The sequence below is a fragment of the Rutilus rutilus genome, assembly GCF_951802725.1.
Source record: "Rutilus rutilus genome assembly, chromosome: 23".
In the NCBI taxonomy this organism is placed as follows: Eukaryota; Metazoa; Chordata; class Actinopteri; order Cypriniformes; family Leuciscidae; genus Rutilus; species Rutilus rutilus.
Window position 1 is genome coordinate 20,070,432 of NC_140233.1, and position 121,896 is coordinate 20,192,327.

The 121,896-nt window shown below is 38.4% G+C and overlaps 5 protein-coding genes across 12 annotated transcripts in view; 3 read left to right on the plus strand and 2 right to left on the minus strand.

Annotated features, from left to right (window-relative positions):
- Positions 1–14,421, plus strand: part of znf469 (zinc finger protein 469) — a 314,352-nt gene extending 299,931 nt beyond the window's left edge. For all 4 annotated transcript variants that reach the window (XM_084397157.1, XM_084397159.1, XM_084397158.1 and 1 more), the window contains one exon: positions 1,783–14,421. In XM_084397157.1, coding sequence (XP_084253283.1) covers positions 1,961–13,309 — 11,349 coding nt within the window. In that variant the 5' untranslated portion in view covers positions 1,783–1,960 and the 3' untranslated portion in view covers positions 13,310–14,421. The remainder of the gene's footprint in view (positions 1–1,782) is intronic.
- A 45,661-nt stretch (positions 14,422–60,082) lies between these two features.
- On the minus strand, positions 60,083–71,531 carry kras (v-Ki-ras2 Kirsten rat sarcoma viral oncogene homolog). Of its 2 annotated transcripts, XM_084397041.1 has the most exons (6): positions 71,135–71,531; positions 68,648–68,765; positions 67,207–67,385; positions 66,939–67,098; positions 63,779–63,903; positions 61,665–62,687 (listed from the first exon to the last, which is right to left on the minus strand). In XM_084397041.1, exons 2-5 carry the CDS (start codon positions 68,756–68,758, stop codon positions 63,784–63,786), a joined length of 570 nt encoding a protein of 189 aa, XP_084253167.1. In that variant the 5' UTR covers positions 68,759–68,765; positions 71,135–71,531; the 3' UTR covers positions 61,665–62,687; positions 63,779–63,783. The 2 variants fall into 2 exon arrangements, with proteins under 2 accessions (XP_084253166.1, XP_084253167.1); XM_084397040.1 differs by lacking the exon at positions 63,779–63,903 and having other exon boundaries at positions 60,083–62,687.
- A 148-nt stretch (positions 71,532–71,679) lies between these two features.
- On the plus strand, positions 71,680–93,987 carry rassf8a (Ras association domain family member 8a). Of its 2 annotated transcripts, none has more exons than XM_084397871.1 (5): positions 71,680–71,786; positions 83,864–84,067; positions 87,657–88,621; positions 91,340–91,484; positions 92,659–93,987. In XM_084397871.1, exons 2-5 carry the CDS (start codon positions 83,965–83,967, stop codon positions 92,778–92,780), a joined length of 1,335 nt encoding a protein of 444 aa, XP_084253997.1. In that variant the 5' UTR covers positions 71,680–71,786; positions 83,864–83,964; the 3' UTR covers positions 92,781–93,987. The 2 variants fall into 2 exon arrangements, with proteins under 2 accessions (XP_084253997.1, XP_084253996.1); XM_084397870.1 differs by lacking the exon at positions 71,680–71,786 and adding an exon at positions 73,004–73,306.
- LOC311283459 (cytosolic 5'-nucleotidase 1B) lies at positions 93,658–96,481 on the minus strand. The gene is made up of 6 exons (XM_084397872.1): positions 96,189–96,481; positions 95,956–96,075; positions 95,734–95,866; positions 94,784–94,906; positions 94,525–94,688; positions 93,658–94,402 (listed from the first exon to the last, which is right to left on the minus strand). Exons 1-6 carry the CDS (start codon positions 96,201–96,203, stop codon positions 94,130–94,132), a joined length of 828 nt encoding a protein of 275 aa, XP_084253998.1. The 5' UTR covers positions 96,204–96,481; the 3' UTR covers positions 93,658–94,129.
- A 1,951-nt stretch (positions 96,482–98,432) lies between these two features.
- On the plus strand, positions 98,433–117,883 carry syt8 (synaptotagmin VIII). Of its 3 annotated transcripts, none has more exons than XM_084397620.1 (9): positions 98,433–98,582; positions 110,131–110,257; positions 110,492–110,661; positions 111,689–111,781; positions 113,039–113,206; positions 113,756–113,923; positions 114,448–114,565; positions 115,070–115,203; positions 115,717–116,601. In XM_084397620.1, the coding sequence occupies exons 2-9, from the start codon at positions 110,158–110,160 to the stop codon at positions 115,954–115,956; spliced, it is 1,191 nt and encodes a 396-aa protein (XP_084253746.1). In that variant the 5' UTR covers positions 98,433–98,582; positions 110,131–110,157; the 3' UTR covers positions 115,957–116,601. The 3 variants fall into 3 exon arrangements, with proteins under 3 accessions (XP_084253746.1, XP_084253747.1, XP_084253748.1); XM_084397621.1 differs by lacking the exon at positions 98,433–98,582 and adding an exon at positions 99,854–99,977 and having other exon boundaries at positions 115,717–117,883; XM_084397622.1 differs by lacking the exon at positions 98,433–98,582 and adding an exon at positions 99,857–99,989.
- Positions 117,884–121,896: the final 4,013 nt, after the last annotated feature.

Here is a 121,896-nt window from a genome sequence, read left to right on the forward strand (position 1 = left end):
TGTGACTTCTTTCAGAGGGTTTGAAGTCTGCCCAGATGAAATAGGCAACAAGAGGCAAGAAGGAAAACCAGAAGCAAATAAGTGGGAGTCAATAAGTGTGGTGTGTGCGGGTATGTGCATGCATATCTATATATATATATATATATATATGCATGCGCAATTCTGGCCATTTTAATGAGAGATGAGTCCAGCTCTGTAGCCCGTGGCCATGTCAAGGAAACACAAGCTGATTGCACTGCATATACAGAGCATATTAAATTTGACAGTAAAAACAGTGATTGTGGAAGAACTCTGTGTGAGAGGCTAAAGGTAATGTACTGACATCTAAGATGATGGAAGTAAATAGATGTCAAGATGGATTACACAGTTCCCCAAAGCCTTTTTTGTCACATGCAAATGTTCGTACAAACCATCTCTGAATTGCATACAGCAGCGCACTTATTTGTGCACTTACTTATCAGCACGAGCTGCAGAGCATCATTGACATCTTGTAAAATGTGCAGTCAGTACCGCTGCTCCCTATATACAGATTACTCATGATCACGAATTCGAAAGTGAAAAGCAAGTGTGCATTCAAAAGCGATTCAATACCCCGCATATAGATAGCGGCTCCCTGATGTCCACAAGTTATAGGCCTATAGAGTAGGCATGATCGCAAATTCAACAGTGAAAAGTGATTTAACATACGATATACCGGTGTGAAAATTTTCTCACCGTGACATCCCTAGCCTGTACCATTCAATTATGAATGCTGGGTGCACAGGGAAAATAATCAAACAATCATGTTGTGGGTTTTATTTCAGAATCTGTTGCCTCTAGGACATTACAGAAAAAAAAAAATCCAATAAAAAATAAACTGCAAGAAGTCATACTTTTCTCAATTGCCATATCTGTGATCTTATTTTTGACTACTTTTACTTTTGTGAATATGTTTAACCGAAGGAAAGAAAGCCAAGTATTGACCTGATTATCTAATCCAATAAAAAATAAACTGCAAAAAGTCATTCTTTTCTCAATTGCCATATCTGTGATCTTATTTTTGACTACTTTTACTTTTGTAGATATGTTTAACTGAGGGAAAGAAAGCCAAGTATTGACCTGTGATTATCTATTCCTCCATCCCCAAATGGTCTTAAAGCAAAAAGCACTTCTAGTCTCCCTGGACTTCTAACTTTTTTTTTTATAGTGTCAGCTGCTGAAAGTGCGCAGTTGAAAAGCACCGTATGCACAGATTTTCCGAGCAGAGAAATTACAATTTTCTGCCAAACTCTCAGCTGCTTATAGTCTGGCCACTACCAAAACACTCTTAGCCAAAGTAAACCTGAATATAAGCAATGTCTGGAGCACCCAAAGAAGGCCATACACAATTAAAAGTATTTTAACTGAATCTTTTATGAAGTAGTATCTAGTGCAGTACATTTTGTTTACAGTTTCATGTTTTAAATTGCAATTCTTGTTGATTTATGTGAATGAGATGTAGACCTGCAGTATATGCAAAAACTGATGCAATTCTGCCCTCTTTAGGTGAGAAGTGGAATTGCTTGTCTCAGTTTATATCCCAATGCTACAAAATAAACATTTTACCACCTGAGTGAAATTTCTGCATTCAAATGCAATTGCAGGTCACAATTATTTATAATGATTGAATTGTATAGTATTATTGTTAATATAGCATTATTTCTCTGTAGCATTACGTGTATTACATATTTGTAAAGCAATATTACCTATTGTGAAAATTAAAGTGAGAATAACGTTTTCTTATCCTTTCTCTTCTATTTTCAGATCACAAAAATGACATGAACATTCCATCATCGGGGAAATGAAGAAATAAGAGAGGAAATAATCCTGTACATCAAGCTTCTGTTCCTGGAGGTCTATTGATTCTGACTGAAACATAATGTGTCCATGTCACAGCCTGTGCAGATAAGGACCAGCGTGCTGAACTAGCCACATTGGCATCATGACTGAAGAGACTAAACAATCCTTGGCTGCCAAAGAGCTGGATAATGAGTCCAAAAAACAGGATAAGGGGGCTGTGGAGCACAAAAGCTTAATAGAGTCCCCTGAGCACTTTCAAAATGTGAGTCTGGAGCCACAGGCTGTGAACAATATTGCTAAGTTTTCAGAAAAAGAGAGGGACAACACGCAGCAACGTGAGGCTGTAATTCGCCCACAGCAGGCTGGAAAGATTGATTTTAAGTCACTGCAGAATCATTCATTCAATAGCAACAGGACATGGCCCAGCGGCAAGGACAGCCCTCAGTCGCCAAGTGGAAAGAGTCGCAATAGAGACAAGAGTAGAAAGCCGGGGAAAGAGCGTGGCAACCCACAGCAGTTGTACAGATTGAGTATTACTAACCCACGTTCAAATCCCACAATTGGGATAGCCTATCCCCAGCAGAAAGTCTCACTTCCAAAGAAGCTTGAGTCCAACAGAGGTCCTGTCTCAGGCAGCTACCGCTTCCATGTGCCAAGTATTCCAGAGCGAGAGGCCGAACTGCAGCAGGAAGAACTACAGTTCAGGTGCTTCCATGAGGGCTCACCTAACCTTACTTCCCAAAGTTTTACCTCACAGGCTGTTGGTGCCACCTCTGGAGGACCTGCTCACCAGAATCCACCATCTACTCCGCAAAAGAAGCCCAGCCCAATCGAGAGCAACATTACACAACCTGCCAATGAAACTTTATTCCCTGACTTTCAGCTGAGTAAAACAGACACGTGGCAGTCTCCAGATAGGACTTTCAGAAACACAAATTTTTCCATTACTTCACAAAAGCCAAACAACCTTGTGGACTTGAACAAGACCAATGGGAATTTTATGCCTGTGCCATTTCAGTATGGATACCCATTGTTAGAGGAGTCAGCCTCTGATTCCTTTCCCAGTGATCGGAATACACCGTCTCAAGATTACAATGATATTTCTCTTGTCCCTAACCAGGTTTCCCATAATTCATTCTCCTTTCCGTCCTCTTCAGAGGGCCATGAGGCCATGCAAAGTAGTGCACAGTTCGGTAATGACCAGGTAGAGGACAGGCAGTCTTACCAGTTACACCATAAACCACCCCAGTACATGCAGACGCCACATGGTATGTCATCTTCTGTTCCCAGCAATGACGAGAGCTCAGCATCAAGTACTCGGCAAACAGAGCAGAGTAAGAGTGTTTCAGATAAATCGGAGTCTTTTAGTCCAATAGACAGCAGAGACACAAGTTTCACAGTGGTGGGCAAGAGAGGCTGCCATCTTAAAAATGGCACTCCCAGCCAGAGAGTTCTTATTCAAGGCAGTGTTCATCATATTAGAAATATTGCACAAGGTTCAAGTTCACAAGTACACGTAATTAGCCCCCCACATAATGGTATTCACATCAGCCCAGGGCCTCTTGACAAAAGTGCCAGTAAACACCACGGCAGGGTATCACACCCATGGGAAGGCACAAACAAAACCTTTCCACCACCACTCATAGACCAGACCTCCACGCCTTACCCCTTTCAGTACCAAACTGCACCAGAACAAAGACAAAACACTGGCATCAATGGCCGTATGCCTTGGCAGCAGATACGCTTCACAACTGCAATGCCAAACCAAAATAGGATTGATCTCTCCAGGCAGTTGAGCAATCAGCAGCTTACTTTTTTGATAGGCCCATCAGATTGGCAAGATGACAATAAGCCACACAAAAACATCAACCATAAAGATTCTAACAATTTTCTCAACAAAAAGAAAAATGATGGCTTCTCAAACCAAAAGCAGGACAGTGTCAAGCAAGGCTGCAACACAATTCCACCCAGTCATTTTACAAATAAGGTGGATACAAATCAAGGCCAGGTGGGTGATGCCAAGAATAAGTCATTATACTTTGGTATTAATCACCCAGTGCCAGTGACATCAAGAAACTGTAGCTACCATCCATTACATGTAGCACCCTTAGGGCTGAAGATGGTGTCACCATATGACTCTCCTTCACGTTCACCCACTCAAAATCCAGCATCTAGCAGTACATGTTCATCACTCTCCCCAGCCTCTACAAACTCTGTCAACAGTAACTCTGATGACAGCCAAATTTCAAAGGTTCTGTCCCCTCAGTTTTTTCAGCAGCAACAGGATAAAGTATTGATATCATCTAATAACATGAACACTAACCAGCATCTCTACCATTCAGAAGCTTCCAGAGACTTGCACTATAAACAAGAGCGAGCCAAAGAAAACACGGCAAGTTTCATGCCACATAACAGGCATTCAAAGTCCAACATGGACAATGGAAAAGGTTGTTTGGAGACCTACAGAACAGAAAACCATCCCCCACCTCCATACTCTGCCCACCAACTCGCCACATCATTAGTCTCAGCAAACCTTGATCAACTGGATGTGCTTCTGACATGCAAGCAATGTGATCAAAATTTTAATAACCTTGTCTCTTTTCTTGACCATAAGCAATACTGTGGACAGCATACATTTGCACAAAATGACTTAAAAGATGTGCCAAAAGTGGAAGAAATAAGGAAGTTTCAGACGGACCACACAAAAGCCATGTCATCTGGATCCAGTTATGCAATTTTGCGAAGTTCTTCAGATTTGCATCTGTCTCTGCTTGGACTGAACAAGAATGGGGAAATAGTGCCAGATAATGAAACCAAAGGAGATATAAAAGATGATTCAATGAAACTGATGCTACCATCTGCACCCTTGCCAGATTTAGAAATGGAAGATCCCAAATTGGATAGCCTTATCACAGAGGCTTTGAATGGACTAGGCTATCAGTCAGACAACGCAGAAATTGATAGCAGCTTTATTGATGCATTTGTTGATGATGACCTCACCACTACTAAATGTACATCAACAAGACAGGCTTTGACTACCAAAGACTCCACGATATTTGAAGGTAGAACTAACAATGAATCAACATCTAGTGAGAGATCTCAAGCTCACTGCAAATATCCTTTTGACTCAGACTTAGACAGCCTTAGTTTAGACAGCAAACACACAGATATCCCTTACAAAGAAAACCAACACGAGTTGATACAAAAGGAAGGCCTTAAAGCAGAATCCTCTCCAACAGAGTCACAGTCACCGGAGTCAAATTGCACACAAATGGAGTGGGAAGCAAGAAAGTCAGAACAAACAGAACACAAAAATGATTACAGTTCTAAGTTTCTTTTATCAAGCAATTTTTCTGCAAGATGTGGGCTTAAAAGCCTGCAAAGCAGCACAGCTTTAGTTAAAACAACATGTCCCAGATCCACCTGTGGTAACAAAAGTCCAACGGCTCAGAAACCAATAGCAACAGAAGGAAAAAGGAAAAGGACAGGTGGTGGAAGCTGGAGTAAAGAGCTTATTCACAAAATTGTTCAACAAAAGAACAAGTTGCATAAACTCCATGTAAAGGGCACTAAAAACATGCAGTTTTCACTTGTGATGGAGAGAGTGACTCCCGCAGTGCAGAACCCTACTTTCAGGGAATATGATTACGTTTCTGACTCAGATGACGACTGTGAGCCTGTAAAGATAGCCAGTCAGGGACGTCTCAGCCAGAGCATTCGCTGCAAGTACACATACACTAAAGAGTGTAAGGGGAGGATTTGTGCTGACAAGAGCCGGGAAAGTTCATGGAAACAAAACAAAAATGAGTCCTTTGATGCCAAGAAAGATTTTGACGTCTCTCCATCCTTGATGAAAGACAATCCTGGTCACAAAAGGCTACGAAGACGGAGCAGTAGGTCTTCCACAAGCAGTGAACTCAGCACATCAATAAGTATTTGTAGCGATAGTATTGGCAGCCCAAAAAGTATTGATCATACAGATTCAGACTCTGAGAAAAGAACAGAAGTACAGAGGAAAGATCAAGACACGCTTGACCAGAATGTGTACAAGGGATCCCCACCAAGGATACGGAAAGAGTCTAGCACATCACTTGCTTTGACCTTCACAAAAAATACCAAAAGGTACAGCACTGATAAGATACTACTCACTGAGCACAAGGATCAATTCACTACTTCAAAATGTTCAAGCATTATCTGTAAGACTGAAGAGACTGCATCTGAGCGTACAATGACTAAAAGTACTGTCAGCCTCGCAAGATTCAAAACCACCAGAGTGGAAATAGAAGGAAAAGGGGACCACTATGGTTTTGAGGCAGGAATTCTTGCAACCACGGAAGAGCCATTCAAAAAAGATTACCCAAAAAATATCACATCACCAAGAGGGTCTGGCATAACACTGAGTCCAATGGAAACGACAAACAATAGAGATTCTAGCCATGTTTTTACAAAAGATGCTGTTGCATCAAAGGGTAAATCCCACAAGAGAACAAACAGTTCTGAATTTTCACCCCCCATTTTTGAGAAAGCCATCAATAACAACACATCAAGTGAAGAAGCCAACAGAAGCTCAAATTATCTATTCTCTGAACCCCCACCTTTTTGCACTTCACTTGTGGACAAAGTCTGCTTATCACCTTCAAAAGTCCATGATGCAGCTCAAAAGGATGTGCAATGTCTCATTCCCTATCCTTCGGAACATGATCAAAGTCTTATAAAATCACCTCTTTCTTTTGACACAACGTCAATGTTTGGCGACCTTTCTGTGGGAGGTTTTGAGAACAATCTTTATCCAGATATTCAGCTTGCCAAAGAGAGCTTCAGTCCTCTGGAGACCACAACCGATAAGAAGGAACTTTTTGAGTCGTCATTCTCACCATTCTTAGAACAGAGAGACTGGAATCTGATGGTTAATGTTAGTCCTGTACTACCAGATGAGATTTCTCAGTACAAAGAGGACTCTGACTCAAATGAGAATAAGACCAATTTTAACTATGTCCCATTTGCTTTGTCAGAGAAAATAACGGACTACACTCCTAATCTCAACAGCGTGTCAGTTGATGATCTGGAAATAAAAAGAATTGTTACAGAGCTTGAGAGTCAGCTGCAAACAGCCAAGCTCAGCAGCCCTCCACCATTAGACAGTGAGCTAACAAAACAACTTACTATGAGCAAATTCTCTCCACTAAGACTTGACCCTGAAAGTGAAGATGAGGGCAGTAGCTTACAGATAAACTGTTCCTCAGAGAACCTGGATATTGCCAGACCAGTAGACTCAAATTCAGCACTGTTCTCAGAACCTGACTTACCATGGTCTAGTCCACTCTCATTTGGATTGATGTGTGGACAGCAAGGTCTTCATACACCAACACATTCAACTACTATCAACACACCAACTGATTCAGGACATGAACATTTGGATATGAAGGGCAGCATGGGGCTCACTGATTTGAACACAGAAAACAGTTCACCTCTGCACCAAGAAGACAAAACAGAAAATAATGAGTGCTTGGACAAGTCAGAAGAGATGCTTGAACATGAAATCTACACAGAAAATCTGATGAAGAGCCTGGAAGTAATCTCAGATTCTTTGTCTTCAGGTTTTACATCACCTCAGTCATCTCCTAATCAAGAGTGTGTGGTTCCTGAGGAACATGAAAAGCAAGACAATGAATACTCAGAACACATTGAGTCTGAATATGTAGAATTTAGAAACACAGAAGCAGAGCTCACAACGTTCTCAGTGGAGACAAATGCATTTTCAGATAAACTAGAAGAGAAAACCAGTGACATTTCAGAGTCAGAAAATGAAACAAAAGCCAGCCTAAATGAGAGTAGTAATGACACATTTCATAATGAAGATTTAGTAGCTAATGAACAACAGCTTGCTGAGAGCTCCTTTACGAGTCCACAAACTGAATGCTGTGTGAACTCAAATGAAATTGACTCAGTGAAGTCTTCAGTCTCTAGATATGAACACAAGCGTGAGTCATCTGTCAGCCAAACCGAGAATGCTGAGTGTGATGCACAGTTTGACTTAAAAGACTCACTGTATATTACCAATAGTCCAGACTTCTCCAAAATATCACACTTTTCAACATCCCCAGTCATACCAAAAGACAAAAACATTCTGTGTGTTGAAAAAACACAGAAATGTGATGAAGATTCAGCTCTAATTGCGAAGCCAGAACTAATTTCTAAAGGCAACAGGCAGGCATCTGACAAAACAGGTGGAGCAACAGACTGTCCCTCTCATACAAACATCCAACCACCCCTTTCAAACATCAAGTCTCCTCTTTGTCAAGCCACTTTGTCAACCCATTCACAATTAAATAATAGACAAAGGGTGGTTTCTCCTAAACATCGTCCTGTAGTTCAAGATGAACATGACTGTACAGAGAGTGTGGAGAGAGCCATACCTGATATGTCATTTCCTGTGCAATCAGAATGTGAAGAGAATCAACAGAAGAACATTGAGCAAAGTCCTCAACTTTATACTGTGACTCAAGCGCCACAGTTTTCTCACAACTCTATCCAAAGCCCTTGTGAACTGAGAGATAATGGTTCACTACCAGGCACAGTTACCCCTGCACTGAGCAAAAATGGACAAGACCTGGAAGACAAAAACTCAGATCACAAAAATATTGGCGGGTCAGTAGATACTTCGGATTCCGCAACACCAGAATTAGATAATTCATTTGTTCCCCATCAGGATTTAGTACAAATCACAGAGAGTAAAATTTCTAGCTCTGCTGTGGAGGACATCATCTCAAAACAAATTTTTGGTGAGACTTCTCTGCATTCTAGGCCATTGGATGGCTCTCAGGATACAGGTGCACTATATGATTTGAAACTCAGCCCCCTGAATTACAGTGAAACATGCTTCAATGACTACAACTTCACCTCTAAATGTTTAAACAAAGGAAATGACCAGTCTGATGTAAAATCAAACTCCACAGACAATTACATCCTCAATGCCTGTGCTTTCTCTCTTGATAAACCATTGTCATCCAGCCTACCGTATAATGCAAATGAACCAGAGCCAAATATCCAGGGCCACCTGATTGGACTTGAAATAGCTGAAAACTCTATAAATGATAACATCCAAAATGATATTAAATATTCAAATGTATCAGCTTCCTGCAGTAATTATGTTGAGAATGTCACTACAATTCACTCTGAACAAGTCTCAAACCTTAACCAGAGTTACATGAATGGTACTCATGTTAATGGTACTCATGTTCCACGTGAAACTGTTGATTACATGGATCTGCAACTCACACTTCTGAAGAAAGTAGATTCTGAGAAGATGGACAATCAGATGATCACCAATGAGCATGATGCAATGCAGAGGTCCACCATGTTAGATGTTAAGGAGACATCTAAACCTCTGATACCTTGTGAAAAAGCAGTATCTGTGGGTCTTGCATGCACATCTGTCCAAAATGAAGGACAGAGTCTAAGGTCAAGTGAGACAAAATCCTCACCTAAAAAGGGTGGTACACAGAATGCAATTCATGGAAAATTTCAGTGTGAAATATGTGCAATGTTCTTTCGTACACATCCTGGACTTAAAAGACATAAAGCCATGAAGCATGTAGTAAAGACTGAAGGGATTTCACCTATTGAAAATGTAAATATGAGTAGTCAAGTGTCTAAGGCCATTTATAATATGTCACACCCAACAGAAAAAGCACTGAAAGATAGCATGGATGTTATGGGTCCAGCAGTTCTTTCACATTTAAACAGAAATGAAATCTCAGATGGACAAGGACAGAAAACAGATGCACATTTGATCTTCGAAGGGATTGCAAGTGATTCTGATATGTCAAAGATCCCAGAAAGTTGTGATACTGATCAGACAACTCTTGCTAATGAAAGGGCAAATAACGGTATCAATACCATGGACACACGCAGTGAAATGTTTTCTTCAAAATTGGTCAAGCAAGACACTTTTTCAGATGAAATACTCAGTACTCTTAAAACAGATATGTTGCAGGCTATATCTCTAGATTCCCCCTCAATGGTGCAACAAAACTCTCCTAAGTCACCTGAAAAACAGATTCCGGGTAGCAGTCACAGCTATCATGAAGTCAGTGTGAGAGAGGAACAGAAGAGCATGGTAACTATCAGCACTGAAGAGCAAAAGGAAGAAACAATTTCTTCCACAGAGACTTCCAATTTGCATAAGAAAGGGGACACACATGACATTGACGATGTTGTAAAGTATTGTGATAACCCAAAATATGCTCTGACAGAAGATATCCACTATCCACTTGGGGATTCTTCTGTGGATATTAAGCGTGAGAACACCTCTTCTCCCACAGAAGACAGTCACATGCTTACTGGTACTTTAGGAATGGGACCTGATCTTAAGACTTTCTTTGATGATGAAAATACTTTTTCTCAGTTATTCCCAAGAAATGATGACAGGAAAAGAAAGAAATGTGCAAGGGTCTATGGTAAAAGCAACAAAAAGCAAAAACAACTGTCCTGTTTAGTTTTAGACTGTCCTCCCACTGGTGCCTTTATTGACAAGTATGCAGAGTCTAAAGAAAACAAGTTGGGACATATGTTCACCAACGGCACAAATGACCCTTGTGAATATGAAACCATATCAATCGACAATGATAACATGCATGCAACGACTCCCAAAAGCTTAGTAAACAGCTCTATAGAGAACGCTTGTCATTCAAAAGATGGCCTAATGGATCACCAGGCTGGTTACGAGGAAAATGCAGAAACTGGCATTAAAGAATTCTTATGTGAGAATGATGGCACAATTAGACAATCCTTAGAGCACCAGGATGATTCACATGATTGCGCTGTGCCAGAAAACACAGTGTCATCAGTTCCTCAAGAAGATTGTAAACCAGAGGTTCCTGATACAGCTTGCCCTCTCCAACTAGTCTGTGTTCAAGAAAATGCCTCTTGTTCACCAAGAATTGAGATACCAAACCATGACACTACAATTCAGATTCCTGTACCCTTTTATGAGCCTGAGAAAGATATGCCTTTGGTTGCGACAATTGCAAGCGCAGAACTGAAAGACCCTGTAAGACCTTGCAAAAAGCCTATGGAGCGGAAGTGTAGGAAACGCATAGAACCTGGACTCAAACCAAAGGATAAGCAGTACAAATGCAAAGTGTGTTTCACATGGTTTCTCACCTTAGGTGAGCTCGACTTTCACAAGCTTTCTCACAATCCATCACCTCCCCCAACTTGCTATATGTGTGTCCAGCGCAAGTTTACCTCCCGGGAACAGCTTAGGGACCATCTCAGGGAGAAACACGCCAAAAACAAAGCAGGTGTTTGGACCTGTGGGATGTGTTTGAAAGAAATTTCAGATGTCTGGATGTACAATGAACACTTGCGTGAGCATGCCACACAGTTTGCGCGAAGAGGGCAGTCTCAGAGTTCCCTCTTGGACATGCCTGGGTGTTTCATGCAAGAAAATGCTGTGAAGAACTTCATATCTTCAATAATGCAGCATCGGCACAGCAGACCTGCAAGAGACAATGTTAAACCATCATCTAAGGAAGAGAGAAGAACATCTTTTGATGTTAATGGACAAGAGCCAAAGGTTCCAGAGGAGTCTTCCACAATTCTGAAGACTAAAACGAGTATTGGGGGAGGAAATAAGCACTGCGCACTGACAACGCTTGAGGTTCTATCCAAAGCAGAGACGACTTCTAAAAATGCTGAGATGCATCCTAACTGCAAGGACCCTTCAAGGGACTGTCACCACTGTGGCAAGCAGTTTCCAAAGCCTTTCAAGCTCCAGCGCCATTTAGTGGTCCACAGCTTGCAAAAGATTTATCTTTGTCACAAATGCCCAGTATCCTACCAAGAGGCAAAGGACCTTAAAGACCACCTTAAAAATGAGCATGACGAGACAGATGAGCCAGACTCAAAGCACACCACACTATATACTTGTGAACTCTGTGCTGATGTCATGCATGTAATCAAGAAGTCGTTCATCTGCAGTACCTGCAACTACACTTTTTCAAAAAAGGAACAATTTGATCGTCACATGGAGAAACACCTAACTGGAGGGAACAAGATCTTCAAGTTCAAGGGAGTTGTGAGACCTTGCAAGCCTTTTAATTCAAAAGATGATAAATCTGACACACCACCAAGCAAGAAAAGGAAAGCAACTGAGAGCAGCTTAGACATCACAGTGTCACATATGCAAGGCATCAAATCAGTGTTGCCCATCATAGATGACACTGTAAAGAACAGTACCGAGGAACATTCAACGCAAACAAACAATACCAGTGTGAAAATTGAAGATGAGGCTGAGGACTTCCCTGCCAGGGATATTATTGAGTGTACAGTGCAAACAGATTCTGTGGAACAGAGTCTTCCATCAACAGAGCTGAAGGAAGAAAATGAAAGCTCTTCTCCATCTTATGAAATGCAAGCCGATGAGCCCAGGGAAGTCAGTGCAACAGACAAAGGAGCTCTGACAGAGATTTGTGATGTTAAAATAGAAGATGACTGTTGCACCATTCCAACAACATTGTTAGTTTCCGAGATTGACATTTCGACCATTACCAAACTTAACGAAGACACGGTGGAGACAAACACTTCATTAAGTCTTGAAAATGCAAGTGAACAAGGGGAAATAAGGCACTCAAGTCAATGCACCATTCAATTGTGCGGTCAAACAGACATAAATTTACCAAAACAAGGCATGCAAGAGCTCTCATCTTGTAATGACTTTGAGCTCGCATCTGTGAAGCAGGATCACAATAAACAAGATTTTCAGACTCATCACAGTGAACAGCTGACTACTGCTCTGACTAAGCACATAACTATGGTCAAATCTGAGGAAACTATGAAACAAAGTCTTGAAAATAACCTTAGTACCACTGATTCTGCACATCACACCAACAGCTCTAATACATGTGAAGACAAGGATTCAACCAGGCAACAGAAGAAGAGGAAAGATCTTAAGACACCTCATAGCTCTCAGAGAACGCAATCTCCAACTGCAAGGGAAAATTTGGGGATTGACCCAAGGGCCAAAAAGAAGTTCAGACCCAGCAGGTTTGAAAATATTGATGGACAAAGGAAAAATGAACTTCCCAACGACTATCCAGTGCTTACATCAGTAAAGGATGACACAGTCAGTAACAAAATAATCTCCAAGCATAAAATAGGGTCATCTAATCTGGGCCTTCACCTGAAGAAAGGTTCTGTAGATAGTTTCTCACCAAAAAAGGTTGAGATTGTACGTCACTTCACCGGAGATTGCAAAGGGAAAAAGAACATTCCTAGGAGACCCATCCATTCCCCTTCTTCCAGGATCTCCACCATGAACAATTCATTTAACAAATCACGGTCCAAGCCAGGGGTCAGATCCATAGAGACTCACTCATACCGTACTGCAGAGTCACAGAACAACCTCCTCAGCCAGCTGTTTGGCCAAAGACTAACTAGCTTTAAAATTCCTTTAAGGAAGGACACTTCTGAGTCAATTAAGGATTAAATGAATGCTATTAACGAGGAGGTAATTAAGTGATCCACTAGGCATGTGATTAAGGCAGTGTATTCATGATACTTGGATTGTATGGCCCTCCTCTGTGAAATAATTTAACTCCTTGTTTAGTCACTTTATTGCATTCCTCTTGTAAATGTGTATTTACATATATGTGAAGACCAACAACAAAATGTATGAATATAGGATGAATATGTTGGTTACAAATTTATTTTCTCTATTTTATAGTGGAGCATTATCTCTAAGAGACTGTATTTCAGCAACAACAAAGTAAAGGTTTTTGGGAAAGAATTTACTTGAAAATGAACTGAGAATATTTGTTTTCCAAATAATGCATGACACTTTAACATTACATGTTCTTAGATGTTTTCCTAGCAACAGGACCAAAAGACATCCTAAGTCTGAATCATGTCAATGTGCTTTATTTTATATGCTTCAGAGAATTACTCCTTCATACTCTTTTACTTTACTGTATTGCGGAGACACTCATTAGTATTAGCTTTTGTATCATCACTAATTGGTGCTATGTTATTTTATTATTATATTTTGTGTAATGTGAACACAATGTCTTATAACTGAAGGGAACATGTAGCAATTACACTCATTCAATCATTGCTGGTACTAAGTTTTAGAGGAAATTACACAAACATACTGTGTAAGATCAATCAAAAAGAAAGGGTTTATTTGTGTCCTAATTTGATCTGTTCAGAGGAGGGCAAGGGAAAAGCCTTTTCCAAAACTGTATTTAGTTTGATATCATCTATAATATGAACTCAGGTGCTATTACTGCGCATGAAACCCTTAAGAATTCTTCCCATGCACTGATGTTACCATACACAAACCCCACACGATCATCTATATGTCCCCCCAGTTCTTTAATAATGACTATTTACAAGAACAAAAGGTGCTTTGTCATGTTTATATGTATCTTATATTGTATAATATTGTAGGTTGATTATTTCCAGTGCAATGCATAATGTCAAAGTTCTATTTTAATAATGTGCAAAAGATGAAGAGAAAAAAAAGAAAGCAAAATACAAAGCCTACTAAAGGCTTATGAGTGGATCAAAGTGCATCATATAAACTTGGTTATTAAATTTTTTTGCATCAAGTCTTTTGTTTCTTTGTCATTCTGGTGGTTTCCTTATCTCATGCTGTGGATCTGTCAAAATGAAAGTGTGCTTATAACTTATCACAATGCAATGTGAAAGAATGAACTGTGTGAAGTGTGCAATAGGAGAGTACAAAGTTTTTTTTTTTAATCAGTCAAGAACTGCACTGTATCCTTTGAATTCACATTTAATGATCACTTTAAACTGACATTCACAATGAAAATGTGAAGATCATAGAGCCATCAAGGGTTGACAACCTGTTTTTAGTAGGGAGAATGACAGCTTTGATCCGGACAAAGACACGACGTTTTCAAAAGCAATTGTGTAACAAATCTCTTACCTGAAAAATAAGGTGGATAGTGGGGTCCAAAACGAAGACCACAAGTAAAAATGCTAGTTTTCCATTTCAAATGATACCATAAGCATAACAACTAGAGAGAAAAACTCAAAGTTTGTTGTGTAAAACCTGATGATCACGTTATCCAGCATGATTTGAGAAAGTTGAGAATAGTATCTTAGCATCTCAAATGTCACGAATTCGCTTATTTGTTTCACTCATTTTTTTGTAAAGTATCTCAAAATCCTAAACCTTGATTATTTCCAAGTTTAAATTAGATTTTGAATCCTAATTTTTCAGTATGGTCTGACTTTTGAACCCCACTGTTTTTATGCAAATTTGAATTCCTAAATCTATTAATTCGTTTAAAAAAAAGATTCCCTCCAGTAACTCCACACTATGATCTAATTACAATAACTCTAGACAGTAAAAAAAAAAAAACAGTTATTCAGAATTAGAGTAAACATTACTGACTTTGCTCAAAAACAATGGCACATCATTCCATAATCATTTATGCACAATAATTACCCAAATAAGATATTCTACTGTTTAAGCAAATGCACATCACAAACAACAGGAAATAAAGCTTGGCTGTTTGATTAACTTATTTGTTGTTCAGAAAAGGTGATTTATCACTGTGTGTTTAGTGGCTTGTATCCCTACATGAGCCTTATTCACCTTCACATAGGAATAAAAAGCCATAAGACACAACAGCTGTAATGGGAGCGCCGCAGTGAGGGAACTCCCCGGCTTTCAACAAAGACGTAGGGGCCCGTATTGGAGGCACCATCCTGGTAGAAGAAAGAGAGGAAGGAAAAGGATTGATAACTTTAAAAAGGAGATGACAAAGCTAAGCAGGCAGAAAGATAGATATTATAGTGTGAAATTGATATTATGATCTTAGCTATCATAGAGGCATTCATAATGTGTCTCAGTAAGCGTCAAGAGCGAAGCATTTCCAAGACAGCTATATTTCAGTGAGGTCTAATGCATTAATCAATCATACCATGTGATACACACAAAAAAAAGCTTCTGTAGCCGTGAATCTTGTAATTGCCACTGATTACTCTTTTGGGTTTAAGCAAATATGCAGCGAAACTCATGATTAAAATGTTAATTTTATTATGCAAACAGTGATTAGTTCAATTATTCTGAGCAAATTTCACCACAATGCAAGGTGCTCATTAAACTACAGTAACTGATTACTAATGGGTGAATTTATATGCAAAAAAAAAAAAAAAAATTGGTCAGGGCAGCTGATCTGCATGATTGACAATCACTCAAGAAAAAAAGAAAAAGAAAAAAAAACTTTATTGCATTTTCTCCCAGTGCTGTTTGTTGGTGCCAAGCAATAATTGTACATCTCCTTGTCATGGCTGTTCTGATCATTTCATCTTTGAGCAAAATCTCCTGGGAGACAGCGCAGCTTTGCTCTTTGAAGTGGAGTGACATTATCACTGGCTGGCCCTGAAAATAGCATCAGTTTCGCCATACTGCCACTCACAGAGGGCTGAAGATCAGGGCCAGATAGAAATGGGCGACTGGTCAGCGGTAATGACATGGAGTCTAAAGGGAACAGAGGCCATCTTCAATCTCACCTTTCAATCCCAGCAACCCTCAGTCCCCATTCAGCAGCGTATAGTGCCACTCACAGCTTTGGCACTGATGGAAAATTACTAGGAATTCCATCACATTGCCCCAATGTCAGAGATGGAGAGTGACAGCGGGAGCAAAAATGATAAATGTGACTATTTGGTTCGGGGAGAGCTTTCAGCTCCCTATGCCACAACACAATATTTAATCATGGTGGTGGGGGGGGGATGGGGATGGGGGAGTCATTTTGCTGTTAATTTATGGCTCATTTGGGGGATAATACCAGGCTGTCATCCATTTACATCATAACGAGTAAAGATGATATGATGAGACGGTTCGCCAGTGCTGGAAAACAGGAAATGCAACACAGGTAATGCCTTCAATGGAGGATGCCCATGTGTAAATCAGCATGAGTTATGATTGTGAATTGTCAGGATCAAGGCATGAATGAAAAGCCATCACTGCAAGCCCCCCAGCACTTCATCATAATACCAAACAAAGGACAGCCTTAAAAATCTAAATCAGTCCTACTTCAGCATTTAAGTGGGTTTTATTTCCAACCCATTACTGTTTTATGGAAATTGGATAACACTTTTTATGATGACTGCATATATAACAATGCATTAGAAAACTATTCGTAATGCCTAATAATGTACTTAATCATTTCCATGTTCTGGTAAATTAGCCCAGATATAACCCATATTATAGTTTTCCAATGGATAATGGTATAATATAAATATTTATATCTAATAATTTAATGGTAAGTGAAACAAAATTCCTGAAACTAATATAACATTTGAATGCAATACTCACTTCAAAATTCAAAACAGACCATTATAATTAGTGCATACGATAAGCAGTGCATAATTAGTAGCAAGTAATGCATTTTGCATTACACTGCTGTCAGTTTCATTAAAAAAGTCTTCATGTGTTAATTCAATAATTGAGCTACAGTAAAAATTGTAATCATCCATTATAACATTATATGGATTTTGCAAGTAAAAAAAAAAAGAATTACCATATAATTTACAATGAAAAGTTTTGACCATGTGCACCATCTATATGCGAGTGTTGGCCGTGTTTTATTGACAGGCCACTTTACGATGAATTGCTTTACCACCCGTGTTATTATGGTAGTTATCAGTATATTAAGTGGAACGTAAATAAAAAAATACAGTTTTAAACAGTATAATGAAAACAGTATAATTTCTACTTAAAACAGCATAATGCTTCAAAACATAAGCAGTCTTCATAAAAAGTGTGACCAAAGATTGTTTTCAAAGCTCTACCAATCTGATCCTCCGTGCTTCATGAGTTTTTAGTTCACCTGTCATCATGAGGAGAACACTTTAAAGACACGACTGTGGTAAAGACAACAAAAGTGACGGTCCCTCAACAGCAACAAACTATTCCTCACTGTTTCCTTGAAGCTTTGAGAAGCTGCGTATGCATCACAGGGCTTTGAAAGGCACATCTTGAGTAGTCTCGCAGGTCGCATTAGACCTGCTGTCAGCACTCGCTGCAACAAACCAAGGTAAACAGAGTCCTTGATCCTCTTGAAGCAGAGAAAGAGAACCATGAAGAGTTGAAGAGACCATGTAGTGGCACACAGTTCACTCAAGGTCTTGGTTTAAAGTTCTACATAGATTTTAAAATGATTGCGGTGTGTATCAGGCCGCGTGACCTCTGAGATTGGGGTGACTGCAAAGTAGACAGCGAGCACCGTCCCTGTAATGAGCTGCCGCCCCTGACACCATCATCTAGCATCGGCTGCACATTTAGATTGGCCAAGGTGCGAGTTGATGAGCTCTCAAATTGTTCCCGTGAAAAGTTCAGAGGAAAACAAGTCTTAAGCCTGCGGGTAAAACTCAATTAATTATTAATGTGGTGTGTCATAAAGAACAGGATAAGACTCAAAGGGAAATGCTAAACGCCTCAAAGCTAAAATAATACCTCCGCTTGGGTTCCCAGTGATTTGGAATACAATTAAAAAACTCAATTTGAAAGGTTTGTGAGTTATAGCGGCACAAGATTAATTTGCAATTGGAAAAATGGCCGTTTAGGGCCATCAGACATTTTTGGCTTGTTAGCAGTGCGGTTTATTCTCTCCCCAGAGGTAATATGTCATACTTCATTAATTCTTAATAGACATAGCCTGAAACAGTGCAACTATTCATGTTTCAACACTGCTACATCCTCTCCTTAACTGTCATTCCCCTTAGGCATCAGTGTGGATAGCTCTAGTGCGGTTTGCACTAGCATTGCATGTGTCTGAGCGTGAACGTGTGTGTGTGTGTGTGTGTGTGTGTGTGTGTGTGTGTGTGTGCGTGTGCGTGTGCGTGTGCGTGTGCGTGTGCGTGTGTGAGATCGCAATTGACAAGGGTATAGCCCACTAATAGACAACTTAAAATGTCAGGAAATCCAACTGTCAGGCAGCTCAGAAGTGACACGGCCGTGGCGGTGTCATATTTGATGGTAAATCCCAGTGCTGGTTGTGACTCACTCAGATTAGCGATGTGATTCAGGGTACACGCCAAACTACTGAAGACAGGCTGACTTTTAATTACATCAATTACAAAATTGAGAATTCTAGAGTGAATGAGCAGCTTCTGATGAACAAACACCGCAGGCTCAGATTAGCAACAAATTCGACATGCTAGATAAACAGTCCATAACTGGTAAAAAACAACAACATGCATCCATTGATTCACATCAATCTTTTCACTTTTTCTAGACTTAAATATAATATAACAAATATATTATGTAAAAGTTTTAAATATGTAAAAATGAATAATAATATATAATATATATGTGATTTTTTAATGTATATATAATACACAGTTTTATTATAAATCTTAAAAATATATAAATATATACATATAAATACATGAATATATGTAAAGATTATAACATATTTAAAATGTATTTTATAAATATAAAAAAATTAATAAATAAATGAATTAGTTAATATATATATATATATATATATATATATATATATATATATATATATATATATATATATATATATATACACCCAAATTCATGTTTTTAATTTTTTCCTTTTAAATGTTAAATCCTGTTAGCACGCTGGGGCTAGTCACAGTCTGACTAAAGGCTGTATATAAAATATTGACATGTAACACCCAGCTCATAATTACCAATGCATTAAATTCATTGTTTGCGTGTTGATCTCGTCTCTATACTCCAGTGAGATTACTGAAGTGCACAATTCTCTAAGACATTGCTGGACATCCCTGGAGACCGACTATGAACAGTTTTGCGTGTATATATAGCATTGTATTTACATTACATATATATTCAAGAGTTGGATTATAATAATAATAATAATAATAAGCTCTTGCCTATTAAAACCAGGCCTTTCTGTTCAACCATTAGTATCAGATGTAGTATCACTATTTTACGATTACCTATACCAAAAACAGCCACAGAAACTTACCAAAACCATATTACACCACTTTTAGTTTCACACGTACACAAATACAGTACTCACTAAACACACCACTGAAACTAGACATATAGAGTATATTTAGCAATAAAATTAAATATTTTGAAATAAATATTAAGGACCTCAACCACCTGCAGACATACATGATTCAGAATAGACAAAAAAAAACATGAACTACATCTAGTCACTGATTTACATTACAGCATCAACTCACTGAGAAGTAAAAAAGGGACCTTTGATACACACCTGTGCCATCCACCATCACCACTCGCCTTCCATCTGTGTCTTTCCTCTGTCTTTCATCCCCCCTCTCGCGCTCTCTCTCTCCCTTACTCGCTCTCTCTCTCTCTCCATCTGAGATGAGGAATGAGTTGGTGAGTCTTCGGCTCAGTGAGGTACAGATTGGGGCTCAGCTGCAGAAACTGACATCATCCTTACAAGACCGCACGTTTACCCCTCCCGTAGTCTCTCTCTCTCTCTCTCGCTCTCCATTCCCCCCCTCCCCACTTCCCCACTTCCCCGAGCCCTTCCTCATAAACGAAATACATTGGTTACAGAAAATAAGGAGCGAATTCGCCCGCCTCGGCTGTTTGCACAGCAAATCTGCTTTATATTCAAAGTCTCCTAACACGGTGTGTGCTGTGGGATCAAGTAGCATTAGCATTCCCTGCAGCCACAGGTTTGAGAACTCAAAGTGTGAGGCGGTCACATGCACTGGGGAGCGTGCTTGTCCACGCTTCTGCCATAGGTTATTAGAGACCGGCGACCGGGAGACACTCTTACAGAGAGGAACTCGCTCGAGAGCCACGCTTGTCAATGCGCAAGCACACGCGAACACGCACTTATCTCTATCACCTCTCCCTCCCGCTGGAATTTTCCTGTCCCAAGTCATTTAGATTTTCATTTATCATTGTAAGGTAAGACTGTGGCAGCTGTTATTAAAATAGATTGCCTCTGCTAAAACGGCATAATGCGGGTTGCGTTGAGAGCCGCATATATGGCTGCCTGAATTTGTATACTGTAAATATGGACACATGTGCTATAAACATACGGAGCATCAGTATTCCCCGAAAGGAATTAAACGGAGAAAAATATGACAGCCGGTTAGGTGTGTTTTCTCCAGTTGTTTATGTCGTCGACAGAGCCAGAAATGAAGATGACATTGTAAATTACACTGCTAGTGTGGCAGACACTACTAAGCTCGGCCTGTTTTTTTTGGTTGTGTTTTTATCTCCACTTCAGTTTCTCAGGAGACTTGCATTCAGAATTCCTCTCTTGTTTCCATAGTGACACTTTTTCCTCCTTTGTATAAGCATGTGCACTATGCGTCGCCGTGGATAGACGTTTCGCAGCGAGGAGCGTTCGCTGGTGTTAATTACCGTGTGTACAATTAAACACAGTTCATTAACAGGCTGTTGCTATTATTTTTCATCTTGGGGCATAATTAAATCACCCTGTAAAATCTGCATGATTACAATCTGACTGAAAAAAGCCACATCAAAAAAAAAAAAGAGGGAAATACACACTTTTAAACGCCATCCACCAAACAATTTAAATCTGTAGAGCATTACAGCATGAAATACTGTAGTATAAAGAAACAAAGCACAGAGTAACTTCAACTTCCTCTCTCAGTGGAAACTGCAAACCTATTATCTGCTTCCCAGACCAGTGGGTGGTAGATGGAGGTGCTCGATCACCTCAGTCAAACAAGGAGGTCTAATGATGAGCTCTTAAATTGTTCTCACAAAAAGATCAGCTGAAAAGTGTAAAGCCTGGGGGTAAAACTCAATTCATTATTAATGTGCTGTGCTATAAAGATCTGAGCGGGAAAATGCTCAACATCTTAAAAGTAAAAATAAATAAGTAAAAACCTGGGCTCATGTTACATCTGACATCCAATTAAAATGAAACGGTAGTCTTTGTTGGCTGTTTCTAGTTTTCACCTTAAACACCGCTGACTATGTCTAGAAAGCAGAATGGCCGATTTGGCCAATGTAATGCCAACATACTGTATATAATTCATTGATGGCAATGGAGATGTCCACACAAATGCTAAACATTTAAAATATAGAATTTTGTTCAAAGGATAATTCTGGTATTTAGCACTTTGAGTGTCTTTTCTGGTTTGTTTTGGATGAACTAGAGTGGTGGACACAGAAATTTTGACGATGGGTCCTGTCTCGACTTTTTGACTCGTTTAGAATCGCCTTCAGAGTGGCTGGCTACGGGCATGCACAAACATGTCCTTAAAACAACCCTTAACGTTCGTTTTCAAAACTGTACAACTCACCGAGTGGTTAGTGGTGTTCGTTGATGATTAAAAACAAATATATCGGCGCAATGTATGATTTCAATCCGTGTTATTTGCTATAGTGGAACTTTTTTTTCAGATACCTCACAACCGCGTATAAACTTCCGCTCGATATTTGAGTCTGAAGCGCAGTAATATCAACGAGCAATGAGTCCTCCAACAGAAATCAATGGGATTTTACAAAATGCCAAATAAAACACGACAGAAACTGTATTTCGCTACGCTACTTGTTTTGGAACATCAACGAACACCACTAACCACTCGGTGAGTTGCACAGTTTTGAAAACGAACGTTAAGGGTTGTTTTATTAAGGACATCTAGTAATCTATCTAGTAATATGGCTCATAGTCTTAGAGCTCAAACATGACAAATTGGGCACCAGGTCAGGAAGCAGACAGACTGGCTAAACCAACCGTCTGCTAGCGGCCTTGCGTCACCCAGGTCAGATAAATCCCATCACATAGAGCCTCTTTTACCTAGCTATCATCATATAGAGACTGTGTCTGTTCCCCGATTTTGGAAATCCAAAAAATGTTTAAACCTATCTAAGGTTAAAAATTTAATTGATGTTCAACAAATAAAAAACAGCTATAATACAGATGAGCAAATGCTAAAGCTTGGGTTGCTGAATATTCGATCGCTTACTTCAAAAGCACTCATTGTTAATGATATGATTTCAGATAATAACCTAGATGTGCTGTGTTTGACAGAAACCTGGCTAAAACCAAGCGATTACATTACTTTAAATGAGTCCACCCCGCAAGACTACTGTTATAAACATGAACCTCGTCTGAAACGCAAAGGGGGTGGTGTTGCTGTAATTTATAGTAATATTTTCAAAACCACTAAGAAATCAAGTTTCGAATATAATTCTTTTGAAGTGTTAGTGCTTAATGTAAAAATATATAGTATAAATGATAAATCACGTTTGAGATTTGTGCTGGCTACTGTATACAGGCCACCAGGGCACCATACAGACTTTATCAAAGAATTTGCGGACTTTCTATCAGAGTTAGTATTGGCTGCAGATAAAGTACTAATTGTTGGTGATTTTAATATACACATCGATAATGAAAAAGATGCATTGGGTTTGGCATTTAAAGACATTGTAAACTCAATTGGAGTTAGACAACACGTGTCAGGACCTACTCATCGTCGTAATCATACTCTAGATCTAATATTATCACATGGAATAGATGTTGATGCCGTTGAAATTCTGCAGCAGAGCGATGACATCTCAGATCATTATCTAGTCTCGTGTAAATTACATTTAGCCAAGGCTGCAAAGTCGACTCCGTGTTACAAATATGTTAGACCTATCACTTCTGCTACTAAAGATTGCTTTATTAATAATCTTTCTGATCAGTTTCATCATTTTAGCATCCCGGATAGCTTAGAAAAACTTGATATTGCAACAGAAACTTTTAACTCTCTCTTTTCCAGCACTTTAGACACAGTTGCTCCTTTGCGCTTAAAGAAGATTAAAGAAAATAATCCAACGCCGTGGTTCAACGAGCACACTCGGGCCCTTAAGAGAGCAGCCAGAAAAATGGAGCGCAACTGGAAGAAAACAAAATTAGAGGTATTTCGCATTTCATGGAAAGAGAGCTCGATTGCTTACAGAGAGGCTTTAAAAGCTGCTAGATCTGCTTATTTTTCAAACCTATTAGAAGAAAATAAACATAATCCTAGGTATTTATTTGAAACAGTGGCTAAACTAACGAAAAAGAAAGCTTCAAACACAGAAGGTTCCAAGCAGCACAGCAGTAATGACTTTATGAACTTCTTCACTTATAAGATTGATAATATCAGGGATAAAATTATAACTATGCAACCGTCTACTACAGTATCGCATCAGGCAGTGCATTGTAGTCTCCCTGAGGAAAAATTTGATTCATTCATTGCTATAGGAGAGGAAGAATTTACTAAACTCGTTAAATCATCTAAATCTACAACATGTATGTTAGACCCTATACCGGCTAAGCTAATGAAAGAGATGCTTCCAGAGGTCATAGATCCTCTTCTTAATATCATTAATTCATCTTTGTCTCTAGGATACGTACCAAAAAACTTTAAGCTGGCTATGATTAAACCGCTTGTTAAAAAAATGCAACTTGATCCTTCAGAATTAGTCAATTACAGGCCGATCTCGAATCTACCTTTTCTGTCAAAGATACTTGAAAAGGCAGTATCTTCACAACTATGTTCCTTTCTAGAAAGAAATGATATCTGCGAGGATTTTCAGTCCGGATTTAGACCATACCATAGTACTGAGACTGCTCTCGTTAGAGTAACAAATGATTTGCTCTTATCATCCGATCGTGGTTGTGTCTCTCTATTAGTGTTACTCGATCTTAGTGCTGCGTTTGACACCATTGACCACAACATTCTTTTAAATAGACTAGAAAACTATGTTGGCATTAGTGGAATTGCACTAGCATGGTTTAAATCATACTTATCTGACCGTTATCAGTTTGTAGCAGTAAATGAAGAGATGTCTTATCAATCACAAGTTCAGTATGGCGTACCACAGGGCTCAGTACTAGGACCGTTGCTGTTCACTCTGTACATGCTACCATTAGGAGATATCATTAGGAAACATGGAATTAGCTTCCACTGTTATGCCGACGATACTCAGCTCTATATTTCTTCAAAACCTAACGAAACTTACCAATTCACTAAATTAACAGAATGCATAGCTGATATAAAAAATTGGATGACTCGTAATTTCCTACTTCTAAATTCTGAAAAAACAGAGATTCTAATTATTGGACAAAAAACTTCCTCACGTAATAACCTAGAATACTGTCTAACACTTGATGGCTGCTCTGTTAAGTCTTCGTCGTCGGTTAGGAACCTGGGTGTGCTCTTTGATACCAATCTTTCATTTGAAAGTCACGTGTCTAGTATCTGTAAAACCGCATTTTTCCATCTTAAAAATATATCTAAATTACGTCATATGCTCTCATTGACAAATGCGGAACAATTAGTCCATGCGTTCATGACCTCAAGGCTAGATTATTGTAATGCTCTACTGGGTGGTTGCCCTGCACGCTTAATAAACAAACTACAGCTAGTTCAAAACGCAGCAGCTCGAGTTCTTACCAGAACCAGGAAGTATGACCATATTAGCCCGGTTCTGTCAAAACTGCACTGGCTCCCTATTAAACATCGCATCAATTTTAAAATATTGCTGATTACTTACAAAGCACTAAATGGTTTAGCTCCGCAGTACTTGAGCGAGCTCTTAACGCATTATACTCCTTCACGTCTATTGCGATCTCAAAATTCCGGCCAGTTGATAATACCTAGAATATCTAAATCGACTGCTGGCGGTAGATCCTTTTCCTATTTAGCACCAAAACTTTGGAACAGCCTTCCTACCATTGTCCGGGAAGCAGACACACTCTGTCAGTTCAAATCTAGATTAAAGACACATCTCTTTGACATAGCGTTCACATAATACATTATAGACTTCTATAATTCAATATTAGGCTGCATAGATTAGGTCAGCTGGAACCGGGAACACTTCCCATAAATCCTGATGTACTCGTTACATCATGAGAAGAATGGCATCTACGCTAATTTTAGTGTCTTTGTTTATCCCAAGGTTTTCCCGCAGCCTGCCGGATCCAGGCCGTTTCCAGATCTGATGAAGGACCTTCGCCTGGACCCGATGTCAACGCAGTGCTGAAGTGCCAACTAGTCTCTCCCTATGGAGGATCCCTTTCCCACTCTAAAGATAACGCGTCGTCGGGAAAACTCAATTTGCGTATCTACCCCGAATTGATAAAATAAAATAAAATTCTGAATCAAAACTATAAGGAAACACCAGTAATTTGTTTAGGCTTGGTTTGCAGGGAATTCCAAACCTGCACACATATATTCAAACGCACATAACTATAGAACCCGTTCTTAATGCGCATCTGAACGCCATCAGCATTTCTCACAGGTTCGCGTTTAAAGTCTGTGTAGAGAGAATGGTGTCGTCTTGGCGGCCCTAATTTAAAAACAAATGATCGTTGCGACGGAAGCGAATCAATCAAAACTAACTTTAGCTGGAAAATAACTTTATTAAAGAACCGCTATAAAGCCAAAACAATCTTACGTTAAATTATACATTTATCTCTGTAAAGCTGCTTTGAGACAATCTACATTGTTAAAAGCGCTATATAAATGAAAATGACTTGACTTGACTTGACATGTTCGTGCATGCCGGTAGCCAGCCACTCTGAAGGCGATTCTAAACGAGTCAAAAAGTCGAGACAGGACCCATCGTCAAAATGTCTGTGTTCACCACTCTAGTTCATCCAAAACAAACCAGAAAAGAGACTCAAAGTGCTAAATACCGGAATTATCCTTTAAAGCAACATGCTGTTTTGCACATTTCTACCTCTTGCAGAGACATAAACCGTTCCTTTTTTAAATTGGTGAATGCAGTTTGAAGTTGTGACAGTCATGTCTGATGCTGCATTTAAAGGGTTCGTTCACCCAAAAATGAAAATTAGCCCATGATTTACTCACCCTCAAGTCATCCTAGGTGCATATGACATTCTTCTTTCAGACGAATACAATCGGAGTAATATTAAAAAAATGTCCTGGCTCTTCCAAGCTTTATAATGGCAGTGAATGGCCGTCTCTGTTTTGAAGTCCATAAAAGTGCATCTATCCATCATAAAATAATAATTACTGTAGTTATGAAGTCATTGTTGAGTCATGCGGTTCAAGTCCAAGTCAAGTCTTGAGTCATTGGTACCAAAGTCTTTTTCTTTATTTAGTCAATCAAGTCACAAGTCCTTTAATTCGCAGCTAAAGTCGTAACCTGAGTCCCCCACCTCTGCAATCAATGCAGATCTCAGCAGAAAATGCGAACCTATTACAAACCCCAAAGTGTCTGCTATCCAGACTAGTGGGTGGTAGATGGAAGTACTCGATCACCGCAAGACAAACAAGAGGGTCTAAGGATGTCAGGGATAAAAACAATGGGGTTTTGATGGAGACTTTATGAATGGATTTGTTCTTTCATGCCAAGCCACTAAATCAGCTCAAATGGGTTTGTTTCATGCCAATTACACGCTAAATCCAGCGAGTGACAGGTCTGAGATGATTATAAATGGCCACAAGTGATGAGTATAGTGTATCTACTGGTGTCATTAAATGATTTGTAACAACATCTTTAGTTCAGAGTTAAATAAGGAACTCTCTAAAGCTGGGTATATTTTCTTGCTGAATACTGCACAGCACATACTGTAGACATAGTATGTACTATTAATAGTATGTGAAACAGGACACATTAGGTACTGTATCAAAAAAAGTAAAGTAAGTATTAAAAGTATTGTACAATATTGCAAGATGACTTTGTATTGCTTAATTCACCAAGTGGTGTCCAGTTTGATGTATTTGGAGAAAAAATTTGTTAACATTCCAATCAACAAGTCCAAAAAAATGTCTAAGGGCATTGCGGGATACGGTTTTCCGTGAAGTGCAGAATGTCATCCAACAGTTTCCCATTACGTGCACAGTATGCATACTATTTACCACAGAAATAAGGGCAGAATAACAGTATTCGGTTTCAAACATAGCTAGTACAGGCCGGTGGGTGATTTGACCAAAATCCTATCACAATACGAGTAATTGTATTTCCCGTCTGTTTGCATTGATAACAATATCACAATAGTTTGTTTTGCTTTATGATATCAATTTTTTTTATACCATTTTGTAATTATCAATTTCAATATCACAAAAAGAAAAAGAAAAAGAAAAAAAAAGTACTAGCCTACACTCTAAAATCCATTGGGTTGAAAATAAAATAACTGCTGGGTCATACAGTATATGGACAAACCTAACGTGGGTTATTTTGACCTAGCATGCTGGGTTGTTTATTTAACCCAACATAATGGGTTGATTAATGCTAGTTAATTTTTAAAGGAATACTAGCTTATTATTTACCTCATACTAGTAGAACTGCATGATTCTGGATAAATTGATAATCACGTTTTAGTTTTATTGTTTTTAATAGAGATCACGATTTTGAATAGACAGCTAAACAAAATAAGGTAATTTATGCATTCAGTGACTCAAAGACTTCCCTTTTTTCACTACTGGATTAATCAGTGTCTCAACAAATCTCTTGAATGAATGATTCAATGACAAATACATTTACCAAGTCACTTGTCGCCACCTTGAGGAGTGACGATGAAATCGATACAATCATTATTTGAGGCGTCAAATTACTTTATACGTGTTTTCATCTGAACTATAAAGTTTTATTCCCAGTACTTCTGTGATCATTTGAATTACTGTAACAGAAATAATGATACATATAGCTGAAATGACAAGCTGTTTCATACCAACTACTCTCTCAGCAGCAGGACGAATGCATATTTGAATGTTACTTCACGGTGATTGTAAATGTCAAAGGTTAAATAGACGGCCGAATCGTTTTCATTTAGGAATAAAAGTGTGGGGGTGTTTGAATTGAAATAATCTTTGAGAATGAGATTGACATTTTTTTTCCACCAAAATGGTGCTGGTTCTCATGCTGGTGTTGCTGAAATCTGGTCATAGTCTTAATTTATTAAAGTTACAAAAGTTATTGAGCCTGTGATTTTCTCTTTGTCTTTTGTTGTTTAACATTGACAGACTGCAGCAGGATTATTAGGACGCTGTCGAATGCACGGATCTAATATAATGTTACACATGTTTTCTTTCTCAACTGTTTACGTCCACTTAAGACATAAATGACTGTGTATGAGGATACTCACAGACAGACATTTTGGCACATAAGTGTGTGTATTTGACTGTTCAAGCCCAATAAGACGCCAAAAAGAACTGTTCAGTACTTGTGGTCATTCAGTACTATGAGCAGCAGCTTTACGCGTTTCCGTAGTGTGTGCGATAGAGCCAAATAATACAAAATCTCGAACAGTTGACAAATTTCTACTACTTTACCAGTAGGCTATATCACCCTCCCCTAGCTAGTTTAAAATGATAAAGGTTTCAAACTGCTGTATACTACAATGTCCGATCACTAAACGTAATGTTTAATTCAGTGAATAAAGTCATCTTGGTTTTGTATTTTTTATGATGATATTTTATGATATTTTTATTCTTTTAAGATGAAATAAGTAAGCTGTCATAAAGGTCAAATCAAGAGCTTTTCATTGTGAAATGCAGTACTCTACAAAATATACTCTAGCAAATGTAGCAGTAGGTGATCCAGTATTAACATACTAATCATACTACACACTATTTGCTTTCAAACATAGTTACACTATGGCTTATTGCCATCTGTAACGCCTGTGGATTCATTGCATTAAAGGTTCTGGAAATTAGCCATAGTGAAGTCCTTCAATTGATCATCATATCAGCTATCTGAAATGCAGATACGCCCTAAATACCCAAACAAATTAGGACTTTTGTAGAGCACTTGATTCTCCTTAGCTGTGTGTGTCCTTGAATCAATGTCGGCATTTCTTTCTTCCCTTTCTATTCTGTCTTCAATCAATCCTTTAGGCGTAACGGTACCTATTTCTCTGTGTATAATTGGACTGGATGACAGCCATATTTGAAGCCAACAGATGAAAGCATCTTTTGACAATGGAGTGTCTAGCCTGTGACATGACTTGAATGAGGAAGAGATTGCTGTGCACATACACGGGTACGAACACACAAAAACCCTACACACGTGAAATAAAATAAATTGCCCATAGTACAGTTGTTGAGGGAAGTCTGTGGGAATACACTTGAGAAATAAAATCCATGACCATTCCCTGCATTAAGAATGAGGCTGTACTGCATACCAAAAGACATGTGCTGTAATTTGAGGTAGATCACAAAATATCATTGGTATGGCTGACAAGATTATAAAATCCTCCATTTTTAAGGCATACAAAATGAGAATACAATCCCAAACACTAGGACTGTCAAATTGACAAAAAATTAAATAAATAATTGAATTACATCTGCTGAATAATCTGTCAAAGTAGTCACAAATGATTTAAATATTAGCCTAAAGGTGCATATAATATTGACAGCTAGTGGTTGAAATGGGTACTGCGGTCTAAATTCTACATATTGGAGAGTTGTTTCCCCCGCCACTTCATCGTCAGACCCGACCAAAATTGAGAATAAAGTTATAATTACGAGAATAAAAGAAAGTGAAAAAAAGAAACACTGTCCTGACCGCCCCAAATAGATTTCAGTGCTTCCCATTCATTAACTAGACGGTGGCGGCCCGAAAATATATTTAAACTTCTCATAATAACTTAAAGCTCTTTAATGTCATGTTTTGCACTATTGCTGTCAAACAAACTAAAATCGAAAGCGCAATAAGGCTTTGTGTCCTTCTCAAAAGACTGTCTGTTTGCGCAGCGCAAAGAGAAGTGCGCATTTCGCTCGCGCCATCAGCACATGATCAGCTCCGCGTCGCAGTTCACAGTGAATGAATGCAGTGAACTTCATCTGTGCATGTGCTGAGTTTAGTGTGCATTTGGGAACGCAGTTACGCATTATTTTCACATTTGCATAGTTGGCGATTACAGCATTTCACTAGATTTGCAATGAGACGCGTTTGTAAACTTGTTTTCCGCCAAAATAAAAGCTTGACTGCATTTTTCGTCAAAATAAAAGCTCACGGGTTGATCCCATTTCTATACCCTTATGTACAGAAATAACGAATTATGTTTTGTTTGTATTTGTTTTACAATACATGGCTATTATGGTCATATGAATTAATAATATTATATTAGTAGTAGTAGTAGTAGTAGTAGTATTAGTATGTAGTGTAATGTAGGCTGAGACTATATCACAACTAAAAAGAGGTTTGAGTCCCCGTTAAAGTTCAGGTACAAGTCAATGCACTGGCTTTGTTCAAGTTGCACACTGAATATGGGTTGGAGATTCCCCAAGAGGGACAGAGGACCACCCACCACAGTTTAACAAAAATCCTGTGGAAAACACTGTATCCTATGCTAGATTGACGTTTTGCATTTTTTCAAGCATCTTGCATAATGGGCACAGCAGCATTAAGACATGCGTCTTTATAAAACAGTCCAACTGTTAAAACCGATCTTGTGTGAACAGCTCTACTCATTATGTGTTGCCTGATCTCGGTATGTGTGCTTTGGTGAGTCGAACTACCTGTAATAGAGTACAGGTCATGGTTAAATGTGTTCATTTAGCCTGCTTTTTAAATAGAAAATTAATTGCACTAAATGAACACTAAATTGATAGCTCTTCCAAAAACAACCTTTTAGACCACAGCTGAGCAATAGTCTATACGTGTGTTTGCAGTCAGTGTTGTCGCTAAGGTAACCACCAGTACCCACAAATACACTCTCCTCTCGCTGTCACTTGTTTTAAAAGCATATTTTTTCCTCATGAGGGAACATTGGCGGATACACACTCTGGCTCTGCCCCCACTAGCCTTTCAGTTGAGTAAACATGATGCAGCTACTAATTTATACATTCAGTCTAGTGCGCTGCTACACGGTGGTCTCCATGGATAGATCCCCTTATGAACAATTAGTGGCAAAACTGTGGCAGAATCCATCCATTTATAGGAGCTTATGAATTACAAATTCAGAAGCTAATGATTGAAACTTTAGGTCCCGTGATTTCTATCCTCATTTTACCTATTTAATTTGTGTTCACTTGAGTTAATCAGTTGAGAGCAATAGAAACGAATGTGAATTTTAAGTAGCCTGTTGGCATTTTACAGGACGACAAACAAAATGGCGAAACAAAAACAAAATCAGCTTACTTGCCTATTGTTTTCATGATCTTTAACATTTCTTTTTCTGAAATGAATGCCTGCAATGAGCTTTATCTGATGAGATTGGCTCAATGTTCAAATTCAGACTTTTTTTTTTTTTTTTTTACTATTTTGTTACTATTAGGTTAAAACATTGTAGCTTATACAAGGTAAAAGATCAATGACATATATACACATACAGAAGAGAGAGGGACATACAGAACACCCCCCAAAAAAAAGAGAAAAGAAAAGAAAAAGAAACCAACTAAATATAAATATATCAATATAGTGATGTATGCAGGTACATTGGTAAGTTTAAAGCTGCATTCAGTAACTTCGGGATTTCTTCGCTGTATTCTCGCTTTTTGCTCGCAGGTTTCTCTCTAGAGCTCCCCCCACAGCTTCGGAATAGATATTTGACAACACTGTTGTAAAAACTCGTTGGCTATTCTCAGACACCAGAGGCTAGCAGATCAACGACATCAAAGCAGATGGGACATTCTTTAAAACGTCTTCTTCATTCGGGTTCGGACAGCGTGAGGGAGCGCAATAATGACGGCATTTTAGCAGATTTCTTTTGGCCGTAAAGCAGTTGTTTACATCGCGAGACCTGATATCACGCGATACTTCCTGATGCGGCGGCCGGTGGCCCGCCGGCTCAAAGTTGCAAGTGCGGATCTTCCGCTCACGGGCACCAGGGGGGTGAGAAACGACCACCATTCAACCCGAAATAAGTAATATAACCATTCAATGACTCCGAAGCTGTTCAGTTAAGGTAAAAAAGTTACTTAGTTCACCTTTAAGTAAGACTGAAATTAGTGCTGTGTTCATGTGAGGTGGAATAAAAGAAGTGTTTTTAATTTCTGCCGTCATTCGCAAGAATAATGGTGATACAGTTGATACCAGAAATGTTTGTAATATTCTGGTGGGTATCCATCTAAACCTGGGGCTTTATTGTTTGATAGAGATTCAAGAGCTTGTTTATATTCAGTTGCTGATATGGATTCTTCTAATGATTCTCTTTGTGTTGTGGTTAAACTGGGTAAAAATAAATTGTTAAAGGGATAGTTCACTTTGAAATTAAATTTTGGCATCCAAGATGTAGGTGTCTTTGTTTTGGCAGTAGTTTAAATTTTGATATTTTTAGGTCAAACCGTACTTGTCTGTCAGTCATATAATGCAGGTCTATGGTCACTATCTCAAAGAGCATGCACAGAGTCCAAATTAAACAATTCCCCATCGTAAGTACACATTGATGGCCTAAGACACGAAACGAGCGGTTTGTGTGAGAAAACGAACAGTATTTATATCGCTTTTACCTCTTGTACACAACCACGTCCAAGTGATCTGTACTTACGATGGGGAATTGTTTAATTTGGACTTCTCTGTGCATGCTCTTTGAGGTGGTGACCATAGACCTGCATTATATGACTGACAGACAAGAACGGTTTGACCAAAAAATATCAAAATTGAAACTACTGCCAAAACAAAGACACCTACATCTTGGATGCCAAAATTTAATTTCAAAATGAACTATCCCTTTAACAATTTATTTTTACCCAGTTTAACCACAACACAAAGAGAATCATTAGAAGAATCCATATCAGCAACTGAATATAAACAAGCTCTTGAATCTCTATCAAACAATAAAGCCGTTATTCGTTATCTTGAAGTAATGAAGTATTCATCCTCCATCTAAATGATTTTTTAGTATCATTCCTGTTGTTAATAGTTATAGTAATTGGTGCATGGTCAGAAATAATGATAGGGTCTATTGTTGTATTTAAAATGTCAGGGATGAGGGAATTGCTTGTTAAAAAATAATCAATACGTGAATATGATTTATGAACTGCTGAAAAATAACTGTATTCTCTTGAGTTTGGGTTTGTAAGTCTCCAGCTATCGCCAAGACCAAGGTCAGTCATGTATTGTTTAATGGTTTCTGTAGATTGCCATGGTTTAAAATGTGATGGTGTATTCGATTTGTCTTGAGTTGGATCAATTACTGTATTAAAATCTCCTCCGATTATGATGGCTGATTGGGGAACGTTGGCTAGTGAGGAAAAAAAAGTATGGAAAAATTGGGGGTCATCTGTGTTTGGTCCGTAGATATTAGCAATGGTCAGTATTTTATTGTTAAAGGTTATATTGATAATAACATATCGTCCTTCTGGATCACATATGGTTTAGTGATTAATAACGGTTATGTTTTTATTGATTAATATAGCTACAGTATACAGTATAACCAGTACACAGTGTCGTTCCTGTAAAGTTGGCCATCAACATATAGTCTGTCTACCGTGAGAACGGCTTTCCTTCCATTTTGGCGAAATTGTTTCATGAATGGAACCAATATTCTCCGTCTGTCCTGAATTTCCTGTGGAAATTGATTGTTAAGTCCAAAGGTAGTTCCACGCAGTTCTTTGCCCTTGCTCTTGACCAGTTCTTTCTGTTTGTAATGCTCAAATTTTGCAATGATGGGACGCGGACGTTTAGTGTCGGCGTTTTTATTGTTGTTAGATCCGAGGCGGTGTACGCAGTGGAAGGTAATATTGTTGACAGTCTCTTTTGGGAGTTTGAGAGAAGAATGCATGACTTGTTTTCAAAGTCCTTGATACATTGTTGGTGACAATTGTATGTGGATTTATGCAGTAGTCAGCAGCACCATCCACAATTTACACATTCAAATAAATGATTATATATTTCCAATAACCTTTTTTGAGGCTGAACCTGTAGTGGGAACTCATTACCATATCCTGCATTGAAAAAATAAATAAAAATTGCATTGCAAAAACGTAACATTGTGGCTATGCAATTCATGATAATGTGCATATTGTTTTGAGAAAACCAGAACTGACCAGGAGGAAAACAATAAAACAGAGCAGTATGTTGGATTCTCTAACACAGAACATGTTTTATAGAAACAATATTTGCATTATTCCAGTCACTTAGCTCAGGTCACAAGAATGTCACAAGATGATGGAAATGTTTGTGAAGAACTAATTTGTCTCAAGGATTTGGTGTCCTTCAGGTATTTACCTCAGTAACTGCAGCTGATTCATCTCATTAGCTCTTGTCTAACCAAATGCATAATTAGTTGCATCAGTGGTTTCAGAAACTGGCTGATGAAAATATATCTGAAATCATGAATCACAGTATTTGTTAGGGCGGGGCGTAAGAAAATATCGATGCACGTAAATATCAATTCTCAAAAACACTGTATCGATATTTATTTATTTGTTGACATCCAAGATTCATGCCAGTGGCTTTGTCTTCGGTTTAAACCTGACTGCTAGATGGCAGTGTTACCTCAGAACCTAAACTGTGACGTGGAGAAGCGCAAGGGTGCATCTTTAGCATTAGCATGAGCAAACCCAGCTCACAAGACAATAGAATTATGCTGGTGGGATGACAAATCAGGTTCTCACTCGAAACTGGGTCTCTGTTAGGACTCAAAGCTATCCCATTGGCTCAAATTACTTTCAATAGGTACTCTTTTCACAACAAACTCTTTAATGTCTGTATTAGTTAGCTACTTAGCTTATGTACTACAGATACCCAATTAGTCTGACAGCTCAGTTTATACATGCATTTGCACTGACCCTACATGTATTCACAATCATCTTTAATGTAATTACGTGTTCATTTAAGTCAAGTCACCTCCATTTATATAGCGCTTTTAACAATACAGATTGTTTCAAAGCAGCTTTACAGTGATAATAGGAAATTAAAGTAACTGAGATTGTTTTGGCTTTACAGCAGCTGTAGAATAAAGTTATTGTCCAGCTAAAGTTAGTTTTGATTGATTGATTTACTTCCGTTGCAAAGATCATTAGGTATTAACTTAGGGGCCGCTACACGACGTCGTTCTAACAGAAAACACTCAACGCGCTCCAACACGCTCATCCACACAAAACAGTTCCTGGTGGCACGAGAACGCAAACCCTGAAATAGATTCCAAGGTGCAAGCCTTGAAAAATGTTGAAAAAAAGGTTATCTGCGCAAACCTCAAAAAACGCAAAAACGCATGCGCATCACGTGTTTAGTCTATAGGTATGCACGTTTGAATATATATGTGCGCAGGCATGTAGTCCTTCAGAAACCAACCTTTAAGTGTTAAAGGTAGGGTTTGTTTTACTGGTTTTTGTCATTCTGGTTGAAATTAATCGATGATCGATTAATTGAGGGTAATAATTTAATTGATAAAGCTTATCAAGCGTCGATTAAGCAAGGTCATGCGCATGTGTGCTGCTCAACGCGAAACACGTAAAGCAGACACAAGCAAAAATGAAGCGATATGTTATGTTTGGGACCATTTTACGTTAAAAGGCTAGAGTTAGCCTACATCTTCACTATAAGTTTGCGTGCGCATTCGTAGAATTTCGTTTTGTGCAAATTTAAGTCGTAATATGGTGTTTATTTTGTGTAGGCCTATATACATACATATACATATATATATATATATGATTTATCTCATATAGGGTGCATTTGGTTAAGAATTAACACTGTATAAAGCACGCCGGCGATCATCTTCAGCTCTTCAGCGCATGCACCTCAAACAGCAATGCACAACTAATAATTATGACTGGGACTGTCATATTACATAACATTATAAAGAGAACTGTAGTGTAATAAAAAACGTTGTTAAATCTTTGGGTTTAAGTGCGTTGCTCCAGGAAGAGCACATCCACTAGACATTCTGACTAGAAGGTAACTAGTTCAAGTTCACTTGTGCAGTCGCCTCATTTTGCAGATATAATTTGTATATATCTGATTAATCTTATATAGGATGCGATTCATTGAGTTAAGTAATGTACTACCTTAAGAATCCTGCAAGCACTATTTTCCCTTTACTTGGATTGCACAAAATAGTGATAAGTGATTTAAATGCAAATGCAGATCCTATATGCATATGGTGGTGAGTTTTAGGGATGGGACGAAATATCGTTTGACAAAATATCGCGATACAAAACGTGACGAAACGCATCGAGGTCGAAAAAAATGGATCGCGAAATAAAGATAGATGGCACTGCTGCATGATTTGCGTAGTATATAAATAATTTAGTGTATTATATGTGTGTTTATGTATATGGGGCAGACATACAGTCTATGGTGGCAGGCTGGCAGCACCATCTGCTGATCAAGCAGGGTAAAACTAAATGAAAAAAAAAATTATATCCGGGGAACGGTGCGGTGCGTCGTCACGTCAAGACAGCGCATGTTGCAACAACAACACTGCAGTCTACTTACAGCGAGCTAACAAATATTAGCATTAGCACCAACTGCCTTGCCCCCAAACAGCCGACCATGGAGTCAAATGAGGTCGAAATTGAGGACGCTCCGCCTGGATACAAGTCATATGTAGTTTTTTTGAAGAAGAACCAGTCCTGAGATAACTTAACCTAGGATTAGAGCAGCACTAACTTTTCCATTACCAATTAGCGCTTTTCCATTACCAGTACCAGCTCGACTCGACTCGACTCGGCTCGGCTCGCTTTTCGCACCGTTTTCCATTGCAGATAGCTGCTAGTAACGTTACCTCCACAATAGTACCTGGACGTCATAGCGACGCCGCAGGAAACTGCCGTGACTTAATCTTTTACGCGAGACGCGCGAGACACACCCGCTACCCACACACACACACAGGGCAAAGGAGGAAATCGAGTGTATGCTGTTTTTGGATGTTTTTGTTTTTGCTGTTTTTTATTCAGGATACTCCGTCTGGCGCGTGCAATGATGACGCAGTGAATAGTGACGATTCTCTCTGACTAATCAGCAGTCTGCCGTGTTTTCACGTCACATTTTAGTATCGCCTCAGCTCGCCTCAGCCCGCTTACCTTGCCGGAGGTGGTACGAAAAAAAGTACCTGGAAGCAGGTGGTACAACTTTTACACAGTGGAAAACCAAACAGAGCCGAGTCGAGTAGGGAGTGTTCTTGTTTGTGTTTGGCCAGTTAGGCCTTGTGTTTCCCTGTGTGCAGCTGAAACAAAAATAAATAAGTTGTTGTACAATAATATTTTTTTCTTTTTTTTTCTTTTTTGATATCGTATCGTGACGTATCGTATCGTGACCCTGGCATATCGAGGTGCATCGTATCGTGAGTTTAAGTGTATCGTCCCATCCCTAGTGAGTTTATGACAGTTTTTCTAAAATTAGATTCTCTTCCTAAAGAAAAAGCAATATATCGCCTTTCTTACAGTATCACAATGTATAGTTTCATAACCCCTGTATCGTGATACATATCAGGGGTTTTCCTGGCTCAAAACAAGGCGGAGGTGGTAAAACTGCGATAAGAGTGTTTTCCAACAGTGATGAAATTAAACTTTTGAAATTTTGCCAAAAGAACCTTTATTTTAAATATTTTTTTTATTTTAAAGCAGCCTACTTCAGTGTGATATGTTACCATATCATCATGCTTAACACTGAGAATTTGAATAATTGTAATGTGATGATCAGATGCAGATATCTAAATCAGAGAATATCATGTTTGAGCGGTTGGCGTGCGACGCCCTGGTGAGGAGTACCAAGAAAACTGTGTCTTGCCTACAGTCAAGCATTGTATGGTAGCATCATGGTCTGGGGCTGCATGAGTGCTGCTAGTACTGGGGAGCTGCGCTTCATTAAGGGAAACATGGATTCTAACATGTACTGTGACATTCTGAAGCAGAACATGATGCCCTCCCTTCAAAAACTGGGCCGAACAGCATGATAACGACCCCAAACACACCGCCAAGATGACAAATGCCTTGCTGAGGAAGCTGAAGATGAAGGTGATGGAGTGGCCAAGTATCTCTTCAGACCTGAACCCTATTGAGCACCTGTGGGGCGTCCTCAAGAGTAGGGTGGAGAAGTGCCATGTGTCTTAATATCCAGCAGCTCTGTGATGTCATTATGGAGGACTGGAAGAGGATCCCAGCAACAACCTGTGCAGCTCTGGTGAACTCCATGCCCAGGAGTATTAAGGCAGAGCTAGATAACAATGGTGCTCACACAAAATATTGACACTTTGGACACAGTTTTGACATGTTCACTTTGTTGCCAGCTATTTTGACACTAATGGCTGTGTGTTGAGTTATTTTCAGAGGACAGTAAATATATACTGCTATACAAGCAGCACATTGACTACTCTAAAATATATCCAAGTTTCATTTCTATAGTATTGTCCCTTGAGTCCCTTGCTGAAATGTGAGGGGTGTACTCACTTTTGTGAGATACTGTAGTTAGATTTTTTTTTTTTTGGAAGACTATCATATATGGTCTTTCCCACATTATTTGCGTTGGTGGACCATGGTACCTCTAGGGTGGTGGTCATGCCCCCCTGGAAGAAAATTTTGTACATTTTAAAGATAAATTCATTAATCTAGAGCACTTTGAGAGTTCAAAATTAAGAGCTCCAACCCATGTTCAGTGCGCAAATTGAACAAAGGAAGTCTGTTTATTGACTTGTACCTGAACTTTAATGGGGGCTCTAGGGATCGTGCGCTAGAGATGTGCAGATCAGATGTAACTTCACCTGAATCCACTGTTAAAAATTAATCATCCACACGCCAACCGCTCAAACATGATATTCTCTGATTTAGATATCTGCATCTGATCATCACATTACAATTATTCAAATTCGCAGTGTTAAGCATGATGATATGGTAACACATCACACTGAAGTAGGCTGCTTTAAAATTGGCAAAATTACATATCCTTAATAGCCTAAACATAGGCTTTACTCCCTTCAAGCTTAAATTGTCACTGTGTCATTACATCACTGTTGGAAAACACTCTAATCAGAATTTTTTTTTTTTTTTTTACCTTTATAAAGGGCATTTCCCCTCTAATTTTATTAAATGTATGCTTCATCTTTCATTTCAAATTCTTAAATCTGAAATTCAATTAGAATAATAAGGTACTATAATTGGGCTGTAACCAATGTAACCAACGAAAAATTAAACCGTATTAAATGATATTATGAGATTGTTTGAAAAATAATAATAATATACAAATAATTTTTTTTTGGAAAGAATGATACTTTTCATGTAGGCCTACATGATACATACTGATGAGGCGGTTGTTTATGAATAGGCAATTGAATCTTTGACTCAACCGATTCATTCAAAACGCTGAATCATGTAATGAAAACGCGGTTAGTGTTCCTGTGAGATGTTTGGAACTATTTTCGCTGCTGAAACAGAACAAAAACAGTCAATATTGCGTCAAAAATGTAAGCGACTTAATTTTAACTATTTGTTTATTGAACTGTTATATAATCAGTGTCACTTTTTCAATTGTGATGGTATTCAGGAAAACAACACTCTTGGTCGTGTGATGTTGTTTAACTGCATTATGTACTGTAATATGTTATAAATAAAAACACCACATTTTTACCGCAGGAGTTTCTTTGTGTGCTGCGCTTATTTGTTTGGATTTCTCCTCGAAGAGGCTGCGCGAGCCTCAACAGCGCAACTTTGTTACCGTCAGTACATTAGGTAGGCCTTGGCTATATATATTTACATTTATGCATTTGGCAGACGCTTTTATCCAAAGCGACTTACATTGCATTCAAGGTACACATTTTACATTTTATCAGTTCTTGCTTTCCCTAGGAATCGAACCCATGACCTTGGCATTGCTAGTGCCAACGCTCTACTGTTTGAGCTACAGGAAAGCTTCGCGTATATTATGATCAACCATCAATCGCCACTTACATTAATTGAGATAGATAGATAGATAGATAGATAGATAGATAGATAGATAGATAGATAGATATGAAAAGATAGAAACCCGCAACAGAACCGTCACGGTGTAAAATGGTATCTGAACATGTGACTGCCTATCTGAGTTTTGTCGAGAGTCGGAGGCACCAAATTTGACGGAGGCGGCCGCCTCGTAATTCTCTATGCAGGAAAAACCCTGCGTATGGTATCACCAGATTCTTGCCAATTCACAGCCCTAGTATTTGTATGGCATATTGATACTACATCAGTAATGACAGGCATTCTCGTGAGGTTACGGAATCCTCTCATATGAAGCAAACTACTTTCCTCTGAGGCATATGGGAAAGATTTATAGATCTCAACTTGACGACTTGAACTGGCTAAAATTAAGAAAACAGGGATGCACAGATATAAAAATGGTTCGAAACGCATGTGATTCTCAGATTAATTGCAAAGTTTAACCATCATAGAGCAAAATTTTATCATTTGCACGTTTTAGGTTCTGTCAGTTTAAACATTGAAGTTTTCTGCGCGCACACACAGAGACGGCACGTGGACACTGTTCTCTTTCGCGTCTATTTGTGCTTGAACTGACACATACACTTAAAATGATTACAAAATGCCCATCTCAGTGAGTATCCTCATAAGCACAGTCACACATGGCTTACTTGAATGATGGAGAAAGAAACGGATGCATATCATATTGGATCCGTGCATTCGCTCTTAAAGTGACAGTAGCCTAATAAACCTGCTGCTGTCCGAGTCATTAATCTAAATCAAACAACAAAACACAAAGAGAAAATTACTTTTGTAGCTTTAACAAAGATGAATTATATTTAATTTATACAGTTAAGACTATGCAGTGTTATTTTACATTTGATTATTCAATTTCTATACCCGAATACTGTTAGACTTACCTGAAAAAACACAAAGCACTGTTGATTTCTTTTGTAACTTTCTTCTATTGTAATTATCTATGCTTGTAATTTGTTTATTATTTTCTATGCAGATTCACTCCCCTACAAAACCACCCCAATCGTTCTAGAATGATTCATTCTTATATAATAGAGCTATTCAAGTAATCTGGTGAAATGGTTTTCATATCACAATATCGCAGAAAGACTAAATATTGCGATGTCAGTTTTTCCAATATCCTGCAGCCCTAATTCTGATGGATAAAAAAAAGTTACCATTATTTTCTTGATAAATATCCTGTTTCCTTCAGAAATGCATCACAATATGGAAGTAAAATGGAGTTTTTCTAAAAACAACTGCATACAGCATTCAAGTTTCAGATCAGTTTTCTTAAAGTTTTTAAAAGAAACATCATTACTCCAGTCTTCAGTGTCACATGATCCTTCAGAAATCATATAATTTGCTGCTCAAAAAAAAAAAACATTCCTTATTATTATCAATATGTTTGTGAAAATTTTTTTATTTCAATATTCTAAGATGAATAGAATGTTCAAAAGAACAGTATTTATTTGAAATAGAAATATAATGTCTTTACTGTCACTTTTGATAAATATAAAGCATTATTTCTAGGGGAGTGACGAGACACTTAGCTCATGAGACGAGTCATGAGATTGGGTTCACGAGAACGAGACAAGATTTTTGCACAGTATTTTTAAGAAATCCTCAATGACAAAATTCATGGAAAAATTGTCTGCAGGTGCATTTTGAAATGTTTTAACTTGTAATGAATGTCATTTCAGTTCTACTTTCTGAGTATGAATTATCATATGCATTGAAAGACAACAATATACAAGCACTGAAAAAGGTTTTGCCACAAACTCAACTGACTGGCTTCTTCACATGAGTCTCTTCAGAACTTACTGTACATGATTTATGAGCTTCCAGAACATGTGTTACCTCCTAACTGAACTCCTTTCCACAAATTGAACATAGAAATAAAAATAGTATATCTACCAAAAATAAATAACAGTTAATAACTATTTTTTATTAGTCTTAAGAGCAAACCATAATTAAAGTACACTCTCAATATTCAAAGTGCAACAACCAACAGTGGATGTAAACGTAGCTGTGGCATATTCTATGCTAATTTCACCCTCAGTCATGGCGATATCGCGAGATAGCTTTTCACCTCGACGAGAAATCTCGTCACATTTTAATATCGCGATTACTTTCTTTAATAAAAAACACCTTCCTAAACTTCTAAACGGTGGTGTACAAAATTACTCAAGTTTGCAATATTTGGCAACAGTGATACTTCTAAAACTAAACCAAAAGACAACAAATTGACGTGGGAGGAAATAGGGACATTGAAAACAAGAGAGCAAGAAACAGGCAGCATCTTCACACTCAAATCTCGAGGGACCTCATCCCTGACACAGTCTTGAGACTGACTGGTCTCTGCCTCCATGTTTGTGTGCATCTAAGGCAGCATAAATTTCCCATTCATCGCAGAAAGAGGCGACGAGGGACTGAGGACGAACAGCCACCGGTCAGAGTCGCCGGTCTTTGGATTGATGAACTGATGGTGACGGATGAGGGTAATAAAGAGCTGGATGTCCCTCCTGTTACCAGCCAGGAACCAGTATGAATCACCCATCTGAGGCTGTACGGAGCAAGAGAAAGATGCAGAGGCCAGCCCTGCCCCCCTCGGGCACACAAATACAATGAAACGCACACACAAACTTGTCATGACTTCCACAAAGCAGCAGAGCAGACCTGTCATACAAAACAATGAGGTTTTAAAGAGAAGACACCAACAACCAGACAATCATCATTCTGGTCTGAGTGAAATGATGGTGATAGGACTTATAGTTATGTTGGTGCTGTTTTGAAGTGTTTTGACATTAGTCATGATTGACTACTCTAAACAGACGGAAAACATGGGGGAAAGCAGTGCTGTATTTTTAAGGCAATATCTGTAGGAGGGACTGGAATTGGCGGGCACAATTTTCATTTTTCTCTGGTGGAACAAACATTATGACAACCCAACAAAGTGCAAATGAACGCGTAAAGAAATGGTTCATGTCATCGTTTATTCACCCTCACAGTTTTCCAAGCAAGTGTGATTTTCTTCTTTCTTCTGTTTGCTAGAGTGCGAACAGTGTACTTTTCCATACAATGAAAGGTAATGGTGACTAGGGCTAACTATACAAATTTGATCAAAAAAGCACAATAAAAGTGGTCCATATGACTAATATATTCACACAAAGTGTGAACAACGCGACCAAAATTTAATTTCACTGTAACTCTCAAATCTGATTTGCAGGATTTAAATACACTTATATACAAATTTCAAGTGCTTACTACAGATTAATTTGATCCTATGATGTTTGGCATCGCTGCCGTCAAGCCTGCTGTGACGCATCTCGATGTGTTATGTTTAAATATACATCAATGAGATATGAGTACTGTTGTAGATTATTAAAAAGGAATAATTGGGGACTTCCGGTATAGCCATGAAGGCGTGAGGTCGAAGGAAGAAGGGCTCTCGACCTACATTTTCAAACTAAACTTGTTACACGCCATATAGCGTCAGTCATTGTTGATGTATATCAACCCTTCTTCCTTCGACCTCACGCCTTCATGGCTATACCGGAAGTCCCCAATTATTCCTTTTTAATAATCTACAACAGTACTCATATCTCATTGATGTATATTTAAACATAACACATGTTTAGAACATCTCTTGGTGAATTATGAGGCACACTAAGCAAACCGCACCCCTCAACCCCACCGACCACGAGAGCTGCTGCTAGCATTGCCGGTAAGTTGGCAGCCATTGCCGGTAACCTCCAATCTCGAAAAACAGGCCATGACAGAAACTTTTGAATCTGTCTCCATGGACCAGTTGATTTCTGAATTAACTAAACAGCGCATTAGCATCAGGGAAGACATTTCTGACTTGATTCGGGAATCTATCGGTCCTTTACAAAGCTCTGTAAATGCACTGAGAGAGACTGTGGATGGCTTTCAAAGCCGTTTGGCCGCGACAGAATCCCTGGTTGGGGAGAATTTCGAAAAGCTGACAGTGGCCAAAAATACAATAAAAACTTTGCAAGCGCAGAACACATCTCTCCTTGACCGCATTGAAGATTTGGAGAATAGATCGCGAAGGGCTAACCTGAGGAATGTGAAACGGTCAAGATACCGTTACGTTCATTGCCGAGATGCTGCTAGAGATGACGGGCACGGAGGTCTTCGACAAACCACCAGCACTTGAGAGAGCGCATCGATCACCCGGTCAAAAGCCGTAAACCACGTCCATTTGTGGTGTGCTTTCACAGGTTCCAAGAAAAGGAGCAATTACTGCGATGGGAAAGGCGGCATGAGGCGAAATACAAGGGGAATCCAGTCAGAATCTACCCAGATCTCAGTGCTATCCTGTCAAGGAAACGCACGTCTTACAATGGCATTAAGCAATCACTCCACCAGAAGAGCATTCGATTTCAATTGCTCTACCCGGCTCGTCTGAGAGTGACTTTTAATGAAGAAACTTTCATATTCAACACACCGGAGGAGGCGAAACAGTTCTACGATCAACGTATCAATGGTTAGGATTTCCTGGATTATTATTATTTTATTTTTTTATGTTTACGTTCAATGTCTCCCTTTTGAGCGAAGGATGACGGATAATTATTTTATTTTTTCTTGATACGGTTGAAAAAGGTATAAACACTTTCATTTTTTGTGGCTTCGAAAATAGTTTGTTGTTCTAAACCTAACTCAAACAAGCTGATGGTTCTGTGACATAGACTGATACTCCACTGAGTTAAGACTTTATTCACAAAAGCGTTTTAACCACTGAGAATGTTTCATAAGGGTAAAGGTTGGGTTGCTCCCTAAAGGTTAGAATGGTTTTAAGTCAGTTGAGGGATTACTGTGGGTTTGATAATAGGGACCTGCAATTTGTCTCTGTTCTTGAGGCAAACATAGGAAAAGTTCAGTTTCTTCTGGGTTGGGATGGTAACCGCCAAAGTTGTTTTTTCTTTTTTTTCTCTCTCTCTTTACTTGCCTGTCATGCATCGGAGACGTGGTCTTATTCATTATTCTTTTATAACCTAACGATTGATTAATGTGTGAATAGTACAGGAGGGTCTACCATTCGGTTCACTAGCTGGAACGTTAAAGGTATGAATGGGCCAAATAAAAGAGCTCGTATATTTGCTCATCTTAAAAAATGTAATACTGAAATAGCATTTCTGCAAGAAACGCATTTACAGATAGCAGATCATATGAGACTCAAAAAACATGGATTGGTCAAGTCTTTCATTCCCACTTCAACAGTAAAGCAAGAGGAACAGCGATTTTAATACTAAGTACAGTTTTATCCTTCCAAATGTGTTTCAAATCCTCAGGGTCGTTTTGTTATTGTGACAGGTGATTGGTTTCACACCCCTGTTGCCCTGGTATGTGTCTACGCCTCCAATTGGGACGATGTTAATTTCATTTATAAAATTATCTCACTTTTACCCAACTTAAACTCACATCGATACATTTTTGGCAGGGATCTGAATTGTGTTATTAACCCAATTCTAGATCGTTTGAATCCGAAAACCATGCTCCAGTCTAAAACGTCCCAAGCTCTCTCTACTTTCATGGCACAAACGGGCTGTCTGGATCCGTGGAGATTTTTATTCCCGCAAAAGAAAGAATTATCTTATTTTTCCCCTGTCCATTCTTCATACTCAAGAATAGATTATTTTTTTATAGATAAAACAATACTTCCTTCAGTTGAAAATACTCAGCAATTATAATATCAGATCACGCACCATTACTTCTTGACCTACGTTTTATTCAGCATTGTACACAGCGCCCTACTTGGCGATTAAACTCTACCCTGTTGGCAGATAAAAATTTCCAGAGACATATTTCAGTGGCGATAGATAACTTCTTGCTCACAAATGATTCAGAAATGGTATCACCATTGACTTTATGGGAGACATTTAATGTTGTCATCAGAGGTGAAATTATATCTTATTCTGTATCCAGTAATAAAAAGAGAAATGCAAACCTACAACAACTAATTGATTCGATAGAAAAATTAGATCAACAACTCTCTCTATCCCCTTCTGAAGAACTGCTTAAAAAGAGAGTGGAAATTAAAGCACAATATGATCAGATATCAACTGAAAAAACTCAACAAAATCTGCTTTGGTCTAAAGGGAATTTTTATGAAAAAGCGGGCCGTTTATTATCACATCAGATAAAGTGTCAATCAGCTTCCAGGTTAATTCCACAGATTCGCAACACATCACAACAACTGACAGTGGATCCTAGAGAAATTAATGAAACTTTTAAAACATTTTATTCAAATTTATATATCAAATTTCGTGGGGATATATCAGGCATGTCGACCTTTCTGAATGACCTGAATATCCAGACTATTAATCCAGATCATAAAGAAAGATTAGAACAACCAATTGAGCTGCAAGAGATTTTAGATTCTATTAATGCAATGCAAAATGGCAAAACCCCTGCCCCCGACGGTTATCCTGTCGAATTTTATAAAGCTTTTGCTCCCAAATTAGCCCCTCTTCTCCTGAGAATGTTTGAGAATTCTTTAAACAATACAGAATTGCCACAGTCTCTCACAGAAGCATTTCTTACACTCATTCTGAAGCCTGGAAAAGATCCACTAGAGTGCCTAGAATTCCTACAGGCCAATCTCTTTGCTAAATTGCTGATGTTAAAATTCTTGCCAAATTGTTGGCCTCTAGAATAGATACTGTTATACCAGGAATAATATCCCCAGATCAGACAGGCTTTATTAGGGGTCGCTACTCATTTACCAACTTAAGGAGGCTTCTTGGTATTTTGTATTCTCCTGCATCCAGGGAGGTCCCAGAGGTGGTGGTATCCCTGGATGCAGAGAAGGCATGTGATAGAGTGGAGTGGAGCGATCTGTTCGCAGTATTGGAAAAATTTGGTTTTGGCCCAAAATTTATGTTCTGGGTCCAATTGCTGTATTCTAACCCTAAAGTATCTGTTATAACAAACAAAATACGTTCACAATTTTTTCCAATACTAAGGGGCACAAGACAGGGTTGCCCTTTAAGCCCTCTTCTTTTTGCATTAGCGATAGAGCCACTTTCCATTATGCTTAAATCCTTGCAGTCTATACAGGGCATTGATCGAATGGGGATGGAACACAAGGTTTCTTTATATGCGGATGACCTTTTGTTATACATTTCAAATCCGGTTGAAAACGTCCCAAAAATAGTGCGGAAAACTATCCATTTTTGGCAGTTTTTCAGGATACAAACTTAACCTTTCTAAAAGTGAATGTTTCCCGAATAACCCTCTTGCTTTACAAATTAATGCTGCATTCCTCCCATTTCGCATCTCTCAATTTGGTTTTACATAATTGGGAGTTCATATTACTCGTACTTTCTCAGGTTTATATGCAAAACATTTTTTACCACTCATTAGTAATATTAAGTCTGATCTTCAGAGATGGGATGCATTGCACTTGTCTCTAGCAGGCAGAGTAAATTGTATAAAAATGAATATCTTACCTAGATTCTTATACTTATTTCAGTCACTTCCAGTTTTTCTCCCGAAAACATTTTTCCGTTACCTAAAGAAACCCATACTATCATTCTTGTGGGGGGGGGAAAGGAACCCTAGAATTCGTAAGGAGCTCTTCGAAAGGCAAAGGCCCCAGGGAGGCTTAGCTCTTCCTAATTGTATGGGCTACTACTGGGCTGCAAATCTTCAAAAAATATTTGATGGTATACTTCCCCTGAGGTTGGTTGGTGTAAGGCGGAGGCAAATACTTGTATTTCTACATCGCTTTCTGCTCTAATAACAATGAAGCTACCATTCTCTCCCTCTAAGTACTCATCGAGCCCAACTGTATGTTCTACACTTAAAATATGGTCACAGTTTAGACAAAGGCATAAACTCAGCAACTCTTCTATGCTAAGCCCTCTCTGTAATAACCATTTGTTTCCTGCTGGTAAAATAGATCTCACGTATGCACAATGGCAGAGGGTAGGCTTGGCCAGGTGTAGTGATTTTTATATAAACAACACATTTGCCAGTTTTAATGACCAATTTCAATTCCAATTGTTTCCAATTGTCACAGTCCAACCTATTCCGTTACTTTCAAGTCCGACATTTTGTTCAATCTCAGAGCTCAACTTTTCCTGACTTGCCACCTTATCCTATTGGATAAAATTCTACAATCTCCTACTTTTCTTAAAGGTCAAATTGCAGCAATATATAAGATGGTTATGTCCTCAAATTATGTTTTAATTGACAGAATAAGAGGCGAGTGGGTAAAGGACATAGGAAGTGAAATACCTGACGAAATTTGGGATGAGGCTCTTAATAGAGTACATGGATCAACCTCTTGTGCACGCCTCAGCCTTACACAACTTGCCTACTACACAAAATGTAGACTTTCAAAAATGTACCCAAATGTTGATGATTTGTGTGATCGATGTAAAGGTGACAAGGTAGACTTTTTTCATATGTTTTGGACTTGTGAAAAGTTGAGTGACTGTTGGACATTCATATTTAAAACATTAAATGAGACCTTTAGTTTGGATATAAAACCCAGTGTTGAAGTTGCTATTTTTGGAGTACCAGAACACTTTCAAACACTTTAAAAAATGTTATTGCTTTTGCCACCTTATTAGCGAGAAGAAGAATATTATTGGAGTGGAAGTCAACAAGCCCGCCTAAAGCCTCAACGTGGTTATGTGATCTAGTATCATACTTAAAATTAGAGAAAATTAAATATTTAATGAAAGAATCTGTCCAAAATTTTTATAAGACTTGGCAACCCATGATTACATATTTTTGAGAAGATGAAGACTCTCCCACTTATTGATCAATGTTAAATATTAATCACCAATTGGAGTTTTGTTTTATAATTGTGTACGGACCACGATTATGTCAGGAAATTGTATTATTGGCTATGTATTTGTGTATATATATATATCCTATTGTTATTATATATATTATTTTTTTTATTTTTTTTATTAGTATTATTATTGTCTTAACCTTTATGTAATGTATGGTTAATTATTTTGGTGGAAAGGGTTATAAAGGGGGGAAAAGCTATAACTTAAATTGTATTAAACCTTCTGTTAATGCTTTAAAAAAAAGTTTATGAATAAATGATTAAAAAAAGGAATAACTGAAAATGATTCTGTTTCTCACAGAAAGCTATTATCTGACTAGTGTTGCTATTGTTAAATACAATTAAATCTATCAAAATAATTCTGTTGATTGATATAAAGCTGACATAATGAAATGAAATGCAAGTATGAGATTAAAAACTTTGGTAACACTTTACAATAAGTATTTGTTACCATTAGATAATGAATTAACATGAACTAACCATGGGCAATACATGTGTTACTGTATTTGTTCATCTTTGTTAACAGCTGTTCATTGTTTGTTCATGTTAGTTCATAGTGCATTAACTAATGTTAACAAATACATAATTTGATTTGAATAATGTATTAGGAACTTCTTGAGGATAAGTGAATAATTGTATTATTTAATATTATTTAATAACTATTTAATTTAAGTGAACTATTACTTTAAAACAGACATATTGAAATATAACAAAAGCAAAATATGTTAGGCTATTGCAAGTCATGTGCAACTGTCTAGTTGAATGACCCTTAAAATAAGGATGGATATCACAGTTGCAGTGTTAAAATGGTTTATTTTAAAAGGAAAGCAAATGGATTTTTTTTTTTTTTTTTAAATACAATGCTAATGAATATTTATAATGTTTTAGCACTTTTTCCCATTAAATAGCCAATAGGGACACTTCAGATATTTTTTGTTCCTCCAGTTGATATTCTCACCACATCATCCACATTATGGACCAAAAATAATAGTTTAAAAAAGTGAATATTGTGCTAATGTGAATAGTCTTAGACATAATTTATAAATTATGTAAGACACGCACTTATCACTGGTACCTATCTCCATAATTTCACACATTATCTAAGATTTTTAGCCGAGGGGGGTTCATTTTTGTTTTGACATTGCAGATTTGAAAAGTTGTCTTGAGCTTGACAGGTTTTAATCTTCTAATATCATGATAGAATCAGTAAGTGTTGATCAAGGGGGCAAAAATTCATATTTTTGTGACAGCATCCAATTATAAACATGAAATGAACCCTGTTCCAAACCAACTCCAGTCTCCCCGACTGTTCTTATATTCAGCCCACACATGCACTGGTGAAGGTTATTAAATGTGTACATATTAAATATGTACATTCAATTTTTGGCTAGACAGTCGCCCCTTTCAGCTTTTGGCCAATTTGTCAATTTGATCAGATTTGCTTGCCCAGTGTCTGGTTTATTTGCTATAGGCCACTGCATATCTCTTTGAAGTTCATTTTAACTTTTGTAGCAATTAGAAAAGAACATGACACAGTGATATTGTGAATGTGATATCAACTGCAGTTACAAAAATTTATCAACATTTTTGAATGTGAATCCGTCAGAATCAAGACTTCAACGCCAGTTTTGCAATATTGACAATTCAGCAAATAAGTGAAAGGACTTTGAAAAGCTGAACGGTATTAATGAAGCAAAAACATACATATGCAATACTCAAACAATGCTCAAAATCCATCAACTACTGGTGATCTCTCTGCCCTCTCTCAATTAGCTAAAGCCTTGTAGAAATAGAACAAAAACAAAAACAAAGCTTATTTGCAATCTTTTTCACTAGAGTTTTATATCTGTCAAGACAAACAACAAGAGAGTTGCATAATGTGAGGATGATAAAGTCCTACCTTACCACAGGTCTTGAGATGCAGGTGTTATTCCAGAGCTATGAATCTTCTTTTCTCTATGTGAAGCATCTTCAGGCTTAGTTGGGTGACTCGACATCAATAAAACATCCGTGAACTGAATAACTTCTTCTCAAAATGGATGAGGTTACCATAAAACATGACCTGCATTCACAAGACAGAGGCTGCTCAGGTCAGGATCTTATCAGGCAATAACATTTACAGAAATACTGATTATATCACACTCTCAGTACCGATTTCTCTTATATCAATGTCATTTTTATTTCTACTACATGCACAAATATTCTCTTCTTCAGAATGAAAGGCAATAGGCCTACTCTTTTATGATCCACAACAAAATCAGCGTATTAAATTTTAAACACACCATCTATATAAAGAATGAACAACGTAAAATGCAGCACATGTATCGCATTAAAAGATCAAAACGGTTAGTATTAGCGGTTAGCGCCTTAGTTTGTGTTTGCGTTTCAACTTACCAAAACAAGATTTTTTTTTTCTTTTTTTTTTCTTTTTTTTCTCTCTGTCAAACTACTTTTCACGAACTCATTCACCGTAATATACATTATTTATGGCAAATTAAACCAGTTATGAACACAAAGGCACTAACAGTGCTTGTGTGTGTATCATTTTCTCTGGCGGCTGCCTCGTGAATGGTGATTGGCGGGAAGCGGGTGTGTCAATTACAGAATCATGACGGAAATATTTGAAATCTAAAAATGTATGACGGCACAGTTTAGTTTGTTTGCATTTTTTTCAGGATACTGTAGGTACAACGATAAAGCTTGACACAAAGGCACTAGGCCTACTCATTTTTAGCTGTTTTATGAGGAGATGATGCACCATTTCCGAACTACATTTCTGAATCATTCCAATCAGTCTCATTCCCCGAAATATAAAATACACAGAAATTGCATAATTATATAACAAAAGACTTTGCCTCAGTAATGATACATTAGTGCTAAAAACAAGAAAAATATAAAAAAAATTCAACTGAAAAGGTTTTTGCTCTTAAAGTGCACTTATACTAAAGAAAGACAATCAGCCTGATTTGGATGATCATTGGATTGATATTCAGCATGTTGATAATCACCATAATACAGGTGGTTTACAGGTGGTAAAACCACATGATGGATCCAAGATCATCACAAGTAGCTTTTCTAAGCAGAGACAAATACTAATAGGCCTAAGGTGTCACACGCAAATTCAAAGCTTATATTTGTAGCATGCACAGATCTATTGTATATTCTTTGTAACCGTGTGTATTGTGGCAGGGCCTGTCATCTGAGGGTACACAGAAAATTTTTTGCAAAAACAATATCGAATTCAGTCCAGACTAAAAAAGTATACAGCAAATGTTAAACAAATATATATTTTATAAACTGCTTGGTGCAGAAAGTGCAAGGTGAACGTGAATTAAAAGCTAGACAAGCACGAGCAGATGTTTCAGCACAATTCAATTAACAAGAGCTCCAAGAGAGTATGGCAGACATGCATGGCACAGAACATTACAATACAAATGCAGCAAGTAATATAATACTGGGATGGACTGGGTGCTTTCCCCTGCCTCTGGCCTAAGAAACATGGGATAGGCTATAGGGATGTGCCCGAAGCCTATACCCAACGCTATCTCAAGACCAATTCGTACAAATTCGTACGAGCGATTAAAAGGTGGCTTATTCGTACGAATTTGTACGACCTCACTCTTACGAATTTGTACGATTTGTCTAAACCCACATGATGGGTATGGTTTAGGGTCGGGGTCAGGGGTAGGTCATATGTACGAATTCATGAATTGGGCAACTCGTAAAATATGTATGATTTGGCAAAAATCGTACACTGTAAAAAATTTGTAACACTCCCAAATCAAAAATTTCAATTGACCGATAACATCTAAATTTTTCAATTGGCCTAAGTGAAATTCTGTAAATTCTAAAATTAAATGTACAGATTTTCACTTGGGCCAATTGAAAAATTTAGATGTTATCGGTCAATTGAAATTTTTGATTTGGGAGTGTTACAAATTTTTTACAGTGTACTAATTCGTACGAGTGAGGTCGTATGAATTCGTACGAATTTGCCACCTCATAAAATTCGTTTTCACAAACTGCTGTGAGATCGGTACCTTTTTCGTAAAGGCACAAATAATGGTTTCAAAACGATTAACAAATAATTTTGCCGAATAACAGAAAATAGATTCGGCTGACACAGCCGTGTGTCGTGTTTTCTGGTGAGCCAGGGGATAGCATGTAATTATACATAAACCTCTAAAATCACTACGCAATAATGAGTGTGTGAAGGGAATGAGTGCAAACTTTATGAATAAACTGAGCTCAGATCAAATAGCTGCGTTGCTGTTGCCTTTCTGTCAGTGTCTCAGAAATCATAGCTTGTCAAGAGTAAATCAACTAAAATACATCATACACATGTTCTATACTATTTGATATATCTATTTAAATTATTTAAACATTGTACGATATGATACACGAATTAATGGAATAAGCACAGCACGATCGCAAATCAGTGGTGCAGGTATGATGTAAATTTGTAGGCCAAAACTCAGAACCGAGTTATCATTTTAGCTCTTCCGGTTCCATCGTCCCAGAGTCAATGGGTTTTTGGTTAAATGGCTGAAATAAGGTCTCTGGTGAACACAAGTGTATTGTGAACGACATAAAATACACCAATATTACGGAAAAAGTTTTTTAGATAAAAACGTATAGAATTTTAATGAAGCTTAATGATTGTGCCGTTGAAGTCGTGGGATCATGCTGTAGTTCGTTTAAAGCCTTTAGCTTTTTACTTCTAGCGACTGCATTTAGGCTTCAAAATTCATGAAAGTTGCGTTCATCTGTGAAAATGATCTTGATGGACAAAATGTGTAAGTATCATACATTTTTGTTGTTGATCACAGAGCTTGTTTTTTTTTGTGATAATCCAAAACCTATGGAAAAATCCTATTGGGTTTTTGTCGAGGGAACCAGTGTGATACCTGCACTCATACCTGCACCGCTCTAGTGTGTTTTAAACTTTGAAAAGAGCTTTGTAACTTTTAAACAAGTATTCACATAAGTTCAAGGTAGTCATATGCTAGCATGTTGGATGAAGCATCACTGACTGGTTTAATCCACCATGATGGCACAGCGTGTATTCATACAACAAAGCAACAATAATAAAACAATGCGTTGACATAAAAAAAAGGAAATTTACTCTTAATACTTAAGTACTTTTAAAAGCAAGTACTTACTTTTACTTAAGTAAAAACTATTTCTTTACAACTTTCACTTGTAACTGAGTAAAATTTGACCAGTAGTCCCTGCTGAAAAATCCAGCATAAACCAGCACGAATTCCATGCTGGTCAGTGCTGGTCCAACATATTCATGCATATTCAACACGGAGCTGGTGAAACGTTTCAAAGGATCAAAAGATTTCTCTCATGTTTCAAATGATATATACTCTAATCAGAGCTTATGTACATTGCAAAACAAAAACATTTAGAGACATGAAAACAAAGAAAACTGCCAAATAACAGTATAATTAGCAGTTTGATCAATAACAGGAGTTGTGAGAAGGGCTTGTGCAAAGAAATAACTATTGATTGTGAAAGCTCAAAAAAGTTGCTGTTTTTAAAGACTTTAATGGTTATTTCGGAACTCCCATATCAAAGTCCAGCTGACGGTCACTGATCACAAAAAGTGTACATAAAAAAAGGTATGTCATTGCAGTCAAGAGAATATTGCAGTCAATAGTGATAGCATGCACTTTCGACAATTGCTGAAAGAAAATGAATTCAACCAGAGTAAAAGGCTAAGTGCTTAACTAAAAGTCACACCGTGAAACACTAATCACCATAATGGTGACTTCAAACAGAATTCAACAACTTTTAAACTGAATTAAAAGCCACTGATGCCAAAGGCTTTGCACTGACTATTTATACGTATGCTCACTAATAATAGGCCAAAAAAATGTATGCACCTATTGATGGAAATAAATGTTGTGATGATATTTCAGATATTTCAGTTGTGATAGAATGCAAGAGTCCAGCACTCTGTAAAGTCTCCTCCAGCACAACCCAAAGACGTTCAGTGAATTTAAGGTCTGGACTCACAGGTGCCAAATCATGTGTGAAAATGATTCTTCATGCTTCCTCCCAACCATTCTTTCACAGTTTGAGCCTGATGAATCTTGACATTGCCATGCTGGAATATGGCCATGTGTGTGTGTGTGTGTGTGTGTGTGTGTGTGTGTGTGTGTGTGTGTGTGTGTGTGTGTGTGAGAGTGTTTTTTTTTTTGTTTTTTTTTTTTATCAAATAAAGACAACCTTAGTGAATGTAGGTCTTACTGACCCTTAAATGTTTTAATGATATTGTATGTAGGCTATATACTATGTGTGTGTGTGTGTGTGTGTGTGTGTGTGTGTGTGAGAGAGAGAGAGTGTGTGTATTTTTGTATTATTATTATCAAATAAAGACAGCCTTAGTGAATGTAGGTCTTACTGACCCTTAAATGTTTTAATGATATTGTATGTAGGCTATATACTATGTGTGTGTGTGTGTGAGAGAGAGAGTGTGTGTATTTTTGTATTATTATTATCAAATAAAGACAGCCTTAGTGAGCATAAGTCTTACTTACCCTAAAATGTTTTTTATGATATTGTATACTGTGTGTGTGTGTGTGTGTGTGTGTGTGTGTGTGTGTGTGTGTGTGTGTGTGTGTGTGTGTGTGTGTGTGTGTGTGTGTGTGTGTGTGTGTCCACAAACATAGTAGTCTAATAGCAGTCATTTTTGACCTTGTGGAGACATTTCCCCATTAAGAAAATAGCTTATACATTTTACAGATTGGTATTTTTTGGACATGTAAAAATGCAGAACGTTTTCTGTAACGGGTAGGTTTAGGGTTAGGGGACAGAATATACAGTTTGTACTGTATAAAAATCATTACATCTATATGGAAAGTCCCCATAAGACATGGAAACCCAACATGTCTGTGTGTGTGTGTGTGTGTGTGTGTGTGTGTGTGTGTGTGTGTGTGTGTGTGTGTGTGTGTGTGTGTGTGTGTGTGTGTGTGTGTGTGTGTGTGTGTTTGATTTTGCATTATTTTCGGTCCTTACTATTCTTACTATCTCCTTACTGGACTCGTTACTGTCTACTCAACAGTGCAAGAAGGTAACGACTTCTGAAGAGACCGTTCAAAATTCACTTTGTACCCAGGAACATTTCGCAACGTTAACAGATATCTCTGTCCCAGTTTGGGGGTGGGGTGGTTACAGATATGTGTTAGGGAGTTATGAATCTGTCAGCTTTTGAACATCCACCATTTCACTGTCCTCTCAGCCCAACGGAGGTAGTGAGAACGAGGATCGCTCAGTTTCAGCAGTTTTATCAGACACACGGGCCCCTCATTGTTGGCCAGAGATTACAGTTGTGGAGGAGGTTTGACTGACAGAAACTGGCCTAAGGTGCACCCAGGAGAATCAAGAGGAGGATTTACAGTGACTGCTTCAGCGAGTATTTTCCTCTCCATTCTCTCCTGTCAGGGCTCAAGTCTATGATACAGTGTAGAAATAGCCCGTTTCTGCATAATTTAATGGAGTCTCCCATTCTCTCTTACTGTTTGTGCTCTTTGCTAGAGTGGTGGTGCCATCGTTGTTCCTATATTAAAGGTTAACAAGATGAAATCTTTCCTTAACAAACATAAATTGGGTTTCGGAGAGAGTTTGGAAGTGAATGAAAACAAAGTGGTCCTTGGTTCAAAACCGTCTCTGAGACCCTGAGAGCCAGAAGACAGTGATTGAGTATTAAGGTGACCTGCTTGTCCACTAAGACAAGGATGTAAAATGAACAACCGTGGTCACAGACACATTTTTCAAGAGTTAGGACACGATTGGTTCAGAGTTGAAGGGGAGTGACGATCAACATTTAGCTGTGGACTGAATTATATACTTGTCCCCAAAACATTTGGACAAACACTAATACACTCCAAAGCCAATGGCGCCTTTCACTAAAAGTTTTGCTCTTTGTGAAAATTTCTATAAAGAAAAAAAGATTTCATCAGCTGTGAGTGCTTGTGTTGTCAGTCAGCAGGATGGCATCATTCCATCCATCAATGGAGACATTTGTTCACAAATATTTTGAAGCCCATTTCTGCCACATAAGAAAAATCAGGCTTTAGTAAATCATAAGATAAAGTCATGATTATGAGATAGCTAGTCATACTTATGAGATAAAGTCAAAATGATGACAAAATCAATGACATACTAAGTCATAATTATGAGATTAAAAGTCAAAATTATGACAAAAGCAATTTGACATGAATCATAATTATGAGATTAAAAATCCAAATGATGACAAAATCAATGACATACTAAATCATAATTATGAGATTGAAAGTCAAAATGATGACAAAATCAATGACATACTAAGTCATAATTATGAGATTAAAAGTCAAAATTATGACAAAAGAAATATGACATACTAAGAAATAAGTATAAGATAAAAAGTCAAAATTATGACAAAAGAAATATGACATATAGTTAAAATTATCATATAAAAAGTCATAATTATGACATTAAGTCAGAACTGAGATAAGTCACAATTTCATAATGTCACAATGTCATAAAAAGTGAATATTGTCATAATTATTCTCATAATTTCAATTTCAACCTCATAATTTAAACTTTTTATGTCACTAACTGTCTCACAATTATGACAGTATGTCATATAATCCTACATTTTTATGTCAGAACTATAACTTTCTTTATAGCTATAACTATAACTTTGTTTTTTCTTATATGGCAGAAATGGAATTCCATACTAATAAGTAAAATTATTCAAAATATTAGTACCTGACATGCAAATGGGATCTTCCCAGAAGGACCAAAAAAAATCAGTAACACTTTACAATAAAGTCCTAATCTTTAGTTAATGCATTAGCTAACATGAACTGACAATGAGCCAAATATATTTTAAAGCATTTATTAATATTTGTTAACATCAGAAAAAATATAATTGTTTATTGTTTGTTCATGTACAAATATACAACTTTGGATTTTAAAATTACCATTGATTTAAGATGAATAAATGCTGTAAAAATATGTTTATTATTAGTTAATACAGTTAACTAATGTTAACAAATGAAACCTAATAGTAAAGCGTTGCCAAAAATAATTATCTATTAATATGAAAATGAAAAATGAAAAAATGAATGAAAAAAGGTCATAGAAAACCTTAATTGGTCAACCTTGACTTTGTGACAGGATTCAAAAATAACATTTAAAAAAACAAAATGAATTTAGGGTCCAGCTATGCACAGTTTTATTGAGATTTCTATAGGTTTTCTGCACATTCATGTATAATTTGGTATTCCTTGTAAAACTGTGTCCAAGACACCAGAGATGACATCCGAACACTGCAATCACATTTAAAAATTGCATTATTAATGGCTTATCCTATGAAACGTGTCCTTTTCGCCTGCAGCTAAACTAATATGGAGCAACCTATTCATCTTGGCACCAGAGACAAAGGTAGGTTTCCAATCCACAGCAAGCTCGATATTTAATTTCACGTGGTGAATGTAATTACGTCGAAGGAATGATATCGTGCCCTGGATTAAATCAGGGAGTTATTGAGAGTGCCTGTAATTTTAATTCTGTTAGGATGACATTACAGAAGAACCTTCTGAGAAACTATTATATCGTATAGCATGAGAGAATACTGCCACTTTGTGGCACAGAAGAGACATGCACGCAGAGCTATATGAGCGAACCTCATGAAGAATGCTTCAGCTAAATATATACACTACTGTTCAAAGGTTTAGCATCAGTAACATTTTTGAAAGATATGAATACTTTTACTCATCAAGCATGCAATAAATTGGTGACAAAGACATCTAAAATGTTAGAAAAGGTTTCGGTTTCATATAAATGATTTTCTTTTAACTTTCGATTTATCAAAGAATCCTGGAAAAACATTAAGCAGAATTTTTTTTTTTTTTATGCATTAATAATAATAAATATTCTTGAGCAGCAAAGCATCATATTAGAGTTATTTCTGAAGGATCATGAAGACTGGAGGAATGATGCTGAAAATTCAGCTTTAATCACAGGAATTAAAATATTCAAATATTCAGAAAGAAAATATTCAAATAGAAAGCCGTTATTTTAAATCGTATAAATATTTCACAATATTTCTATTTTTACTGTATTTTTTTCTAAAAATGTTTTATATATAAAATAAATGCCGGTTTGGAAAGCATAAGAGGCTTATTTAAAATAATAATGATGATAATAAAAATAAATGCCAACCTGTATTGAGAATTTGTGTGGAAAAAAATTTGCGGTAAGACTTTAAGGTTTACACGTTACTACATGTACTTACTAGTAATAAAGAGTAAATGATGCATTATTACAAGTAACCAACACTAAACCAAACCCTGACCGTAACTCTATAGTAAGTACTCAAGTTACATTGTATTTACTAAAATAGGCACTGTACTGTCACCTCAAGATAAAGTGTAACCAAAATTGCTAAACAAAATTGAATTTTGTGGTGAAATATTATTTGGACATGTTGAAATGAGGTTTTATGAGATGTGCCCACAAAAAGAAAAAAGTTAAACAGCCAAATTAACTTTTAAATCCATTTCAGACTATTAGCATAACAGTATTCTGTATCATTTTACAAAGCATTAATTATTAACCAAAAAAAAAAAGACAGAGACTCTCTTGTGGGTTTGATGTACTTCTTTTAATTACACATTAAATAAGACTGGTAAGATTAATGGGGGAAAACAAGATTGGGTTTGTATTTATAAAACTGTGCTGATCTGAGAACAGCTTTTTCCTTCCTAATAAATCACATTCACTGAAACAGGAGAGCCAGAAGATGACCTTAGACCGGCACTTTCTCAACCGTTAGCACGTGACCCTTAATTACAATTAAGCGTCATTCAATTCATTAAACCGAAAAAAATAAGCACACTTTACAAAATATTCATCTTTATCACAACCGTACAAAGGCTGTTAAAACAAGGTCCATACAGTATATATACATGAACCATTTTATCAACATTTGCAATTGGCACAGAAACAGACAGAGAACATTTCAGAAATGATTCAAAAAATATCTAAATGACTTTGCTACTTGCGTTACAGGCTGCTATTAAAATGAATGACTTAAAGGGAACAGAAATCACTTTAAAATCCTTTGAACTTTGCATAAAAGCGGACATCCTGATTTACTGAGCATTTCGATTTCTCGGTATTAGTCATACAGTCAAATGATCAGAAAAGCAAAACGAGTGACGGTTAAGGACGCATGGTAAAAGGTTTTAAAGCAAGATTCTGCTTGTGTATTGTATATCTCCTATAAATGACATCATCTCATGACATCACAAGTATTGCCACACAAAAGAAGTCTTTATATCACTCTCTTTGGTTTGAGTGATGGCTGAAAATTTGCCCTCCTAGCTAGAACCACATTTTACAGTGGTATACTGGACCACGACTGCCTCTTTGAAATGGAAAGCTTTGAATCAATTATAGCAGGGCTTGTAGAACCAACAGAGTAACGATGGTTGATGGCAGCAGAAACCAACAAGGCATTTGTTTGAATCATTTTTCCACATACATTTGCATCAGAATAACTAATACGGAGTGACGTTCGCCAATCTCAAATTAGGGCACGTTTACACGACGACGCACTACAAACTGAGAAACGTTTTTCCTTACAGGCAAGAAAAGTTGTCAAAACGATCCGCGAATTCGACTAAAAACGCTGTATTATTCATGCCGGGCCAGTAGATGGCGATGCCACTTTGTAAAGAAAAACCGCGCACTTATAGACGGAACACGTAATACGCATGCGAACGACAAATTTGCGTTTTTGTAGTTTACACGGAGACTATAACGGTATCGTTTTCAAAAACTCGTTCCCAAAACGCCACTGTCGTTGTCCGAAACGCATAAAAAGTGTGTCGTGTAAACGGCCCCCTTAGCAAAAAAAAACAAAATAATTTCAATGTAATGATTCATACTTCTAAGGCGCAGTTTGGCTGGGCACAAGAGGGGAAATATTCATACATAATAAAAATCCTCCTCTGAATGCAGAAGTGAGGCTCTCACTAGTGTAGATCTTTACAGAAAAGAAAGGTTCGAATCGTTATTACACGCTCTCTGGAATACTTGATTCTGATTGGTCAACTGCAGCTTTGCATTTCTGTAGTGATTGATAAGTGTAATTACCAATTGCATGTCTTATTTTGCTGCTTATCTTTCTTACATATTTTGGCATCTAGAGCCTAAAAAAAAAAAAAAAAAAAAAAAACACCATTTTTTTTGTTACCTCATCCCTCAACACAATCCTGCGCACCAAACTGAGAAATTATTGTAGATTTTTAGATTGATTCGCTAAATCACCACATGGTCTCTAAACCAACTGAGGTCATTTTATTTAAAGAAGATTTTAAGAATGGAAAAAATATCAGAAAAATTAATAATGGCCAGTTCGGACCAGCTGAGAGAATCCTCTCTACACAACAGTGGTTATTATACAGTATTCAACGCATTACCGTTCCCTGGAAGTTTAAAGAACAGAACACAGCATGCAAACAGGGAAATAAGGTTAACGTGGTTAAGATTTCACCATATATACACATTACCATGGCTTTAGAGAGAGGGCGTTAATCCGACTACGATGGAAGTTCACATGCAGGTGGGTTTTTTTTTTGTGGAAGTTTGGGACATCCAAAGGCAGGGTCATACACAGTGATAATGTATCAAAACACCACCCAGGAAGTGTTGGTCCTCAAAAATAATTCCTCAAAGTTTCAGTTCCTGTAAAAATCAAGCGACTCACATGCAAAGTTCCGGTCTAAACCGCTACACGGATAGTTCTTGTACAGCACACCAAAAAGGCTGCTTTTAAATCCACACCTTTATAAAACTACTCTAGAAAAACCAACTGCAAAATAAAAACCAGTTCTGACAGCCCACCCGATAAAATAAGCCATTCAAGGTGTCGAGGGACCAACACTTTGGGGCAACTGGCACCGAACGAGAAGTAAAGCTTATTTCATTTAAGAAAAGCAAGTAGAATATGGATCCATTCTGTATTCAGAAGAGGCTAATAATTTAGTGTAATGTACAAAATGCAGTTGTGGAACTTGTTTTGTTTTCTTTCTTTTTGAGTCTATAATGACAGGAAAGGCTCGTTTCACATTAATACACATTTTGTTTTGGATTTCTTCTTTTTCTTCTTGCCCTCTTTGCTCATCTTCTCCTTGTGTTTCCGGATTTCTCGGACTAAAGTATAAAACGCGTCGTCCACGCCCTTCAAAACAAAAGGGGAAAAAACACAGAACTTCAGGTGATCATGTAAAGAATTACAGCAAAGATATTTCACAGATCTATGCCCAACTTTTTGCAGCCATATTCCACACGGTGTATAACAATATTAAAACTGGTCTCACATCAGTGTTAATAAGACCATGTTCACCAAACCCTTCCTGAAAGAATAGTGAAAAAAGTAAAAGAAATGAAGGGATGGTTTTAAATAAGAGTGTGAATCTCAAAGAAACGGTCATATTTCATCCCAAAAATGATACATTATATTTTGATAAATAAAATATGTTTAGAGGATTTTCTTTTTTTTTTGCATTGTGACATTTATGATAGTCAGTCAAGCACACATTGCCCTCAAATGATAATTTAAATAAATATTACAATTAGCATAAATTAAATTCAGCGCAATACAAATGAATAGATAAAATTGAAATTCCTCTGAATAATTACATTTTAAAATTTAAATTAATTAAATTCAGTACAAAATACTATAAGTAAATAAATTGTCAGGAACGTATTAATTTGCATTGATTACATTCGGGTCAAAAAATAAATAGATAATGCAAATGAATAAATTCCTGACAATTTGAATTCAATTAAAAAAAAAAAATCTGGAAATGTATTTAAAATTTGCATTAAATTCAGTGCAATCAATCAATAAATAGATGTGAATAAAAGCAGAGTCTCTTCAGAAATTTGAGACTAAAGCGCTCAGCTCATGTGGATTAGTTTTACGATCTATTTATTAACTTTTTGCAGCATCAAAGTGGTAGTTGCGTAGGCCGTCAATGGAGGGACAAAAATCTTCTCAGATTTCATAAAAAATAAAATAAAAATATCTTCATTTGCGTTTCGAAAATGAAACGAAAGACTTATGGGTTTGGAATGACATGAGCGCAAGTAAATTACCATTTAAATTTTCGGGCAAAATGAAATGAAATGGCATAACTTTGGGGTAAAATATGACCCGGCTATTTCTTTGACCGTTTTCGTGAGATTCACCCAAGAACAAGGGAAAAAGTGTACAGCAGATGTCGAACCCAACACCTGGACTGCAGATGGGCAGCGCTTCAAACTTACCCCTCTCACATCAAAACACATTTTTTAAGCTTGATGCATTGTGTCGTCTTTTCTTCTTTACAGAGTTTTCTTAGCCGGTATTGCCTGATCTCCCGTACCAGAGTATAAAAGGCATCTTCCACTCTCTGCAGTGCAAAACACAACTCCCTTCAGTGTTAAGGAACGCACAGCCATCATTACTGAGAAGGGACAACGGTCGCAACTGGATTTCAGGAATCCACTGCGACTATAAAAAGTTTTCCCACATAGTGCTGGCATAATTGATAGTGGTGGCGTTTGGCGAAATTTAAAGGGAATCTGGCATAGTTACGTTTTTAGATCAACTTTTCACAAAAAAAAGCCAGGTCCTTCGATGGCATGCACTATTGTAGAAGAGTTTCTCAATTAGGGGACGTTTACACGACAGTTTTCAGATAAAACCAGAACACTGTGCGTTTTTCCATTCGGTTATGAAAATAGCATTTTGGGGGCCTGAAAAAGCAATCTTTTGAAAACGGGTTTCAAAGCGCAAGTTTTTAAAAACAAAACCTGTAAATGCAGGTAAATACAAAAATGCTACTTTGTGAAAACCGTGACATGCGTATTTACGTGTTCAGTCTATAGGCAGGAAGTGTTTCTTTACAAAGTGACGTCGCCATCTACTGGCCTGATGTGAATAACGTTTAGTCGTTCCCGCGGAAAGTTATCGTTTATACATGAAACTTAATAAATGCAAAAAAAAAAAAAAAAAAATTCTTTACGTAGTACGTTTTAAGTTCATTGTTGTCGTGTAAACGTACCCTTAGTTGTGTCCCTGAACACCACTGGATTTAAAATAAAGAAAGAATGATGCAGTATGGTACCAGTGTGGCTTGAAACAGAGAGAAAAATGAATTCAGAAGCCTTTATTATTCCCCAGCACCACAAGGAGTTGTGATTTGAGCACTGCAGAGGGAGGAACAGAGCGTCTGCCCTGATTTTTAAACATGACAGACAAAGCAGTTTAATATCCCCAGTTGATTTATAGTGATTGAACCCTTGATCAAATCAATCCAATCTGCACTCTTAGTCATTAAAGGATTAATTTATCTTAAGGTGAAATCAAACACAGACAAATGATAATAAATGCACGAGAGAGACCAGGCACAAACCCAGAGCCAGATCAGTTGTGTTCTGTGATGTGCACCTGATTAATTATTCATAAAGCTAGTCAGAAACTCATGCATGAAGCCAGTGTAAAACAACAGCACGCACTCGACAACTTTCCTACAATTCTACACATTCGAACTGCAAATCTGACGTGTGAATGTAACAAAACAAAGTCCAGGTCATAGTTACCTCCAAAAAATAAAAAAATAAAGTAGTAGTACAATAAATGCTACAATGATGTACAGTATAGGCCTACATCTACATGTTTTTGAATTAAAGTACATTAAATGTGCTAAAAATAAATAAGTCTAATTTCTTCCCTTTCATTGCGGGTGATATGGGACCCTGACATGTTCTTGAAAGGGAGACTCATTCTATATGATTTTTGTCGACTGATTATAGATTTGATTATAAATGAGATTTCAAAAATCACATTTGACACCACAATATATTAACATGGTATTAAAGACAACATGAAATAGCTTTCAAAACTCATTTAACTTCCATGATGCATTTATGAGCAAAATAATAATAATAGATGTAGGGTTGGGTAATTTGATTGAATAGCATGTTGTACTGTCAAATTATAGGTTCATTTTAATGGTGGCCTTGGTTGCATCAGCATAAAAGTTGTAGTAGAGGTGGAGAAAATATATATATTTTTTAATAATGATGAATAATGGTGCACAATACGATCACGGACATTTGTTGATTTTGATTTCATGTTGTCTTTAAAACAGCTTTAAATCGGTCAAAAATAAAAGTCTTGCAATGGCCAGGTTTACGTGCACCCTCGTAATGCGATCATGAGATTTAGGCAATATTGCGATTTAACTTTACCTCATGTAAACAATATTTCAATCACACTAGAGCTGCACAATTATCATTAAAAGATCACGATCTCCTAAAACAAACCTTTGACAAAAATCACACCAGAACATTGTTAGCCGTGTTGCCGCTGTCGTTTACCCAGAGAGCAGTTCTCATGGGCAGTCTTTCCAATCACACAGTGTCAGTCTTTATATTACAAATATTCATAAATAAAAAAAAAACTGAAGTTCTGGGATAGAAGTTTATAGTTCGATAAACACTGATATCTATGGAAGTGATCAAAATGGAGTAATTCATCTTTTTGAAAGTAACTTGGCGCTTCAAAAAGAAAAGAAAAAAAGAAAAGATTAATCGATTACATTGTGGCGACAAGTTAAAAAAATATATATTTGTCATTAAATCACTCATTCAAGTGATTCGTTCAAAAACACAGATTCATCCAGTAATGAACAAGTGAAGTATGTGCGAGTGAGTCATTGAATCATTCCAACGTTTTTTTTTTTCCCCATTCAGATTAATTAAACATTTTAAATAGCAATTAACATTTTGTCAGAACCTCTAGTAAATTACATGTTATTTTGTTAAGTTGCCTGATCAGAATCGTGGGAGAATCGTGATCCATTCGATTTTATTTTTTGTGATTTTCATTTTATCCGTGCAGCTCTAAAACAAACTGACGCGATCAAGCTCATAATCGTAGTAAACTGAGGCATTTGCAGATTTCAAAATTGCAATAAACATGCACTGAAAACACTTTAATCAGTGATGACTCTGTCATGCGCAGCTTCGTAAACATAGCGGTAAAGAAAGCATTACATTTATGGGGTGCTGAAAAAAAAACAACTAGCAAATTGACAATGTTGCGTGACGTGAATATAATGCAGTATATTAATTGTCGAAAAAGTTGGCATGAAGACATTTTTAGGTGGGTCACCCAGAAAAAAATAATCCAATATATCCATAGAAATGCATTTTGTGGCCAGTAACACCTACTGTATGCAATTTCATTATTTGTGCTGTGCACTGGGGGATGCGAATAATGGCGATAAAAAACAAAAACAAATTCTTAGCGTATATTCATAACACTGAAAAATGCATTATTTGAAATAATACATTATGTAAACCAAGTCACTGTCAAAACTTTTCATTGATTTGTCCAACACGCTTGTATTCAATACACGTCCGTCCATGTTTTCCATACCTGTCTCGTTTTTGCTGAGGTCTCTATGAATGGAATGCCGTAGCTACGTGCTAAATCCTGAGCCTGCTTGGTGTCCACACTGCGGGAAGGAAGATCACACTTATTCCCCACCAGGACCATCGGGACGTCCTCAGAGTCCTTTACTCGCTTTATCTGCTCTCTGCAAAAGCACACCGAGAAGATTACACATCTACAATTCATTTGACTTTGTGAGGCGTTTTAGTGCTTTACAGACCTGAATCTGCACAGCATTCGGTTTCTAGCTCACCTGTAGTGGTGAATGTCCTCGAAGGACTTGGTGTTATTGATGGCAAAGACACAAAGAAATCCCTCCCCTGTCCTCATGTACTGGTCCCTCATGGCACTGTACTCCTCCTGACCTGCAGTGTCCAAGATGTCCAGGAGACACGTCTCCCCGTCAATCACCACCTGCTTCCTGTAGGAGTCCTGCACAAGTGACATGACATTGAGCATGTTGAGCAGTTTAACAGTGTAATGTCATGTCAATTTATCACCGTATGACAATACTCTAGTCTCAGCCTCAGACGTCAAGCCCACGACCTTGAGCTGAACGTCTGATGCGTATGACACATACAATTGGAAATGACTGAAGAGTTTCAAAGTTATCTGAATTCTACAGGATTTCAGGGTGAAATTGTGTCGCGTTCTTTAACCTGGGAAAAAAATTATAATAAGTCATTGCCAAACCCCCTCATGGAAGAAGAATGCTGTCGTGTTTCCAACTGCGACAAGGAGCGCTTATAAGGATCAACTAAATGCTGGATTATCAAAAGTATGTGAAGTTCACAGCATAGAGTGTTTAAAAGAAGTTTTACACACAGGTCTGTTATTGTAAGGACATCACTTGTTACAATCAAGCCCCTAAACATGACGCAGAACAAAACAAGCTGTGATTGGTCCGACTGACACGTAAAGCCACCAATGAAAGCTGCTTTAGAGCCCAGACCTTCTGCCGTCTGTCTCGAGTCACGAGACTAAAAATTCTGAACCCTGAAATATCCCCAAAATTGTTTTATTGAAATCTTGACATCCATAAAATGGAAGTCACTAAAAACAATTGTTAGGGCAAGTTTTCACAACAACTATCTATAAAATACGGAAACGTTTTTCCACGTACAGAGGATAACTTTGTAAAAACGATCCCTGTTCAAACGGATCCACAAAAATGACAAATGCTGTATTAATACTGAATACACATGATATCACTTCAAAAACATGCACTTTGAACTCCGTTGATATGTAATCAAACAGCCAAAAGGCTTTCAGTTTTTTGCTGAAAACGGTCTTGTGTAAACGGCCCCTTAAAGTGTTCATTAATTCTAACAAAATGGGTGAACGAAATGCATGCACCTGGTCTTATTTTGGCCAATTCATTCATTATTCCAAAGGATATGTCTCTACAAAACAAACATATCCAAAATTACAACTAAAAATAACATCTACAAACTACACTTTTCGGCCAGAGGTTTAAAATTGACGCTATGCCAGAAAGCTAAAAAGGAAGAAACACAAAGGCGTTCCACCTGGTAACCACCTTCTTTAAAACCAGAATAACCGGATAGCACTCTTGAACATTTAACAGTACTTTTTTTTTTTTTTTTGTGGATGCAAATTTACATAAGGGTGAGTTTCACAGCTTTGTGTGGCAGTAGAAAGCGAGCATCCTGACAGCGGTACCCATGGCTCACCTCTATGGTTGGGTCATATTCATCCACAAAGTGGTTCTGGATGAGTTGGATGGTGAGAGCGCTCTTGCCCACGCCTCCAGCACCCACCACCACAAGCTTATATTCTGTCATTCTTCACCTGCAGCAGAAAAACAACATGGTGAAAATCAATGAGCAGTTTAGCCAAAATGTCTTAGTATAGCTTGCACATATAATAACCCTGTGTTAGTCTAACAATCGTGCGCAAGGGCACAACAGTGATAGTTCGTTAATAAAGCCATTTAGGATTTGAACCTACAACCTTTCTGTTTAACCTTAAACTACATCATCATACAATTAGGCAAGACTAAAGGTTTACATCTCATTTACACTTAAAAAGCCAGGTCTACTGAACTGACCCAACATAACGAGAGAATTTAAACGCTGTAATTAAAACATTAGCTATACACTCCTCTTTCGACATTACCATATTAATAACTATGGGTATGTTTACACGACAACGATGCACTAAAAACAGACGACAACACTGTCAAAGCAATCCCCATTCACACGGATATGCGAAAATGACTCAAAAAGGCTGTATTATGCATGCCAGGCCAGTAGTTGGCAGTGTCACTTTTTCAAGAAACACCCCACGAACACATAATACGCCCATCACCAATTTCACCAATTCACCTTTATGGCCCTGTCCCAAATGGCACACACCATATGCACTTTCGATCTTGGGGACTTACAATGGCTGCCCTGTGCACGTGTCCATTTAGTCCACTAGACCGTTTGGTGTCCCACTTGTCATTTTAGGTTTCAGAAGGGTGCTTGCGAGCGCCCCCCTTTGTGGCCGATATGCGCCCTCGATGCGCACTTTTGCCGAGCCCGCATCCGCAGCAGACTTCTTCCCGACAGTCAAAGCGGCATTACGTCACGAAAGGGCAGACTCGTAGGAAGATCACGAGTATTTACTTTAGGGTGCCATTTGGGACAGGGCCTAGGTTGTTTACATGGAGAAGAAATCATTTTCAAAAACGTGCACTTTGAAACCCGTTTTCAAAAGTTTGCGTTGTCAGGACCCCAAAACAGAGCTGTCGTGCAAATGAACGGCCAAAACGCATAGAAAGTCTTCCATTTCCAGTTGAAAGCGGTGTCGTGTAAACAACCCTAAAGCTAAAAATATAACTAAAACAGATTAATCAATAATATGTAACTGAATCGATAGATCCACAACAGAAAACCACAATTCACACAATTCAATATATAGCGCTTTTAACAATGTAGATTTTTTCAAAGCAGCTTTACAGAGATAATCGTATAATTTAAGGTAACAGATTGTTTTACACCTACGTATATATGAGAAATATATATATATAATTTTTAACACCTATAGAAGTTACATACATATTACTGTCTCATCTTTAATGTTACCTCATGCTGTACTATTTTTTACAATATACTTTTTCACTCACTTTGTTAATACAACTAAAAGAAACCAATTAAACTAATTCAACTGATTATAGAATAACAGTTTTGAATTAATTTTCGTTACTTTAACTCATAACCGATTAATCTACAGTAAACGATCAATTCAACAGACATTACACTATAGCAGAGTCCACAAATGTAACAATTTGAAGTTATTTATCTATATGCTAGTACCATCTAAAATGTTACAAAGCTTTTTACATAAACTTTTTTGTTGTTGTCGTATTTATAACTCATATAAATTACTCGGTAACTTAAACCGATTACCTGAAACTGTCTAGAACACCACTATCTGGCATCATTCGAGATTGTAGCAAATTAATATCTGTAAGTTATAGTGAATAAGGGATTAGTAAAGGCACAATATATTTTAACAACACATATTTAACGAAATATTTGTAAAAAATCGTGTTCGTTTAATTTAATTCGAGTCGATTAAAAAGCAGGCTACCACGAACTTGAATCCGTTAAACTTTAAACGCAACATTTCAGGTTAAAAGGACTTAACGTTACGCCAACAAAAGTGCAAAAGTGATTTAGATTTTAAATCAAGTTAAGACAAGTTCAGTATAGTTAAGCGCCATAATATTGCAGGGCCCGAATTTCACTTGGGCGTGATATGACAATACTACAATGGAATAAATAAATATAGTGCTACACAAAGCTCACATTAAACCAATTCGCTCACGTAACGTTACTTTTGTAGAATTAATCGCCACGGTAAACATACATGTTAACAGCTTTTCTATTATTTTTTACCTCTGGGTTTGCAGTAAGTTCCGCGTCTGAAAAGCCTCTATTAACTCAAGCGTTTATCATGACCTTGCAATAATGCTATTATCCATTTAAAAAACGTGTATAAAGCCTCATATGTCCATTGACAACCGCGTCAAAGTGTTTAAAGGATTGAAACCCAACAATACCACACGTAAAAACAGATAAATTATGCTTTTTCTGGGCGACATGGCCTGCGCTTCGGAGGCTGTTGTACACAAATATGGGCGGACACACTGTTGCTAAATCATCACTTACCACAAAATATCAACGATTTTCAGCTGTTTACGGTTATTTTCAGTAGGTGGAGGCGGTTAAAAGGACAAGTATTAAGCAGTCGAGCAACCTTTTCCGAGCACCAGCATGCATCTTGCATTATAGTAGACGAAACATCTGTAGATACAAATAATCCAGATCGGTATCCTTTCAGTGAGATGTTGTGTAGGGCTTGATCAATAACTAGCCGATAATCAACACTGGCGAGTCCAGTCTAAATATGGTTATACGACGGATAATAAATGCACTTTAATTTTAGTGTAATAGCACACAAGAATGTGCTACCACATATTCGATACTAGGCAATGACCGGCTTTTGACAACAAGCTCTAGGGCAGTATTGGTATGGACTGGCTTGGTGCTTATATAGGCCCTAAATATAACCGGAACGTGTACGTGCGTACGTCAGCGCGTATCTGCATTCTTATTGGATGTATCGCTTGTCAGTCACGATTAGATCATTTGCATACGGTGTGCAAGAGCCAATCGTCTATGATTATCGAATAATACAAATTACCCGCCTATTTATTGTTTGACTCGATAACGTTACTTCACTCTATACATTTTTTCTTCTTCAATAACTTTAATGAAAATATAGTCCAGTGATACACAAAATTGGAACACAAAACTCAAAGTAAGGAATATGGGGGAAAATCCAACAACAAAACACGTATTGTATCACTTATTTTATAATGAAAAAAAAAAAAAAAAATGCGACGAGCAAAAATATTGGTGTATTTACAGCTTACAAAGAAATGTTTTAGTTTTAGTTTTATGAATTTATATTTTAGGTGAAACAATTAAAACACAAAAGACACAAGGGGTCAGTATATCTATGGGTTTGTTTGTGTAAAGTTGTTTTAGCTGTATCCAAACGTTTAAATAGATTTTGTTTCATTATTCTGCTGTAAATTATTACTACAATTATTTATTTGTTTATTTAATGAATTACAAACAATGAACATGACAATAGTCGTTTAAAATATTGAACAAATTCAGACAAGTAGAAAAAGAGAATATGCAGTATGATATTTAAAATAAATAATGAAAGTAAAAAAAAAGAAAAAAAAGGAATAATAATAATAATAATAATAATAATAATAACAACAGAAAAAGAAAAGCTGTAAATTATTATTCAAACCGCTTCTGAAACTCATTGACTCTTGCTTTAAAAATGATTTCAAGCTTTATTGTTCTGTTTAGAAAGCCAATTAGAGCTTATAGCATTGTAAGCAGGTAAGCAGTAGCATCCTTTTTCTTTTGTTTGTTATAATCTTGTACTTGTCCTCTGGAACTGTTTTATATTACTTTAGTTACTTTGTATTTTTACTTTGAATGATTATGTATCATTGTATTGTTCTGGTTCATGGCATTAATATATATATTTCTATTAAAGATAAAAAAAAGAGTTTAAAAAAAGCAACTTGTTGACGTCATTGTCATGTGTTGCAAAATCCTTTTCTCAGCACTGCAGAATGGCCCAATCACCGCGTGATATTAAGGCATTCTTTTAAATAGAGGTTCCGTGGGTTGATTTCTATTTCTATTTCCGTTTGGAATCCTAGGAATTTAAATTATGTAAATTAGTATGCAAATAAATACAATTAAACAAAAAAAGTTTAAATCAGATCGTCGGACGTCAGGCGCCCTCTTGAGGAAGTGCTGCCGCCCACCAGTATTCACACAAGTCCCACCTCCTTGAACAGGATGAGCCAATAGGAGCCCCTCAACAGCTGCCTCTGATTGGACAGATAATGGGACATTCGCAAGACGCACCAATCATAGCAAACAATGATCAAATCGAGGGCGGGACTTGAGAGAATACGGCGAGTGAGATCAGATGGTCGTGTTTTCCACATATTAGCACGGATGGAGCTGCAGCACAGCGAGGAAACTTTTTCCTGTGGGGCGGCGATCCCAACGGATGAAATCCGCTCTTTTTCTCAGACTTTTGCGCTGTGAACGAAGACGAAATACAAGAGCATTTCATTTATATTTACAGAGCTTTATAGTAAGACTTAACACAGGACAAAAACCTGAACATTATAGTGTCCTTTAAATTATTGCACAAACTTTGGTCAATGTAACATCGCCTCGGACAAAAAGTGGATACAAATTTTTCTACATTTAGGCAAAAAAAAAAAAAAAAAAAAGGTAAGAAGATTTCGCATGCGGAACAATTTAATATTAATAAATGTAAATGACAATATAGTAGTTATAGCCTAGTTTGTGGTCTGTCCATCATGCGCATTCAGCATCACAACCTTAAATATTTACAGTGTACAGCTGCAGTCTTAAATTTGATCTAAAGTTTTATCAGCGGATTATGGCTTGTATTGTAAATTCGTTGTTATTTAACTAAAAACAGTATTAAAACAGCACGTCTTTAGTATTCTGGATACAAAAGCATCATATCCATTAACATAAACACAAAACGCGAGTTTACATTATGAGCTCAGGTTTTAATACTGCAAGACATCCTATTTAGTACTTTTAAGTCCTTTATATGTGGATTCAGTGGTTTGTTAACCAGTATACCCTACATGTGGTTATATAATTTATCTACTTTTGTTGTTTTCAGCTTTTCGCCACATAATTATGTCTGATTATTAATATTTGAAGAATCAGTCTGCTTCAGAACATCAATATTTGTAGGACTTTTTCCATCTTGTTTATTTGACAGTATCATTTCTGGACCAAATCAGCCTGTAATCTAGCTAATTATACATGTAACATCCTTTAAATTTGTGCAAATTAATTAGTATATTGAAAGTTTAATGGTTCATTCATCATTTGGTTATTTGTCTTTTATATTGACCGCAAAATACTCTTTTATGTTTCCCTCAAGTATGCAAATGCTTCACAGTGTGTAACTACTTTATTGAAAGTGGTACGATGAGAGATTATTAATAAACCACTTAGTCACGTTGACACTTCATCTAGTACCCCGTAACTCAGTTTTTGGCTGGTCCTTCAAAGCTAGCCTGCTGATCACAAGCATGGCAAAAGAACAAAGGCAGTATTATATCCAGCTAAACGTGCCATCCAGATGTTAGCGATTCTCGACGTCCTAGCTGTGGGTGCGGAGGGGGGGGGTCGATGGATATTCTCAAGTTTATTAAAGCACAGTCTCAGCTGAGACTCAACAAACTCTTGCTGGTATGTAGTTAAATACCACACTAGGCGGACTTTTCTTGCCATCTAACGTCCTTAGAGAAGCGCTTTGTTTAAAACCTGGCATGGTTTATTCCCTTCGAAAGCTTTGTTTTCCTGTTACCTTCCATGAAAGCACCTCATTGTTTTTACTCTTACAGAGGCTAAATGTGCCAAACTACATGAAGGAATCAGGCATAGCGAAGTATACTTTAGGAAACCCAAGGGATTTAGGAGTAAGATTTGGAGATTTCACTGTGAATTCTCTCACTTTCTTCTAAACCCTCAGGTTATTGTTTTACTGGGGTGGGGAAAAAAGGTTTGTTTTTCTTCCTCCGTCGTCCCAGATGGGAGATTCGGTGAGGACACAGTTCTCCTCTGTGTTTGGCATATGGGAGGTCTTTCAAGGTCCAGTTTGATTGTGTTTTTTTCTCTACTTTGCGTTTGTTTTGCACCTTCATTTTCCCTCGGGAAGCAACTAGATTCAAAACACGAGGTTTAAATATGTAGCTGTTGTAGCTCATATAAGAGAATACCAGGGGGAAAAAAACTATACCTTTAGTATCAAAATGTCTTAGCCATATAACTTATGTAAGATTAACATAACTTCATGCGAGTATTAGAGAGAGCAAGAGGGAAATAGAAACGTCTTATCTCCTTCAGTGGCCAGCTGTGTGGAATGTGTAACCTCACTCTTATCAGTTTCCATGGTGTCAAATCAAGGCCCAAGTCTTCGGATAACCACCTGCATGCCTTCAATGCTCCACAATGGCTTAGTCACTTGCTAATCTTTTTAGTAACTTCACAATACAGTATTAGACGCTTAAAGGGATAGTTCACCCACAAATAGAAAACTCTGTCATTATTTACTCACCTCATGTCATTCCAACCCTGTATGACTTTCATTCGTCTCTGGAACATAATGGAAGATATTTTGAAGAATGTTTCAGCTGTTTATGTATATATATTATGAAAGTCAAATTGGACCCAAAAACCTCCAAGCTTCAATAATGGCTCAAAGGTAGAAGGAAGGTAATCCGAAGGACTCGGCTGAGATATTCCGAGTAGTTGGAAGCAGCATGACTTTCTATGAAGAACAGATCAAAATGTAAGGCTTAAATCACTCACACATCAAATCAAAACATTGATCAACCTCATACCTAAATGTCTTCTTTGGCCACGTACGTTGAGGTTTGACATTCAATTTTGATCTGTTCAATCATATTAAGTGATTGTGTAACTTCAGAACAATTAGAGGATCAAGTCTGGATTAATTTCATGCCACTTTTATGTCCTTTTTGGACCTTGATGAAAAGTTTTCATCTATCTATCTATCTATCTATCTATCTATCTATCTATCTATCTATCTATCTATCTATCTATCTATCTATCTATCTATCTATCTATCTATCTATCTATCTATCTATCTATCTATCTATCTCTTTCCCATGCCATCCATCCATCCTTTTCTCATGCCATCCATCCATCCATTCCTTTCTCATGCCAGCCATCCATCCATCATCCATCCATCCATTCCTTTCTCATGCCATCCATTTTTCCATCCATCCATCCATCATCCCTTTCTCATGCCATCCATCCATCCATTCCTTTCTCATGCCATCCATTTTTCCATCCATCCATCCATCATCCCTTTCTCATGCCATCCATCCAGCCATCCATCCATCCATCCATCCATCCTTTTCTCATGCCATCCATCCATTCCTTTCTCATGCCATTCTTCTCTTTCTCCATCCATCTATCCATCCATCATCCCTTTCTCATGCCATCCATCCATCATCCCTTTCTCATGCCATCCATCCATTCCTTTCTCATGCCATCCATCCATCCATCCATCATCCCTTTCTCATGCCATCCATCCATTCCTTTCTCATGCCATCCATCCATCCATCCATCCATCCATCCATCCATCCATCCATCCATCCATCCATCCATCCATCCATCCATCCATCCATCATCCCTTTCTCATGCCATCCTTTTCTCATGCCATCCATCCATTCCTTTCTCATGCCATTCTTCTCTTTCTCCATCCATCTATCCATCCATTCAATTTTTATGTCATTTTTGGACCTTGAAAGTTTCCATCTATCTATCTATCTATCTATCTATCTATCTATCTATCTATCTATCTATCTATCTATCTATCTATCTATCTATCTATCTATCTATCTATCTATCTATCTATCTCTTTCCCATGCCATCCATTCATTCTTTTCTCATGCCATCCATCCATCCTTTTCTCATGCCATCCATCCATCCATCCATCCATCCATCCCGATATTTCTCTGAGTGTTTTCACTCTTTGAATGGTTTCAGCCGAGGCCTGCAACTTATTATGGGAGAGTGCATAAATTGGTAGTAATTACATGTAGCATGGTAGCTAATGCAAGCACAAGCAGAATAAAAGGTTATTCCAAAATTGCTCAGCAATAGTAGCGACACGCTATCATTCCTCGAGAATTTAGCTCATTCTCTCTGGTTTTGGATAGACACTAATGCTGATGCTTGAATCTTGTATCATTTGCTTTTAATTTGATCCTTTCCTCAGACTTTAGGGTTTAGCTCAATTGATTCTTAACAACCAAAAGTAAGGTTTCATAACACGTATGTAAAGTTAACTTCCCATATGAAGGAACATTTGGAGGGTATATTTCTATATTAGCCTTTATGCAGTTGAAGAAGAAAATGTGAGCTGCCGTACAAAATATTTAATCCTAAATTTAATTTTGGATTACAAGTTTGTTCAAATCACTAACACATATGAGCTATAATAAGTTCTGTTTTTATTAGCAAGCACCTCAAAATTATTCTCTAAATCATGGACAAAGCTGAAGAGAAAAATGCTTGCCAAATGCTTTTAATAAGCAGGTTGAAATGAAGTGTGTTGTTTATATTTACACACAAAATTGGACAAGGATTATAGTTAAATTGGCAGGAAAACATTGGGTATCTTACTTCAGTGATTCCCCTAGGGAAAATGTGAATGCCTGAATCATATGAAAATTCCTGAAAGTATGAGCAATGATAAGAGGATATTACTCAGTTGAGTTAATTTGAGATGTGCACTTCAATAGTTAGCCGTAGAGACCATACAAAAATCACTGCCAGTAGAATTTATACCTGTTTTCTGTCTACAAAAACAGCTTTTCCTTCAGCGTTTCCTTCACTCCATACTAATGGTCTGAAAGCAACTACAGTATAGATAAAAGAAATAGACATAAGTAGTTTATTAATGTGATATCCTGAGATGTTGACAATTCTTTGTCCTATTGAACACTATAAATATATGCTGTTTTGGCATTGTATCAGTCAAACTCAGTTTAGTCTTCATGTGGGATGATGTCATCATGATGAAGTCAGAGTTGGATCCAGCAGTGGAGTCACCAAATGGACAGTCGTTTACTCTAGTGCTTCATTATGACATGCACAAATGGTGCTTGATTGACTTCTGCAGGGCTCATTTTAGACCGACTAAGTGATCACTTGTGCTCAGCATGATGTGCAGATGTTTGAATGGAGTGCTTGTGGTTGGGGCGGCAATCAGATTTAACACAGTCTCTTCCTGATTAAGATCGGTGACCTGAACAAAAGAGTTCAAAATGCCCAGTGTAGCTCCAGTACTTCTCAATTTCCGCACTTGACGTAGACATATGCTTGTGTTTTCATGACATCCACTAGAATTTAGGGCAGAGGTTGTGTTATAATTTATCATAATTTGTCACTTTTAACAGACAAACTTTGTCTGTTCAGACATTTGCTTCATTGGATGACTGTGGCTCTTTAGCCTAACCAAGCTCTGTGTTTCAGGTTCTTGGCTTTTTCTTTTTCTTCTGATCTTGTATTGTGAAAAAGACAACAAACACTATGGTCTTGTGATCTCATTTGTTGTTACTGAGGTGTCATTGTTACAGAGGTACACATTTTGATGTCACATCTTGTACTGACAACCTCGGTTCCCTTGTGATTTTGTAGTCAAACATATATGCAGCAGACGTGAAGTCATCCGTTAACTGGGCTTCCTTGCCTCAGTGATCGCTCCTGGAAAAATGTCAAAATACAGCGGGCTGCAGGCCACTTTTGCATTAGCAGGAAAAGAACACAAAATGGCCCCACAATGCATCTGACTATTGGCTGCAGGACTCCATCTGTTGTCGTGGACGCTAAAGGGCAGTAAAAATGAAGGATAAAGTACTTATCTGCTCACCGAAGGGCAAAATGGAAGGAAAATGATATGCAGCATGCAACAAACGTCGCATCTTTGACATTTGTTGAGTATCTCACTCCTAAATAGTGATGAAGAAACGGCAAATGCTACATGACAATTCCAAGTGGGACATTTTTTATAGATTTGTGGCCCAATATAACATGTGATTTGAATGTCCTCGCATTTGGGAGTCTGGATTCTGAACTATTCCAAGCCCTGTATAAATCAAAAATTAGAAATTTGGCAAGAACCCCATGGCTCCAGTTGTAATAAAACATATTTTTTCCATTTTGGCTCAGACAGAAGAGCTCTTATGGGGGTTCCACCGCACCATATGTCTCTTCACTAAACCAGAGACACTCAGTGTACTGCCTCTTTTACTTGAGAAGGCACTTTGTTGTCTTTTGGGTAGTGCATGTATTTGTGCATATAATATTGGCTTGATTATTTGAATGCAAAGCCACACAAAATTATTATATCTTGTATGTAAATGATCGGTTACTGTAGCAGAAATGGTAGAGCATGGCGATAGCAAGGTCATAGGTTTGATTCCTAGGAAACACGTAGTGATAAAATGTATACTGATGATAAAAACTGTAAGCTGCTTTGGATAAAAGCAGTTTTGTTTTTTAATCTCAAGCTAAATTAGCTATTTTTAAGATGAATTATGAATTACGTGTTCAAGTTATACAAACCTTTAAAAAAATGTCTTTGTCATTGTCAGGTTTGGTCATAGTCAAAGCAAGACAATAGAGATTCAGAGAAACAAACACTTCCTTAATCATAAATCCAATTGATAACACGTAGGAGAAACTCAGGAGATGCATAACAAAACTATGTTCAATATAGAAGTGACTGAACACTGAACAAAGATAACTAAGGGCTGAAATACATAAAGAAACAAGGATTGGGAACACAGGGAAACAGGAACAGATCTAAACCAAAACACAATGGCCCCATTTATCAGTTTAAATGTGCAGAAATCACCTTACGGCAAGGTTCACGTGTGATTCATGAAACATTCGTATGCTGCCAATCCCATTGTATAAATGTGGGGCCAATAAATGTCATTTTAGGTTATGAAGCATCACCCCTAGAGTTTACGACATGGAGAATCATAACCCGGCCAAGAAGAGGAAGTAATCTCATGAAAAAGAAATGTATCTTACTCCAAAAACACCTGTTAACCTCGTAATTGCAAACCATTAATTAATTAATTTTATTATATTAACAATATTTTAATCATTCTTTTTTTTAAATTCTCTTTCTCTCCATGAATATAGCTAGGGTAGCTGGCATGGCGTTAAACTATAAACAAACAAATAATTTAGATTTTTCAATTACAAAGAATCTTCAACTGAAGACTTAAGTTTGTGTGCAAAAAATATATTTTTTAAAAACTGTGGTTTTTGGCTACTGCAGTGCTTTACTTTCCAGTGCAGTGCCCCATAGAGTCTGTAAATCATCCCTGTCCCTCCTCTGGAGCCAAACTCAAAGCTCTATAAACATAATGACCGAATGAAGAACAAAAAAAAAAGATTTGTATTGATTTTAGAACTTCTTCAAAGAAATAGGGAGAGTGAAAGACATAATTGTTTGAAAGTAGACTGTGTAATCTTGTCATTTTGGCATGTTAACAAAAAAATTGCTTGATGTATAACAGCTTTTTAAAAATATTAATGAGGGGAGTTAAAAAACAAAGCAGCAGCTTTTCAAACAAATAGACTAAATGCAAAAAAAGTATTTCTGCACCTAGTGGCACCAAATGAAACAGCTGGTGAATTTTATTCGATTTTTATATTTTTCCAATTCTAATAGTCTATAAATCTGGTGCTGTCGATTTAACATTAATTTGATGTGTTACAGTGTTTATATATATATATAAAATTATTATTATTATTATAATTTTTTATAATTATTTAATCACTAGCTACTGTTTCTGTAAGTGACCTTGGGTTATAGCAAGTAGTGGTGTAGTAGTTCTTTGTAGTAGTGGTGGTGATATGACGTTCTTTAGACTGGATAAAAGATGAAAATGGACTGAACAGAGGGCAGTGGAAGTGTTTGTGTAACACGAGAGGGAAAACCTTAATTTGTGTTTAAAAACGATATTTGTTCCACTGTCATCGGGCTGAATCGATTCCTCTTTTTTTAATATGATCTCTCTAGCTTTGACACCATGAAATAACACAGTAATTAGGCTAATGACATGACAGAGAAATCAACCTACAAACTCGTACCTTAGAGAACAATTAAAAAACTCCCAAACGGGTGAACACCTTCTCTTTCTAGCTGGCTCCATGTCTACTATTGTAGTGTAGTTCACGAACTATAGCAAACCGAACACTCCGACTCACTGTCTCCAACTACTGGCAACCCTCGAGTTCGAGAGGGGGTTTGACACATCTTATAGTCGAAGCGTCCCAGCAAAAGTGAACCCCTTCTCAAACCACTGCACTCAAATGAGGCTTCGAATGTCACCGGTGATGTTCTCAACAAAAGCTTTGAGGCTTTGGTAGGCGTAACAGCACCATGGTATTGTCTTTGATTAAATGAAGCTACGTTGATTCTTGCCTTTTGTAAATCTCTGTGATTTTGATCCTCTGCTCCTCTTCCCTTGCCTGCACTGAGATTGTGTGTCTCAATTTATTTTTCATTTGGAGACAAAATTGGGCTAATATATTATATTAGCTCTAAACTATATATTCTAGTTGTGTTATTGCACTATTGGTGTGTCCTCTCAATTCATTCTTTTGGTTCCACTCGTCTTGTGCCTTTCTGATTTGTGAAGCTTGATTTACGTTGAACGACTTTGGATATTCCTCTAACTGTTTGCCTTGTCTTATTAACAGCACTGCTTCAATAAATCTCCAAATGGATCTTACGCCAGTCCCAGATGTGAAACGTTTTCTTTGCTAAGAAAATAAACTGAATTTTCTCTGCAAAGCTGAAGATCTGCTCAGGCGTGCATGTTTGCCAATCCATCGTCCTAAAATTGTACCTGTTCGCAGAAGTAGGAGGAACATAATGTCAGGTCCAGCTGGTCTCACTGCATCCAGTGGGACGTCCACACTGCGGCCAACTGTTTTTCATGCTATCCTCCTCCTTCTTTTCGCACCCTCGGCACACCTCCACAAAAAGCGCGGATTTATGGCCAATTCATTTCTTGGAAAATATGCTATTTTAGGAACGTGTGAGTTGTTGTTTCAAAAAGACTGAATCATCTCTTGTTTAAAAAAAAAAAAAAAAAAAGAGCTGATGAAAACTAGTCCAAAATCTGAGGAAGGAAATGTGTCCATCTGGAAGCACAGAGGTCTCCTGCTAACAGCACAGTCGTTTCCTTTTACAAAGGTTTCCTGATTAGGAAAGGCTCTCTTTATAAAACTCATCTTTGTTCCTAGCCAGATGCTTTTCAGATTTGTAAAGTTAATGGATATTATACATTTTAGTAAACAAAAAAGGTCAGAAAATTGTGAAAGTTCTTTTAATGTCTTTCTAACCACAAATGCTACTTTGATACTTCATTAAAAGTAAACACTGAGTTGAGAACAGAGAGTACTGAACTCTTGTTGGGAATCAATCGTAAAAGAAAATAAATCAGCAAAAGAATAGCGTTAAAGTGGTAGCTCACCCCAAAGATTGTTTTGTCATCATTTACTTACCCTCATGTCGTTCCAAACCCATTTGACTTTCTTTTGCTGTTATGTTAAAAGAAAGTACTCTATACAAGTACATGTGTTGTGTTTTTCAAGTACTCTGGTGCCTTACAAAAGATTTGTGTGATGAACAGACTTGCTAATGAAATACCAGTCAACATGGTGTCTTTGACTTGAAGAGGCCATATTGTGCCCTTTTACAAAGTCTTGATTTTGGTTTTGGGGTCTACTAGAATAGGTTTTCATGCTTGAATGTTAAAAAAAACATAATTTTCCACACATTTTACATTGTTGCAGTTCCTCTCTTCCCAGTCTGTCAGTAACGCTTTGTTTAGTTCTTGTCTCTATGAAGCCCCTTCTTCCGGCTATTGGTCGGCTGGATCAGTGTGTTGTGAGTGTGTTGTGATTGGCCAAGTGTTTTGAGTGTGTTTGGGAAATGTCACCCCCCTGACCATAACCACAAGTTTCAACACACTACTAACACAACTCAACCAAGCCTCACCTCTATTTTTGTGCATGCCTTGGGCGGGAATTATTTACGAGGAATAGGCCTATTTTGATGCGTTCGTTCCCAGAAGAAAACTCAAGATTACAATGGAGGCGTTTCAGGGAGTTCAGAAACAGAGTATAGGGAGTATAGAAACTATATCAATGACCACTGATATAGAAAATAACTCCCTGCCGTATCATGAGTCCAGCAGGCGTAATGATATGACGCAGCGCCTGAAAATAGTCCCCAGCTCTGTAACTTCCAACGTGACCGGGACTAAGTTTGTCTAACCTATTAGACCTATTTTCAGGCGCCTAGTCATATCATTACGCCTGCTGGACTCATGGTACGGCAGCAAAGTTTCTTGATTATTACGCAGGAATGAGAGTATAGTTCCTAGCCATATCAGCCTAGAAAATCGCAACTTTTCATTTTCCGTCGGTCTTAGTACACGATGCAACTACAGAAGAGTCAAGTTTTAAATAGGAAACATATCTAAACTCTTTGGTCATTTTTTTGAGAGAGATGCTAATGGTCTTGTCCGATTCAATGATCTATGCTAGGCTATGCTAAAAGTGGTACCGCCAGACCCGGAGATCGGCTGAATGGATTCGAAAACGGTAAAACTCAACTGTTTAACTCTGGGGGAGTTGTAAAATGAGCCTATTTCCAAAAAAAGTGGAGTATCCCTTTAAGAAAGTTGAAAATATAGCATATTAGATCCTGTTTAAAAATGAACAAATTTCATCTTCACAAAGCCAGAACCATTCTCTGCAATCCCAATTTTAGAATGGGGAACTCGAAGGCTTCGAAAACATCACATCCTTGAGTCTGTTGTCAGGAACTTAAAATTTTTCATGACAAAATGTTATATTGTGTTGATTTGTGTTATTCTGTATACTTTCATTTGCAAAAAAAAAAAGAAAAAAAAAGCCTATAGACTAAACACGTAATTGACGTCATCGTTTTCACAGATTCACATTTTTGTAGTTTACACGATGATAAGGGTGTCATTTTCAAAACCTTGTACTTTGAAACCCATTTTCAAAGTTTCGTGTTTTCAGGCCACCAAACCGCATAAAAAGTCTTCCGTTTTTAGTTGAAACCGGTGTCGTGTAAACGGCCCCTGAGGCAGTGAGATATGTACATATCTTACCAGGTGTTTCCTAACCCTTGTTGTACATTTGCAGAGTTGCCGTGAGGGGCTGACAGCTGTAGCGCTGGACCCTTGGAGCAGAACGGAATGACCTCACAGACCAGCAGCCCCAGACCCTGCAGAGTTTGACCCGGGATGGAGCTGAAGGTGTGGGTCGATGGAGTTCAGCGCGTGGTCTGTGGGGTCACAGAGACCACAACATGCCAGGAAGTGGTCATTGCTCTGGCTCAAGCCATTGGTAAGGAGCCTCAATTGCTCCTTTAATATAGTCTTTCATGTTTTAAGAAGTTGTATGGAACATTCAAATCATCACCTTTATATATATATATATAGCGCTTTTTACTATACAGATTGTTTCAAAGCAGCTTTTACAGTGATAAACAGGAAAATTAGCAACAACGATGCAAACAAAATTCAAATCTGCTCTAATCTCTAAAAAAAGACAATAGTATCATTGATTGAAAACTTTCCAAACTTGTATGGCTTAACAAACTGGACATTATCAAACTTGAACACTTAAAGTTACATGAAACAAATAATAAAACTGATTTAACCTAATTGATATTCATGATTGGAAACATAAGCCTGGTTTCATTACAGATTTGCACAAAACTTTTGGGATTTTTTTTCTTCTAAATGTCAATAAAAAACTATTGACGGCATTTCCATTAACCGATGTTATGCGATTCTTTTTCTCCTCGTGATAAGTCATTCCAAAAATCATGGCACCGCACTAGCCATAATTTTTAATCGATGGAGACGTAGACGTGTTATCCAAGCATTAATGGCAAGGAAAGCCCCTTATACTTGGGAGCGGCCACATATAAGGTGTTTCTGGGTGTTTCTCCCTCCTATCTGCTTCGAGGTCTTGATAAATTGTGGCATTTCTTTGTTGTTTAGAATCCAATATTCCCGTAATTATTTTGTCTTTAATGAGTTTAATAAAGAACTCTATCTCGTCTTCTGTCCAAACATACTGCGTCATCTTTAAAGAATGATCGACTTTTACGTACGCCAGGTGACCAGTAAATGCGGGAAAACTGTTTCCATTGTAGTTTTGCGAAACATTCCTTTTCAAATTGCTTGAAAAACCACCTCATGCGAGCATGAAAACTTTGCGTGTTTTTCCACTGGGCATATTTTCAATTTGCGCAATTTGAAGGGTAATGGAAATGCAGCTATAGTTTTAAGTAGCAGTATTTTACTAAATATTTATTTTGCAACAAATAAGTACACTTGAAAGTCTGCACACTTCTGCTAAGCAGACGTCTACCTAACAGTCAAAAGCGGCCTTACATCACTGAAGTGTGGACTAAAGTGAGGGCTTAGAGTGCCAATTGGGACAAGCCTTCAAACGAATAGTTCAATGAAATGAATCATCTGAAAAAACTGATTCACTAAAATGAATAAGGCTTCCCAAAACACAAGGAGTTGCACAATATGACATTAAAAGAGTGATAAAGAATTCTGTCATGCTACTGCTATTTGTTGAAAAAATAGGTCGTTACTGGAAAAGAGCTTTTACTACCAAAAAAACTACTCCCCAACAGTGGAATGGAAGACTATATTGCTGACACAGATGCCATAAATTCTCAGTGATGCTGAAACCATCTGGCATCCAGGTTGATCATCATCCATTTTATAATTGAAAAGAAGATTAAGTATAGGAGAGTTTGTATTGGCTTGAGACTAGTTGAACAGCTTGTCTTAAGACATCAGACATATTTTAAGGAGTTTAAGGAGAGGCACAAGTTAATTACATCACCAGTGGAACCCAAAGCAATTTGTTTTTGATTTAAACCTGTCTTGTCGACGTCACCGTTTGATTCTATTTTCAGCTGCACTCAGACTGGTATAATCTAAGGGCCCCCTCTTGTATTAGTGTGAAACGCACTGGCGCAACCAAAGTGCCCGCTGACATGGAAAATCTGACTCATTCTACTGAAAGAAAAAACTCTCAAGAACACCTCGATCCTCTTTCACAGTTTTGGGAATAATGCCTATGTTTTTACAGAGGGTAAATAGTACAAAAATTCATTGCTCACTATTTCAAACACAGTATATATTCAAATAAAGTGCTCTAACCATATTAAGATAAATGATTTGGTGGTTTTGCCAAGTAGCAAATTATATGGTAGTGGAGCAGAGACGTGCAGAGAGTTCAGGGGCTCAAATATAAAAAGGGGGAATCTATCAGTATAATTATATATTTATACGTAATTCCGCATCACCATTTTGTGTGTTCTTGACCTACATTTCACATAATAGGCCTGTAGATGGCACTTAGATTTAATATAACCAACTAGGATAGTTTCAGCAAATAGTAAATCAATATTCAGCACATAAATAAGAGTAAATGAACACTGGTTAAAATAAATGTGACTTCTAGTTCTGCAAGGTTTTGCGAAGTGCTTTGTAGTCAATTTACATCAGATTTTTAAGCTACGCAATTTAAATTGTAAAAAGAGATAAACCGCAGATCCAGATTGCTCCACAAATGCAAAATGTCCCTTTCTTGTCTTTTTTTTTTTCTTTTAGCTATTTCACCTTTGTTTAAAGGTGACATATTATGCTCCTTTTCACAAGATGTAATATAAATCTATGGTGTCCCCAGAATGTGTCTGTGAAATTCAGCTCAAAATACCCCCCAGATAATTTATTATAGCTTGTCAAAGTATAGCTTGTGTGTCCCTTTAAATGCAAATGAGCTGCTGCTCCCCGCCCCTGTTCAGGAGACGGGCGATCCTTTACACAAGCTTCGGATACAATAACAAAACACACAAATTTCAAAAATAACAGTAGCGGAGTGCAGCCTTACAGAGAGACGTTTCTGAATGGTTAGTGGATATATTTATGTAGTTGTGGAGTTACATTGATCTCATCGAGTCATCGAATTGCATGTCCCGTCATATAATATTATAGGTAATATTATAATAAGATCCCCTTCCTACGTCAGAAGGGGAGCAAAATCTGATTGGCTTATTTCTTTACATGCTTGCAGAGAAAAGCTTACCAAAACAAAGTTACTGGGTAGTCACTTTTCACGTTTTCTGGGTTGGTAGATGCACCAGGGACCCGATTATAGCACTTAAACACAGAAAAAGTCAGATTTTCATGATATGTCCCCTTTAAAAAAAAAAAAACCTGAAAAAAGACAGTGTCTATGTAGTTTTTAACCGATCTATGAATAAGACCAAGAAATGACTCCCCTTTATATTGTCCAATTAAATTTTTGCTTGTTTTTCCACATCACGATTGGTTGGTGTATTATACATGACAAATGGGCATCAATGAATTGTGTAATATTTGTAAATATGTAAAATGTGGATTTTTAATTGAATCGAGACACTAGCAAACCCTGAGAGAGCCATAAATGGTTGCACGGTTCTCGATCGCTTTTGTAAACAGACTGTGTGGTCACAGTTTTGAACATGCAACTACTGACATAAACTCCTTGTAGCCTATTTTACTTTTCCAGTGAGCAGATTAATTACAACAACAACAAAAATAGAGTGAATTGTGGTTGGCAAACAAGCGTTGTCAGAATGCCCATCTGTCAGTCAAGCCTGAAGCAAGATGCAAATCTGTAGCAATGCATTATGGCAACAAAGTCTCAGTATGTCCGACAGCAGATAGATTAAAATAAAGAGTAATATTCCAACTTTTGAGCTATACGTTACTGTTTTGTACAATAACAACACTGACACCACTAGATAATAAAATAAAAGTCATTAGTCAGCGCAACAAATTACTGAGTGCAACTTTCATATCTATGGTTCCAATCTTAGTCTTACTCAGCAATGCAAACGGTATTCTTTTTTTTATAGGTCGCACAGGACGCTACACACTGATTGAAAAATGGAGGGACACCGAGCGGCATCTTGTTCCTCACGAGAGTCCGGTGGCCTCTCTGAACACGTGGGGGCAGTATGCCGGTGACGTGCAGTTTATCCTACACCGCACGGGCCCCTCTCTCAACGAGTACCCCACAACTGAAGGTCTGACTCCTCGGGGCCCAGAGCGAGGCTTGCATCGGCAGAGCCTTCCACTGATGGCCAAGCTCCGAGCTCCAGGTGACCGTTCCCTCCGTCGGCGCGAGCCACGGCGCAAATCTCTGACCTTCACCGGCGTGCCCCGCAGTCTGAGGGACATCCTGAGTGGAGGCAGGCTTGGCGACAGTAGTGCCAAACAACGAGAGGTTTTAGTGAGAAGTGCCCACAATTCGCCGTCAATGTCCCCTCGCTTATCAGGCAACCGGATGGAGGATCTTTCCCAACTGGTGAGGCTGCAAAGGGAGACTCTTTCCGTTCTAGACAGCAGGATGGATGCATATGAGGGAGAGCTTCGGATGTTGACTGAGAAACGAGTTGGACTACAGGATGGTGAACTGTATGTGAAGATGACAGAGGAGGTTTCAAGGTTGGAAAAGCAGGTGCGAAAGAACAAGGTAGAGATCGAGGAAGAGGAATTCTGGGCAACTGAGCTCCAGATTGAGCGGGAGAGCGAGAGGCAGCTGCAGGAACGAATCCAGGAGTTGAGCAGTCGGCTGCGCAGTTGTGAGTTGGATCTGGATCAGCGGCTGGTGTCTCTGCAGGGTGTACAGAAAGGGATAGAGGCTCAAAGGCAGCGTAAGGAGACCAGGGAGACACAGCAGGCCAGTGAAGGGGAAGTGAAGGCTAGACTTCAGAGAGTGAAAGCAGAACTCAAGGCTCAGGCTCAACACACGGCCCAGCTTGAAAACAGCTCAAGAGCTGTGGACCGCTCACTGGCTGAGTCGTGCAAGAGAATGCAGGTACGTCAAGGTTAACTCAATAAATGTAGTAATCCATATGAAATTTTAAATATAAAGTTGAAGAGCACAATGGTAATCAATGGTCTTGTGCTTCTGATTTCTGCTATAAAGACAAGCATTGCTTTTCATTAGTGTACGTTGCATTCTGGCTGCAAGGAAGTCTACAATACCCGGATTAAACTATTTTCGATTTCCGTTCGGGTTAGTGGCAGTTGTTCAGCTGGGGCAGGATCCCCCAGAAGTACGCAATTTTAAAGGGATACTCCACTTTTTTTGGAAATAGGCTCATTTTACAACTCCCCCAGAGTTAAACAGTTGAGTTTTACCGTTTTCGAATCCATTCAGCCGATCTCCGGGTCTGGGGGTCCCACTTTTAGCATAGCTTAGCATAATGAATTGAGACGGACAAGACCATTAGCATCTCTCTCAAAAAAATGAACAAAGAGTTTCGATATTTTTCCTATTTAAAACTTGACTCTTCTGTAGTTACATCGTGTACTGAGACCGACGGAAAATGTAAAGTTGCGATTTTCTAGGCTGATATATGATTTGGAACTATACTCTCATTCCTGCGTAATAATCAAGAAACTTTGCTGCAGTACCATGGGTGAAGCAGGCGTAATGATATGACGCAGCGCATGCCGCCTGATAATAGGCTACCGAGCTGGAGACTATTATCAGGCACTGCGTCATATCATTACGCCTGCTGGACCCATGGTACAGCAGCAAAGTTTCTTGATTATTACGCAGGAATGAGAGTATAGTTCCTAGCCATATCAGCCTAGAAAATCGCAACTTTACATTTTCCGTCGGTCTTAGTACACGATATAACTACAGAAGAGTCAAGTTTTAAATAGGAAAAATATCGAAACTCTTTGTTAATTTTTTTGAGAGAGATGCTAATGGTCTTGTCCGGTTCAATTCATTATGCTAAGCTATGCTAAAAGTGGGACCCCCAGACCCGGAGATCGGCTGGATTCCAAAATGATAAAACTCAACTGTTTAACTCTGGAGGAGTTGTAAAATGAGCCTATTTCCAAAAAAAGTGGAGTATCCCTTTAATTCAGCCATCTTTGCTCATGGGCACAAAAGCTGGAATACACTACACAACTTTTGCCCAGAGTTTTACCTCAATTTGCAGTCTGAGTCGACGCTAGCTGCTGAATGTCAGATTTTGCTGATTTTTTAGCTCCAGACTATGAATCCATCCAATCGGAGGATATCAAACATGTTTTTAGCCAATTTTAGAACACGTTTTTATTTATTTTTTTATTTATCATGCGTATGAAGCATAGCAATGAAGTGCATTTTCTGTGTGAGTTTGTTGTGTTCGGAATGACCCGAAAGTCTGTTAGTGTGTGAATCTCATAAGTAAGTTATTAGTGTAGTTTTTCTCTGTAACCATTTACCAAGTCAACAAGTTTATGATGCCTTGTATTTTAAAATCTCGGTTTTAAAAGTCAGGTGATGTATTGTAGCCTTAAAGGGTTAGTTCTGTGAAAAATTTAAATTCGGTCATAATTTACTCACCCTCATGTTGTTCAAACCCGTAAGACATTCTTTCAACTTCAGAACACAAATGAAGATATTTTTATGAAATCTGAGATATTTCTGTCCCTCCATTGACAGCTACGCAACTACCACTTTGATTGCTCAAAAAGTTCATAAAGAGTTTGTAAAACTAATCCATATGAATTGAGCTGCTTAGTCCAAATTTTCTGAAGAGAAATGATCGCTTTATATAATGAACAGATTGAATTTAGGCTTTTATTCCCATATAAACATTCAACAACTCACACATCAGTTGTAGTAAACGGAAGCTGTGAGAACCAATGAGGTTCATTCTCGTGTTACACAGCACGTTTGAGCTTCAGCAAGAACCAATGAGGTTCATTCTCGCTACGCAGCACGTTTGAGCTTCAGCAAGAACCAATGAGGTTCATTCTCGCTACGCAGCACTGTTCTCGCGCGTCAAGCACGTTTATATGGAATAAAAGCCTAAAATTAATCTGTTCATCTTATAAGCGATCGGATCTCTGCAGAAAAGTTTGACTAAATTGCTCAACTCATATTATTTCTATGATCTCTTTATGAACTTTTTAAAGAGTCAAAGTGGTAGTTGCGTAGCTGTCAATGGAGGGACAGAAATCGCTTCGATTTCATAAAGAATATCTTCATTTGTGTTCCGAAGATGAACAAAAGTCTTACGGGTTTGGAACGACATGAGAGTGAGTAAATGATGACAGAATTTTCAATTTTGGGTGAAATAACCCTTTAAACGTGTTAACAATGGTGTTTAATAGCATTATCTGAAGGCTCCACAAGAACGTGCAACCAAAGTCTTTCATTAGCGAAACCTTAGCCAAACCTTGACTTATTAGTGTCCCCCGTCAGGCTTCTCAAGTCATTAAACCAGCTAAATATTCATGCCGGTTGACTGGCTTCAATAAATGGTGAACTAGACTAACACCAATCTGGCACTAACTAGCATAGAAATGCATGCTGGTCTTAGCTGCTCTTATCAGCAGGGTTCTGTCTAAAACTGTGATTGCTGTAAATACAAAAATGACGCATGTGTTTGGATTCTTGAGATAATTTTGTGGAAGTGCATTGGAGAATTGTTACTAGCCAGTTGTTATTGCATTGCTGCAGGCTGAATGCCAGTTGCAACACTACACAGACATTTCATTAGTACCATCTCCTCCCTCTTTCCACCAGGAGAGTCACTATGAGCTGGAGCAGCTGACTAAAGAGTTGAGGCAGGTAAACCTACAGCAGTTTATTCAACAAACAGGCACCAAAGTCACGGTTCTGCCCGTGGAGCCTGGCGATGAGGACTCTAGCAACACAAGAGAAGATAAAGGTATCTGTTTTACTGACAACATATCCAAAGCCCCATATCAAAACCAAATAGTCGGTGGTTCAGAATTGCTCCATACAGAATGGATACTGTTAGCTTTCAGCATGAATGACGACAATACCTCAACCATAATGAGTAATGAGTGCGTTTTACAAGTGTCATTAATAGCAAGAACACATCTGGTTTCAATTTAGTGCAGTGGCAAAACTGCAGGCCCTTGTAATATCTGCTTTTTAAAAAATAAATAAATAATGGGTTTTGTGGGTAGGACAACTAAAGGTTTTTTTTTTTTTTTTTCTGTAAAACCATATAAGGCTGAAGGCGATTCAAAAGCACTGCTGAGAGTTGTGCCGTGACAGATTATAGTTGCAATGATTGACTCAACAGTCCTACCTCTGTTATTTACTCTGTCTAGTACAAAAAAAAAATGTTATTTCTTTTTAACTTTAATGACGTCAATCCTGGACGGAGGGAAAAAACATTAAAGTTGCAAGCTTTCTGTTTGTACATGTCACTAAGTTCAAAGTGATTCCTTTTTGTTTTGTTTATATTACTAATGAAAAGTGCCCCCTTGTGGTTGGAGATTGTATTGTAAGTGTTATTCATGCAGTCGTGGCCAAACAGTTTACACCAATGGTGCCCAATCCTGTTCCTGTAGAGTTACCTCTCTGCAAAGTTCAGCTCTAACACAACTGAACCAGCAAATTAAGATCTCCAGGAGCACTTGATGAATACAGTTGGATCTGAACTCTGCAGATAGGTAGATCTCCAGGAACAGGATTGGACACCATTGGTTTACACTATCCAAAGGCTTGGCTACATAGGAATGAAATATTAGCCTGCATACTACTTTTTGCTATCTGATCAAATGATGAGTCATTTGTCACACTGGAAATGCATCAAGTACATTGCGGGGTACTGTATTTCACTCAGTGTGCCCTGTCGTATTTGCATATTTCATGTACTCAGAAAAGTGGCATTCTATGCATTGTGTATATATACTGCAGAAATAGTAGTATGATATTCATAACAAGCAACTGTTATTGTAATAAAGAAAAGATGTATGCAAATATTCCCATTTGTCCTTGATTATACTTAATATTCTTAAGATCCCTGTTAGTGAAATGAGATATTAGACAACGTTCTTTAATAACATGTAATTTATTTCCTTTCCCAGACTTCGCTGCATTAACTGGCTCACTGAAACGTCCGGGTTTATCTTATCCTGTGGTTGGCAGCATCCGTGGACTGCATAGTCCAATCTCCTCAGGTTTGAATCCTGAAGGCATCTACGTTTGAGCACCATAAATCACTTCAGATTTTTAAAAACCTCTCCCTATATGTTTTCGGCTGAATTATTTTTATTCTTAGCTACAGCAGATATTCTCAGCATAAAGGAGAACCAGTGGTAAAACCCCTTTCAAGTAGTTTTTCAACACTTGATCACAAAGAACTGCATACCATTTCAAATACAAACAAAAGTATTCGGATCACTGCAGTGTCTGCTATTTGAAAGTGGTACTTGTAGCCTTGTCACACAGAAACTATCAGATGAAGGATGAATTACTTTGGAAGCTTAAATATATTTTTGTATTATTATTTTAGCCTCTGGAAATGTTTGTATGAATGTGCAACTTTCACAATTGTGTTTACTGTTAAGTAGTAGAGATCAATCCATGATTTCAAACCTGTGATTTTACGTTTGTTTTGTTTTTATGCATTTCATACTGTGGTTGATTTTTATGTTTATCAATCTGTAAGTGTTTTACTATGTTGAGCCAAAGAACAATCACCTATTTTAGTTGCAATATGTTACTGCAAAATGTCATACTCCTTGCTTTACTTTAACCAATGTCATTATCGTCAATATGTGCATAAAATGTTACTGATATTGAGAAATACACAAGTATTATTGCTTGAAATGTACTTTTACTCTTAAAGGGACAGTTCGCCCAAAATGAAAATTCTCACCCTAGTGTCTTTCCAAACTTGTATGACTTTCTGTCGAACACAAAAGGAGACATTTAGAAATATGTATCAGTGTTTTGTGACTTAATTTTGAGTCAACTATATCCCTTTAATATTATTACATATGTTTTACATAATTTGTTTCAGCCAAAAAATGAAATCACAGCTATTTAGCTGACAGTAGTGCCTTACTGAAATTCAACCGAAGCCATGTTAGGATCAAGTTTAATGATGGTGCAAGCATGTTAACTCTGTGAATTAGATTTTGGTATTTTCAGTGTGTGTGTGTGTGTGTATATAAAATCTGTTATGATGTTTAATGCTCAAATTTTGCTTACATGTTGTCTTGTACTTATGGCTGCATTTGATTTCAGTAGAGTTTGGGGGTATCTAAACTTGTTTTAAATTGTTTCCTACAGTATGTGGAGTTTGCTAATTGTCAACCATTTACTATATATATTTTTTGTAAACAGTTGATATAAACCCCTGAACATCTATATATAGCGATGTGAATCACTATTAAAGCCAAATCACCTCGTATGAATGCTCCTTATTTTACAACATAATCCTTTTGAGTAATAAATACAAAGTCAAGTGTAACAGCAAGAGAACAGAATTGGCACCTGATTAAAATAAAAAGGAAAGCCACACTTGTGTGTCCAGCCTAGTGCTACTGACTCTCAGGAATGGGAGGAAAAGTCCCACATGTTGTGAAGGCCACCGTCCAACAGTATGTGAGGTTTAACTACAGACAAAATGGGGCTGCAAGGAGCCCCAGCAAGACAAAACGCCTCGTCCGCATCCAGACCCCATTCACGAAGAGTTTTTAGGGCAGTGGCACAGATGTTTCGAGAGCCCCACACGGTTAAGACACAGGTGCAGAGAGGGCTGTTCTCATGCCCGAACCTCCTCCTCATATGACCAATCAGAACGGCAAATTCCTCCATACAGATCTGATAACATAAGACTAGGTTAATAAGACTAATGGTCCTTAATTTAAAGAAACAACAACATAGTATTAGAGCAAAAAATATGACATATTAAGTTGTAGAAATACAGATATTACACGATTTACCTTTGCTGCTTTGAAGGTCTCTATTTGGGTTTCACTGAATCCAAAATCTGAAAGACTATCAAGTGTATCCTCAGAGAAACCGATAACATCACCTGAGAAAATGACTTTCAGCTTATTGAGGATGTGATGATCAGCCTGATCATACAGCAAAGCAGCTGGAATTCCTAAACTCAACACAATGTGCAAACATTAATGTAAATAATCCTGCAATAACTTTAATTTTTTTTGTAAAATGGTCATGCATCACGAGGTGATCTACCAGTATGCAGAGCATTATAGACATCATCCCTGTCAGTAGAGACGAACAGCTTTACTTTGTTTGATTGAAGAGTATTTATGAGTTCTTCCTTTTTGCAAAAGTAAAATTTGCCTATTTCTAGACCTGGTGATAGAAAAAAAGCAAAGCAATATTAGCATATAGCGTAAGAAATAAGCATATATTTGAACAAAAATTGCATAAGAATAGGGTGCAAAAATATACATTTTTAAAGTATTAACAGCACAAATCCAATGTTTTTATTATTAGTATTATTATGAGACATCTTAGATATGCCGATAAATTACACAACATAAAAATAGCATGAAAATGTGATAATCACTTGCCGTGAAAAAGTGATTCTGGCCCGAATTACTTTTAAATATGTTTCACATGTTACAGAAATATTAGACAATATCTATAAAATAACAATTAATAAAAAACTATAAAAATCAAATAAAATCTGTAACAGGTTTGCAAATATACGGAGCCCCTAAGGCGACAATCTTTGCGTTTGCAAGGAAAACCTTTGCGTTCCCTCACATAACTTTTGTGTTCTTTGCAAGAGAACGCAGTTTCTCAAAGGGGAAGAACGCACACATTTTGTGAGCGAACGCAAAGTTTCTCGGGGGAACGGAAACATGTTGCAAGCGAATGGAAAGTGTCTCTGGAGAATGCAAACATTTTGTGAGCGAAAACGTTTTCGGGGAACGCAAACATTTTGCGAGCGAACAGTTTCTCAATTCTCAGGGGAACGCAAAAGCATTGACAAATAATTTTTTCTCCCATCTCATATTTTTTTTTCTTCCCAATGTCCCTTTAGGGGCTCCGTACAAATAGGAAGGCTGAGTAATATTAAATATTACACATTTTTAGTTCCACCTAAAATTAGGAAACATTTTATAGGCCTATGTAAGTGCCATATTAAAGTTGCATTGCCAAAGTGAACTTACCATAATGCTTTACGCTCTCAACTATCTTAATTTTGAATTCTTCTGAACACTCCTTTGCAATGAGAATCACTTCAAAAAGCAAAGATTCAGTCTCGTTCTGGTCCACAAGTCTCTCATTCACTGTTTGCACAGCCTATTTACAGCAAACATGTCAAAATCATGATAAATCTCATCTGAATATGGCCATGTACAGTCTCCAATGACTGTATTATTATTAAATACCTTAATAAACGTGAATGCTCCGCCTTTGGGAAGTGCATCTGTGTTTGTGGACGTTGAGAGTTTGTTCAAGTCAAATAGGTCATTATATTGCAGCGCAATCATAAGAGGACCTGTGCAAATCTGTAGAAACAGAGTAGATTAAGCCATGAATGAGTGTAAATCAAGCGCATTATGAAGTTACGTCGATTACTGCAGCTCTCACTAGCAGACAGTGTAGTAACTTCTGACTTTACCTTGTTATCCTCCATTCCCTTCAAAACATCCGTCCTTCGCCTACGTTAACAGATGCGGAAGTGAAGAAAATCTTGCGACCGTAACGTCAACAAAAACAAAACAAACCTGCACGTAATTTAGCATTACATGGACACTTATCAAAGGTGTTTGAAATGACGTAATTAAAAAGTGAAATGTGTGTGCATGTACTTCCCGCCAGCAGCACTGTAACTGGTGCTGTTTCAACATTCAGTGTGTGACTGTCACCCGCCGCCGCCTCGCGCTGCGGAGCGGCACAACATCAGGCGGATCCGGGCGGATCAGCTTTCGCTTTATTAAAATACCCTTAATTAAAAAGCTGCATCTTTCCACGCTGTCATTTAAACAGCCATGATACTGATTTGGCAAGAGCAGAAACTAGCTTTATTTCGAAAGTAGGGTATATATATAACTAGCCTTTCAGTAAGTGAGTCAGATGTTGATTCAGTAACCACACCTATGGATGATGCAGTAGGCTTATCCTCCTGGGACCCAGGAATAGACTTTTCGACTTTTCTAGTGAATTTCTCTGACATCATACACGTCACATGTCTCTGGGTGTCCTGTAAAGAGCACATTCAGGGATTTTCAGAGATACCAAATGTTTGGAGGTTTCACCATGAAAACAACTTCCCCTTGGTCTTTAAAAAGGTCTGACATTAATTTAGTGATCAAATGTAGGAAATATGATAATATATTGTAATTATAATTTAAATCGGACTACTTTTCAAATTGTATTTCATAAACCAACATCTCAGGAAAATGTTATGGGGTTTAAAAAAAAAAAAAAAAAAAAAGGCTATATACTTATCTGTTACAGAACAGGGCATTGATTTCATACATGTCCACTGTAGAGGACACCAGGACTTATATCATGTTTATCAGGCATTTTGGGAGACACAACAAGAGAATATGGAAATAAATTATACATCAATATTCCTATGAAATATTAGATATTATTATTAAAATGTTGCCAATTATTACACTTCTTTTTTCATTAAATGTTGCTCCAAGAACACATTAATGTGCAAATTAGATACATTGTATTGCATTGAATGGGAATATTAATTTATGGCCATTTTACCCACATATTGCATAAAGTAAAATGGTGTATCAATTCCAATGCAAGATCTAAACTCCCAATTGTGAGATAAAAAGTTGCAATTATCTTTTTCATTTTTGATTCCGTGGCGTAGCTACTAAACAAGTTCCCATAATGCAGCGTTTTTTATTCTTTGAAAAATTCCTCAGAACGATTCAAACTGGTCGTGAGTTCGTAGGCATTTTAAACGGTTCATAAAAAAAAAAAAAAAAAACATTTCAGAAGAGTCGGTTGTTCGAGAATCGAACTACACTTTGCTGTGTAGCCTACTGTTTGTTTTGATTCACACACACACACACACACACACACACACACACACACACACACACACACACACACACACAACTGCTCTCGAATAGACTGGTTGCTGCTTATGTTTGTTCTTGCTGGCAGCAGGGAATAGCAGAACAAATGTTTTACCACTCTGGTAAAATATCGTTTTTTGTTTTGTTATTTCTATATATTATATATATAGATAGAGATACAGATAGTCTTCTAGCCATATAGTGCGAGGAACAGCAGGCCGATATTTACACTCCACCCAAAAATGAAAATTCTCTCATTCTTTTCTCTTATGCCATTCCAGAAGTATGACTTTCTTCATATAAACAAAGATTTTTAGACAAATAACCTCAACGTACAGTAAGTCTAGGATTTATAATTTGAATTATTTAACAATGTTAATTAAAGTTGGCATGAAATGAAATGTAGGCTATTCTTTTGGTCCAAACACAAAAAAACAGGTAGGCCTATAACAAATGTTGTACATTACCGAACAACAATTTCAACAAATAAATGAAGTTTAAAATGATAAATAAATACACTTTCCAAAGTGTCAGGTTACCATTAAACAGCAGTGTGGCAGGACTGGTTTCTGTTGAAATTTCCAGTCATATCTGTATGTAGCATACAGTGTATTTCAAGAGCAAGAAGGAAGCTGTTTAGCACTTAAACAACTGATATTAAGATCTTCCTTAAGATTGTATTTGAATATTTTATATTCGACTTTATGTATATTTGACTTCCTCCACCAGTCTTCATAAGGTGTGCAGCTTGTTGTGTTAGGGCATATGCAGAAACAGTTTTGTGTATTAATGAGGTGTGGCACAGGTGCCTAACATTTCTCTCCATACTGAAGGAACACTTCGAGGAGAGCTGTCTCCTGGCCTGGCCTCGGTTTCCAACTATTTTTGCATTTCAGCACACGACAATGACTTGATTGTTTAATACCACAGAACTGGAGAATTGGAACTGAGAGTCGAGGGTGAAAAAGGCAAGTTCAATTATTGTGAATTTCATCATATTTTCTTGATAAGTTTCAGCTGGGTCTAACAAGTTCTAGTTAAATGTTGAGTATAGGCCTGTGTTCAGAAGTATTAGAATATATCAGTATATTTTAGATGTCACGTTAAGTCAGACTGAAGTCTGTAAATAAAAGAACAAATGTATTTCTTATAACACTGGATGACATTTAGCAATTAGGACCAAACTTTTTTTAACAAGGTAAAATGTGAATGGGAGCATAATGTGATACATGCTCACCAAAAAGAGGGGACTTAGCCATAATATAATATAATATAATATAGTTTGATAAGTTTGACTCCTGCTTTCTCCATGTGTTGGTGTGGGTTTCCTCTATAGGTGATCTGGTGAACTGGAGACACCAAATTGTCAGTGAGTGTGAATATTTGACCCTTACAGAAAAACCACATGAATTGCACGTGTTTCACATGAGAATTTACATGGGATTCACACAAAAATGTTCCAAAAGCACACAATTTGTGCAAAACACGTTTCACATGTGACCCACATGTGTTTTTGCAAATTCATGTGGTTTTGAATTCAAGGGCTCTGTGATGGACGTCCAGGGTGTTTCCCTGGCTATGGCCTGAGACGGAATAGGCAATACATTGGTTTGGAAACTGAATCTTTATGTTTTAAACTACAACCGAGAAGTCAATAGCCAAACTGAACTAATAGTGCAAAAGTGTCACTATTTTTACAATAATGTTCAATTTTATGCTCTTAATGCTCACTTTGTAGCTATTGTGTGCCAATTATAGTTCCGTATATAGTTTTCAGACATAATAGTGAATTTTGTTATTGTTCTGCACAATTTATCCCTGTACGGGACAAGCGGTTTGGAAAAAGGGTGGATGGATGATACAATATAATACAGCTGACCCTTGCCTCTTTGTGAAATTTAATTTTACCCCTATATTTTCTCCTTCTTCATCTTTTCCCCCTCCATATTTTGTAGCGTCTCTCTCTTGTTCATATTTTAATCACTGTCATAAAAAGATGAAAAATGTCATAAAAGGCATTACTATAGGCAGCTGCTCTTCAAAGAAAAAAGGCCCAATCAAGTTGGATATTGAATATACTGAATGGTATGAATAGCAGAAGACTGAACTGAGATAAACAACAGGCTTTAGTTTGACCACATGATTAAAGTCTCAATAGTTGTTTCTTTTGATCAGTAAAAGTGCTCATTCTAATGGCTCTTTCCTGAGCTGGTCAGTGGGCAGTGACTTCCTTCCCCTCTCCGTGGCTGGACCGCTCATTCACACGGTTTAGGAATGTGTTCATACCATTCAGAATATTAATCTTTACGTTTTATATACGACAACCGAGGAGTCAAGATCCGAACTGAACTCAGTCTACAACAGTGAGTGTCACTGTAAGGCTCTTTTTTTATATTGTGGTTCACGGTTTCTTTATGCTCAGTTTGTAGTAATTGTGTGCCACTATAATTATACCTGTAGATTAGTTTTGTTCATGTCATTTTCAGATATAGTGTATTTTGTTGCATCAGTATTTACTCATATTTCTTTGAGGATAAGAATCTCGAAACTGGGACTCGTACTACTTTATTACTTTGCTGTGGTATTGCAACAGTCTTGATTGTGAAAATGTTGAAATGTTTTGATTGTATTCTCAATGCAGTATTGTTTCATTTTTATTACTGTTTCACTGAAAAAGAATGTTATCTGTACACTTTATGTACACCCAGTTTTAATGGGCGGCTGTCAACTGGTTGTTTAACTTTGGTGGTGACGAAACACTCTTTTTGTCAGGCAACTGAGAGTTGAATGAGTTACCATATGTATATATACGCGTGCACACACACACACACACACACGCACACACACACACGTTTACTTAGCTATCTAAATGGGGACATTCCATAGACGTACTGGTTTTTATACTGTACAAACTGAATATTCTATTTACAATTCTACTTAACCCTATACCGCTATAAATATCACACAAAACTTGTAATTTTTTTAATTTAATTACTTTATTTTTATACCAGATTTACAAATGAGGACGTCCCTAAAGGAAGGTTTTTGGAGACCTTTTCAGGTTTTGGTCACTTCTGGGTACAAATTTGTCCCCAAAATGTAGTAGGTACACACACACACACACACACACACACACACACACACACACACACACACACACACACACACACACACACACACACACACACACACACACACACACACACACACACTAGTATACCTTATGGCAGACCATTTGTGTTGCGACTGGATATTTTCCCTCTTGTTTCAAGTTGTCTCTATTTTATTTTAAAGGAATAGTTCACTCCAAACGTAAAATTCTGTCATTATTTACTCATCCTCATATTGATTCAAACCTTTAGAGTTTCTTTTCTTTTTTTTGGTGGAACACAACAGGAGAATAAGACAAAATACTTTTTTTTCATTTTTTTTCATTTTATTCTTTCATTTTCATTTCCGATTATGCCTAATTGTATATCTCCTATGGGTTTGGAATGACATACTGACAGAATTTCTATTTCTGGGTGAACTATCCTTTTCATTTTAAGTCAACTATTCTTTTCAGGATGACTAAAATGTTGCAATACCATTTTAACCAGTAGGGGGCGTCACAAAACAAAGTTACTAATGCAAGGCAAGGCAAGGCAAGTTTATTTATATAGCACATTTCATACACTATGGCAATTCAAAGTGCTTTACATAGAAAGGAATAAAAATAATCACAAAATAAAAGCAAGGAAAATTAAAACAGTTATTCAAAGTGCTTTACACAGAAAGGAATTAAAATAATCATACTATTGCAATTCAAAGTGCTTTGCATAGAAAATAAACACAAAATAAAAGCAAGGGTATTAAAACAGTTATAAAAGGAATTAAAAGAGATAAATTATACAGATATAAAATTAAAGTAAAATGAACTAAAGTAGTAAAAAGATGATACATAGAATAAACTTTTCATCTGGCAAAACACCGGTGGATCTTACTTTGCATATAGTTTTACTCTGACACTGTGTCTGTGGTGTTTATTTGGCGCGCCTAAGAATTCCATTGGACGTCTCCGATGGACCTGATTTTTCCCTATAATCGGACAGGAGGAGCTCTAGGACTGACCTCGGGTTCATTGCCACATCAGTCCGCACCCCAAAAAACGAATTTGTTCGGAAGCTCTAGGAATGGAGTCGATCCAGTCCGCACCCCACAAAACCTCGAGTTTAATTGACACATCAAACTCACTACTCCACCACAGACCCATGTCATTAGCATGGTTTCATCTCTCAATTTCCCCAATTAAGTGATTTATGTTTCTCTATTACCCAATTCTCAGTGCCATTTAAGTTTAGAATCAAAAGGAGGATGCAGAAATAAAATACAGTGTAATCGGACGCACAGTGGCACAGTACTCATTCAGTAAATGCACAGCTAAACAGATGTGTTTTGAGTCTGGTTTTGAATGTGACTATTGTAGGAGCACATCTGATCTCTTCTGGAAGCTGGTTCTAGTTGGTTTAGAAACCCTTGGTTTCTAGTTGATGTGATCCTAATGATCTGAGTGATCTGTTGGGTTTATATTCAGTGAGCATATCTGCAATGTATTGAGGTCCTAGGCCATTGAGTGATTTATATACCAGTAATAATACTTTAAAATCAATACTAAATGTAACTGGGAGCCAATGTAAAGGCCTGAGGACTGGTGTGATGTATGTTCTGGTTCTGCTCAGCGTTCTGTATGAGCTGCAACTGTCTTATGGTCTTTTTGGGAAGGCCAGTGAGGAGTCCATTACAATAATCCACCCTGCTGGTGATGAAAGCATGCACAAGTTTTTCTAAGTCTTGTCTGGAAACAAAGCATCTAATTCTTGCAATATTTTTCAGATGATAGTATGCTGATTTAGTTATTGTTTTGACATGACTACTGAAGCTAAGGTCTGACTCCAGAATCACACCGAGATTCCTGACTTGATGTTTAGTTGTTTGACCCCTAGAGTGAAGGTATGCGTTCACCTTGAGAACTTCATCTTTGTTTCCAAACGCAATGACTTCAGTTTTGTCTTTGTTTAACTAAAGAAAGTTTTGGCACATCCAACTGTTGTCTTCATCAATGCATTGGCACAGGGAGTCAATGGGGCTGTAGTCGTAAGGCGATAGGGCTAAGTAGATCTGTGTGTCGTCTGCATAGCTGTGGTAAGCAATTTGGTTCTTTCTCATTATTTGGCTCATTGGGAGCATATACAGGTTGAACAGGAGTGGCGCGACAGTGTCAAATGCAGCACTGAGGTCGAGTAGTACCAGCATTGATGTTTTGCCTGTATCACTATTTAGCCGAATATCGTTTATTATCTTTATGAGAGCTGTCTCTGTGCTGTGATGTGGTTGGAAACCAGATTGAAAATTGTCAAAGTATCCATTTGAGATTAGGAAGTTGTTCAGCTGATTGAAGACAACTTTTTTAATGATCTTGCTGAAAGGAAGATTTGAGATTGGTCTGTAATTGCTCAATATTTTGCTATCCAGATTGCTCTTTTTTCAGGAGGGGCTTGACAACTGCAGTTTTAAGGGACTTTGGAAAAATCCCAGAGAGAAGTGAGGAGTTTACCACTTCTAGGAGATCTGCTTCTGAGCAGTTTAACACACTTTTGAAAAAGGAGGTGGGGAGTGTGTCAAGGGCGCAGGTTGATGTTTTAAGGTGCTGTACTGTTTCTTCCAAAATTTTACCATTCATTTTTTGATCTGATCTGTCTTACCTCAGTGCCACACAAGGATATGCTGATCGCCTTTCTGATATTATTGATTTTCTAAGAGAAGAAGGAAACAAACTCACAGCATTTGCTGTTTGAGAGCATCTAACTGTGAATCTGGCTTGGGGGGTTTGTTAGACTCTCTACAGTAGCAAAAAGAGTGCGTGTGTTATTTATGTTTCTGTTTATAATATTTGAGAAGAAAGTCTGTCTAGCTTTACCTAATTCCACATTGAAAGCATGAAGGCTGTCTTTATAGATGTTATAATGGACTACAAGTTTTGTCTTCCACCACATGCGCATATTTAGCTCTGCTGTTGAGTTTCTCCAAGGTGCTTTTTGTCTGCCACTCTTCATCCTGACTTTAACAGGAGCAATATCATCAATTACACTCTGTACTTTTGAGTTAAAGGACTCAAGGAGAGAATCAACAGAGTCTGCATATATGCTTGGGGTTAAAGTTATGGCCTTCATAAATAGCACACTAGTGTTCTCATTTAAGCATCTCTTCTTGACAGACACAGATCTAGCTTCAATGGCAGGAGAGATCAATATATCAAAGAAAATACAGAAATGATCAGACAGTGCTACATCCTTAATAACAATCGATGAAATGTTTAGACCCTTACTGATAAGTAAATATAGAGTGTGTTCACAATTGTGTGTGGGTCCGTGTACATGTTGAGTCAGATCAAAAGTATTATGATTTATTTGGCCAAATTGGTTTCTGCATTATCTATGTGAATATTAAAATCCCCAGCAATAGCAAAACAGTCAAAATTTGAAGAAATTGTTGATAACAGTTGTGTAAAGTCCTCAGCAAAGGTTGGAGAGTATTTTGGAGGCCTGTAAATAATGATAAGTGAAATGCGTGGAGCACCTTTTAACACAATGCCCAGATATTCGAAAGATGGGTAATTCCCAAATGATACTTGCTTATCTTTAAATAGAGCAGATATACCCCACCTCTCGTAACAGCTCTGCAGACACTCATAAAAGTAAAGTTAGGAGGGATTGTTTCATTGAGGACTGTTGCACTGCAGCTGTCTTCTAGCCATGTTTCATTTAGAAACAAAAAATCCAGGTTGTTTGTGGTTATTAAGTCGTTGACTAGAAGTGATTTATTTTTAAGTGATCGGATGTTTAAAAGTGCTAACAGTATTATTTTTTTCCCCCACAGCAGTCTTACTTTGACATGTAACAGGCAACAGATTAGACAGGTTTGCCGTAAGGCTTGAGAAGACTTTCTATCATGTAATATAACAGAAATAGAGAAAGACACAGGAACACTGGATTCCCGCTTGTTCTGTAAACATTTAAGAAAGTTACTGTTATCATAGCGGGGACCCGACACATATCACTGAGTGCTGGTATCAGTTGTTTCTGGTTCACCTTGAGCTGATCGAGGAGGGTGTGGGCCCTGGCGTTGTGGCAGAGGCCGAAGAGCTCTCACAGGGGTAGGGCGAGCTGGGCCCGCAGGCTTTGGTGGTCGCCCCTTTTTGGTTGATATCTGGGGGCTTGCAGCAAAGGAGTGAGATAGTTTAGTTCCAGCATACACCAGTTCTTCCATTTTCTCTGAGAAGCACAGAAGTGGAGATGCTGGAGAGAGGAAAAACATGTCTGGTGAGAGGGGCTGTTGCTCTGGTGTTTCCGGCTGTGATATGTTGTCCTGGTTCCCTTTCGAGGGAACTCGAACTGCGTCGGTGACGACACTAGGGGAACGCCCTTCAGCGTAGCGCGTCTGAATTTATGAATGAAACCGAATCCAATCCCATTGGCGTTGCGTGACGACGCAGCGTGTGACGGCATAAGCGGATGTACACAAAAGCACGCCGGCACACAGAAATGTCAGCTTTTTGCTATTCAGCAAGCGCTCTGTGTGTGTGAATCAATTCTGTCCTATTTGGTGTTGTATGTCCTGTAAAGTCTGCATTGCAAAATAGAATCTAGGGGCTCGGATTTCGCGTTTGCTGAGGCAGCGCGTAGATTACGAGTCTACTCTGCAATAAGATTCTGTGGCTTGGATCTCGTGTTTGCCGAGGCAGCGCGTAGATCTAAACTCTGCATTTCAATACAGAATCTAGTAACTCGGATCTCGCGTTTGCCGAGGCAGCGTGTTGATTACGAGTGTACTTTGCAATAAGATTCTGTGGCTGGGATCTCGCGTTTGTCGAGGCAACGCGTAGATTTCAGGTTTGCTTTGTAATACAGAATCTAGTAGCTCGGATCTCGCGTTTGCTGAGGCAGCGCGTTGATTACGAGTCTACTTTGCAGTTTGCGATACGATTCTATGACTGACATCTCGCGTTTGCCGAGGCGCGCGTTGATTACGAGTCTATTTGCAGTTTGCAATAAAGATTATGTGTGAGGTCCCTGAAGGGTGCTGGCTGTGTTCATTAAAATAACTCGCCGCACACAGTGCGTTTCGGGTGTCTCAGCCGCGCCTGTTGACTTTCTTCTCGAGAGATGAAAGCCAAACTTATTGTGAACGACTCGTATCTCGCGTTTGTTGAGACAGCGCGTTAAGGGTCTGCAATAAAAGGGACACACGCGATCTGGGAAATAATACTGTTTGGGTGCGAGGCATTCACAGTCAGCTCCTGAGGGTACTGGCAGGCTGTTCACTGTGAAATAACTCGCCGCACACAGTCGTGCGTTTCGGGTGTTTCTGCCTCGCGCCTGACTTTCTTCTCGAGGGATGAAAGCCAATTTGTAACGGCTCGCGTTTGCCTAGGCAGCGTGTAGTAGATCGTATAAATATTTAAACAGTATTCTGGTGCTATCCAGTGTTTATGGCTGCATTTAATTCTGAGGAATTAAAATAATTAAAATTTATCTGACTTGAACTTGGTTATTTGAATTCAGCCTAATATCTGAAGGAGAGTGTCGCTTCTAGAAATCCCCCTCAAAAAAAAAAAAAAAAAGCAAAAGCTGAGCTTGGGACTCTAGGCGGCGCTCTCGCCCAAGCCTCCTGAGAAGACGGATCTGAGGACCGTCCTTCAGGCCAGGAAGGTGTCGGGAGAGAGGTCCTAACTTATGTGAGACCTTGGAGGGCTGCCCCGTGCACCTCACGGGCCCTCCGGAAACTAGTGTCAGCATCCCGCCACTAATTGCGCTTCGGGACACATTAGTTTCCAGCGAACGCACGCTGCTCTGTCTGCCCCAAGAGCTTAATTGCGGCCAGGCAGCGCTGGCGTCCGCACACCGAGAGTCGTTTTCGATTATTCCCTGCTGGTCCTCCGCTTCAGGGTATCGTCAAGGGCTCTCACAAGACACTTGACACCAGCCCTTAGGGGCTGGTTCCCTTGCTGAATTTTGTCGAGGCATGGCAACGTCTCCCCAATATTTCTCCATGGGTCTTGCGCACTGTAGAAATAGTGTACAGGCTGCAGTTCCAGGTCTGCCCACCAAAAAAGAGGTAAGTATCAACGGGGTGGTTTGGACTGCAGTAGACCCAGAGCAGGGTCTGGTGTTAGAACAGGAAGTTTACTCGCTGCTGGCAAAAGGGGCCATAGAGCATGTTCCCCCACCAGTCAGGGAGTCCGGATTCTACAGCCGGTACTTCATAGTTCCAAAGAAGGATGGAAGGTTGCGTCCAATTTTAGATCTGAGGCATCTGAATCGGTCTCTGAGGAGGTTCAGGTTCAAGATGCTCACTATTCCATCATCGTGAGTCAAATTCAATCCGGGGATTGGTTTGTCATGACAGATCTCAAGGACGCGTACTTCCACATCTCCATCCTTCCTTCTCACAGGAAGTTCCTGAGGTTTGCTTTCGGGGGCGAAGCTTACCAATATCGGGTTCTTCCGTTTGGCCTAGCACTCTCCCCTCGCACATTTACCAAGTGTATGGATGCAGCTCTAGCACCCCTGAGGCTCGAGGGCATCAGGGTGCTCAATTACATCGACGACTGGTTAATATTGGCCCAGTCGCGAGAGTTGGCGATTCGGCATCAAGATGTCGTCCTCGCCCGCATCCAGAGCCTGGGGTTAAAACTCAACACGAAGAAGAGCGTGTTGACACCTGGGAGTGGTGTGGGACTCGGTCACGATGCGGGCTCAGTTGTCTCCTGCTCGGATCGAGTCTATCCTGACCACAGTGTCCAGGTTAAGGCTAGGCCGGGCCGTCACTGTCAAACACTTTCAGAGAGTGTTGGGTCTCATGGCAGCAGCGTCCAGCATGATACCTTCTGGCCTGCTACACATGAGAGCTTTACAGTGGTGGTTAAGAACCAAGGGGTTTTCCCGAGGGGAAACTCATTCCGCTTGATAAGGGTTATGCGCAGATGCCTTCGTTCCCTGTCAATTTGGAAGAAGCCTTGGTTCTTGTCCCAGGGTCCCAATTTGGGAGCGTTATGTCGCCGGGTATCTATTTCGACAGACGCCTCCCTCACGGGCTGGGGCGCGGTCATGGACGGCCATTTTACGAGAGGCCTCTGGCAGGACCATCATTCCTCTTGGCACATAAATTGCCTAGAAATGTTGGCGGTATTCCGGGCTCTGAGGAGCTTCCTGCCAGACCTCCATGGTCGCCATGTCCTTGTGAGAACCGACAACATGTCGGTGGTGTCTTATTTGAACCGCCAGGGGGGTCTGAGGTCGCGCCCTCTGTGCAGACTGGCGCATCAGATCCTCCTGTGGTCCCAGCGGAGACTGTCGTCTCTCAGGGCGATGTATGTCCCGGGGGACCAGAACCAGGGAGCAGACATACTGTCGAGGCAGGGGCTGATGCCCGGGGAATGGAGACTCCACCCCGAGACGGTGGAGTTGATATGCGAGAGGTTTGGCCCAGTGGATGTGGACCTGTTTGCGTCTTGAGAGACGACTCACTGTCCACTGTGGTTCTCCCTCACACATCCAGCCCCACTGGGGTTGGATGCTATGGTACAGACGTGGCCGAGGCTACGTCTGTATGCCTTTCCCCCGATCGCTCTGCTCCCAGGAGTTCTGGAAAGGGTCCGTCGAGACGGGGTCAGCCTGCTATTAGTAGCCCCGTTGTGGCCGGCCCGAGTATGGTTCTCGGACATCATTTCACTCCTGGCAGGCCCGCCATGGCAGATCCCTCTGAGGAGGGACTTGCTGTCTCAGGCGGAGGGCTCAGTTCTCCACCTTCGACCCGAGCTGTGGAAACTGTGGGTTTGGCCCCTGAGGGGGCACAGTACCTAGAAGCCGGCCTGTCAGCTGGAGTGGTCGAGACCATATTATCTTCCAGAGCTCCCTCCACGAGGAAGTTGTACGGCCTTAAGTGGAATGTATTTTCCGTTTGGTGCAGAGAGCGTGATTTGGACCCAGTTAACTGCCCAGTGGCTTCAGTACTGGAGTTTCTCCAAGACCGCTTTTCTGCCGGGCTTACCCCGTCCACACTAAAGGTTTATGTGGCTGCCATTGCGGCTTTCCACGCTCCTCTGAGTGATGGCCCGCTGGGGAGGCATCACCTGGTCGTACGCTTCCTACGTGGGGCTTGGAGGATGAGACCTGCGACTCGCACCAGAGTTCCCTCTTGGGACCTGGCAGTGGTTCTCGAGGGGCTGGCCGAGGCTCCCTTCGAACCATTGGAGTCGGCTGATGCCAAGAACCTTTCGTTTAAGGTGGCCTTTTTGTTGGCCATTACTTCTCTGAGGAGGGTAGGAGATCTCCAGGCGCTCTCTATTTCCAATGGGTGCTTGGAGTTTGCTCCAGGCAACATTAAGGCCATCTTACATCCCAGGCCCGGCTATTTGCCCAATGTGCCATCTAATGTGGCACGGCCTACTGTATGGTTCTGCAGGCATTTTATCCTCCACCTCACGTGACGGCGGGTGAGGAGAGACTTCATCTGCTCTGCCCTGTCAGAGCACTGCAGTGTTATATTCAGAGGTCCTCCTCATGGCGGAAGTCAGACCAGTTGCTGGTGTGTTTTGGGTCGCCCAAGAAGGGGCTTCCCGCCTCTAAACAGACCATCAGCAACTGGATCGTTCAGACTATTTCCCTGGCCTATCAGGTGCGCAAATTGCCTTCACCTATGGCCGTGAGAGCTCACTCCACCAGAGGCATGGCGTCCTCTAGAGCCCTCCTTTCAGGGGTTTCTGTCCATGACATATGTGAGGCGGCTGGCTGGGCCACTCCGCACACATTCATGAGGTTTTACAGTCTGGACCTTCCCTCTACACCCGGTGCACGAGTGCTTTCGTCCTAAGTGTGTCTGAAGACAGCTTCACACTAGGATAAGCGGGGTTCGTTGTGGTATAGTGGGTATCTCGTTCCCCTAGTGTCGTCACCGACGCAGTTCGAGTTCCCTCGAAAGGGAACGTCTCGGGTTACGTATGTAACCCTTGTTCCCTGAGAAAGGGAACGAGACACTGCGTCAGTTCGCCACACCTCACCCCGCCTGGAGCACTTGCTTCATAGCAAAAGCTGACATTTCTGTGTGCCGGCGTGCTTTTGTGTACATCCGCTTATGCCGTCACACGCTGCATCGTCACGCAACGCCAATGGGATTGGATTCGGTTTCATTCATAAATTAAGACGCGCTACGCTGAAGGGCGTTCCCCTAGTGTCGTCACCGACGCAGTGTCTCGTTCCCTTTCTCAGGGAACAAGGGTTACATACGTAACCCGAGACGTTTTCCTGGCTGTTTTCCAGGAAGTCATCCTTGGGTGCTGAATCTTGGAGCAGGTCTAATCCGTCACAGTTTGTCTGTGGTGAGCTCTGTGGGCAGGGCTCAGCTGAGATTGTATCCGTGAGATTGTGTACTAACTCAAACTTTTTTGCCAGCAACTTTCTTTTCTATGTGCATTTCCAGTGATCCACCGGTCTCATCTATTCCACCATGACACCAAGACCGACAATAAAACCAACTAAAACACTTCATGCCAACACCACAACAGCTGCTCCGGGGTTCCTGCCCTCTTTACTGGACAGGATTCCTTGTGAGTATATCATATGAATCCTCTTTTTAGCACCTGCTCCACAGGCCCCTATCTAATTCCACACCTCTTGCACATTTCTTGCTTCTCAATTTTCACTTGCTACAAGTTTAACTTGCCATGAGTCTCCTGGCCGTGGTCTCGCCTCATCCTTCAGATGTGTTTCATGGCACTATACTGGACCGCTGCTTTGCTACCGTGATGAAAGATGGAATATTGTTGTTTTTGTCACAACAGTGCCAAGATGGGCCATCTATGCTATATTTGCTGCCATCCTCCTGCTCATTCTTATCTGCATGATATGCTGCTGTGTAAAATGCTGCTGCAAAGGGAAAAAGAAGAGGAAGAAGAAGTTGGACCAGAAGATCAGTATGAAAGGGATCTCAGGAACTACAACCGCAGCACTGGTGAGAGATGGATCGTCCATGCTTGTGGATGCTGGATCATTTTTTCTTCTAGTCAGCAATAAGTTTAAAATGGAGAGTGAGCAAAAGTAATTTTATACAGAAGATATATCAACATGTCACAAACTCATTTTTCTAAGAAATCAAAGTTGTTTAAAGTCAAAGATAACTTAAATAGTTCTCCTCAAATACTTCCATGCTTTTAACATGACTTTTATTGCTCTATAATCTTACAGTATATCAATGTATCATTTAGACACAAATGATACATTGATATACTGTAAGATTATAGATAGTTTTTATTTCTCCTGAGAGATTTTAAAAGGTGAGGTGTGCAATTTCTGTGGTAAGATGGCAAGGAAAATACAATTGTTGTTAAACAGGTTTCCTCAAACACTCCCATCATCTGCTATTGGTTGAAAAACCATAGTCCCGCCTCCAATCTCGCGCCATTGGCTGTCACTTTTGCTATGTGAGGTTAATCAAAAGGTCAATAATAATGCAGCATAATACCTTGGAACACTATCTGTTAGCATTCCCATTCATGCCAAAGGGATTACTTCACTTTTAAGCGGAAAATCAGAAACAAAGTTGATACTTAACTCTTTCCCCGCCAGTTTTTTTTTTTTTTTTTTTTTTTTTTTTAGTTGCCAGCCACCGCCAGCATTTTTGAAAATTTTCAGAAAACTTTCTTGGCCCCCAGATTGAATATTTTGTTGTATGAATATCTGAACATGCAATATATAAAAGAAAAAAAAGAAAGAAAAGAGCCTCTGCTTTTAAACAACAACGCTTGTTGTTGCTTTCTTTGTACTCTTTCAAAAGATGTGTAATAGCGCCCCCTACTATATAACGTCAAAACATGGATTGCTTGAAATTTCAGTCAATGGCGGGAAAGATTTGTGTCATAAATGACTGAAAAATACCATCAATGGCGGGGAAAGAGTTAACATATCTGAGAGCTCCTTTAAGTTTGTGAAAATCAACCTCTGGGTGGCATTCACTAAGGGGATTCTGGATGTACTGACAGGTCCAGCTTGAGACAGAGGATGTGGACTATGGATCAGACCAACAGAGGGGAAAACTGCAGTATTCACTGGAGTTCAATGCATCCATTTCAGAGGTAAATGCATCACTTTCACTGATTTTACAGTGTTGCCCTCAACTGGCAGGAAGTATGAACTAATTAACTTTCATTTACCTAGTTCAGGGGTGTCCAAACCGGTTCCTGGAGGGCCACTGTCCTGCAGAGTTTAGCTCCAAGTACCTAAACCACCTGCCTGGAAGTTTCTAGTATAACACACCTGCCTGGAAGTTTCTAGTATGTCTAGTTAGACTTTGATTAGCTGGTTCAGGTGTGTTTTATTGGGGTTAGAGCTAATCTCTGCAGGACAGTGGCCCTCCAGGAGCAGGATTGGACACCCCTGACCTAGGCTGAATCCAAATTTGCCCCCTAAACCCTCAATCACTATTCCCTACATTAGTCCACTAACACAGTTTGAGAGTGAATGAAAATGAGTGAGCGAATTCGGACAGCCGTTGAGCGCACATCGGTTGTACACTCGTTATTGCAGTGCAATGTGGGATTGAATGAGTGCACTCAATAAAGTCCACTATGGTTTCGGACACCACTACAAGTGGTTAATGGCCCACTACTAAGGGCCATATTTCAGGGTATAGGGGGCGATTTTGGATTCAGCCCTAGTTCATACATCTGTTCATTCCAAAATGCAAATATATTTTGAGGAAATAATCAGAAGTATGCACAATGCACTAACAGAAATAGCTATGTCTTGAATATTATAAAGCAGTAGTAAAGTATGATATTTACATTGATATTCTGTCATAATAACCCGAACGACACTTAAATCTTCACTGAATCTATGAAAGTGAATATGTAGTGACCAAAGGTATTAAACCAAATCAAAACTACCTTATGTTTTATATTCTTCTAAGTCACCATTATTTGTCTTAATTTTTATTGCTCTGCTTACTTTTCCAGTCCAACTCTTAATTTAAAACTTGTTTAGAAAAGAAGACCATACATAGACAGTATACAGTAGGCCTTGAACCGGAGGTTGCGACCAACTTTACTTCAGTATTGTGACGTATTTCTGAGTGAAACAGAATAGTGAATTATGAAAAATAAACGGTGGGGCTACAGGAACACCATTCCAGTGAGGAAGAAATTCACAGATTTTGACTAAATATTACAAGACAAACATTTATTTTTGTGCGTGGATGAATTGTTCACCACAATACTTGGGCACTAACAAAGTAAATAGGGTATTGAATTCATGTGGACTTTAAGAATAAGCATTCAGATAAAACTGTTTTTAAGATCATAAACCTATATGTACTGTACCATATTTCTCATCAGCTGACCGTAGGAATAAAAGAAGCTGCCGCTTTGAAAGCGATGGATTCAGGAGGGACATCTGACCCTTATGTGAAAATCTACATCCTTCCCAACAAGTCCAAAACATTTGAGACGAAAGTCTTCAGGAAAACCCTTAACCCTGTTTTCAATGAAAATTTCAAATATCAGGTAAACCATGAAGCATATAAAATCGTTCAGTATCATAAGGTCATATATTCATGTGGTGGAAAACTGTTATCAGAATTCTGTTATCAGCTCGAACAATGACCTGATGCTTGGTCAAGCTCATTAAAATGTAGTTGTTAACTCTTTCCAAGTTTTCATCAACGACTTCATCCAGATCAGATTCAGAATGATGATCAGAACATAGATGGATTAGATCAAGTCCATCAACATCCCCAAAGCTTCACAGTCGTAAAGTTTTCCTGGGTCGACATTTCATTCAGTAACATTAGGCAGTTTTGATTTATATGCTGTTAAATGGTGATGATCGCGTTACTTTACATATGCCACCGCTTGTTTCTGCTTCTTCTTCACCTGTGTTTTGATCAGGAGATTCTGTACTCTTTCTGAAGAAATGTCATAGCGCCCCCTACAGTATAACAGTGAAAACACAGAAAGCTGGAAATGTCCATCAATGGCGGGGAAAGAGTTACTTTTACAGCCTAGTTAGAGTAACTAAACACTGATATGTTGTTTTCACCACTTTTATTTTAGATCCCTCAGAAGGAGCTGACTGAGTCGATATTGGTGATGCAAGTCTATGACTTTAACAAATTCTCCAAACATGACATCATCGGTGAGATCAGACTGAATCTGTCCACAGTGGACTGGAATCATGTGATCGAGGAGTGGCGTGATCTGAGCAAAGCTTCCAAACATGAGGTTCAGTTCAGTACTTCAATCCTCATATGTTGTCAATTTCAATGTAATTTTTCATGTGGCTAGTTCACAACAATTATATTCATATGAAGTGTGAAGTGTCATCCTCTACTAAAGGGAAATAAGTTGGGGGTCCCAGAGAGTTGTTTTACCCCTTCTCTTTCTATTGCTTTGGTATGGCTTACACTGAATATTGAAAGAACCAAATCTTTTGACAATGACTACAGCAGGTGGATTTTGTTTCCATCACGTCACCATAGAACATCATGTAAAATTACAGTGAGTCCCCCTGGAGCAACCTTATGTTAAGTGTCCTACTCAACGGCACAATGGTGATAGCTTATGCGTCAACCCTTGTCCAGACCAAATGATTGGTTGGGTCAGGACACCCTGGAAATCTACGATTTGAAATTTGTCTATGAAGTCTACGATTTGACCCCATGCACGTCAATAGGTTTAGAGCTAACAGCATTCTCTATGCATAACGTGTCTATAACTGCATCTTTCATCTTGTGCCCATATAACAGCAAGAGCATCTGGGAGAGATCTGCTTTTCTCTTCGTTATGTCCCGACCAGTAGTAAACTCACTGTGATCATACTGGAAGCCAAGAACCTGAAGAAGATGGACCAGGGAGGCTCTTCAGGTGAGACACTCACATACTAAAATGTCCTACATCCTCAAAAGTCTTGTCTGCAATTACTCCTTATTGCATCTCAACACTATATAAAACATAGACTCTTTGGAAAACCATGCCTCTACCTACATTTTGCGTGGCTCCTCGTATGAAACTATGTTATGACCTCAAAACACTTTTACCATAGTGCATGATTTGTAAACTAATACATTTTCAGGTCTGCATCACATAATCAGCTCTTTATGTATGGGTTTCTGATTTAGTAAACTTGTTTGGTAGCTCACCTGGTACAGCATTGCACTTGCGTGTCACAATAAAGGAGCTCAAAGTCTTGTAGAAGCAAACTAAATGTGTAAATGTAAAATGAGGCTTTTAACGTTCTTATTTCCTCTTTATTCCATTAAATCCCCTTTAAACCATTTTTCAAGATATGGTTACAGCCTTGCTTTCAAGCTGCTATAGAGTAGGTTTAGCATAGAAATTGATTAATAGTTCTGTTTTTTTGTTCTGTAGACCCTTATGTGAAAGTTCAATTGGTTCTGGATAAGAAGAAGTGGAAGAAGAGGAAAACATCAGTGAAAAAGCGAACATTGAATCCATACTTTAATGAATCTTTCACTTTCGAAGTATCGTTTGAACAGATTCAGGTGAGTAATACCTAGAGACTGCTTGCTTAGATGAATCAAGGGTCCAAAATCTGGATCCATTGTACAGATCTTCAGGACTCATTGTACGGACCCCTAAAGGGACATACAGATAGAGAGAGAGAGATTGAAATGCGTTTGCATTCGCTGGCAAACTTTTGAGTTCCACAGAGGAACTTTGCGTTTGCTCGCAAAAGTTTTGAAAGTGAACGCAAAAGCATTGAAAATTTTCCCTCATCTCATATATTTTCAATTTTCATATCCTTTTAGGAGCTTTGTACCATTGTGATGTTCGTCCTCAATTTTTTGGCGAGTTTTCTACTGAGGTGGAAAACCCCCCAGTTTTTATTGCTTTGGTTTGATTCATTTCTGTGAATAAAAAACCACAACTAAGATTGTAATATCACAATATCATCCCAAAATTGTGATTTCAACCACGTCAAGCAACTTCACTTCATTTAAAGCCGATTTTACTGGCACTGGAGTAATTTTTTTCACTCATTATTCCTCATACAGAAAGTCCAGCTGGTCATCTCAGTGTGGGATCATGACAAAATGAGCAGAAATGATGCGATTGGCAAGATCTATCTGGGCTGTGATGCTACAGGAAACCAGCTGCGTCACTGGGCGGATATGCTGTCCAACCCACGCAAACCTGTGGCTCAATGGCACACATTACTCTCTGCTGAACAGGTGGACACAACGCTGGCCTTGAAGCACACGTTAAAGATCCCATTTACAAACAAAAACTTTTGAGAAACCTCTACTAACATGACACAATGTTCACAACCAGAAGTTGTTCCCATTCCTTTATGCTTTGTATGCCCAGACTAAGGACCAATAAGAAAAAAAATCGTATTTCTTGCCATTCTTTTTCATTTATTTATGACGTTTAAGTGGAACATTTAATTTCCTTCATTTTCAGAATTTTGGAAGTACCAGAATAGCATGGGAAGTAACTAGTAGTGATGCTACATTTTAAAATAGCAAGCTGCTAATGACAAAAAGCTGTTTTTTTTTTTTTAGTTTGGTTGAGTAATGTAATAATTACGCACACAGCTTTACAGTTACAGTAGCGAGCCAAGAGAATAATCACATTCAGTCTCATACATTGTCTTCTCCAACATATGTAGTTGTTTGGAAGTCCAATACATTTAAGTCAATCTTTCATATGGATGGTTCATGTAAATCAAACGGTTTAAAGAATGATTCGCCGATTAATTTGTGTCCCTGCACATCATTTCCTGCTATCTATTTTATATCTCCTTTTTTGTAGTTATATTGCTGCTGTATTTCAAGTCAGTCTTAACAAAAATGTATTTGTATAAATAAAACCCTAACTGAGATCAAAGCCCTGCAAAGCCCTTCTCATGTATTAAAGCTTGGAATTTTTTTTTTTTTTACAAACAGTCAAGAGCATAAGTTTGATTTTGACATTGGTGATTTTGTTCTCATCAATTTCATGATCTCAAAGCCTTTATTTGTAGATTTTGTTGCCAACCCACTCATATAACATTTTGATTATGTAAACCAAGACAACAACATTACAATTTAGCTTTCTGTACTTTACGCTGGAATATCTAAACAAGCACGCATTCATAACTAAGAGACAAACGTTATTCAGGGACTGAAATGAAAGTTTTTAGTCTACATCTATCTATAAATTACAGAAACGTCTGTCTGTCTGTGTGTGTGTCTGTATGTCTGTGTGTGTGTCTGTATGTCTGTTATTCGCATATCTCTCGAACCGTTTGTCCGATGGATTTCAAACTCGACAGGTGTCTCACGAGTAAGTGCAGTGCCAAGTTTGACGTTGTTTGGATGAGAAATGCAAAATATATCGTTAAATATATCGGTCAAAGAAGCCCCAAGAAGGTTGTGGTTTAAAAATAAACGTTCTGACATAAACACTTTGTCAGCTACACTGTTTACTTCTGAATATTATAGTTTGGTTCCAAAACGTGATAAATCCATTTTGATTAATTTGAGTAAAAATGTATTTTCTTTACTAAGAAAGTGGCAAGATGAAAACCACTATTTTCTGTTTCAAACTTTCTTCTTTAGGTTATGATAACATAAAAAATTCAAATACAGATTTTGATTTTCAAAGATTTATTATAAAAACGGATTATTTTTCCCAAAAAATGCAATAAATTCGTGACTTTTTTTTTTTCAAAATGCAATTAATCCATTGAATCAATATAAAACTTATTTTTTATCATATTGAAACTGTTGAAATCAGCCATCGCTAAGAAATATCTTTTTTGACGGCGATCAGCTCACAAAAACTGATTTTGCACGGGCACTTTGCACTGCTCCCTGAATCGACGCGCTTATTCATTTGTGGATGTTAACTGAATCTGTAAGTCAGCTATGCTGTTTACTTCTGAATATTATATTTAATTCTGGAGCGCTTAACGTTATCGTAATAGTAGCCTATGCTATTCACCAACTAAACATATCCTATTCAATGCGTTCACAGTCTCTTTCACGGGCATCATTTGTAGTAGCCTATTCACAAACTGTTTGCTCAAGCATAGCATTTTCTCAGAGTTTACATTGTGCTTTCTACCATGCACAAATAAAAATGTCACTGAACTTTTGCTGTGTAATTGTAACAATGAGCACTCAAACACACCAAACCAACAATTACTAAATACATGAATAAATGATTTTGCACGAGCATTTTGCACTAGTTGACTTCAATGAATGAATTTTGTAATGTTATAGCTGTGTATGTAGAGCACTTACAGGCAGGGTGGTTTTCAGGTGGTTAGAGTCATTAAATTCGTCATGAAACTGAAGTTGAGAGTCTTTTCTTCCCTATTGGGACTTATATTAGAGTGAAACGTCTTCTCAACAAAACAAAATGTAGGGCAGGACTTGAATTCGTCAACTGGGAATTTATTAATTGGTTGGATGGTTGTGGTTTGCTATTGGTGGATCTCATGTGAGTGGCAGGTTGTTTCTCCTTCACGACAGTGAACATGCCATGAGAGAAGAGAAGAGATGTCGCTGCAAGAAGGAGGGGAAGTTAATTTGATTAAAGATTATGAGGACACATGATGTGCACAGATAAATTATTTCTTATTAAATACTGCATTATTCCATAAAAAATGTATATATATATAATACTTTATCATTGAACTGAACTGTGCACGTATGTTTTGAACACTTACCTTATGTTCTTACTCCATCCATGCATTAAATGCACATTAGAGAGCAGTTTTTAAACATATTTACTTTGACTTCTCAGGTAATGTCAATGGAAAGACCCACAACAGTGGTTACATATAAATATATTTTAATCGTTTGATCAAACTTACTGCTAGAGACGATTCAGTAGTCGCTGGATATTGGTAGGGAAAGTCCCTAATGTCCCTGTTAATTTCTACACCCTTGCATTCAATGCTGAGGTTTAGAAAACAGACGCGAGACAGTTGTATCAGGTTTGCCGTGTTCACACACACGCACACGCATGTTGATTTCTCTTGTGAATACAGTAAGCACAAGATAAGGGTGTGAGTATCAGGCTGTCAGCACACTTGTGGGCCAATTACAGCATTTTAATGAGGTTTCTTCCTTTGAGCAACTTTACAGAATGCTAAAGGCTGGAGAATTCATTAGTTGCTTTTGCACAGTCACGGTTTAAACACTCAGGTACATTTTGAAATGCATAATGCAGAATTTTTTTTTTTTTTAATCTCACCAACAAGTACACTGGAAATGGTAGGGAAAATGTTTTACCTTTTTCCACATGTCCAAAATTTGTTGTATTTTGAAATCTATATCTGAATGAAACTAAATAATAATAATAATAATAATAATAATAATAAATACAAAAATACAATATTACATGAATAAAAATGAATAAAACAATTCTGAAGAAAATGTGAGCCCATAATGTGTTGTTGTGCAGACTTGATTAGGAAAGCCACACACCTGTCTATATAAGACCTTACAGCTCACAGTGCATGTCAGAGCAAATGAGAATCATGAGGTTAAAGGAACTCCCTGAAGAGCTCAGAGACAGAATTGTGGCAAGGCACAGATCTGGCCAAGGTTACAAAAAAAATTCTGCTGCACTAAAGGTTCCTAAGAGCACAGTGGCCTCCATAATCCTTAAATGGAAGATGTTTGGGACGACCAGAACCCTTCCTTTAGCTGGCCGTCCGGCCAAACTGAGCTATCGGGGGAGAAGAGCCTTGGTGAGAGAGGTAAAGAAGAACCCAAAGATCACTGTGGCTGAGCTCCAGAGATGCAGTCGGGAGATGGGAGAAAGTTGTAGTAAGTCAACCATCACTGCAGCCATCCACCAGTCGGGCTTTATGGCAGAGTGGCCCGACGGAAGCCTCTCCGCAGTGCAAGACACATGAAAACACACCTGAAGGACTCCAAGATGGTGATAAATAAGATTCTCTGGTCTGATGAGACCAAGATAGAACTTTTTGGCCTTAATTCTAAGCGGTATGTGTGGAGAAAACCAGGCACTGCTCATCACCTGTCCAATACAGTCTCAACAGTGAAGCATGGTGGTGGCAGCATCATGCTGTGGGGGTGTTTTTCAGCTGCAGGGACAGGACGACTGGTTGCAATCGAGGTAAAGATGAATGCAGCCAAGTACAGGGATATCCTGGACGAAAACCTTCTCCAGAGTGCTCTGGACCTCAGACTGGGCCGAAGGTTCACCTTCCAACAAGACAATGACCCTAAGCACACAGCTAAAATAACGTGGCTTCACAACAACTCCGTGACTGTTGAATGGTCCAGCCAGAGCCCTGACTTAAACCCAATTGAGCATCTCTGGAGAGACCTGAAAATGGCTGTCCACCAACGTTTACCATCCAACCTGACAGAACTGGAGAGGATCTGCAAGGAGGAATGGCAGAGGATACCCAAATCCAGGTGTGAAAAACTTGTTGCATCTTTCCCAAAAAGACTCATGGCTGTATTAGATCAAAAGGGTGCTTCTACTAAATACTGAGCAAAGGGTCTGAATACTTAGGACCATGTGATATTTCAGTTTTTCTTTTTTAATAAATGTGCAAAAATGTCAACAATTCTGTGTTTTTCTGTCAATATGGGGTGCTGTGTGTACAATAATGAGGAAAAAAAAAAGAACTTAAATGATTTTAGCAAATGGCTGCAATATAACAAAGAGTGAAAAACTGAAGGGGGTCTGAATTCTTTCCGTACCCACTGTACCTTTTATGCTCTCCTTCCATTATCCAGACCATTTCCGTTAACCATCACAAAGGAAACCACACAGCAGGTTTATGATCAGCAGAGATGGTAAACACTGTTGGCATGACCTTTGGAGTCTTTACTTCTAGAGATCATAGTGCAGCTTTGATCTCCGATCAAAGGAATATTCCTACTACAGTTTGCCATGCTGTGCAGAATATAGGCACCTGCAAATCCAACAATTGCCATAGGATTAAAGGAATTGGGATAATAGTAGAAATGTAATCAGATTACTTTTTCAAGTAATGAGTAAAGTAACATATTACTTTTAAATCTACAACAAAATATCTGAGTTACTTTTTCAAATAAATAAAGCAAGTTACTTTGCTTTCCCATTTATTGCCTGAAACCTTTCCTATAGATGAAATGAACATTTAATAATTGATGATCTTTACAACAGACCTGAATCAACACTGAACTGACTGTAAAGCTGCTTTGAAACAATCTGTATTGTATAAAGAGCTATACTGTATAAATAAATGTGACTTGACTTGACTGTCCCCATGTTAAGAGAAGTCGGGAGTGAGTGCAGAGGCGTTGTGTGTGAACATGATGTTATTGTAGTTCTAGACTACATGTGAGCAGGCATTTACTCACCTCACTTGCACAAAAACAGATTCAATATTCCTCAAAATGAATAAAAAGAGTGAAATGCAAATTGCAGAAAGCAAAATATTACCCAAACTTGCAATAACTCATATTTTAAAGAATATAAATATATTTAATCTCACTTTATTAAGCAATGCACACCGCACACCGCAAGCTGTGGAGCTTCCGGGTGAGATTGCTGGTCCTTCTCATGGTGGACCAAGCGTTTCATTCGGGGCTCCGCCGGAGGATCAGATGTTGATCGCTGCATCGGAGGGCGAGCTAGAGTACTCTGGGGATGAAGACTCGGCTGCGTTACCCACTTCGAGGAGAGTAGCGTTGCCCGAGTCTGAGCCAAAGCTGACGGCTATACTTTCCCAGGCCACCAAAAGCGCCGGGCTCAAGTGGACCCCTCCTCCGTGTTTCAAATGCTTGAGGTTGGATGATTGGTATCTCATTGTGGCCCACGCTGAGAACCCGCTCCAGTGCCATTCTTCCCGGAGTGCATGAAGAGATCTCTAGACCATGGGCGGCACCTTTTCCTGCCCAAAATGGTCTGGTGCCTCTTCCTCCCTCACTGCCCTCGATGGCAGGGCGGCCATGAGGTACGTGGAGATCCCCTCGGTGGAGCACGTGGTTGCAATGCAATTGTGTCCAAAGAGCGCTGCCGCCTGGCGGGGTAATCCACATCTCCCATCCAAGGCCTGTAAGTTCTCGGCCAAGGCTTATAGAGCCACAGGACAGGCCGCCTCCACCCTGCATGCCATGGCTCTCCTGCAAGTGTACCAGGCCAAGGAGTTGGAGGGGGGTAGTTCTGATCCAGGGACTTTCGTCACACGTAGGGCAAGGTTCGCCGCTGTGCTC

Excerpts from the sequence above, each read along its gene's own strand:
- kras (XM_084397041.1), bottom strand. The coding sequence starts at position 68,758 with ATGACAGAATATAAGCTTGTGGTGGTGGGTGCTGGAGGCGTGGGCAAG. Across the intron at positions 67,386-68,647 it reads AATATGACCCAACCATAGAG|GACTCCTACAGGAAGCAGGT; the intron begins GTGAGCCATGGG and ends TCACTTGTGCAG. Across the intron at positions 63,904-66,938 it reads CCTCAGCAAAAACGAGACAG|AGAGTGGAAGATGCCTTTTA; the intron begins GTATGGAAAACA and ends TTTGCACTGCAG.
- rassf8a (XM_084397871.1), top strand. The coding sequence starts at position 83,965 with ATGGAGCTGAAGGTGTGGGTCGATGGAGTTCAGCGCGTGGTCTGTGGG. Across the intron at positions 84,068-87,656 it reads TGCTCTGGCTCAAGCCATTG|GTCGCACAGGACGCTACACA; the intron begins GTAAGGAGCCTC and ends TTTTTTTTATAG. Across the intron at positions 88,622-91,339 it reads AGTCGTGCAAGAGAATGCAG|GAGAGTCACTATGAGCTGGA; the intron begins GTACGTCAAGGT and ends TCTTTCCACCAG.
- LOC311283459 (XM_084397872.1), bottom strand. Across the intron at positions 94,907-95,733 it reads TGAGAGCGTAAAGCATTATG|GTCTAGAAATAGGCAAATTT; the intron begins GTAAGTTCACTT and ends TTCTATCACCAG. Across the intron at positions 94,403-94,524 it reads AGACCTTCAAAGCAGCAAAG|ATCTGTATGGAGGAATTTGC; the intron begins GTAAATCGTGTA and ends TTATGTTATCAG.
- syt8 (XM_084397620.1), top strand. The coding sequence starts at position 110,158 with ATGACACCAAGACCGACAATAAAACCAACTAAAACACTTCATGCCAAC. Across the intron at positions 111,782-113,038 it reads TCAATGCATCCATTTCAGAG|CTGACCGTAGGAATAAAAGA; the intron begins GTAAATGCATCA and ends ATTTCTCATCAG. Across the intron at positions 114,566-115,069 it reads GGACCAGGGAGGCTCTTCAG|ACCCTTATGTGAAAGTTCAA; the intron begins GTGAGACACTCA and ends TTTGTTCTGTAG.